At 41.8% G+C, this 121,081-nt stretch overlaps 4 protein-coding genes across 6 annotated transcripts; 3 read left to right on the forward strand and 1 right to left on the reverse strand.

The window, feature by feature from the left end:
- Positions 1–17,103: 17,103 nt before the first annotated feature.
- Positions 17,104–20,622, reverse strand: xkr9 (XK, Kell blood group complex subunit-related family, member 9). Its single transcript, XM_022195014.2, is given in 5 exon segments — positions 17,104–18,830; positions 18,908–19,122; positions 19,446–19,499; positions 19,501–19,892; positions 20,547–20,622. Coding segments are annotated over 4 exon segments (1,161 nt in total). The 5' UTR covers positions 19,764–19,892; positions 20,547–20,622; the 3' UTR covers positions 17,104–18,201.
- Positions 20,623–22,882: 2,260 nt separating this feature from the next.
- tram1 (translocation associated membrane protein 1) lies at positions 22,883–31,519 on the forward strand. The gene is made up of 11 exons (XM_022195017.2): positions 22,883–23,194; positions 25,399–25,462; positions 26,488–26,609; positions 26,699–26,815; positions 26,899–26,957; positions 27,050–27,134; positions 27,346–27,416; positions 27,575–27,679; positions 27,767–27,910; positions 28,589–28,740; positions 29,976–31,519. The coding sequence occupies exons 1-11, from the start codon at positions 23,072–23,074 to the stop codon at positions 30,044–30,046; spliced, it is 1,113 nt and encodes a 370-aa protein (XP_022050709.1). The 5' UTR covers positions 22,883–23,071; the 3' UTR covers positions 30,047–31,519.
- A 1,973-nt stretch (positions 31,520–33,492) lies between these two features.
- Positions 33,493–93,297, forward strand: ncoa2 (nuclear receptor coactivator 2). Of its 3 annotated transcripts, none has more exons than XM_051940331.1 (22): positions 33,493–33,670; positions 47,085–47,170; positions 59,058–59,165; positions 59,916–60,088; positions 65,369–65,472; positions 68,064–68,241; positions 69,661–69,849; positions 72,101–72,202; positions 73,412–73,552; positions 73,844–73,991; positions 74,548–75,904; positions 82,647–82,845; positions 83,005–83,211; positions 83,919–84,122; positions 84,570–84,699; positions 84,861–85,026; positions 85,122–85,418; positions 85,919–85,996; positions 86,203–86,680; positions 87,639–87,816; positions 88,581–88,794; positions 89,958–93,297. In XM_051940331.1, the coding sequence occupies exons 3-22, from the start codon at positions 59,077–59,079 to the stop codon at positions 89,967–89,969; spliced, it is 4,644 nt and encodes a 1,547-aa protein (XP_051796291.1). In that variant the 5' UTR covers positions 33,493–33,670; positions 47,085–47,170; positions 59,058–59,076; the 3' UTR covers positions 89,970–93,297. The 3 variants fall into 3 exon arrangements, with proteins under 3 accessions (XP_051796291.1, XP_051796293.1, XP_051796292.1); XM_051940333.1 differs by having other exon boundaries at positions 33,494–33,670; positions 86,203–86,437; XM_051940332.1 differs by lacking the exon at positions 33,493–33,670 and adding an exon at positions 34,125–34,250.
- Positions 93,298–95,040: 1,743 nt separating this feature from the next.
- On the forward strand, positions 95,041–99,703 carry prdm14 (PR domain containing 14). Its single transcript, XM_022217879.2, has 8 exons — positions 95,041–95,668; positions 95,874–95,927; positions 96,018–96,178; positions 96,258–96,528; positions 96,613–96,815; positions 97,820–97,921; positions 98,874–99,093; positions 99,534–99,703. The coding sequence occupies exons 1-8, from the start codon at positions 95,041–95,043 to the stop codon at positions 99,701–99,703; spliced, it is 1,809 nt and encodes a 602-aa protein (XP_022073571.2).
- The last annotated feature ends 21,378 nt before the right edge of the window (positions 99,704–121,081 follow it).

Genomic DNA, 121,081 nt, shown 5'->3' on the forward strand with positions numbered 1-121,081 from the left:
GATGTGTGCGTGTTTTGTGTGCAGTTGTGTTGAGGTGGTGGCTGGAGGGGTATACCGGCTACCACCTCTACATCCTTCCTTCCTGTTCTTGTTTTTTAGGACATACTTTGGTAATTAGCTTGTCTACAGGTCCATAAGCAATACTGGCAGACACACATGCGGGCACACAAAGAGGAAGCTTTCCATCAGGTAAAAAAAAAAAAAAAAAAAAAAAAAGGTAACCATGCCTTATGGGCCTGGACAATGACAGCACACAGATAGGAGAATACTGGTGTTATTGTGTACTGAGGGGAGGGCAGTTTTAATGGAGCCTAAAGCTGATGGAAAGATAATAGGGGAGAGTTGCCCTGTTTGAACTGCATGTATTATAATCAAGCATGCACACGCACAAATAAAAACACACAGTTGTGTGTGCACATGCACCTGTGTGCGTGTGTGAGAGTGTATTCTCTACAACCTTCTTACAGGTGCTTCTCTCTCTTCATCCTTCAGCTGTTTCTCCACAAAACAGATGTCTAGGGACAAAAGACAGGGATGCTCACCACCTGTCTTCACGCAGCAAAAAAAAAAAAAAAAAAAAAAAAACACACACGCAAGGCATTATTTTTACTCCGACACACTTAGATTACACTGTTTTGGGTAAAAACCCTTTTAGGAAAGCAGTAAGATCCAGTGTATCTCTCCTCTTGGATCAAAACAAGACCTGAGCTGAGGCCACTCTAATATGCTGCTATACCAAGAGACAGCACAACTGGTCTGACCGGCTAGTCTGGCTCTACATTTTTTTACCAGTGTCCATCTGCCCTTAAGTCCATCTGTCCGCCCATCTATCCATCTAACCCAGAGGGATACCAGCAGGCAGCAGTGCACCACACATAGGCTTTCTTCGTCACAATGGCTTCGAACTCGGAGTTCAATTTTCACAGACCTATCAAGATCTTCTGCAAGTGTGCTGAAAAGACACTGATGCAATGTAAAAAACACCCCTGGGATCTGCCCCACGCATGCAATATATCACATATGTGGCAGACTGTGTGCATGACATGATGAGTAGTGATTTGCAACCAAAGATTTTACATCAAGTTCTTGATTTTTTTTTAATGCATAACTGAACTGGTAAATAGAAGCCCAGCAACAAACAAACAGTTAAAATGAGCCTTTATTCAAATCTTTAAGCACTCTTACATCATTTTTGATGAAAACAGGAATTGTTTCAGTTAGACAAGTTTGGTTATTGTTCTGGTTGTATAAAAATCAAAACTTTAACTCTTGCAAGGTGAGAAAGTGTCATTAGGAGTTGTCTGTTGGATTCTCTTTAAACCTTGTTGTAACACCACACAAATTCTAGACAGCTGATTGAGGGTCTGAAAATATAGCCAATTGATCTGTATAACTAGCAGTTTGAGGAAATTTTAGAGGTCAAGACAAATTTGAATAAGCAAGAAAAAATTCAGAAAGACAGGCCAAGCAAACTTCCTTTAAGGAACGATGTTAGGGATTAGCTGACAGGAGTTACGGTGCATGGTTCCACTGTGCAACATTGACGCTCAAACAGGGTCTATATTGACGATGTCCTTTGACCTAACCACAAACTCAACATGTGAAATATGCAAAGCAACATCTGAATAAACCAGACTCATTCTGGAAGCAAGTGCTACGAACAGATGGAGTTAAAGTTTTGCTCTTTGGCTTCAGGCACCAAAAACGATTTTCTCCGTAACTCAGAGTAGCAGCACATGATGAAAACAACACCTCACCAACTGTACGAGGGTGGGAAAGTTCTGCTTTGCGGTTGTGTGGCAGCCAGTGACACAGGAAATGTTGCACAGTGGATTTCCTAAAATACCAGCAAATTATGGATGCAAATTTCATGCAGGCAGTCAAGGGCATGGAACTGAAAAGAGGCTGGCTTCTACAACAGAACAATGATCCAAAGCCTAAAGCAAAATCCGAATGAACTGCTCCAAGAAATGCAAGACGGAAACCCTCAAAATTAAGAACTAAAAGGCTCTGCCAAAGGAAAGTTACTAAATATTGACTCAGAAGGACGCCAAATTTTGTAAAATGACTGTTCAGATTCCTTTAAGTTAGTGACATAAAATGCATTTGAAGATACATTTCTGATGTGTTTTCCGGAAGGGGGTATTTACTTTTTTAATTCCAAAAATACCACTACTAATAATAACTTCAGCATTCAGTGAGAGACAAGAGATACACAACAATGCTGCTAATAACAATGACAATGATAATAATGTCATTATGCCCCCACCCTCCCTCCTTCCCTCCCTCCTCCTAATGGGAGAGCCGCTACAGGGCGTGTTCGACAAGCTAGCGAGGCAGGAGGATGATTCTGGAGTAAATCACTTGTGGAAAGGTGAAATGTGGCCAGCACGAGTCAGCCTAATCCATGCCAGACATGTGCAGAACACCAGAGGAGCAGGTGCAAACAATTGAAGCAGCTGTCAGTGAGCTGCCGTGATCTCTTTTGATATCTTAATTGTTAGTCAATCCAAGAGCAATTTTGGCAACATTGCTGTCAGCCCCAGGACTTGCCCCGCTCTACTCCCATCTGTCAGGGGCTTGAAGGGCTCTGGTGCTGCTCTCCCTCCCTGACTGAGGGCCCATGTCTCTTGGATGTGTGTGTCCAGTCCATCGAGCATCTCTGAGGGAAATCGGGCCTGATTGCTGCCATTTCCGCTCACTTTGGCGGTTTGGGTCGGGGGTGCAGGCTAATGCTGATAATTGCCATGTTTCAAAACTACTGGAATTCGTCGAGGCCTCCCACCCAACTCTGTCCGGCCCCGTCCCGACCCCCCCGCCTCTTGTCTGTTCAATATTCCTAAACATTGTGATTAGCATAAGAGCAGAGTGTGTGTCGGTACAGATTTGGGTCTGCGATCTGAGACTCTCCAGACGCCCCTGCTGTGGAGTCGTTAGGACAGGAGTGATCAGGAGTTATGTGGCTGGAGCTCCACAGATGTGAGACCAAGCAATCAGACAGTAAGCAGCACGGCAAAAGAGCATATGAGCTAATGCAGCTCTCAGCCAAAACTAGCTAAAACAATTGTTCTGTTTTGACTTGATAATCAAATTAAAGTTGAGGTGTTCCTGTAAAGAACAAAAGGAGAGAGAAAAGAAAACACATCCTCTCAGACAAACACAAAGCGAGGGCTCACACACATTCACAGACAACCAAGAGGCGTCATTATAAAGAGATAACTCACTCTGCAGTGACAGTGAGTGGCTTACCTCTACCCATTCAAAGTGAAGTGAGGCCTGACTCTAGGCCCAGCCTGACCCTCGCCGTGATTTATGTGGCCCCAGTAAGCCGGGTCTATTTGAGGGCCCATGCGAGGAATGAAAGTGTTAACAGTGGGTGTTGAGGAAGGTGGGTGCCGAGGGGAGAGTTATGAGTTTTCTCAGCTGAGCGCCCAGCTTTGGGTTTCTGACATTGTTTTCATCCGGGAGGAGAGGGAGGGAGGGAGGGAGGGAGCAGGAGTAGTAAAAGGTGGTGGTGGTGGTTGGGGGTGAGGAGGTGGAGAGGCAGGCAGAAGGATGGGAGAGGGGAGGGGAGGGGATCGGAGTCCGTGGAGCCCGCAGGCTTGAACTCCACAGCTGAACCACTGACCCCAACCATCCATCAGTGAAGGGGTGTGACAAGGCAGGGGCAGGGGTATGTGACAGGAGGAGGGGGGCAGTAGGAGCAGAGACCAGGGCTGGTGACGGGGGAAAAATGGGGACCGAGGGGCTATAATGGGGTTTGGGACATAGGAGGGACGAGTCACTGAGGAGAGGACGGGGGAGCAAAGCAAGGAAAGGCCAGTACTGTAAAAGGATGGAGCGGATTAATGGACTGAAGTGTCTGGTTAGGAAATAAAACAATAAAACAGAGGCTCAGCAAACATTAATTTGAAGTAGATAAACGGAAATAATACTCATCTTCTATGGGTTGGGGTTGCACAGTTACACTGTAAGTAAACACACTCATAAATACTCATAAACACAACAATAGTTAAAAACTAAATATTTCGATTTACTCGTTTTCAAATGTGTGGCATCACTAATAATTGTTGATATTTTTGACTCAGATTATTATTTGTTCACATTGGGGGCAACAGGCGAGGACATTTACATATGATTTATGATTAATTGTAAATTTTCAGCACTCCAAATGGCAACATTAGTCATATCTAATGTCACCTTCATGAATAAAAACAGCTCTCCAAAACAAAAACGCAACTATTTTCTAGATTTAATTAACTACGGTATATGTTTTGAATATCACATTTTAAAAATAGAAAGTTAAGAAAATAAAACCTTGAAGACTTTGCGAACTTCTTCCTAATGGAACCCTACTTCTTTTACATTTTTCCGCTACACTGCTTCCACTTTTGTGAGATTTAGACTGAGCTCAAAGCCAGACTGACCCCTTCCCCCATATAGGCTCATACTGCCAGCGTCTTTCAGCTGTTGCCCAGGACTCAATGTCACTTGGCTACAGACACACACACACACACACACACAATGCATAGCCAATGGATAGACCGGACCCCGGCATCCGTCCTCAGAGGGGCATTGGCCCTCAGCCAAACAAGCCTGAGCCGGGGCCCCTGTCACACTGAAAGAACAGAGGAACACTAATGGTTAACTCCGAGTCCAGCCTTTAGGAAGAGTCTGGGGCGAGAAGGGGAGGATCGCTTTAATATGATCCAGTTTGGAACTCCATAACACATATTCCGATTTCATTAGGGGCCAAAGATGGACCCTTATGTCGGCAGCATTAGCAGTTATAGGGGTGGCTGTGTTTGTCTGCTTGACACTGTGTAAAAGAGGGTTAGGGCCTGCAGGATGAAGACACCACAAGGGAGGGGGGGAGAGAGAGAGATAGAAAAAGAGAGAGTTCGTGGCCCTCCCAGTTAGGTTACGGCCCTGCAGCATGGACAAATCCATGAGCAAGCGAAACCACTGTTTTAAATAGCAGGTATCTGGTGTCAGCCTGCCCTGAGAGAGGCCCTCTCCATCAATATGTTCCTTTGCCCTTGTCTGCTCCTGATATCTTTATCTTGTCAGGACCTCTCCTGTATGTTCCACCTCAATGGCTTCCGTCTGTGCTCGCCCTGTCCTGTGCAGATGGACCCCTGCTGGTCAATCCGCTACAGAGGCCTCGAGGCTGGATGGTTGGTGGAGGGTTGCGGCAAGAGCAGGAGGGGTTAAGGTGCAGCGGGGGTGAGCTGAAGGCAGTCTTATGTCAACCTGTAGTCTACAGGGGCCTCATTACACAGACGCCAATGGAGAAGCTTTTAGAGGGTAATTAGACCATTACAGATAGCCAGGGGAATAAATGAGCACTCCCTATGTCCTCTGAATAAATGAGATGTTAAAATGTGCAACTACTCTTTTCAACTGCTAATGCGTTGTGGAAATGTTTCCTTTTTGCCTCAGATAAAGATTCCACAAACACACGGCTTTACATGCCGAGTGCAGAAACTAGCCAAAATATGTTCAATTCTTGATCATTCTAAGCACAAAAATTTGTACGCTGTGCTTTTCTGCGATTTGTTATGACCGTTTCTATCATAAATCCATCGTGTTGACATTGACTCGACGCAGATTGTGGAACAGTCTGGTGGCAGGAGGAAGCTTCCACTGTTCTTTCCTGTAATTTCGAGCTTACCCTGAGATGAAAATGAGACCGGGATTGTGGGAAATGACAGATGCGGCTAGGGAGGGCCATTGAAGAGGTCATATGTCATCACGGGGTCGCACATTCCCTTTGAGGAGGGGCCGATCGGAGGGGGGTGTCGGCCTTCCCACACTACCTGGGGAGACGGGGCCCTGGGAAGGCGGCTAACCTGGACTCCACTCACCTGTCAGTCTGCTCATAAGCACATCCTGGATCTGCCGTTAGCCCGTCTGGCTGCTCTACACCAGTTTTTCTGCTCATGCGAAGAAGAAAAAAAAAAGGCTCCGGCAATGTGATATATTTCTATAAAAAGAAGCATTTCACTCCCCTGACTTTCTGTATCAGCTACACTTTGGCCCTCGTGTCTCTAGCTGGAAGCCTTGTACCGTGGCTTTATCACATATTACACCTATAAATCATCGCCATCATCAGTGCCATGTTCTTTTGCCTGGTATATCCTGACAGTGTTAGAGTTTCTGACAGACAGGCGCCTGCACTATATTTCATGTCTGTCTGTCCCCTTCTCTTTTAGACTCTTGCAATGCGTGTGAGTGTGTGTGTGTGTGAGAGAGAAAGAGAGAGAGGAGCCCAGTGTGTGTGATTTTAATAGCCGCTGGTTACCTGCTCACACATGATACCCCGCAGCCTGCTTGGGCAGATGGCTATTACGTTCCAGTTGTGAAAATCAAGCTTATATAAACACAGGCAAGGTTGAGATGCACTGGACCAAGTGCAATGTCCCTCTGATAGATAGTACTGGTTAGTGTGTGTGTGTGTGTGTGTGTGTGTGTGTGTGTGTGTGTGTGTGTGTGTGTGTGTGTGTGTGTGTGTGTGTGTGTGTGTGTGTGTGTGTGTGTGTGTGTGTGTGTGTGTGTGTGTGTGTGTGTGTGATGAGGGCTGATTCTCTGGCGTCTGTCATGCGCAGCCTGTCCTGTGGAAATCATTAAGTAGGAGCATTAGGCCGTCACTTCCTGGCAACGCATGCAAGTGAGATGAAGAGCTTTATCACTTTCCAGGACAGGTGGGAAAATTACTGAAGGCAGCAGGAGTATTAGAGGCAGATCTGAATTCAAAGTGAAAAGCAATTTTTAAAATCTTGTTTGGACGTTTTGTGGATATTTTTGAGTTCCGTTTGTACGATTTGTTTCACATTTACTTATAAATAAAAAAAAAGTGTTCCCTATTTAAACCTACAGGCCTATCAGTGGGCTTATTTGCAGACCTCCAACTGTAATTTTCCGGCTTCATTAATTGTGGCCACTTCATGTTTGGTATGAAACCTGAACTTCTCGCTGTCTTGAAACTCAATATTCCTTTTAGTGTCCAGGTTGGCCCTGTCGTGTTGCCTCTCTCATGGAATCTGCCGTCATGTGACTTGCCCCCACTGTCCCGAAAAACTGCCGAGATAATCGATCACTTCGCTGTTGTGAGTGAGACGTGTGCTGTTGCCCATAGTTGCTGCGCACCGGAGAGCTGCGCACGGATCACCGCTGTTCTGTACAGCCAATCGATAGATAATATCGCGGTGTATTATTCGTCTGCTTCGACTTGCAGACAACGTAATAATAATAATAATAATAATCATTTCAAAAACAATCAAAAAATTCTAATAATAAATATTTGCAATGCATTCTGTAATTGAATAGCAGGCTTTTATTTGAATATTTACAACACGAGTAATGCAGTAGTATAAAGTATTTATTTTTCGCGAAAGAAATAAAATATATAAATAAATCAATAATTTAAATACAAATTCAAAAATGTTCAATGCTTTTAATATGAAAAACAAGAATAAAACGCATTTTTTTTATTTTACCATGTCGCTTATCGTTTATTATAATTGCAAAAACAATATATTTATATTTTTGTTTGTTTTTTAAATAAATGAAAATTATTAGACCGTTTATTTATCATATTTGCCTCGTTTATTTTGCGGTTTTAACAAGGATAAATAACAATTATGGCATTTCTGTTAAATATTACACACATTAATTCTGCTTTATTTTATGTTTTAACTGTTCGTGATGATTTATTGTTTTTATTGTTGCCTGTTTTTAATTGACACTATCATATTACGGTATTATATGCGCTGGTTTCTGTATATTTTTTTTTTTTGCCAATTTTAAGCAGAAACGTTCATGGAAGAAACTCGACTCGGCAGCTTTATTGTCTTAAAGCAGCGCTGGCATTGAAGGCTACTCATTAAAAACCTAATTAGGCAAAGGACAGTTTGCTTGAGACCAAGTGAAGCGTTGGTCGCTGGGCTAATTAGTGCGGAGTGGAGATGAGGATAATGAGGCCGATCAGGTGTCTCTGACTGCTGGCCTCTGCTCAGTTTGGGCCGGTCAGTGACTGGAAGCCCTGCAAGGCCGGAAAACCGCCACTGTGGATGACACTTTGGTGTACATATACCGCCATCTACTGGACGCACATCTGCCAGGAGCCTCTCTCACCGAATAAAATGACATTAAAAATCACTTGGTTGTAGATTTTGAAGTGTCTGTAGATAGTGACACTGATTCCAAATCACACATTTGAAATACAAATATTAAACTAGCCCAGATAGATTAGAATTTTAGCATCTAATGAGCAAAAATATCATATCTTCTGGTTTTTTTTTTTGCTTTATTGTACATGTTGCAGTAGCTCAGGCGCTCAGCACAAGTTCCACCCTGTAATCTGATAGCATCTACCGCTCTCTGTATGTGCAAAGCATCCCTAAAGGAGCTACAGAAATCCAAATTAGCATTATTATTATTGCTGCTACTTTTGTAGAACCTAACATGGATGGATTCTATGTCTAATGAATCTAAAATTGCCACTCACGGCTGTCTGGTGGATGATATTCTTTGAAAACTTCACATCTGTGCACTTCACCCCGTGGGCCAAGAAAGCAGCAAAAGGCCTTTAAAGCAAAAATACTGTACACAAGCCAAAAAAATCCTGAAAAGAGCTTTATAATAATGCTGAAAATGTGTGTGTGTGTGTGTTGGTGTGTGTTGTGTGGGGAAATCCCACATGTGCCTGCTTGAACTCAGAGCCCTCTCCGGGTATGTATTGAGCCCAGCCTGGACAGGACCCTTGGGTGGCATAAACTATGCTTTTGCTCCATAAAATGATCAATAATAATTATGTCAAAGTTAGAGCTCCTATCACAGAGTAAGTTGATTGGGACGCCGGGGAGTGTTTGTTTGAGTTCTCCGTTGCCCTATTAAGAACAAGGCACTTCATTCATTCTTGCTTGCTTGCATGTTCCTTGAACTTCGCGCAAACTCGCTTGAATTTTATCCAATGCCAGTAGACATTCGTTGTAAAACAGCTCTTGTATCATTTCCACTTCGCTGGTCAACTTTCACCCAGCATCACCTCTGACCACACTGCTCCGTCTGAAACCTCCATAAGCTTTCCACAGATTTCTCCAACAGCATAAACTCTCAAACATCTCTGGCACAAATTATAGTCTGTGATCCTTTTGGCATGGGGAGAATACAAAATAAACTGCCTCTAATTGTGATGCTTCGACCATCTTCCCTCTGACTGTTATTTAGCTTGGCTGCTGCCTGGGGCTTTGTGGTTTCAACTCAAATAGTTCAGTCAGTGTGAGAGAGCGAGCACATTATTATTCTCGCTGCCCGCTACACTGCACATGCTAATAAGGGAAGACCACTTGGATGTTTTTTGTTTTTTTAAAAGAGGGGGGAAGACGGTGATGTCATCAGTGTGTTTAATCTGAGTTGGGATCTCAGGGGGGTGTAGTTTCCTCTGGTAGAGACTCGGGGGGCCCTGCAGTGAACTCGTGGCTTTGCCAGGGAGCCTGTTTAAGGAGATTACTCAGTCACCACACCTTTGTTGCATTATGGGCTAGACTGAAAGGCCTTGCACTGTGGACATCCCAGTGAGATGCCATACTGATAGCTTGGATGTGAAAAGCATTCATCTGAGCATATTTCTGACTTTCTGTCTGTTGGAGGTCAGAGAAAGATTAAAAATTTTCCACCTACTTTAAATAAGTTTGACTCTTATAGACAAGATGATGGTAAAATGTGTTTATAGTTAACCGTCTGATTCCTGATTCTCAATTGATCATCAAATGTATGATTATTATGTGTATATATTTTGCATCAATTGCACAGTATTAACTGTGCATAGCAGCCTCATAAAATCAGGCAACACTACCTAATATGGCCTTAGTCTCATACACCACAGATCCAATGTACTGAACAAATAACAATTAGAAAAAGAGCAAGACACTCACACAAAAGTGGAATCCCCTCTTGGAATTTACTGCTGACCCACAATAAAATGAAGTCACTGGCTAACAGTCCTGTAAAGACATGGAAGTCCTCAGTTCACTCTGCAGCATTAATACTTATAAGAGACATAACGAAATGAGCACATCATCATTATTGTGTTCAGGTTACAAAAGGATGGATGAACCCTCCATGATGACACCTATAGATTCTCTGAAGAGCAATTCTGAAGCTGTCACCATCTTGGCAGTCGCTAACTTCCCGCTAATACAGAAATGAGTTAAAGAGGTGCCAGTTTAGTAGAGCTAAGGTTGGTCATACATATGTAATATCCTGTGATTCTACCCACTTGCCACTCAAAACAGTCACACACTTAATTATACATACCTTTAAGCCTTAATACAATTTAAGCAAGTAAGCTGTATAAAAAATTATCCAGTGTATAGTTGTTTTGAACCAAGACATTATCCATAAAGACCATAACTGTTTTTAGAACCAGGCTTTAAACATGTTTATTTCTGCTGTAAAGTTGGTCATTTTAAAATGGAAGTCTATGAGGATTGAGTTGCTTTTGGAACTACCTTCTAGTGGCCGTTCGAGGAACTGCGGTTATTGGCACTTGTGTGTTGGCTTCATTGTACAGCACTGGAGGGTGCTGCTTGAGTAAAATGCAGTACATATTCAGTCAACAGCTGTCTTACTATGGAAATAATATAACGCATTTAAAAAATTCTGATTTCCGCTCAAGTTTTTTGTGTTTTAGGTTTGTTTTTTTTAAATGAACTGTTGCCCCCACAGAAAAGACAACCAACAACGATGCTGCTAAGGCAAGAGGGTTATGTCAAGTTTAAAGTTGCGATTGAAATAGTCATTGCTATCCTTAGCTACAACTGAAATTAAAATTACTGACAGCTTTTTTTTCCTAGTTATCAGAAAACAGTCTGGCAAACGTTGGCTTTTACAATGCACTTACCAAAATTAGACAGTCACTATATCTAATTACAATGTAGGGATAAAATCTCTTAAAGCTAACTAAATTTTGCAAGATTTTGTGTAAATAAAGATAAATTCAAATATTAAAATTACATGAAACCTAAATTCATTATTGTTTGAATAACATATTGGAAATATGTATTGATAAAAAACAAATCCATGTAATTCATGTAAAATATGACATAAATAAATAAAATGTAGATAAATAAAGTAGTGAAATGGTACAATTTTAATCTGAAAGACTACACTCTGTTGGTAGATCCACCTGCATTTGCAAACTGAATACAGTCCAGCCAGTCTGAAAATTGCAAACCTTTTTCCTGATTTTTTTGAAGGTGCTGCTCTTTGCATTTGTAGGGCAAACTAGGGGTAAACTTTATCCTTATTGGCCATGGCAGAAGAGGAATGGGGTGCCAGGCTGAGGCTCGGCCTGATCCTAGTAGGCGGGGGAGTTCCACAGTCTAGTCCAGCCACACAGAACTTGATTTTATTGCCCTGATAAAACGTCCTCCGGGGTAATCGTGACAGGCAGTTGCCCCCTTTCATGCACACACTGCAATGGCACCGCGAGAAACCAGAGAAAAAATCACACATCCCATTTCACACAGCGGCCTGTCTCTCTTGCTGTGGCCCAAAATGCATTTTATGGTCATTCCCCCCACCCTCTGCTCGCTGCAGATGGGTTAAATATTACATCAAAGCTTCTTTAATGTTTCACCTCTCACATTTCTTCTCAGTATCGAGTTCAAAACTAGTGTAGGCTGCGTTTTTACAGTAGATTTAATGGATCAATGTCCATAATCACATTAGCACTGGCTTAGCGTATAACAAATTTCACCGTACCAGCATCAAAAGACCTGACCTCTTGTTATAATCAGGCATAGCATCTTTTCCTCCACTCAAGATCTATGGACTCTCTGATAGTGGGTGAAAAAGAAAATTGTCAAGGGGGTGATAAGCTGTAGTGTACGCAGCTCAGAGAGAAGCTGTATGAGAGAAAAGCATTTGTCCCTCATAGTCGTAAAATCACAGATGTTTTGTGCACCTCCTTACTGTTTTCATGGATTATCATGATAATCATTTCCTTAGCTGAGGACTCTTTTATTGTTTGTGCGTCTCAGTGGGATAAAGCTCTAATCAAGGCAAAATAAAACACATTTCAGAGCGCCAGACAAATGTGTAAAGGGAAGGGCCCGCATGATTGATGCAATTTTGACAGACAAAAAAACAAGAAAGAATGAAATATGATGTCTGACAAAAATATACAACAGCAGTCATCACTCAGCGCTTCCTGTACAAGGCCAGCAGGCCATCAATGAATAATCCAGATTAGCAAAAGATTCAAACAGACAAACTGCAGACAAACTAGAATTGATGGCTTCCACCGAGCCACTCAGGGAACCGGCCATGACGTAAAAGGAAAAACATGTCAGGTTCCCCCGGCCAGGTTAATCAAGACAAGTTTCCCCTGCAAAAAGACTTGTGTGTGTGTGTGTGTGCATTTGATTGCACCCCGGTGCTTTCTGTGTGTGCTTGTATGTGGGAACCCATTGCTCATTCATAATATGCAATCTTATTTTACGGCTGATTGTATTTGCTATACATAGGCTGTATGCATGAGGTCTCTGCCCATATTCCTCTACCCAGCGCAGCATAAATAAACAGGAACAGTCGATAATCCATCATCCTGTGTGCTGTGGGAGTGTGCCCAACACAAACATGGCTTCTGTTTTCTATCTGTGTCTGTGTGACTGTGTGTGAGGGCTAGGATGGGTAGCAGCATTATGTTCGTGCTGCTGATTGTCCGTGGCTGTGAAATATAAACCTCCTGCACTAAATGAGGATTATACAAATGAGCTTCCTCCGTGCTCTGTGTCTCTGTGTCCCACTGCCTGGACAAGACACAGAGGAGGAAGTACGCTTTGTTTCAGGCCTCCAAGAACTCTTTGAAGTGCTTTAAAGATGACTCATGCGTGTTTGTGAAGGGCTGAAAAAGGCCTAAGATGGCATGCTGGTAGGTAAGAATCTGGCTTGATAACTGGGATTTGTCTTAGCAGTTTTGTTCCATATGTTTAGCCAGGCATACCTGTGTGATGTGCTTTGGCCAGTTAAAAAGCACTCAGATAAATAAATGCTAACTGGAATCTAAAAACTTCTGCATAGTGATGCAATAGAAGGGGCTACAGCCAAGATTCTTTTAAGAAGAAACATCAAAAAATTGTTCCTTTAGGCATCATAAAAGGCACTGCAAAGGATTTTAGCAAAAATTTGTTCCTTTAGAAATCATTTCCAGGATAATTCTTTGGAGACAGACATGGTTCTATTTTGATAACAGGATTAGTTAAAAAAAAAATAGCAGAAAAAGATTTCTGGGTCCATTTCATCATAATACAATTAATATTTTGGGTTCTGGACTGTTGGTCAGAGAGAACAACATATCACAAGATGCCAGTTTGGGATTTGAGAAACTGCGATGAAAATTGTTTACTGTTTGCTGATGTTTTATAGGCCAAATGATTAATCAATAATAAAAATATTGTTGGTTTCAGCTCAGCATCCTTCACTGTTATCTACCGTCAAGCCAGATAACTCAAATGAAAATGAATAACCGGTCCTGCTTTGTGGAACCACATTAAGTTCACTAAGAAGCATCGTCTAAATAAAGAAGCTCTTCAATTGGTCATGAAGAACCAGAGAGTTTTCTGAAGATACATTTAAGAACCATTATTTTTCTGAGTGTATGTCATACAGTGGTGTGTTAGCATGAGTAGAAAATAGTGGTCACTTCCAAGTATAATACACGAACCGACTGGGAAAATCCGAACGCTTGAGGTGATTAAAGCTGCTCTTTTATTTACCCAACAGGTTTTTAGTCCAAAATAGCACTAAACATCAAACTCCGATGACAGCAGTAGAAGTCTGCGGATGTTTGAGGCTATTCCCAGGTGTAAAAAGAACCTTTTCACGTGGAGTAAAAGAGGTGGCCACATCAGAATCAAACACTGCTCCAGATTAACGTTGATACATATTTAAATAAATGAAAATGTCCTCAGATACTAAAGATATACCTGTAAAGTTAATTCTCCACATTATGTGACTAGTTAATGCATGTAAATTGGTGCCTTATGTCAGATTTATGGTAACAACTGACCTCACCTACAGTATTTTCTGCTAAAGCCCGGCTTGACTTCCCTGTTGCCGCTCTTGTCATATTACACCAACAGCTACTTCGGAGCAGAAATCCAAATAGCAACAATGGTGGGGCTATTGTGCATGGCATAATGCACTATACAATATCCTCATTCATTGCATGAGGACTTTATTTACGGAACCCTCTGGGTCATGCAATGCCACGCTCTGATCACACACCAGCCCACTGCATGTAATTATCCTCAGCCTGCTCTCCAATCTGTCACTGCCCAAACTAATTTGTACGTGTGCATGTACAGTGATTAAAGAAATTTTTGTGCCACTGCAACGAAAAAAAAATGGGGGTTTTATCACTCCCCTCCGACCCTCCTCCTCCTCCTCCACATTCGGGGAATTCTCCCAAGAACGAGGCGAAGCTGCCATGTCAGAGTGAGCCAGGCAGACATGTACAGATCGCCAACTTTGCTAATGCATCTGAGGCGCTGGTGCAGCAGTCAAGTCATAATAATTAAAGACATACAGCATCTCAGGGCTTCATTAATCATGGTTTATATGGACTTTGAAGCCCTAATGAAAAACAGCCTGCCTCCCCGGGTTTATTGTGTCTGTACAAATTGTGGGGATGGTATACGCCAGGAATGTCCCCCTCCTGACCGGCTGTTACAGGATGTGGTGATGGAAAACAAAAAGATAAGATTTGGTGAAAAGTCTCGAGGTGGTTATGGAGAGGTCAGTGGTCAAGGCTGTTTATGTAAGACGCTGAGTGCCGTTCAATCAGACAAAACTGAGCTGCTGACAGTGACGGCAGCGTGCAAGTCTTTGTGTTTGTACATTCTCCCTGCTGTGTGCGCTCCATAAGATCCACTCAGTGGTCAGCGTTCGGCACAAAATCCCAACCTGCGGCGCATTTGAGATTAAACTTGCACTTTCACATATCATCGTCTTTGATTTGCCTCTAGTTTCTCAGATTCTCACCGAGCTCTCCAGCCTTTTTGGAGGTGCATTTCAGTGAGATCAGAGTGAGAGATTACTGGGTATTAAGCTCTCAGTGCCAGAAGTGGAAATTGCAGAGAGGTTGTCAACGCCAGACTTCTCTCTGCTTGTTTTCTCCTAGAGAGAGGGAGGTAATGCTTTACTCAACATGTTTCATCCCAATGGCTTGTGACTGCTCCCTGGCAGTGTTATCGGGGGTGAGTCACAGCCAAAAGTATGTGCGCCTCCACAAAAGCAAAGGACAACAAAAGAGGGAGAGACTGCTTAGGACTCCAGTCCAGGACACATGCGTCTTCTCCCAATAAAAGTCCCTTTGGCAGGTTTACATCGCATTAGTCCATTGAACCAAAGGAAATATACAGTAGAGGGCAGAGAGGGGAGCATTAATCATCTTAAAAGCAAGGGACGATGCAATTTTGTTTTCTTTCTAATGACGAGTCCCTGCAGGTGCAAATATCTCCCCTTAGTCTCAGTGGTAAGCCAGAATTATCATCTTACTTATATATTTGTGTCAGTTTCAACAAACTGCATAGGACATTTTCATTCATGCATTGGAAAAAAAAACATTTAATAGACAAGACTAGAAGTTTCTGTCCACTGCAGCTCCACAGTAAAACTGAATTGTGTGTGGTAAATACCTGGCAGTGATTTATTTCCTCCCCAGCAAAAGTTCCTCACGTAAATTTGTCATTTTATGGAGTGCTTCTGACAGAGCGCAACTGATAGATGAAAGTTAAAGTGGCCTCTTGGAGTAAACAAGTCAGAAAGCTCGGAGTTTGGCTGAATTAAAGGAAGAGGGGGTGGGTAGGTGGGGGAGAGGCCGAGCTCACTTGAGTGCCAACAACCACCGTGTGCTCTCTGGACCCTGTGGTTTGTCAGCGTTCCTCCCAGGTGAGCTCACACTGGGCCAAAACCCCCTCCACCCCTGCTTCTGCCCCAGCGAGGAAGAAAAAGTGTCCCAAGCTCTCAGGATTGACTCGCACAATATTTTGCTGGTAGTCAAAACAAAATTAGCGCTGGTTTGTTATTTCTAGTTAGCTCATCTGTGACCCCCGTCTTCATGTTTTCTGAGGGGGGGGGGGATGTTTAGTCGCCACCTTTCAGTTTATACATATTAGGATGAGAGAGATCATAGTAGCAGCTGATATTTTTAGCTGAATTCAAGGCCAGCGAAGTGACTCAGGTGATAAGGTTTCCCCTTTGAACATCCGTCCAGCAGGACTGTCATCGAGCATGAGCTTGAATCTTCTCCAAGTCTTGTTAAACTATATCTGATCCTCTTCTTTAAGAGGGATCAGTTAAGCATTTTTGTTATCATTTTTCATTACAATTAAGCTAAAGGAGCACTCTAAGGGGAGGGTGTTTAAAAAAGCAATTAACACACATTCACACGAAGGACTGAATAATATAATCAAAGAATAACACGAATCAATAGAGTTTGAGGAGATTACTAATAAAAAAAGCACTGAAGTGTTTTGTAAGATTATATCTAACTGGGAGCTGAAAATGTTAGAGGAGAGGAAGTAAGGGTAATGAGAAAATTATTGACCTGGACCTGAAGTATTGTTGCATGTTTTCTGACTACAGGTTTGGTTATTGTGGCCCACACATGCAGTCTGTGGGCCACCTTTAAAAATCAACCTAGATAATGGCGCCATCCTGTGTTGAGCATGTGCACTACAGATGTACATAAAATATCTGTCCATACTAAGCAAGTAGTCAATATTATGTGTCTGCAGTAAAGGAGGATTGTTATGTAAGTAAATTTGTAGCTATTTCTAGGCACATTTCTATTATAATACATCTAATATTTTGTGTTCTGCTCAGTTGATCAGACATAACAAAGTGCCACCTTGGGATTTAAGAGTCTACGCTGTGTTTTCCTCACTGTTTTCTGATGTGTAGCTGACTGAATAATGAAAAGGTAGCAACATGTCATTAGCTAGAACTTTATTTTTAGTTAGTGCTGGCCGCCAAAGCAAATAACTTCTAAAAAATTGACAAACCCACAGTGGCACTGTTACCACAAACAGTCAACCTAAATAATGTCGCCATCCGGTGAAAATGAGGCTGCAGTCTCAGGACCACACTTCTAGGCCCTCTGTTTTTCACAATAACACCACCCACTGAATTGTGTGCACCCAGACGTGTCCTTCTGTCCAAGTACTTAAGTTTTCAAAGGTTCATTCCACCCAAACAGTAATTTCAACTAGCAAATTATGATTTTGAAGGTTTAGTTAAACCTAAGTACCACATTCTGCCCTGCAATTTAACTTGGTTGCATTTTGAGCATATTGTGCACTTTGTATAATTTGAAAGATTTGACAGAGGCAAGACACAACACCTCAATGAATTGTTTTCAGTGTTAGACAAATCTAATTTTATTCACATTTAGCATTCACTCTATATGTTCCTTCCATCTTGGCCAGAAATGTGGTTCTTGCGTCAATATGTACTACTCCCTTAGTTCTCCAATTCAATAGGTGTTGCTGCTGAAACAAAGCAAGAGTAAATACAGCCTTCCCTGCTGCAGACACACAAAGTACTACCTTATCAGGTGTCAATATTAAGATGCAATTGGAGTTTGGCTGAGCTGTCTAACTACAAGGCGTAAATTTCCAGATATGACACACTGACACAAGCTTGCAAGATGCAAAGAAAGGCCAAATTGCAGTTATAACATTATATTTTATCTACATGTCACTGAAGTCATATCACAACACAAAACAACACAAAAATAGCTTATTTCCAACCGTCACATTTGTTTTTATTTGACGATAAATGTCTGTGTTGGTTTAATGTAATATCGTTGAGCAATATCAAGATATTTTTGCCCTTTGTTATGATTAGCAGATTGTCAGATATGGTAGGAATAAATAAGTAAGGAATATATTTTGAGTTATTGTATACAGTAAAATATATTATGAATTGTTTAGCTATCTATTTACATAAATACTGACAATGCAAGCTTTACCTCCAAATACTAAAAGATAACTGACAGCAGCATTAGTGACATCTCTCTTTATCTTTTACTTGTCAAACTGTTATTTAGTATAAGATTTACAACCTGTGCATGTATTTCTGTGTCTTCTCACTGTAACAAGCCGTGGAAACCGTTTTAAAGAACCTTCATCAAGGTTGCAAGAATCTACTTATTCTGCTTGTCGTTTCCGTTTCTTCTCTCAGGCCGTCCACCTCATCCGCCTCACGCTGCTTCCCCCTGGGGTGCAGGAATAGATAGTACACCAAGAGACACAGCATCCCCAGAACTGAACATCCAGAGATCAAACCAATGCTTACCAGCAAAAATGTGCTTGTCTGCAGGTCCTGCTTAAAAAAATACAACAATATTGGGGCCGCAAAATTTACAACATAGTAGAAAGAGTAATAGATGATCATGGGGACTTTCGTGTTCTGTCCTTTCACGTTGAAAAAGGTGAACGTGAGGATGACTCCTACGACTGCCCGGTAGAGAATTTCGAGGCTTCTGGATTCGCAGAAGTTGGTGTGAAGCAAGTGTGTCCATACTGTTCCCAGCAGCCAAACGACAGTGAGGGCTATTGTGCTGTAGGTGCTTAACATGAGAAGGAGGCTGTAGCTGAGAATGTGGCTGGTGATGGTGCAGAGTTTGTAAAGGAGGTAGATGGCTGTGGGGAGGCCGGAAGGCATCTCTCTGATGTTGGGAAGAGACCTGCGCAAACAGCGGCGATAGTCCACCAACGCCCAGGCAGCATTGAAGAAGGAGAAGGCCACAGATAAATCTGAAAGGAAAGACAGGTGGTATAAATAATGATTCTGTAGGTTTGCGAACAGCAGGTCACCTTCTGAGTCTACTTACACTGCATGACTGAGCCCTCATCATGGCCTAAGATTATATAAATCTGTAAAAGGAGCTGGGGGACACTCTCCAGGAACGCCTCAAACAGTCTCAACATGCTCAGATCAGTCGCCAGACCAAACAGTATCTTATGCACATCCCTGATTTCTTCCTCTGTGTAGGAATTTGTTGATGTCCAAATCACGTCGATGCCTTTCTTCAGAAGGTGATAATACCTAGCAACAGGCCAAACACAACAACAGAAACAAAGTGAGACAGGTGGCCATTATGCAAAGCATTTCCCATGAATGACTTTGTTTTTCTGCTGCACAGACAGTACTGCATGGGCAAATATTGTTTCTATCGTCACACAATGCACTACAGCTTGAATGTGGTTATTCTAGTTCGCACATTCCAGAACACCATGCCAATGTGCATGATAAGTGTGTGGCACGTTTCGAGTCAGAGCATGCAGGCACTCCCAAGCAGCTCATATTAATTTGGAGATTGAGGGTTAGGCTGCAATGGTCATATCAGAGTCACCATTTATACGACATACCTGGTGAAGACGCCCATTCCAAATACATGCAGGGCAGCAAGTCCACATTTTGTCCGGCCTGATGTGCTTGATTTTCCCTGCGGGTTTATTGAAAACATTGCTCATATCATCCCAGTACCAGGCGATACTGAAGATCTGGGTGACCAGCAGCCCAGTCAGAACAAACATTACAGTCAGTCCACTCCACACATAGTGCCCGTCCTGGAAATGTTTCAGAGCCAGTCCGACGTCTGTCCATATGTCAAACACATACAAGAAGAGTCCACCAAGGGTTAATAACCATCGCAGTTTGGAGTACTGGTTGTCTGACTGAAGCATCGTGTCTTCAATTGAACAACTGAGCTACAAGTTTCCCTCCATAGTGAACGTGAGAAAGTTCTTCATGCTCGATTTTGCTTTGAAGTTTCCTGAGAAAAGCTGCTGTGGACGCTCTCCATTCTGGTCAATCTGCACAAATAATGCAAATAGAAAAAACATCAGTATCAATAAAAAGACATTGATTTGAACATTATACAAGTTCACCACAATGTAAACAAAACTCTGCTCCTGTCAGCTGAAGCATTGAAATGCAGCGACAACAGGCAGATACAGCATCGTATTTTCCTGCCCTTCGATCTCTGTCATAAATGCTTTAGTATATCAAAGTCCTGATAAGTAGCATACATAGATAGTAATGTAATGGACAAACTGTCAGTAATATTGTCCAAAAGGATGATAAAATGACATGAAAACTCTTATGTAAGACACACGATATTTTTGTCACGCTCATGACAGAACGGCACTATATACTGCACCTATTTGCTCACAAAATAGATAAACATGCAACAAAATAATACAACAAAAATGTATATAGTGAGATTCCATTTGTGAGAAATTTGAAGGCAAATGACTTCCCTTCCACAAAACAAGTCCATTGCTGTTTAACTTGCTGTACTTTCAGGAAATTGCTTTATAAACTATTCTGAGCTGATCTTTAAATCTCAATTTGATTACATCCTGTTTAAAGAATTCCACACAGTTATCAGCGCATGTCATCCTACTACGACCACAGCTGCTACAAAACACTCTCACACACAAATGGACGGAAAAATTTGAACTTACGAGTGTATTTTTCCCATGGTAGAGAGCTGTGTACAGTCAGAAGCTAACAGCTCGACATGTGGCTGTCCTCTTTCTCTGATACTTGTGGTAAGCTCCACCTTAACACTGAACTTGTATGGTCAAACCGGATACAAAGATAATTATGCAATAACCCGTGTCTGTATGTATTTGGGGGGGTGTGAGTGTCCGTGGCACACTTCACGCTTCCCTGTAACAGTTTTCAATTCTTTAGAATTCACAAAACATTTTGGGAATGGCAAGAAAAAAGTCAGCCAGGAAACGAACAGAGCCTGGAATTCACACAGATATATTTTCAGTATCAAGAAATGTAAAGCTCTTTGAATGTAGACATGGGTGTGTCATTTAACTGCACTGGACACACAGAGTGGTAGAAGGTGATGTAACACTTCAACGTTGGCTTTCCTGTAATCTAATTATTTACTGCAAATGTGTGACTCATTTCATCTGGTATCAATAACCTTACTGAACTTTATGATTTCCCAAAGGGAGACACTCCTAATGTAAAAACTTCAAAGTGAAAGTAAAACTGTGTAAATTATAAGGAGAAGAAGTGGTCTGACAGTCTAAAATGAGCTCATGTTAACAACCTTAGGTAAATATTGCAATATAATTAGCATTAATGAATGTGTTTACTTGACTACACTCACATGGTCTGACTGAAAACCTATGAACCCTGTTGTGCAATGCAGTGATAAAAGTGGATAAAACTTGTAGGAGGAGGTACATACAGAAGTGAGCTCTGGGTCCCTACTGAACTCTTCTTCTTTATGTATCCTGAAGAAATACAGAACCTATTATCAGAGCTGAGATACCACATGCTCCTGCTATGCAGTGTCTTTTAGTGAGCGTTCAACATTTTTGGGACTGTTAGATATTTTCCTTCTTGCTGAGAATTCAATGAGAAGACTGATGTTCGTATCTGACCCAGCAAATATGAAAACAGAAAATGGCTTAATATTTCTTTGCGCAGCTTGGTGACTCCCTGGAAAGTTGTTATCACATGACAATGCCAGATAAGAGCATCCAGTAGTCATCCAGTGGCCCTGCCAATCTACAACTTCCACCTCACTTTGTTTGTTCTGCTGACTGACTGAACAGAGATGAGATGTAATGTGTTAGAGAGCGGAGGAGCTGGTGGCTGATTCTGTTACATCTTAGGGCAGCCAGATCAGCAGTTTGTCTCTGTTTACAGCTTCTCTGATGAACCAAACTAATCAGCAAACTGGCTGTACTGATATTTAAAAGACAGATATGAGAGTGATATCCAGTTTTTGTTTGACTTTTGGTAAGATAAGCACTTGTTTAAAATTGTTGAACAAAATCTTTTTTTGTGTGAAATGTTTTTATTGATTTTTTCCATTTATGAGATGGGTGCAGAGATACACCAAGACATTACAGATGCACAACAGTGGTCACACCTCAAACTTATTAAACTTTGCTACAGTTTAAAATAATGTCTTCTTTGAAACCAAGGTGCATTAGAGACAAGCACCCTTTCCCTACCCCAACAACTCACTCAGTCGCACTCATTCATACCACAAGTAGCAAAATGGGCAAGACAATCAGATGATCCTTAAAGACTAATTTTCTTGTCTTTGGTCAAGAGCGTGGTGTTGCAATTTGCTAGCATTATTTTTTCTTTTTACATTTAGATTTTGTAGTCCTCTGACTCAAATCTGCTCTGCTTCTGCTTGAAACTGCCTGTACTTGGATATACTGCTGCTGCTCAAATGTCCTGTGTTTCAGTCTGAGTGCAACTCCTCCACCCAGACTGCTTCTCAGACATTTGTATAACAATTGCCAGCCACAAGTTGAATGCTGTGTATGACACTGACCAACAAAATCCTCATTGCGTCTTTGCATGTGCACTTTCTTTGCCCCTTACAGCGTCCCTTGACGGGCTGATTCACAAAGATGTGAGTCGAGAGAACAAATCGGAAAGGAGATGTTTTGCAAGCGAACAGAGTCAGTTCTATTGCTCGGAGATGCAGCCAGATCACAGCATGAGACATTTTTGTGCAGGAGCAGAGCAGAAGTTTCCACTGAGGAGAAGCTACTGGAAAGATGGAGAGGGTTTTGAAGGGAAACATGAAAAATGGGAACATAAATCTGCTTTTTTGCATTTGGAAAAGAGACTTTTGGAAGCTGTAGCTTGGTTCTGCAACTCCAGAATCTCAGCTGGGTGTAAGTTATGCTTGAAAACAGTTTCCATCTTCAGGCACTGAACTACTCCTTACACTCCAAACCTCTAGGCAGCGACAGAGAGCCCCAGCTGTTTCCTCTCCTGTGCGTAAAGAGCCTCGTTGGTCAGTCGCAGCGGGCTCTCTCCGTGGATCCTCCACTAGCAGAAGAGTGACACGCCATTCAATTGCTGCCTGGCCCTGTGCATGTAGGAAGCAGGAGGGGGGCTTTGAGCGAACAGAAGAATATCGTACCGTTTAATAGAGGGGAAAAGGCCACATTTGTGCTGCGTAAAAGCGAAAGTTGGACGGAATCGCGTCGACATGGGGATTCGAAAAAAGACCAACAAGAACCCGCCGGTGCTAAGCCATGAGTTTGTCATCCAGAACCATGCAGATATTGTTTCCTGTGTTGCTATGGTGTTCCTCCTCGGGCTGATGTTTGAGGTAAGTCCACATGTTGAATGGGTTTGATAGTGGGTCGCGCGTCGGAGGGGATGTTCGGAGTTCGCAGTGGACCGACTGCTGGTGGGCAGAAAGCCGAATACTCCCCATCTGTTCTCCTGGAAACTGACATGGCTGTCTGATCCATTCTTCACTCTACTTCCTCCCGTGATCGAAAGTTTTCTGTGCGTCGTGGCCTCCCTCGCTTAGGTTTTTTTATTCCGCGTTTGTACGAACTCAGCCCGGCAGCCGATCATCAATATATTCCGTGTATTAAATTAGTTTATTTCCGTCTGGCTGTTTCTCATCCTCTAATCGATATTCTAACGACTCCTCTATTCAGGCCCTGCGGTTTGTGAGCATGAGTGGGGGAAAAACACTTAAAAGTTATTTATGCGCAATTGTGTTTGCGTAAATGTTTCAATGCGTTGCAAGTTTGCGTCGCTGTAGCTGCAGCATCTCGGTGGCTGCTTTATTTTGCAATAGTGTGGACGCGGTTAGTTTGTGCGTAGATGTGTTACGTGGCAATCATACAACGATTGAGAGGGCTGTCATCGCCGAAACCCGCTTGCACCAAAACTGAAAGTTGTCCTTGGAGCTAAGGAGCGTTTTTTAAAAAAAGGAACTAGAGGCTGTAGGTTGACAACAGATATCCAACCACACAACACTGAGCGTCTCCGGCATGCATTTTGCTCTGCTTTAACTCAAATATGGTTCATTTTCAAGCGTGTTTCATCCTCAGTAAAAAGCAACGCCGCCACTGTCCATTGGCTAGTAATTCGAACTGCTTCCCGTGTGTGTTTTTCAAAATAAAATTTCTGTCAGCTGCTGCAGCGTTTGTGTTGTAGCACAATAACTGCAGAAATAATTTGGTAAAATATGATTTTATTCAGAATTACGCTCCAAAGGACAGATAGCGCTTCTTAGCTGTGTTTGATACTAATTTATCGCCGAGGTAGCTGTTTTGTTGTGAAGGAGGGACGTGCAGCTCCCCTATTTAACTTTGTTATATTGGGTAACTTGATACATCTGTTTATTGCTCCACTGCATTTACATGGATGGATCATTTTTGAAATTTCACTTTCATAGTACAGTTTTACATATGCATACATAAAGCTTATTTGTTATTTGTATTAAAGCTGCAGTAGTTAAGTGATTAGCCGTCAACTGTTCAATTAGTTAACTATTTTAATAATTAAACTACAACTAAATTAATTGGAGTAAATATTTTTTTAAAGAAATATTTCAATCGACCTTCTTGAATTTGATTGTTTTCTGGTTTATTTTCTTCTTTATATCGATAAACTGAATATGTTTGGGTTGTGGGTGACACAAGACATTTGAGCCTGTGATCTTTGGCTAATATGTACGTTTTTCACCATTTCTCACATTTTATAGACCAAGCAACTCATCAATTAGAGGGCCCATATTTTGCAAAATTATTATTTTTTAAAACTGTTTTTGAACATTAGTTTTCAAGATTAATCATCATTAGTAATTTCACTTCTTCCTAAAAAGGGAGTAGGGAGCAGCAGCAGCTCGACTGGATTTAAAGCTCCATACACAGAAACAGCTCATTTATTTAGCTAAAACCAGGAGTAGATGAAACCAGCTGTGTAATATTTTGAGCTGAAACTTAAAATACACATTTTAGAAAGAAGTTGGATGTACATTAGCACAATAAAAAGGGTTATAATATGGGACCTTTAATTTGTTTAATATTTGATAGATTAAACGACAATTAGCATATTCATGAGTTACAGCCCTAATTTTCTTGATGAAAAACTGTAAAAAGTGGTTTGATGTTGCTTCATCATCCTTATCTGTTGTTGCCATATTTGTGTTGTGTAATTCCAACATGGTTGCGTAGTTCTGGCAGGTATTTAAGTGTTACAAGCCTGAATATTATTAAATATATCCTTCAAATAAAACTTTAAAACTATTTGTCCATTTCCTTTTAATATTATTATGTATAATAAGCCCCAGTTAAATCTAACCTGCAAGGTATCCTTGATGTGTAAAATAAATGAAATATGTATGTATAAAATAAAGACTTAGTAACCCTTGTAACCTGTTTGAAACTACATTATACATGTGTTGTGCATTATTGCAAGAATTTGTCTGGTCCAGGTTTGCATGACTGCCATAAATAGTTCTGTGGGTATTTTCTCAATACTAATAACTGTAATATTTTTTTTTATCTACAGGTGACCTCAAAGTTTGCAGTGTTGTTCATCACTGTCCAATACAACGTCACCATATCGACAAACGGTAAGTTAAACATCGACACGTGGTGAGAACAAATGTTTTCTGAAGATGTGTGAATGTTTTGTCTTTCGCCCATAATGCAGTATTTTCTTTAGCGTTTTCTTGCTGGAAGCCTCTCATTTGGATTCCAGAGCGGTACTTACGTGGCCTTACACAAACCCATTTGAGAGCTCGTTTTCCCTTTAGAGCTAAATTTAGTCCGCCTGATTTATAAAGTTCTCTTGTGGCAAGGTTGCGCCGGGCGAATTTGGGCTAAGGTGTAATATAGGCCTCACAATTCAAGTCGTGCTCGCTTCAAGGTTAACAATTTCTTTGCCAACTTCAGATACAGTTAGAGGAATGCACCATCTGAGTACTTATTCACGCTGCGGTGCACAGGCTGAAGGTTTGCAGACTGCCGGCTGGTGTTCCAGTCCTTATCTGTGAGACCTTACCACTTACCTGCCTCTGTAACTTATTTACCGCTTCTATCTAATAAGACAAATAACATGCAGCACCCAAGTCTCTGTGCAGCGAATGCACTGGGACAAATTCAATAACGCTATTGCATTTATTTTCTTTGTTAGCGCTGACTTTTGCAAACAATTGGATTGATTTCTTCACGTGGTTCCATTAACGGTGGGCAAAGGGGTACCACTCAGGCTTTTTTTTTTTTTCCAAACTGTTTACCGGAAACTGTCTTCATATGCCTCCTATCTCTGTTTCACAGATACAGAGTTGCAGGCTGAAGAGAAATATGTAACTGTAGAAAGACAGAGGAGGATCTATGTGTGACAGTGTGCTAATACAGTCTATGACTCAGGCATTTTCTCAGTGGCGTAATACTGCACAGTCGAGACTCACTAATCCAAACACCTCACCTTAGGAATTAAGGTTATTAAACTTGTGAATCACTTGACTGAATTAAATTAAATAGCTTAGCAGGTAATATTAAGGATCAAAAGCCTTCATGCCCCGGGTGGATCTGACATTTTGGATAGAAGTGAACTGTCACTGTGATGGCTCTGCATGACTTGTGTGTTCTCCAGAAGCCCCAGAGGAGACGGCTGTGAACTACTTCCACCACGGCATCAAGGACTTGGCCACCATCTTCTTCTACATGCTGGTGGCCATCATCATGCACGCCATCATCCAGGAATACGTGCTGGACGTAAGTGACACAAAGAAAGACACTCGAGTGCGCAGTCTTTCATCTCCGCGAGCGGTTCCGCGTTTTTACATTGTGGTGTGTGTTTGCAGAAAATCAACAGGAAGAAGCACTTCTCCAAAACCAAACACAGCAAGTTTAATGAGTCAGGCCAGCTCAGCGCCTTCTACTTATTCTCCTTTGGTTGGGGCACCAGCATCCTGCTTTCTGTACGTATAGTTTTCAACTGGCATGTGCACATGTTTTAAGCCCAGAAACTTTTTTTTTTTTTTTAAAGCTTCTTTGTTTTTAGGAAAACTTCCTGTCCAATCCAGTCAACCTGTGGGAGGGATATCCACATGCACTCATGCCGTAAGTTGTAATTTTAGGCGTGGAAGTCACTGTTAAGAGCTTCATTTATGAATCTGACTTGTAACATATTTAAATTTCTTTTCTTCTGTCAGATTCCAGATGAAATTCTACTTCATTTGCCAGCTAGGCTACTGGTTACATGCTCTCCCAGAACTGTATTTCCAAAAGACAAAGAAGGTAAGTGTGCAGCGGCCCTGTCATTTTGGACATAGGATGCCGTACTGTTACTTCTGTTTGTGCCCTGAGGCCATTTCTTGTTTGGCTTCCTCTGCTGTGTAGCATTGTTCCAAAGACTCGTACTCCTCTTGCTTAAATCAACGTGCGGAGCCACACTGCTGTAAATATTTTGACCGTTCTTGGCCTCCTGTCCTCTGTATTTACTGTTTAGGAGGATATTCCACGCCAGCTTGTGTACGTCTTCCTGTACCTGGTCCACATCGCTGGCGCCTACATTCTGAAGTAAGAACTGCCACTTTAGAAAGCCTTAAATTAAGTGTGTGATTTTGTGGAGCTTGTGTTTGTATACAGCCCTTCAAGAGAGAATCAGTGGTGTCTCCGAGTGTTGTTGCTGCCACTTGTAATGAAGGAGCATTTAAAGATGTCTCCTTGTCTTTCAGTCTGAACCGTCTGGGCCTGGTCCTGCTTGTGCTGCACTACTTCGTCGAGCTTCTTTTCCACGTGTCCCGGCTGGTCTACTTCAGCAACGAGAACAGGCAAATGGGGTGAGCTTCCAGCATGCTTTCAGATTGAGCGTCGGCGCCAATGAGAAGTCTCGAATGTGTCATCACGGTCATGCTCTCGTCTCACAGCTTCACCATATGGGCGGTCTTGTTTGTCCTTGGACGGCTGCTCACCTTGTCCTTGTCCGTCCTCACTGTGGGCTTTGGCCTCTCCACCGCTGAGAATCAAGGCTTTGATTTGGCTGCAGGAAACTTTAACGTTCTGTTTGTTCGGTAAGCGAAATATGACCACCTGATCCAGAAACATCAGTTTGAAATTATTTACAGAATTGAAGTAGGTTGATTGTGCTTTTAAAATGTACCTGTAATTACCTTTTAAAATGTATAGTTCATCAAACCATGAAGCATAAACTCTCAGATATACCTTTAACAGTGTCCGAAGATGATACAAAAGTAAATCTAGTATGACACTGAGATATTCCCTGCACAGATGCAATGGCATAATATATACATTTATCCTGCTGTTTATTCTGTTCTGAATGAAGAAACAGAAGGTTCTTTGTAGACTTAAGAGTTTTTACACCATGTTGTATCAGTGGTTCAGCAAGAACTCCATTGAAGAGGATAAAGTCATTCGATTAATATGTATGAAATGTAACCACAATACATCTTGTACTGAGCAAATGAAAGGCTGAGTGAGAGAACTCTTCCTCTGTTTCTCTTACAAAGCTCTAAATCTGTATTTCTTTCACTACCTTGCACTCAATGTCATTAGTGATCGCTTTAAATATTACTGAGTACTCTAACCGTTGGCAGATTTTTCTTTTAATCTCATCTCATCCGAGCACAACTCTGAATTTGTATCCACAGTTTTCCAGTGTCACTTCGTAGCGCTCATACTGTACTCTTTACTTACCTTGAGAGACGCCGACTGTTTTTTCCGTCCACTAGGATAACTGTCCTGGCCGCCATCTGCCTCACGCAGGCCTTCATGATGTGGAAATTTATCAACTTCCAGTTGCGCCGGTGGAGAGAGCATGCCCAAGCTCAGACCTTGAAAAAGAAACCAGTTCCTGCCAAGAGCAAATCAAGGAAAGAAAAAGGTGAGGGAACAAGCACAAAGTGATTTGAATATTGTTAGAGATTCTTCAGCAAAGCATCAATTTAAAAAAAAAGCAAAAAATAAGACATTAATGAAACAAACACAAATGAAATATGGAGTAAATAAAAGAAATCTACAAGTGATAAAGACCTTCAGGTAAAAATCAAGTGTTTCCCACCGTGAAACTGCAGTGTACAGATTCAGACCACCGGCAATCATAAGAAAACAATCCTGCCAGTCTTGGAGAGTAGGGCTATCCCTCTCAGTATTCTTCAGAATCAGCTTCTGCTATGAAAATGCAGGGTTAAGTTGCAAATTGCCATTGGGCAGCCTAGATTGTTCGCAGTATTTGAGCATAGATGAGCTGGTGTGCTTGAGCTGCAGTGAGATTGGTGGAGAGAGAGGCAAAGACTTCATCAATCTGGACACTGTTGAGGAAACAATGGTGTACAGGTGTCAGGAGGGTATTATTTTATTGGAAAAAAAACTACGTTCTAAATATGTACCTTTGATACACGGAGGTGAATTTTGGACGTTAAACCAACAACTATAGAGGAACATTTCAAAATACATCCTAATAAACATAGGCTAAGTCTACACATATAAGACTACGTTTTAAAATTAGATTTTTCCCCTTCCTGTGTGCATCCATAATCAACAGGCAGAAATACAACACAAACTGATTTTAAAGCCATGTTGCCTTGAAAAAATCTGAAAAATACACTATTACTGGATCTGGTAGGCTACCAACAATTGTGCGTTTGCAAAGGGTAGAATCATATTTGTTGACTAATGTCAAAGCCTCTCTTCCTCAGTAGGGTGTAAGAGGAACTGCACATTTAACCGTAAACATGTAAAAAGTCCTGTTAACCCAGTTAGCAGCAGCGCTACTTTGGCTCCATCTGTTATTACACAAAATTGCCTCAGGTAAACAAAGCATACGACAGTCTGACATCATAATTCAGACACTCTGTTCTTCCTGTTTTCATGTCAACTCTGCAACCAGAGTTTTTGAATATCTTCACCCTGGAAGGAGTCTTCTAAAAACTGCATGTAGTCAAAAGGCCAAAGCAAATCATTTTAAAGAACACCAATAGACGTGTAAACAGGGCCTCGGTTTAGTTCTGAATACAATCCATACATTTAATTGTTTTTGTGAAATAACAATAAATGAATACAGTCCGTGCTTACCTGCGCTTTAAACGAGGCTAACCTGGACGTGTCCTTTGTTTTTAGCCAATGGAGTAAATGGAGTGAACTCTCACGGAGCTGATTCGCCACGAGCAAGAAAAGAGAAGTCCTCATAGAAACATTCCTCTCAGTCCTTCCTATCGGCCCCCATCTCAAAGAAACCATCTCACCCGGCGCCTTCGTGGCTGCGTCCCGCCAACAGATTCTCCAGCTCCTTGACCATGACATTCATTTTCAGCTCCCACACAGGACAGAGGACCTCCCAGCTGGACTTCAAGGGCCAAAATGCATTTCGCTTTGCTTGTCGCCAGGCATCCAGCACACCTTCATTTTCCCGATCTTAGCCCAGCTTTCCATTTTGAATGAAAACAAATTCAGAAATAAACTATGGAAAAAAAAGACCTTATTTAAGAAGTGCCTATTGATACAGATTGTTTTTGTACAGAGTGTAATTTTAAAATTTCAGGAATGATCACTTCAGTGTTTAATGTTTCTCCCAGTTAAGGTCATTTCATGCATTTTTCTAAATATTGTCTTTTATTTCTCTTTTTTTCCCTTGTATTTATAACTGCTTGCTCAGCTCCTCTCCCATCCCTGTCTCGAGGGACTTTAGAGTTTCTGAATTTCCTTGTAATGTCTCTTATTTTTCCATGAGTGAAGGTAGCAAAAAATCTTGTTCTCTCATCTTTAATATATGACTGGGTTCACGCCATGGACTCAAACTCGCACAGCACATTGTTTTCGCCATGTCAACAGACACCTGTAGATGGAAAGTAATGTATATGGAAGTAGTTTTTGATATTCACTCATGGATAGAATAAAGAAAAGTCTATAAAAGCAATTGAGGAGAACAGGAGGCAACACGCTGTAGAAGTAGATTCACAGTCAGTATTGTGCAAAACTGCCAGCAACAATGTAGTAACCCGATGTAGCATTTACTTACTGGAGTTCAGAACAGCTTTGTAATCACAAAAGAACATGTTTGTTGCCATGAATTTATACAAAAATGATTGCAGTTGTATGTATAGTGCTGTTCTAGATGGAAGGCACCTCCTCTTTTAATTTTGAATGTTAGTTTGTAAGAGATGGGAACGAATTAATCAGGTGAAAAACATCCCTTTTGTGAGTTTAACTGAATCCCTCTGTCTCGTATGGTTCTGCCTTATTTTGCTGTCTAAGTGGAATGGTTTCACTGTATTTGTTTGGCCTTGCAGTTGTCGCTTACCTTACAATGTGTCCACCAGAAAGATTTGTTATAAAAGCATGGACTGCTGATGAAACGACTATATTTTGTTCGTTTTTTTCCCCTCTTAACCCACTATCGACTGTGCCAAATGAGCCTGATTGACTGTTGTTATATGCCTTTTACTTACATGCCATAAACAATTTACCAAGCTATGGAGTGCAGTCAACTGTATTGCAAGAATCAATTGCCTTGGTAACGCCGGCTTATTCTAAAGAATGAACCCATTAACTAATTTTAGGTACACAGCAGTGAGTCATGGTTGCCTCCGGCAGCGTGTGGTTTTCTCAACTTGTCCTGAGAGTTCATCCTGCAACGGAATAAAATGTTCTATTGAAAACATGAACGTTCAGATTTGTTATTTGACTCTGGTAATAGTAGTGTACACATTTTATATTTTGCCTGAAGGAGCAGACAGTTTTATTCATTCAACAACAAGTCATAACATAAGTCACATCAGGGCAGTTTATAGAGAGAGAACTACAGGGATTCTCCTTGGCAACAGTTGTACCAAAAAATAAAAATAGATGCTGTTTTGGTGTTTAAATGCAGTGGCTTCTAGACTATAAGGGGAAGTTTCTAGTTATTTAATAAGGAGTGCATTCTCTCCTGCTGATTTCAGGAGTTTTTGATTTTTTAATTTTTTCATCAATCTCCAAAAGTATGTCCTATAAAATGCACTGAATATTTAGTTTTAAAATATCTTATTTATTCAGTTATATGTTGAATGATTTCCACCCCAACATGGAGGAGTAAGTGACCCTTCACAGCTTTCTCCACACTGCCGGGATCAAAATTCTGTATTGAAGAGTGAGATGTTCATTATCTCAACGGCCACTTCCAATTTAATATACAGTATTTGGTTAATAATATAAAACAACATTTTCTCTAAAACCTACAAATTCACAAATTTGAGATATATAACAAGGGCATGAAATCAGCCTTGTGGCACAAATTAATCAAAATTTAGTTCATATTGCGATGCCTTAAGCAAATTCTGTCAATAAAGTACTGAAGTATATTCCTTCATGTACTGTACTTAAGTATAATTTTGAGTTACTTGGGCTTTGCTTGAGTTTTTCCTTTTTCTGCTGCTTTATGCTTCCACTCCACTACGATTCATGAGCAAATATTGCAATTGTTACTCCACTGCACGAATCTGCCAGTTTAGTTTAATAATACAAAATATGATTAACAAATACATTTTGATGCAACATTACAATATAGATTTGGCAACTAAGAAGCAGTAGATATAAAACAGTCGAATCACTTTTAAAAGCTCCATCATTAAAGTGATGAACACATGAATGCAACAGTAATTATAATCCAGTAATACACACTCAGTTGAATCATGCCATTCTACATAATGAGTATGTTTACTTTTGGCATTTTTTGACTATTTTGATACTAAAAGTTGTCTTACTTAAGTGTGAATGTGAATGCAACACTTGTACTTGTATCAGAGTATTTAAATACTTTGGTATTGGTAATTTTACTTGAGCACACGTTTTCCTACTGTGAGAAAAACCTCAACAAATGGTGACGTGTGATTGAATGTGTCTTCATGGAGTTTGTCTTTCTACAGTCCTCATATTCCATCCATCTACCATTTGGTGGCGCTGTTACACAAGTTTTCGTAAAAAGAAAACGCCTGCTTGCTTACTTCATCCATGGGTAGTTGACCAGACAGTAAATCAAGGTGGCTAAATAAGTAGGACACTCTTATTTCTAACATTTCTAAAGCCTGCAGTGATAGTCTGCCTTTAGTGTTTTAATATTTTCCACCATTTCTTAAGAAAACAACCAGAATGACACAGTGTAGTACAATGAAAAATCTTGCATATACATATGTTGTCTGATTTGTGTTATTATATTAGTTGTATTGTTAAAATTTTATTAGGTTGTACTGAAATTGAAAGTTGTAGTGACGTAATTGAATAAAACTCTATATTCCCTTCAAAAGCAGTGGTAGAGCTCTTATCCAGGGACACATGAATCTTTATGACCTTTAATTTGCATTTTTTTTCTACATGTAGACTATTGTGTCAGCCATATATAAATACATATATATATATATTAGAGAAGCCACAATTGGAATAGGGGTTATAGTTTGCCCACCTTTTAAACCACAACACACATTTCAACAGTGCTGACTTTGGCATGGCAGCGTGGTGTGACTCAGTAATTGTTTAAATGTGGACAAATAGGTGCTCAGCAATCAAACTACAAGCACTGTGTCATCCTCGCAGGTAAATCGCCGTAGGATTGCTTACGAACCCCCCGGCGGAGAGTGAGTTGATACTGCTGGAGCCCCGTGATGTGGTGTGGGGGAGGATAGCAGCTACCAGCCAGATAAACACTCAGCATTGGTTTGCAGAGCAGGAGTAACATGGCGGCACAGTTAGCCAGCAGAAATGTTGTTTCACTACCGCGAAGGTCAGAGCTGCTTCGGATAAACGGAATTTAACAGCGAGGACACAGCCAAAAGTATTAAATCGTAAGTAGCCACACGCGTTTGTGCTCCTTGTGGAGACGCGACGCGGTGTTTTCGTTGTGAAATCCGTGATCCAGTGCGAGGGCTTCAATCTCGGTTGTGTGTCTGTCTGGCACAGGCTCTCGCTTCGGCGTTAGCTTATTAGCAAGCGTTAGCTTCTTGGCTAAGCTCGCCGCTTGTGTTAATAGTGTTTTCTGCAGCAAACTTAATTAGACGGCATGGACAGCGAGCTTGCAATGGAGTTGTTGCAGTGTTTGTGTGTCGTTTTTGTTCGGCGGCCGTGTGGGCACATGTACGTTTGGGGGAAAAGTGAAAATGTGGCGTGCACAATACTTTCATATGTCATTGTTTTTCGTGCTAAGTGAGCGAGTGACCGTGCCTACAACACCGGACGAAGTTCGCCAGTTGAAGCAGGAGCGTAGTTAGCATGCTAACAGTGTAGCTGCAGGCTAGTGTCGCTGGTTGAACGTCGTTGTCAGAATACGAGTGAGTCAGGACAGTTCTCATCAGCATGGGTTTGAGCGGGTTGTTAAACGTGTTTGTTTTGATATTAAACAAGCCTCTTTACTTCTCTCTACGTTGGGTAAGTTGAAGAAATTTCTGCGTTTGTTCAGGCTGCAGGAGCCAGTCTTCTTTTTTTTGCTGAACTAATGTTTCTGTTGTGTTTCTGCGGACTGTCGACGTGCTCCACTGAAGGGCTAGTTAGCAGCGACTTTGTAACTTTAACTAGCAGCTTGAAACATTTTGGAGGAGGAAAAAATAGAAAGTTGTCCCTGGCTACACACCAGAAACCTAGATTGTGGCTCTGCATTCAAGGTTGGAAGTGTGCAGAGTGCATCCAGTATGTTGTGGCGTTGCTTTCCGAGGATGTCAAAACATTTGAAATTGCTTGCAAATAAATTATGTGGCAACGCAGTTATTAGGGACTCCCTGAGGTGTCATCGTAGACTTGTAAATAGAGGTGGGACCTTCAGCTGAACTGAAAATGTGAGGCACTAATGCAGTGTGGGGGGATGCTGCTCGCAGTGCTCTCCCTCCTGCTTGACTGATTTTGGACTATACAGGCAGACAGCTTGTGCCATTTCAATGACTGTCAACGCTCCTCTCAGTAATGCTGGAGGAACGCATCCCGTGGAACCAGTTGAGCACTCTCTGTTACATCACTCTGCCCACCTGATGGTGCATGGCGCTTGTCACATCACCGATGTGGGATTTAACATGACATGCTGTCTAGCTGTGGTCTCGCTGCAACTTCATTGCCTCCATGAAAACGTGACGTGATGGATTTCAGTCAGATCTGCCAGCAGTCGTATGCAAAGTGAACTCTCAAGAAGTTTAAAAGAACAATGTAATGTTGTGGTTCATATTTTGGCTCTGGTCTCCACAATAAGGTCTAACAAAAGGAGATGTAGGTGTTTATTTGGTTCAATGTGTTGCGTAAGGGTGTCTTGTTTACATATATCCATCAGCTTGACCAGAGGAATGTGCACGTACATGCAAAAAGGACAGAGAAAGAAATCTGCGTAGCTTTTGTAATTTGTATTTACTCTTTTCACCTCTGTGCATGTGTTGCCTGTCAGCCATTTAAAATGTATTCCTCCTGCCAGCCTGAACAATATTTTATCTCCAAGGCATAATGCCGGAAGTTATTGACTTTATAGTTTGCAGTTAAACAAAACTCACTCTCTACAAATCTGTGCATACATAGAAGCAGATTGAACTGTTCTCCTCGACTGACCTGATTTTAATTTTGAGGGTGTATTAGTTGAGGACATGGAGCATACTTATGACGCCTGTGATAGCCCTCTGTTAGTTGCAAAGAATGTCGTCCTGTTCGGATGCAATCCTGCGTCCCCTACAGTATGCTGTATTGTTAAATGCCCACGCTTGTGTTGTTTGTTTTGCTTCAAAGTGGAGACATACTAGACTGCATGGAATCATATTAACAGAAATATGTAGAGAAAATGCTTTTATATGGTTCTGATCTAACAGCATGAAAGAATGACTGACTGCCGGGATGACGACAGAATTCCTGCAAGCATGTATGCAAGTATGTGGATGTTTATGCAAGGATAACTGGCTGGAACTTTTCTCACACTAACTCGGCACAGTTTGCGCAAAGGGTGTTACCTGTAGGTAGTTCACTGCCTGCATAGTTTGCAAAGTAAAGCAATAGCAACAGGTATGCTACATCGTAATGCCCATCTCTTCACATGATTTGAAAACAGTTTTCTTGTTGATGTTAGTTGTTGTTTCTCAACTTGTGCTCCACTCATTCCTGAAATTTGCTTCTTACAACAATGAGTAAACCCATCTTTCTACATTGCTGATTTTGCCTTCCTACCACCTGTACGGTGTGTTCAGGATTTCATAAAACAAAACCGTGTGTAGCAGTGAGTGCACGTAGAGAAACCTCTTCTTGTAAGCACTGACTTTTGCCCTGCGATAGATTGCTTTGTTGCGTCACCTGAGATACTGTAATCGCTCGACCCTTGTTCGGCTGCTAGTTCTTGGATTGTTGTCTGTCACTGTTTGGAGTAATGCGTTAGCCCAGTAATGAGTTTTTTGTACTGCAGCCCCAGGCACTGTTAAAATTGACTTCAGTTTTTATGCATTTTGATTCATGCAGGCCTTTTGTAAAAGACGAACTTCACAGCATTCACTGACATTTTGAGTATCTTTAAGGGTAAATAGCAGTTTTCTGTAGTTCCAGCTTGTCTGTTGTGAATAATTGCTCATTTCCTTGTTCTTCTATGATTGTTCACTGTATTACTTTGGATCATGCACTCTTTGTCAGACAAAGCAAGGCATTTGCCCGTTTGAATTTTGGAAAGGCTTTTTGAACATAATTTTCTGACATTTTATGGACTGAAAAATGAGAAAGTAAGTGGTAGATTAATCTATAATCATGTCACGGCCTCATAAATAATATTGCCAGACAAGCATGGAAAAAAGTGAAACTATCTCTGGGGTCATGTTGCTCCAGGGTTTGAAAGACTCTCAAAACATCTTAAGCCTTTTGAGAGAGTTAAAAAGGTCATCATATAGTAGTGTTTAACCTGAGCCCTATAATGGGGTCTTCCTGGAATGATTATTACTGCTGAGGTCATCTGAGTTGTTAAACAGACATCTCTTTTTTTCACCTTTCCCTGCTTTCTTTCGTTTAAATTATATTTTAAAATAATATTTAACTGTAGGGTCTAATTTGTTTAACACGTAACGTAGGGATGATTTCCTAAATCATGTGAGATCCCATTCCTAACAAGTTCACTTCTTTCAGACTGGTATCCAATTCTGATTATACCCTACTTTAGAATTACAACACACTTCTAGGATTTTTATCCAACTGTAGAATTGGAACAGCTGATCAGTTGGTTTGTCAGTGGAAAGTAATCAATTACTGGCTTATTTTACTTTAGGAGTTCTAGTTGCAGCTTACAGTTTTTAATATTTGTTTCTTCCCTCATCTTCTATGAGAAAACATCTTTTCGTTTCTGTATAGTCGAATAGATTTATTAATAATTAAACTGACTGATTGATCTATTTTTATATAATTCTTATTATTCACAATCTTAAAACTGCTTTGTTGGCGAATTCCAGCTGTCTACCTGTGTTTAAACTAACAGCAAGTAAAGAATACATTGGTCGCTTGGATGATTTAAATACGCAACTGTTGAAATGATGACATCAGTGCCCTTTCAAACATGTCACATTTCACCAGTGAACTACACTACTGCTCTTGTTACTACACACTTCTCTTTGCTAACAACATTAGGTTGACTCATTTGGACCAGGCAGGAAAATGACATCCCTGTCTCTGCTGCTTAGTACAGCCCGCCCCTGAACGGCACCATACGCCCCTACCTTACACAGCCTCTTTAATGTGTACTCCTGAGCACCCTTTTAAAAGCAGTATCAAATGACAACATCGAGCCCTCCGAAGCTGGCTGGAATCTGGGCTTGCACATTGTTGTTGCAGGGTATCACTGTCCATACTCACATCTGCACATGCAAAGTCTGCACTGGCCTCATTAGTTCAAGAGAGTTTGTGGAACAGTGCAGTTATTAACAATAGCATTAATTGTACTCCTCCCAAACTGGGAGAAAGACATATAGCTGGACCAGACAGGGGCAAACAAACACACCAGGAAGCATGTGGCGTCTTTTCTGCTTAGGTGTAACAGATCGGACGACATTGTGTTATCTGTCCATCACATGCTGTATAAGGTCTACAGTGTATTCTTGTCATGGTGCGCCCCTCCCCCTGGTATCTGTTTGCCTTGTCTCGCTGGGCATCTCACCCTGCTGTCTCTGCGTTTGTGTTGTCATGGAAACAGCAGTGTGACAGGTCCTGGGTGGGCGTGAGGGATGAGCTGTGGGGTAATGGCCAGGTTTTTACAGCAGAGGGAGAGAGGAGGGTGAAACGGCAGAGGAGAGGCAAGGCGGCGATGGTTGATGGAAAGCTGAGCGGGCTCTGACATGGAAGAGGAGAAGTGGGGAGTATTTACTCCCTCGCTGCTCCGAGGCTTGTTGTCATTGTGTTATTAGCTGACCTCAAATCAGCCATCCCATCTGTCTGCGCTGAGAGTAGGTCGTGTCTTGTTAACATCAGCCTGCACAGGATCTTTTGTTTAGTTTAACTGACTCCGTATGCTTTCCAGCAACAATTTGAGGTCTCTGTTTGTCATTAAATAGTTGAAGATCTAACAGTGAGGTAATCGCTGTCAGATAGAGGCTAACAGAGGGATTCCCATGATATTATTTGTTTAGCAAATAGTATATCAATTGAAATCATAAAAAACTTTTACCCTTAAACTCAGGTCACATATAAAACAATTAGCTCGTCACCCCTGGCTTTGTGGCTGTCAGTTGCTAGTAGACACTCTATTTGTCCATGTAACCCTGTTGTATGTATTCTGCCTCAAAGGAGTCAAACTGGTTAGCCTGCCCTTCAAAAGTGACAATTTAACTGCTTTTGTTTGCTTTCAGTTCGCACACACATGAACTGCAGTAGTGGCCAACTAGTAATAGTCCCAACAGCTGTGATAAAGTCCAGGGCTCAACTTGACAATTGCCACTGTGCCACAAGTGCTTTAACTGTTAAACTGTGAGTGTGTGACAACACACCTGTCTACATAAACGTTCATTGCATCGTACCCGGTCATCACAGCTACGTAGCCCACAAAACCAACTTTCTATATGCCTATAATTTCAGAAAAAGCAAACCCAGGTATCACGTCTTTTTTGGTTCCTTATATTTATAGTGAATGCAGGTGTGAGGTTGGAGACCGCATTGATGAGCTGTTCTTCAATTCTGATGTGACTGAAGTGGTAGAAACCAAAGCTTTGGATGTTGTTTCCTTGTGGACAGTGTAGTATGTGGATTGCTGGTCTCCTTCACTCCCACCGGTAGTTGTTGTTTTGTCTGTCATCGCCGTTTTGCCATAGCCATTCTCTTCCTGTGTGTACCCGTGAAAAGGATCAATCTATGACATGTATCCACTGTATAGAATGATGCTTAAATGTAATATTCAAGAACACTAAGCTTGGTGAACAAATGCTGTCAGATTTTTACAATTCCTTGATAGGGTGGCGTTTGATTTGTGAAATAATTACATGTTTAGTTATTTGACAGCTATTTGAGTCTGTAATCTTTTAAATAGTGAGATTAGTAACCTCACACCGAAGCTTGCCTCATGCCCTACTCCCATGTAGGCTCCACCAGGGCTCCAAGGATCCTGACGCTCAGAGGCAATCCAATGATTTCAACAGTCCACGCTCCTCCACTTATGTAGGTCAGCCACAGCAAAGTGCATATTGATCTCTCAAGCTAAATGATATTGTGGTGTCTCCTGCTCATTGCTAAGAAGGTGCCCTCAGCCCGTTTGGCTTGAACAAAGGAGACAGCAGAGGTCACATGACGGTGTGACAATGCTTCTGCTGCTGTTTTCCCTTGTGTTGCAAGCCTGGTATTGCTTAACTGTACAGGTGCAGTAGATCTAATAACTGATACTGTTTTGAACATGTAAGTAGCTAATTTTCATTTTCAGAGCTGGGCTTTTTTTGCTCTTTCCACAGTTATCACTGGTGTAATAAATAAATAGCACATGTTCAAACAAAGGAGATAGAAAGCTTTATGAGTAACAGAAGAAGAAATTATGAGTCTATGTGACAGATTGGGTATATAGATAAGGTTTGAGAGTGCGGTGTCTTAATTTGTGTGAGTGGGTGAGCTGCATTTCCCTCTGCCACAATGTGTTTGTGGCACTGGATGCTAGCGAGGGTGCTAGCATGTGGTTGGCACCTTTCCCACTGCCCAGGGTGGAATCCTTGGCACTGAAGGAGGGAGAGAAAACTTGGATTGAGCAAGCTGCCTGCTGGAGTTGGGTGGGTGGTCCAAAAATATGCAGTGTGAATCGGTCCTGAGAAAGCCTTGTACACAACCTTATTCTGGGGTGGAAGTGAACGGCACACTTTTCCCCACCACTGCAGGCCGGGCTAAGGCAGTATGGAATGACATGTGCAAAGCAGCAGCATTTCTCACTGGCTTGTCATAAAGCCAGAGGAATGCGGGGATTCAGTTTCAGGCTTTTCATTTCTGTACACATTGTGAGGGTCAAACTCTGACCAGCGTGATTTCTCCCAGCCCCCCCCCCTTCTCTCTCCATCTCTCTCTCTTTCTGCTGACTCAGCAGTGTTCCTTCAGTGACCTATAATATGGGTTTGCATGCTTTATCTTGACTGTTTTCAGCGGGGTAGGGAATCTCCTTAGCTGACCTGCGTTTCCCATCCATACTGTACAGTGTGGGTGTACAGTAGGCTAGCATTGTGACGAAACTGAGCATAAACCCATCTGCTGCTGTACTTGTTTTGCTTTTATTAATCACAGCGAACATAAACGCTTGCACAGGTTCATGAGCCTCGTATCTTGCCCCATTAACTCCCACAATAAACGGCGAGCGAAACGACCAGTATGAGTAGATGCGCATGGTATGCATGTAAATCAGCACCTCAGTCGCTGTATTGAACAGATTATTTTATTTTACAAGCAATTCCTAGTAGTTTGCTTTTTAGTACAGTAATTTCAAAGTTGACAAATATTTTTCAGTTTGATATGTAGGAACTTCCAAATAGTGCAAAAATACAAAATGTAGAATGACATAGAACACAGTTTACCAACTATATAATCAGCAACTTATCTACTTCTATATTTTTATTGCTTATTAATGAATATTTAAAATGCAAATGAAAAGATCTGAGTGTGGATTATTTTTCAGCAGTCAGTTCTAACGTAACCATAGACAATTTAAATAGCAATAGAAAACCTCAGAATGTTCTCACATCCTAAAGCTATCAAATGTAGATATGCATAAACGCTGAAAATCCAAAGACAGAAAAGTAAAGAAAAAGTCACAAAGGCAAAATACACGCACTGGTTATAGATAGACATCGTGACTTCAGATTTTTTCAAAATAAAGGTTTTATTTTATAAGCTTTTCGGTTTATAAGGCTCACGTCATGCAAGCATTGAGGTTCATTGTTTTATTTTGCAAGGATGACAAGCTGAGAGGAATAAACTGCACCTGCTGTGTAACTTCCCCACATGCAACAGTATGACTGTTTAATGTGCTTTTTCTTTTATTGTGAATAACGGTGAAGCTTTATAGTCTGAAATGGAGACAAACAATGTCAGGCCTTTTGCAAAACACACACCACTTGCTAGTAGGATAAATGCGTTGTTGCCTCTTGGTTTTAATAACATCTGTTCATGGTAATTAGATAAAATAAGGCAGGTCTTGTCCTTTCTATGTAGGGTAGAGGGCAAAGAAGGCAGGTGGAAACAATGGATTTTAAAAATGAAGATGCCATGAGTGGCCCAGCAATTCCCCCTAACCTAGTTTTTGCTTTGCTGCTGTTTTGTTTTTTGTTTTTTTAAAGAGAGGCTGCTTCAGTTCATTTATTTTTTTTATTTATGCTACTAATACCAACAATTCATATGTGCAAGCACCAAAATTGTCCATAATTTCACTGCAGGACTGCCAGATAACTGGTGTTTGTCTGTCAAGGAGTATGTTGGTGTGCATGTGTTTGTTTGCATGTTAAAGTGCTTCCATTCATGTCTCAACTGCGCAGATTTGTGGTTTTGGCACCTGAAGATGTGGGCTGTCAAAACAAAACTGCCTCCTATCTCATCTGGCTGTGGAGTAGCAAACAAAGGCACTCATTGGACAGGAGACTAGTAGGAGAGGCGGAGCAATGATGCTACACTGATGCTTCTGCTGTGGGTGCTGACTGACAATATTTTAATCTAAAATCTCTTTGCTGGGGTGGAGTTCTTTGACACTGATAGTAATGTTGACAGGAGATGAAGTAATTTAGGGATGACACCTTGCAATTTGTTGCCTCATCAGTATAAATGGAACATTTGTCATATATCATGTGATCTATCACAAGTGTTTAGGGTGTTGTTTGACACAAATTAGCATGATTTCAGTCACATTTTACCACAGCAGTGATCTTGTACGTTTTTGACCAGGCAGGGATCAGCAGTGGTCAGCAACATGGCTATAATTTTACAGGAAAACACAGCCTGAAACGTATTTTTAGCTCCTGTTAGTTACTCTCTGAGCGAGTCGCTGACTTGCTTTGCTAAATAGAGGTTAAATAGCTATAGTTGTTGGGTCTACCTGACCTGGCTGACACCAAGTGTTTTAGCAGGAGACTGTGTAAATGGAGAGAATGACAGAGCGAGAATGGTGCTTCTCTTTGCTCTGTCTTGTCCAATTACATGTTCCACTGTCAAAGCAGTAGCACTCTTAATCAGGTAATGCTTGGGTTTAAAGTCGTCCCCTTAAACGTGCTCCGCAGGTTCTTACAGTGCTAACACTTTAGTTCACTGGAGCAGAAAACAGTTTGTACCATTTTTCTCTGTCCTATCTATTTTCAGATAACAAATTTTGCTCCAAATTGAACGTCTTTTGTTTGGAGATTCGTCAGCGTCTGTGTGCGCTTGCTGTGAGCGTTAGCCTGTCACACTGTCTCAGTCTTTGGCTGATAAAGTGACATAGTTGTGTCAGATGATCTCCTCTTCCCCTCCCCTCCGTGCTAACATGGCACCTCCTTATCCTGAGTCTGCTTCCACTGTACAGCCCGAGGCCCTATGGAAGCTAATTCCTTGCAAACTACAACAGGCAATAAAAGATGGAGGACATACACAACACATAACCAAGCTTTTAAATTTATGTATAATATGTATTTATATATATTATATTTATATGTAATATATCTAATATTTATTTATATATTATATATAGTAACTGATATAAATAAATCAGTCACGAGATTAGTTTAAAATACAGTTTTTGAACAAACAATTAGCTGTGCACAGAACTCTGCATTTTCAGTTCTTACACACACACACACACACACACACACACACACACACACACACACACTTGCTTTCTCTTGTCATTATGACTCATCTTTTACAACACATCTTGTCAGTCTCATTATGGTATGTACACATTTGTGTTTACTGTCGCTTGAGGTTCCAGCTGAAGGAGCTAGCTGTTGCTCTTTGAGCAACAGATGTATGGGCACCTGGCACAGGATTGCATCTGCATCAGCCAACAGAATAAATACTAGTGTTTTATTTGAGCATCTCTGTATATACTGGTCACACAAAGACTAAAGGATTTTTACTCCTAAATAATTTGCCAAGCAGCCTCCATTTTTCTGCCTCTGCTATATTCCTGGTGAAAGACATTGAAATTGAAACTAATCATGCACATTTTGACTATCTGTATTCCCAACACAAAACAGAGGCTGTTTTAGGTGGTAAGAGAAAGTCCCACATGCCAGCCCATGGATGTAAACCCGCTGATTTGTCCTTCTTAACCTATAAGCTCCTACAAGCCTTCTTTGTGGTAACTGATTCAGATTATACGTACGACGAAATATGTCTTTGACAGAATCATCTGTGCAATTTACTACACCTCACAGTTTCTTCTTTACACCTCCCTCCACCACACCAGACAGACCAAAATCCATTGATTATGGGCAAAGAAAAGCATCTTGACCAAGCCTTGGCAGGACTAGAGCTAAAAGGTTGGATGTTTTCATTAGGGTAGACATCAGACTTGATTCTTATTGAATTGACAGCCATTAGTGGACCGTTCAAAAGCCACCCAGAAAGAGCTCCATTGGTGTTTAGCCTTTCTATGACCTGGCCATTTGGTCAATTTCTAGCACATGAACTATCTACCCTTTGTCCTATGTGAACCTGATTAGCCAGGTCATTAGCATTGTTAGCCCAGCCTCAGTGATGCAGCCTTTTACTCAGAAGGAGCCTGTTGCCAGCTTTGGAAGAATGATGGGATTACACGTACTCCCAAGGTTTGGCTTTAAGCAGCATTTCTGCTGACCCCCTGTGGTCACTGTGCCTGTGTCTTAAGAAATGCTAATTGTCTTGACAAATGCACCATATTCAAACTTGAAAGTGAGATCTGTTTTAGTGTTACGTTTAGTTAGGTCTGTGTGCACGTGCGTGTTTTGTTATTTATTTATTTTTTTTAGTTCATCAGGGGTTTGGTTTTGTCACTTTAAGGATAATAGGTACTTTTGCTTTGCATAATAAACCTGTCCATTACCAGTTGCGGTTTAATTGGCTGTAATCTGTTTAAGGGGAGCTTGAACTTTCAACCTGATGATCTTTGACCTCCTTTTAAATACCAACAGATGGCTGGACTGAGTGTATTGAGCAAATGAGTTAGAGATCCAGTGATAGGTTTTAGTGGTGATAGTGTGAACTTTACTGTTATATCTGAAGTGTGTGGCTTCATCCACCTCTGTGACTTCTGAAATTTAAATTTTTATTACATGCTTATTAACAGGTATTAGTTTTGAATTACAAGTGACTTTATTGATCGTATCATGCAGGTGTTCTGTGGTAACATGAAGTGCAATTAATGTTGCTGCGAAAGCTCAGTGACAGTGTTGGCAGGGCTGTGTGTTTTTGTTGAGGTTACACCACGTGTCATTCAACACTTCTGTGCCAAGAAGAGTATCCCTTCAAGGACAAAAGGCTCCTCCAGTCTACAGTATAACCGCTGTTTGTAAGGAGATCTTCTACTCCAGTGTTTAGATGATTTGTGCATTTATATTCCAGCACATCTACAGGTATTCTTGATGTGACTTGTCAGGTTTTGGATAACAACACTGATGTCACCAGGAGGCCCTCCACTGTTTGTATGATGAGACACATTGGATTAGCTACTCTAGTATGTGAGAGATGGTTTGGTACATGGTAGACGCTACATACCAATCATGTGAACGTACATGTGGCACTCTAAACTTGCACATCAAAGTATTATATCTGATTGCATAGTACTGGCCACAACAGCAGGTCCTGGATACAAGCAGTCAGCTTAAGTGATGCAATAAGATGTACACACAGTTCAGTGTTGCTTGTGAAGCAATATTTTTCTGTGATGTCAATGACAGCACTAACTTACTTCTTGTTGTACTGCGCATTCAGTTTCTGTAAGGAAATTACAATATTTGATTGGATCTTCTAAGCAGATGGCTTAAATTCATAAACACAGAAGAGGCTCGTCTTACTGTAAAACCCAATCAGTTTGACGTTTTCTGATCCAGCTGGCCACTTAAAAATGATCACTGTTTAACGAGCTCAATAGAGTGTTTTCACACTTTGCTTTCTTCTGTCACTCAGTGCACAGATCAAGGGCTGGACTGAGACTGAGCATGTGACAGCATTAAAGCTCAGAGGAAATTCCTCCAGAGGATGAAAACTAAGAGCCATGCAGGAAAGGGAAAGGAGGAAGGTGTTGAGAGAAATACAGTATGATATAATTTCATTAAAAATTAGATTGACTGTAGTGTTTTAGTTCTTTGTGAAGCTGAACTATTTTATGTTACTGCATTATCTAAAGAGTTGTTTTTTAAATGTAATTTAAGCTGCATATTTGATCCCCTTCCCCGACTCGCCACAGATTTCAGCTGTTTGAGTGTGTGGTGTGCAGCTATTCAGAACGCTGAATATCACCTTTCCACATGGCTTTTAGCTATGCACTTGTGCAGGGTTCAAACGTGGAATCAGTTTACTCTTATGTTATGTCAGCACATGACATCACATGAGTGCATTCCTCAGCTGGATCACTTGGCTTGTTTTGGGAGAAAATCACCTCCATGAGGCTACAGGAGCCTGTCACTGACAGTTTTTGAACATAACTAAATAGCCTGGCAGAGTCCTTTTCTGAGTTACAAGTTGCATTTTGTAAGTATCCAAATGGGAATATGATATAAAATTGAAACTTTTTTGGTCTAATTAATTGTATGCCATGATTAAAAAGGCACACGGTGTTCCACAATGTAATAGGCTTGAAGGTCCCCAAGGATATGAAAAGACTCTGTAGACGCTTAACTTGCAGTTCGGTGCTAACTTAATGTAAACAGTTACTGGGTAAAATGACTTGACAGTTAATTAATTAGCTGTTGCTCTACACCAGGGGTTTGACATTTGGTGCATGTAGTTGAGATGAGCGACGTATGCTGGTCAATCATTTTATAAGAAATCTAATTCAGAATTTTCTTTGTTGTTGTTCTTCAGTGTGAAAAATTGATGCTTTGTCCTGTCTTACATTGTAGTCAAGCTGATATTTTGGGTTATAGATTGTTAGTTGCTCAAATTTACAGCAGGATCTTACAGTAATTTAGTTTTTCTCCAGTAATAAGCGTACACAGCACCTGGTTTGATCTATGGTATGACGTCTGAGTAGCCTTGTAGGCTCGTTTTTTCTGATGACATTTCAATAGGGGTCGTCTTTGTGTTCTGTCACAAGTGTATGTGTGAGTAATAGCATTATTTTGGGGTGTTATTGTTTTAAAAATGTGGCTTTTTCATGGCTATGCTGTAAGAGTAAATGAGAAGCTCAATATACAAATCAGAAACATCAAAATTGTCATAATATAGTTGGAAATGAAACGGTAGATTGAAAGAAAATGACTCCACACCTGCAATGATGAAAATCATTTTATACAGAAAGTTCTGATCAGAACTCTCCTTAGTTTTGAGGATTTCCTTCCTTCCTTCTAGTCCACTGATTTCTTTGGTTTAAGAGGTCTCTTTGTAATCCCAGAAATTCTAAGAGGCATTTTCACAAGTTTTTCACATTCTATTAAACAAGCAATTAATGAGGAAGCAAACTAATTAGTAATGAAAATAAGTGTTTGTTGCAGCCCTAAACCTGTTGTTGTGCCTTTACTAGACGATGTGTACCCACTGCAGCCGTAATGTTAAAGCGTGTCCTCACAGTACACTGTTTTACCTTTTCTGATGAGAGCTGTGCTGATTCACACTGTGTACTATACATCCCAATTTTTCTGTTATTTCTTTCAGCAGGAAGAAGCGGATGATGCATAAAGGTTTCCTAGCATTATCGTCTTGCAGCAATGGCCTGAGGGACTCTCTGGACTGATACCAAGGTAAGATTCACGGCCAAAGCCAACTCTCCTTTTACGTAACTCTGCTATGCAATATGACAAATGGACACTCTTGTCCAAACAGAAAATGACCAGTTGTACAGATGATGACAAAATCAAAACAGAAGAAAGCGTATTGTTTTATCTTAAATCATTTTTTAAAACATTAGATTTAGCCTCGTGTGTGTGTGCGTGAAAACAGTCGCCTGCTGCATTTGTGTTATTGCCTTGGGGGGGTAAGTGCTGTCTGTGTTTGATTTCTCTTGTAAGCCGTTTCTTAGATGACTTCTGTAAAAAAGTATTGTTCAAACAGATCTCTGTCTTATTGGCACAGATGTTACTGAGATGAGCTGGATACCTCCCCTGATTTCCACACAGCTCTTGCTTGACTTTTTTCGTTGCGCCTGGTGGTGTCCAGATCCAGCTGTTTTGTAAAAGTGAGGGCTGCATCCAGTAGTCCCATTGGTCTGCAGCATTCATCAATCATGGTTGAGAAAAGCTGTACTTGACAATCACATTACGTCTCCAAGGTTCTGTTATTTTACCGGTTACAGCTGAGGTGATGCTGGCTAGATTTTAGGACTACTCTATTGCCAGTAGTTCTTACAACACCATTGTCAAAATTTGCACAAGCTGGCATTAATTTAATAGCTATTAGTTAAACTTCAATTTTATTGTTATTAACCCTCCTGTTGTCCTCATTTATGGGCGCCAAAAAGAATTGTTTCCTTGTCTGAAAAAAATCCAGCACAAAATATTCCTCAGATTTCTGAAAATTTGCAGTTTCCCTTAAATGTTTTGATTTTACAAAATCCCCCAAAATTGGCAAGAAAATTCTTTTTCAAAAAATGAGTAAAAACCGTCCCAAAAAATCCTAAAAATATCAAGTGATTTTTTTTTATATACTCTATATATATACAGTGCATCCGGAAAGTATTCACAGCGCGTTACCTTTTCCACATTTTGTTATGTTACAGTCTTATACCAAATCGGATTCAATTCATTTTTTCCCTTAAAATTCTACACACAACACCCCATAATGACAACATGAAAAAAGTTTTTTTGAGATTCTTGAAAATTTATTAAAAATAAAAAACTAAGAGACCACATGTACATAAGTATTCACAGCCTTTGCTTAATACTTTGTTGATACACCTTTGGCAGCAATTACAGCCTCAAGTCTTTTTGAATATGATGCCACAAGCTTGGCACACCTATCTTTGGGCAGTTTTGCCCATTCCTCTTTGCAACACCTCTCAAGCTCCATCAAGTTGGATGGGGAGCGCCGGTGCACAGCCATTTTCAGATCTCTCCAGAGATGCTCAATTGGATTCAAGTCCGGGCTCTGGCTGGGCCACTCAAGGACATTCACAGAGTTGTCCTGAAGCCACTTCTTTGCTATCTTGGCTGTGTGCTTAGGGTCGTTGTCCTGCTGAAAGATGAACCGCCGCCCCAGTTTGAGGTCAAGAGCGCTCTGGAGCAGGTTTTCATCCAGGATGTCTCTGTACATTGCTGCATTCATCTTCCCCTCTATCTTGACTAGTTTCCCAGTTCCTGCTGCTGAAAAACATCCCCACAGCATGATGCTACCGCCACCATGCTTCACTGTAGGGATGGTATTGGCCTGGTGATGAGCAGTGCCTGGTTTCCTCCAAACAAAACGCCTAGCATTCACACCAAAGAGTTCAATCTTTGTCTCATCAGACCAGAGAATTTTTTTGCTGATGGTCTGAGAGTCCTTCAGGTGCCTTTTGGCAAACACCAGGCGGGCTGCCATATGCCTTTTACTAAGAAGTGGCTTCCGTCTGGCCACTCTACCAAACAGGCCTGATTTGTGGATTGCTGCAGAGATGGTTGTCCTTCTGGAAGGTTCTCCTCTCTCCACAGAGGAACGCTGGAGCTCTGACAAAGTGACCATGGGGTTCTTAGTCACCTCTCTGACTAAGGCCCTTCTCCCCCGATTGCTCAGTTTAGATGGCCGGCCGGCTCTAGGAAGAGTCCTGGTGGTTCCAAATGTCTTCCATTTACGGATGATGGAGGCCACCGTGCTCATTGGGACCTTCAAAGCAGCAGAAATTTTTCTGTACCCTTCCCCAGACTTGTGCCTCGTCACAATCCTGTTTCGGAGGTCTACAGACAATTCCTTTGACTTCATGCTTGGTTTATGCTCTGACATGCACTGCCAACTGTGGAACCTTATATAGACAGGTGTGTGCCTTTCCAAATCATGTCCAATCAACTGAATTTGCCACAGGTGGACTCCAATTAAGCAGTAGAAGCGTCTCAAGGATGATCAGTGGAAACAGGATGCACATGAGCTCAATTTAGAGCTTCATGGCAAAGGCTGTGAATACTTATGTACATGTAATTTCTTTGTTTTTTATTTTTAATAAATTTGCAAGACTCTCAAAAAAACTTTTCATTTTGTCATTATGGGGTGTTATGTGTAGAATTTTAAGGGAAAAAAATAATTGAATCCAATTTGGAATAAGGCTGTAACATAACAAAATGTGGAAAAAGTGAAACGCTGTGAATACTTTCTGGATGCACTGTATATATATACATACATACATATATATATATATATATATATATACACACACACACACACACACATCAGGAAAACTTCGAATATTTTCTTTAAGAACATTCCCAAAAAAATCAACCAAAAGATTTTTTTAGGGAATGTTCTTAAAGAAACATTTTTTTTTTACATTTCTTTTTTCCCCCAAAAAATGTTCAGATTTCCCAAAAATATTGAAAATGTGGACATCAGAAGTTTCACTGTGAAAATGTGTTTTTTTTCACATTTTCAAGCTTTAAAACAGGTCAATTTTGACCCGCAAGACCACACGAGGGTTAATGTACTGTCATATAATATAGAGTATGTATTCAGACTAGGGCTGCACCAAACGACGCGTCGACGAGTCGTCTGAGCACGATACGTCATCAAAAGCGGAAGTGAGTGCGCAATGCAACAGAAATTCCCTTCCGACCGGAGCGCGGAACACGGATGAACGTCGGCGCGGCATCGTGCATGTATTATGTATGCACGCTGCAGCACGGACGTCCGCATTTAGATACAGCTGTATAGTAAACGCTGACATCCATGTTTACGATAGAACGCGGACATCCGCTTTTGATGACGTATCGTGCTCAGACGACGCGTCGACGCGTCGTTTGGTGCAGCCCTAATTCAGACACTCATTCCATTATTTATATTTTCCTACGTAGTATACACGACACAGTGCACATGTTCAACAATTTTGCAATACATGTGGTGAATGAATCACAGATGTTTACATGAATTTTTTTTATGCCAGTGACAGTAATTAAGAAGCATAGAGCAAATGCATTTATTTGTTTAAATCATCCAATATTAACTGAAACCACAGTGATACAATGAACATGAATTGGGAATAGTTTCTCATTTTATACAGAGTACAACAAAGTGTCCAAGATCATATATGGCATCGCATTATATTGTCATAAAACTGACCAACAGGAGTGATTCGTATCTCTACTGTTGTGACACTTTTTTTTTTTTTTTGACAGTTCAGTTACTCTTTGCCAGCTAGGCCTGGCCAGGCCAATTCTGTATCGTATTTCCCTACTTACAGGTCGGCCAGGTTGCTGTTGTGGTGATCCTTGATGTCAGTCATGAGCCTCTCTCCTGTGAACAGATCCAAACTGTCTTCAACTACAACTAACGACAGTGGTCCTTGTTCTGCTCTCTGTTGTGAGCTAGAGCGCCGCTGCAGACATTAGATGTCGTAGGTGGAGAAGTGGTTCATGTTCACACGAATGCTGCAGAGTAGAATAAGGGTAACATGAAGTCCACTGATGATGAGATGGCTGACGACAATCAGCTGAATGAGCCTGTGGACCACCATACCAGCAACCCAGCCTACATGTAGGGGAACACAAGGTGGGATGGGCTGAGAATAGCTGGTTAGCAGCAACTGGACTGTCAAAATTCAATATTTATATGTAGCATCAGTATGATTCCACTGTAAAGCACCTCATATGCCATTTTAATTGCCCACAATATAAGATTGTATATCTGCATTACAGAATCCAGTAGAATGAAGAATAATAAGTTGGTATATGGCAGTTCTAATCATTTAAGAAACTGACCCTGAGATTTCACCTCAGGACTTTCCTGCATTTCATCTCATACAATTTCCATGGTGATATCTGAAACTCCCCTCTGGCACTGCTCTCAACCACAGATGAATTGTTGACTAGATTGTTGTGAGGAGTTGTTTATTTATACCAGTTAATCAATTTTGCCAAGCCTTGGTAATTGACACACCAGTTCACCTATGCCACAAATCTTCTCTCGGTGCGTCTCTGACAGCCAGGGGCCAGCATTCTCTGCTTATTATACAGAAAGCTCTCCCCTTCCCATTCTGCGACATCCTGAAGTGACTGCCAGTGTTAAAGATTGATGAGCGCGATCAGCTTTCAGTAAATGGGGGGCCTGGCTCTTGGTTGCACTCTGGCACTTTAGAGCCATTACCTTGCAGTGATTCTACAGTGGACAAACTCTTGAGTGGGACTTTGGTAGCAGGCAATTGCATACCTCTCTGTTGACTCAATCAGCAGCAGTCTGTTTGTGTGATTGTCTGATTTTTTTCTGGGCACATGTCATTTGAATATAGTGGAGTTGCTTTTGTTTACCGTTTAACCCAGATAACTGGAAGTGTTTAAATGTCATTCAGTAGCCTGTGAAGAGAGAGTGAGCTTTAGGAGAGAACTGAGTTAAATTTATGCACTTATGCAATATAATTATCTAATTTAGTAGAGACTTAGGGGGAAATACAGTTGCAGATTTGAGCCACTGATCTGATCCAAGCGTCTAATGAACACTAGTAACTATACTTGGTAAAACTTCTCTTTAAAAAAAGACCCATGACTCATTTTTGTTGCCTTTGTTTTCCCTTTCTTCCTTTACTCTCTAGACTCTGAACTCTTCTCCCAAGATCACTCTTTACTATGGATTCCTCTCCTGTGAAATGCACATCATTCAGTTGCCGTTAAATTCACTCAAGATTTAGGGTTTCAGTGTCACACTGCTCTGAAACTCTTTAAATCAATCATCACATTCCTCCCTCTGCCTCTCCCTTGAACCAAACCTAATATCACAACATCTGGTTCAAGGTAACAGCGGCTGTCAGGAAGGCCAGAGTTCACTGCAGACCCCACTCATATTGCGATCTATTGAAATTGATATTGTTTTTAAATACACATTTGTCTTAAATACCATCCAACATGTTTCTGTGTGTTTTGGCACTCTCAGCACTTCTTCTCACTCTCGCAAATATTGAGATGTAAGATGAGAAGACACCAGTCCTCTGGGCCCCTCCCCTGTCATGATTTCCTCTTCAGTTTGCGGGAAATAAATGGCCCATGTTGCAGCCCTCCAGAAGCAGTCTTTATTGGCGCACTCTTGTTCTCCATTTCTCTCTTGAGGCCTGTTGTGCCAAGAAGCCATGTGAGGACAGATTACACACCAGCGAGACATTGTTCCGTACCCCACAGAGGTTTTGTGGAAGGGCCCTCATTATTATAGTGCAGGAGACTTCAAACGCTCCCCCAATAGCTTTTGATGCAGTTTAATGCATAGTCATACCCAGCACTCTCTGAGCTTCAGAAACACTGGGTGTGTCTCTATAATCAAAGCCCTGCTAACCCACATGATTACAGGAATGGCACACTGGCACATGCCCTCTCCCCTTGGCAATCAGACACTGATTTTTTTTTTTTCCCTCCCCCCCCGCATCCATTTTTCCCCCTCCATTATACTATGACTGGAATGAGTGATTCAGTGTTTTTGAACGCCCCCCTTTGGTGATGTGCATGCAGCCTGGCTTTCTTTGTGTGGTTTTGGCGGTTGGATTTTGTTAAAGAAATACGTTCTAGTGGTAGGAGCAAAAGGAGTGCAGCGTTACCGTGTCATACAGATAACTTTAAGATAAAGGAAACAGTTACGTTGTCCATAATTTGGCAGAAACTGCTTTGAGATTATTACCGTTAGCATACTGCTTTCAGTATACCACAATATATAAAACCTTACATGATTGTGTCCATAGTAATGAAACTTTGCTTTTGTGTGTCCCAGCCTCTTCGTACATGTAATACTAAAATTTCAGACAGTGAACTCAGAATCCCCCCAGAACCTTTAATTTGCGCTCATATGACTGCATGTAGAAATGAGCCAGTGAGATTTTTTTTGCTGCTGAGTCTGTTTGCCAGTACTGTTATATTAGAATCAGCTCCACTAATTGTGATCAAATTGGCTCCATTTCCTACCCTTAGCTCAGACATTCAGCTACCAAAGAAGTCTTTCCTTTTTCAGCATTTGTACCTAATTTCAAAAGCAATTAGATAACTTGGTGGCGTCATGTTTTCATGTATATTACACATGTCGTTCAACTGAAACAGGAGATGTGACTGAGCTGTGGAGCAAAAGGGATCCTGTCACAGTGGATGTCTGAAATTCTGAAATTTGGAGAATACCAGCATCCTGTCATCCTGACAGGTTTTGAGCACCATGTCAACTCAGCATCATGTCAAGTGTGTGCAGTGTGGCAGCACCGTTTGATCCAAGTCAGAGGAGTGAATCTGCATGGCACTGAGTATCCTCTGTTGGATGAAAAGTTTTAGATTATACCGCCACAGCCTCATAGATGCACTTGTATCTGTGTATTTGCTGTGTTTATTGCAGTCTGATATGGCTTGTTATGTACAGGATGTACCAGCTGACTTTGACATGGGGATCCATGGTCGCCTCCAGCACCCTGGGCAGTCGCAGCAGCAGCCCCTTGTTGTCTGCATTCCACCCTCGCCAGACTGGTTGGCTCCAGCTCAGTCCTGGAGAGTCTGCTCTTGTGACACCTAAGATATAAGCAATGACACACACCTATATTCACCTCCCTGGAGTGCACCTAGTACTTTCAAAGTCAATTGATTTCTCAAGCTTTTACTTGTGTTTGGTCAAATGACCTGTTTACTTAATTGCAATGTTCTTGCATACAGTTGGAAACAAATATTGCTTCATATTTTGCTCATCTCTTAGCATGTTATGAAGTCCCCAAAATAGCACTTGGTCTGACAAACAGGATCAGATGCTTGAAAATCATCAACATTGAGTTACCAAGGTAGTGCTGTGGCTGTTATTGTGGTTTAATAGGCTAACCCTTCATTTAGTCTTATGAATCAGTCATACAGATACAATGAAGATGAAAGCTTGTAATGAGGTGAGAATTGTTCACACTGGCAGAGCTGGCCTGTCAACACACATGCACATACAACTTCAGAGTAGTAGCACAACTGCATGAAGTAAATTTGCTCCAATAAACCTAATAACCCCAGCATCATTCTCTCAGATTTCCAGTTTGTACTTTTCCAGTGATTTTCAGCCTGGCACGGCTTTGCCATCTACAGCCAGCATTTTGCCAAACAGAAGGTACATCACAATCATAGGTCATAGGTGTAAAAGACATTACCTCTTTTTTTTAAACATTTTAACAAATGGATGACATTGAGACTCAAAAAATGATGTGGCTATTTTGCCAGAAGCATGGTTTTGTCTTTGTTTGTCCTTCGACATTTCCAAAAACAGCCGGTATGTGCTGCACTATTGGGACTGTATTCATTTTCTACAGGGACATTTAGTCATAATAAATATTTTCCTGCTTTTCATTGTCAGATGATGCTTTCTTTATCCACAAGAGTATCTGTGACCTAAATATTGTCATCCACACAAGTCCGTAAGGGTCCGTGCAAACCACAAAATTTGTAACTGTCCGCACAGAAAGCAAGCCAACTACACATTCGCCAGGAAAACAAATGGTGCTTCAAACGTGCTTGTTATGATGAGAAAGTGTACAAGGAGATTCCTTTTCCTCCACACTTTAATAATAGCATAATTAAAAGAGTTGTGATTTAAGCGGTCCTTCCGGACTTGGAGATGTTTGATTTGTAGATGTGTTGTAGATGATTCCCATTGATGCTACCCAGGCACAGTGGGAAGTTGTAATTTCTCCAGAAATCCTGTGCAAAGTCCACCCACTGTGCTCAGCATACCTCAAGAATAATCACATTGACACGGTGCTGCAGCCGAATCTGTAACCAACTGCTATATCGTACGAAAAGTGCAACGCCTCAATCTTTCAGAAACATCCACATCCTCCACACTATAGGGTTTTCTGTGTTCTGTATGAGGGGCAATGCAACTGTCTGTAGCGGAGTTGCACATACCTAATGTTGAATGAATAAACTGCGTCTGCTGTGTGCTTTCAAAGTCCACATCAGTCTGCAGACAGACACGGAAAGCATGAATTGGCCTTTGCTATTATAGAAAAATGTCATGCCCTACTGAGTTTCTACCATTTTGGGGGTTTGTGGAATGTTATTTAGAAGCCTCATTTAACGTTAAACTGATTGCACACTGTCTGTGACTAACATAAGGTAGCCCTAATGACTGACAGACCATATGTCTCAACTTACAGTCCTAATGAACTAAATGAGCTGACAGCTTGATGAACTGCAAATTTGATAGATGCCTTCCAGAATATGCCTATCACTCCTATACTTAATGAGGTTACTTACCCCACCCCCATTTACCCTGCAATGCTCTCAGTCTGATATCTGTACCCAGCGCCGATCTACCAATGCATGGATGTCTCTTATATGGTCATTATTCTGTGTTTAGCCTGGTAGTGTTGCCCCAAGTTTTAAAAAACATTGGTGGAACATGCTAGGTAGACCTGGGTGATAAAGCGATAGCCATATGTCCTGATGACAGACACTTTATCAATAGCATTAAAAAAAATGTTAAATTGTTTGTCTTGAGGTGGGCCTGGGATCTTTCTGCATGGAGTTTGCATGTTCTCCCTGAGCATGCGTGGGTTTTCTCCGGGCACTCCGGCTTCCTCCCACAGTCCAAAAATATGCTGAGGTTAATTGGTTACTCTAAATTGCCCGTAGGTGTGAATGTGAGTGTAATTGTTCGTCTTTGTATGTGGCCCTGCGACAGACTGGCGACCTGTCCAGGGTGTCCCCTGCCTTCGCCCGAGTCAGCTGGGATAGGCTCCAGCACCCCCCACAACCCTAATGAGGATAAAGCGGTGGGTGTATAGAGGATGGATGGATGGATGGATGTTTGTCTTGAGTGCTTTTAATGCAAACTGCCATGAAAACACATACCAAAAACACAATGCTTAGTTGCATGAATACATCTCAGGGGTGCTCCCACCGTGGCTCATACCAGTTCATCACATCACTTGATAATGGAGCCCCTTTGCCCTCCATTGTGCTGTGAGGTGTGTTAGCCTGTAGTCACCTGGACCTTTCATCGCTGCGCCTGTTTATTTTTTTATATCTGTCTCCTCAACCGGTTGAAGCAGATGGCTTCCTTCCCTGAACTTAGATCTGTTGGAGTTTTTTTCTTCTTCTTCTCCCAGTTAAAGTGTGGGTTTGTTTGTTCAAAATGTGCAAGGTCTTCATGCCACTATGGTAAATTCCATGAGATTACTTATGTTGTGATCTACAGACATGTAAGTAGATTGAAAAGTGTAGTAAAGTGAAGTAAATTCAAATGAAACTTTTTCTCCAGATGTTATTTTTTAAACTAAATATATAGATAATTTAAAACATCAGTGAAGAATATTAAACATTTTCTTGTGCTAATTTCTTCAGCTTTGTTGCCTAGCCCTAGATAATGCCACTTTTCACTTACTGAGGCCTATGGTATCCAAGAACATTTAAGCTTTGAGGAACTCTCCCCTAATGGCTGATGTTGACAGTTAACTCCATGACACAGATCTGTACACAAAGTGCTAACACCACTGCCCAGCTGTTTGTAGCTGTCCGGGGATCCAGGGCATTCTCTAGGATTAGAAGTCCCTTGCTTGTCTGTCCATGTGAAGATCAGATCCGCCCCCCCAACAGCAGAAATGGCCTACCAGCCTGCTTGCCAGGCTGTCAGACTGTCTGTGTTGGTGTCATTGAAACGTGCCTGGTACTTCCAGTCTCTTTTATTTGTCTCAATGTACAATGACCCATCATTACTGCCATGTCAAGGAGACGGAGGCAACCAATCATATCTGGCCCAGCGGGACAGGCATAACCAATCAGGTCTAGAATCCCCATGGTAACTTGTGCTTGAAAGCCCAGGCACTACCAATAGGAATGCCGGGTGCCACTTAGCTATTAGAGTTTAATGGCCTGTTTCTGTTGTCATTAATAAAAGCATATAACCTCTGATAGAAAGACTGTTATATTTTCAGCGGACTGCACAGTGCCACCTCACGAAGACCCCCTGATGGCGTTCAAAAGAGCATAATACAAGGACACATGGACACTGACATTTGTATGTCATTATCTGATCATTTACTGTACGGGCCAACAATGTAACTCAAGTCACTTGTCAACAGAATGTGTTTTATCCCTCAGAGTCTCCTCTGCCTCTCTGGCCAATCACCACTACTTTGACTTCATCCATTTGAGCGCAGACCCTACCATTAGCTTAAAGTAGGTCACTCCAGGCCAGAAGGGAGCCAGACTCAAGTTTGCATGGTCACTATCTCTCTTTTTAGTTTAGCCTGCTTCTGCCATGCTATGCTATTCCACTCTGCTCTACATTGTGTTCTTCTCTACTGTGTTCTTCCTTATGTAATGGCTGAGCAGTGAGCGGTGTGTGTCATAGCCGTTTCCATGGTTAGAGTGGTTGAGCGTGTATCACAACACAGCATGCCCAACCTTGGGCAGTGTACTGAGGAAAGACTTTCATTTTGTCTTTCAGGGTCTCACTGATTATCTTCCTGGTCTGCCCCTCGTCCAGAACCCTCCAGATAAGCAAAACTATGTAGATCTTGCATGAACCACCAAGAAGGCAGTTTTCATGCATACATTTTCCATTTGTGATGGAGGATGACAAGTGTTCACATCTTGTATGCAGACCATATTGAAATCCAAGTCCATTAGCCACCGTCAGATTTTCAGGACGATGGTGGCAATTAATAAGACATTACTTTGATCAATAATTGATTGTCTTTCATTTAGTGGCATGGAGTTCAGCATGTGGTGACTTTCAGGGTAAGAGAAGGAGCAGAATTGAAGACATTGGCATGCAGGATGAGGGACCAACTTACCAGAGTCTCCAAAGGCCCTTGACTTGTTTTTAATTAATGATACGGTGTCATAACCTAATGGCATTTCATCTCAAATGGCAGAAAAACCCAAGACAGCAGTGTGTGTGGGGTGGTAGTAACTGAAACAGCCCTCAGCCAGCTTGTCACTTCGCATACAACAAAACAGTCACAACATGATTCCTTACTTACTAAAATCTTACATTCTGTCACTTACTCCTAAAAAGAGCAGACAAGAAAGGATTCCTATCTTTAATTTTTCAGTGACTCTTCAGTGACAGACCGATACAGGTGAAGCATTCTCAGAGGCTCTAAGTAAATATGGACACATGTCATTGTGAACCCACACTGCACTTAATGTGAGCTGGCTTTGCTTGGTTTCGTGTAACAAATGGGTTTTTCTTGGTACATGGTTGAGCGCGCAGTCTGGTGCTGTGGGCAAAGCGCCGTGCTCTCATTTCAGGCTCTCTAGGGAGAGCTGCACCATCAGAGAGAAATGATTGAATCTCTTTCTCCGCTCCATTTTCGCTCATTTCTCCTGGAGTGGATCAACCTGTGCCCCCAGCACAGGATTGTGTGTGTGTTGTATGCAGATGCCCATGTTTGCATTTACACACACCTGTCATGGTTGTTTTTCGCACATTTTTGTTGTTTAAGTATGTAGTCGATCCTGGAGATGTTGTGAGCACTGGTTCATATGCAAAACTGTCTTTGCTTTTGTGTGTTTTTTCCAGACGCTGATATGCATTGAGGATGAGTGGAGTCGGTGAAAACTCATCTGACCCTGCCAGGGCAGAGTCACGAAAACGCAAAGAATGTTCTGCAGAACTTCTTGGACCTAGGTAAGTAATCATCTAAAGGATGATAGTTTGACATTTGTCCTAGATTTAAAGTAAAGAGAAAGAATAGAGGGAAAAGTAGTGATCATGCAGTAAAGGTCAGATCCCATCTCTCAACACAAACATGTTCTTAAAATTTGCCCCCTGCTTTGCCAAAATGTGAGATCAATAACCTCCTGTTTACGATACTTTTTACCTACTGTAAGATTTTGAAATCAAGCTGCAGGCACTCTGGATGAAATATTGTATGTAAAGTAGTTACCGAGAAAATTATGCTGTTTTGACAATTAACCCTGGAGCGCTGTTAAAGAATGTATTGTAAATCTGCATAATTAATCTGTAAACAAGCTCTAAAAAATATAGGTCTATTATGTTAGCATAGTGGAAAGGCCTAGAGAGATCTTTAAAGCCATACAAAGCATAATTTGCTCTAGCCTTGTCCCTCCTCTGACTCTCCTCCATGCCAAGGTTTGCAGTAGATGTTGTGCACTGTCATTTGGCAGCTATGAAAATGAGAGGGCTCTTCAGTCATATACAGAGATGTGTGTGGACGTAACCTTGGTGTACTTTTGCAGATGGATTTTCTTTTCTGCCCTGGAATTGTTCTTGTGTGACTGCCTATTCATCCTCTTTATTTTGCTAGAGCCGCACAAACATTTCCACGCATTTGAACTTTTTGCTCGAAACCTTTATCATCTTTGCTGTTGCCGATGCTTTCATTTTCTCACCCCTGTGTTGTTTTTCCCTCTGCAGTCCCAAGCGGAGCAACGAGAAGCGCAACCGCGAGCACGAGAACAAATACATCGAAGAGCTCGCCGAGCTGATCTTTGCCAACTTCAACGACATCGACAACTTCAATGTTAAACCTGACAAATGTGCAATCCTGAAGGAAACTGTGAAGCAAATCAGACAAATAAAGGAGCAAGGTACAAGTGGCAACCTGTCATGTTTTTGACACTTTATCCTTGTTTGTGGAAGAAACTGTCAAGTTGATAGATCCCAAAGTACAACAGTGAAAGGATTACAGCGTTACCTGAACCGGCTGTTTTTCTTCTGAAGTTCAGAAATTTTTCCCTTCAGATTTCTATGACATACTGTAAGGCCTGTAAATGGAATTTGTAGCTATATGCTCTGGAAAAAGGGTTACAATATAATGAATATGGTTAGTGTCTTGTTTCAGTTTTATGGTTCCTGTGTAACTGAATGCTACAGATGGTACTGTGTCTACAGAAACTATAGTATTATAGTTTTGGATTTGTTCAATGTATAAAAGCAGCACACCTGATTTAAGGTTCCCTTCATCACACCATCATATACTACGCATGAACCAGAGCAGTTTTTTGACTAGCAGTCTTTGTCATTCTGAGCCAGAACATCAGGCAAATGGATCAATGTGACAATGTGGTTGTTCTTGCCAGCTTCTCCTTTTTTGAAATCTTTAGTAACTGGTTGAGGTTTGCCTTTTTTACTTTTAGATTTACCACATCAATGGAAATGTGTTTTTTACCCTTATAAAGGTCCAATCAGTTTTAAAAAGCATTAATTTCCTTAAGTTAATTTGAAGGCAATTAATGAACTTAAGCTCGGACCACGTATACAGGACAGCAGCTGAGTGACTGATAGAGAGTGGCCCACTCTATCAGACCAGTTGATGATGTCATCTTGTTTAATGTGACTCACCGAGCCAAGTGTTATGTAATGGTGAGGAGTGTGATGCAAAATCACGCTCAAACTCTAGCTACTGTCTGTCCATCCCCCCCTCCCCCGTTCTGCTGTCCTATTCTGTACCCCCTCCCTTCCTACCTCAGACCCTGTATTGTTTTTTTTCTCTCTCTAGGCTAGACTGACATCCCCTGACTGCCTCAGAAGGCAAATTTGTGTTTGTATAGAAAAAAACCCAAAACACTGAGGGGAGGTGGCTAAATCATCATTTCCGGCGTTGCTCTCCGTACGTCAGAGGCCACATAGAGAAACCTTTTTATAGTTAACATAGAGAGCCACTGCACGTCATCTTACACAGTTCAAAGGAGCAGCGTTTTCAGTAGCCATTCATTTTTTTTGTTGTACTTGCTTGTGAACTAGTGATACTGAGAGCTCATTTAGATGTCTTTAAGCTTGAAGAAGATGTCCATGATCATTTTAGCACCACCATTTGTTCTTTTCATTGCCCCTCATCTGTCTTTTACATATGGTGTAGCTGGAATGTGTAGGGTAGTTTGCGGTCCGTCTTTGTTTCTATAGGCCTTTAGCTCATCACGGTTGTGAAACTCTTTCTGTGGTGACAGTACTGAGTGTATTTAATTACAGTTGCATGACTTGATAACTCTCACCGATTGATGTCGCAGCCTTCCTGTAGAGAAGTGCAGTGCAGCCACGATGGCCTTTGAAAAAGCTGCCTCCTACTGAAAGCTGTTAATTCATCCCTGTTGGTTCCTCTCATTCTCTCTGTGTGCATTTTACTAATTGGTATCAGGGTGGAATTGCTTAGCATAGGCTTGGCTTTTTTCTTTTTTAGCTTGTTGCACCTTAAAGGTTCTATATTGTGCCCCTTTTCAGTAAATTAATGCAAATCTCACAATTCGCTGCAGTGTGTCTTTAAATTTTAGGTCAAAATACCGTAAGATGTGTAATTTTACCATGACTTTATAACCCCTGGTTTTAGGGCTGTTCTAAATGGGCTGTTTAGCTCTAAAAACTAATGAGCTGCTGCTGTCCATGCCCCCTTCAGGAAGAAAACTCTCTTTGTGTCAAACAAAACCCATCGCTTCTCACTTTGTCTCAGAGCGATCATTTGGCTTTGAAGTATCTTCAAATTCACATTACAGCCATCGGTTTTAACTAGGGCTGGGCGATATGGCCAAAAAATAAAATCTCGATTTATTTATATATATATATATTTTTTTTTTAGTCATCTTGGACGATTACGATTTTAATCGATTTTTGTTGTTTCTTTGCGGTCTGTTTGCTATGGCTAGTGCTAGCCATGCCGCACTCCTGTAGCTGTGAGCACTCTTCCCATTCTTTAGGGTGCCTCTGCCAGAGGTGCTGAATGAGGTTAGTTGTGCTGCTACTCTTTGTTTTCACAGTACTTTTGTAAACCTTGCACATGACTGTAGTTTGCTCTCTGTCAGTCTTGTCAAAGCCGAACCACTTCCATATAATCGATGTAACATGAGGCCCTTTTCTCGCGACCAACTCTTCGTCTGCTGTTCCGTCCACCATGACGGCGGTCTGAGTGTTTTGGCGGAAGGAGATGAGAGGCGGAAGCAAATGCCAGTGCACAAGTCGTGAAAGGCAGAAGAAGAATCTGTATTGTTATATATTTAAGCTCGCCTCGATTTTATGATTTGGCAAATTTTCAAATCGTCATGTTTTAAAAAGGCGAATTAATCAAATTAATTCGATTTATCGCCCAGCCCTAGTTTTAACTTGTGTGCTGAGTTTATCAGACAGCATTTGTGTTTAGAATCAGTCCTTTAGCAATGTGAAATGGCTCTCAAGTGACTGCAGGTTAGCATTTAGGCTTATTGAGCTGCTCCTCAGTCAGTACTTACACTTTCCAACGACTGACAACAGAAACAGAAAAATGTGTGAATGAGAACAGTTGTGTTGAGATTTCCCCTGTATTAAAGTGCAGTTTATGTGAGCACAGAGAGCAGATGTAAACGCCAGCTGAGTTTCGGTTGCACTGAAGCGCGATAGGAAAATGGCAATCTACCCAGAATGTGTTTATTGGTTTTAAATTAGTTTTAAAGTGTTCACCATCTCTGAATGTTCCTCAGCTTTACAATTTCCGCATAATTCTGTGCCTCTTTGGGCATACAATCTAAGCTAATTGTAACATTAGACACACAGTGCGCTAACACTAAGGATTTGCCTATTGTTGTCGTGACATAATCATCAAAAATTTAAGTAATCCACTGAGTCTTCAGTTGCTCACATGTTTGTGTTCACTTTTGCAGCCAACAGCTCAACATTCGGTGTGTTTTGCTCATGTCTGACATATTTTAGTTATCAGAAGCAGCTGTAGAAAGTCAGGAAATCTGATGAGCTTTCAGTCAGCTGCTTATTCTGAAGGGCTCACCTGGAAAGCAGTGGGAAGTGAGGAGCAGAATTACCTAAACTTTGAGCTAGATGACTGTTAGCAAAATGTGAGGTAGCACCAGGGTCAAATTCTTTCTGGCTTGTAAAAGTGGGAGTCAATCTAGTTGTGGGTGGACTCGAGGAATGGCAGGAGTAAACGTCTTCATATTTTAACAGCTTTTACTTTACACCTCAAGGTTTATAACAGCCATGAAACACAATAACAATGCTCACTATATGGGACCTTGAATTGACAATATGTGGACTAATATCTTCATAGAACCTTTTAAATAATGGTATAGTTTTGTAGCTTTGCAGGTTTTTTTTTTTTACACTTTGTTGGCAAGAGTGAGCAGTTCAGACCATCTCTCATCAGCTGGTGAAGGAGAAATACAGTAGCTGTTAACGTGCTGCTTGTGCATTGTTCAGTACAGTTTTATTCATTATGCATATGTGGAAAAAATATAAAAAATACAACACATAAATTGTTAAATATAAGAGGGAAGGAAAGAGCATGTGGTGAATGTGTTACTGGTTGCGTATTAGATGGTAGTTATTGCCTGATAGAACCTTTTTTAACTAATCAGTTCCTCCCTCTGTTTGTGGCACAGTTCCACAGTTCTGCAGATGGACAGAAAGCCAGTGAGGGCCACACTGACATTGAGTGATGGGTCTGTACCTAGGGCAGCTGTGTTGGTCTACTGGGCCCTGCTGGGCCTGGAGAGGTCCTGCTGATGCGCACATCATTAATGCTGAAAGAGATGAATATGGGTCTGTGGGGTGTTGCACGAGCCCACAGAGCGCAGGAAAACCTGCATTTGTGTTAGCCTTCACACATCTATACCCCCCAAAAAAGAAAGGACATGATTTTGTTTGCTTTTCAACACAATATTTTTACACCATATGGTCAGCCCTCTTCTTGGCGTGGTGCGACAGTGAAATGTGTCCCCCCAACAGCCCACTCATATTCCGCCTCTCATCATCATCTCTAAAAGTAGGGCAGCCTACGCTCTGAACATAAGGCTTCTCTGCATGGTTATTAACCCACTCACATGGACAAATGCATAGCCTTGTAGTGCAGGTACAGGAGCTTACGGGAGACTCTAAATTTTCACTTTGAACTAAACTGGTCACAGAATTTTTTGGGCAGTTTATTAGACAATAGAAAATGTTCTATATTTTGTTTTCATTGTCATCGACATTTTTAGACGGCATGTAGCTGGCCAAATGATTTAGTTTTACACAGGTTCAGATAGATTTTAGAACACAAGCATGTTTATGTGCCACAAATTATAATCTATTCATACTAGGAACTCCAATAGGAGTGTTAATGCTGAGGTCATGGTTTAGGATCCTAAACTTATATCTCCTATAGCTCCTGCTGCTGTAAAGAAACGGCAGACCTGCTTGAAGATTTAACCTTGTTCTTTTATGAAGTGATTTTTGTCTAGCTTTATTAATGACAAGAAATCTTTGTGTTCAGTCACCTAAAGTCACAAACCTATTTGAATTGTTCAGATTATATTGTGTTTCAAATGTGTTTACTTATCTTATGTTTACCTAGTAATAATGATTAACAACTTGTTCAATTAAAATTAGGGTTTATGGGCAACTTCTGAGATAAGTTCCTGCTTGATTCCATGGTAACAACTTTCTATCCTATTTGGAACAGGAATTGTTTGCACACTGTCCATGTTTCTATTATAGCTCATTTTTTTATTTTTTTACGCTTGACAATGTAATCCATCCAGTGGCTGTCACCAGCGTGGCAGTGTGCTCGCTTACAACAACCTTTCACTCTGTTTCCTGCTCTCTCCTTGGGTTTGAGCAATGGCCACATGTTTTCACAAAGGGATCAAATGTGTTTGCTTTGTAACTGGATGAATTGTTAAGCACTTGTCAACAAGTGATCTCTTTAATGTAGGTGGGCCAGCTTCAGGGGGGACACAGAATTGTTTGACCCTCATGTTTCAGTGTCCTGTGATGCCGTTTCAGTCGCCATAACAACCTTAATTACGTACTTGTTATAGACACAACAAGGGGGAGAAAGTTAAGAAATTAAGATCTGTATTTTCTCTTTAATTTTTCTCCTAAATGTTTGTCATTAACTCTCCCGTCAACAGAAAAAGCTGCAGCAGCAAACGAGGAGGAGGTGCAGAAGGCTGATGTCTCATCAACAGGCCAAAGTGTGATTGACAAAGATGCCTTGGGACCAATGATGCTGGAGGTGGGTAGAGGGCCTTTTCTTACTTACTCAGTGTCCTATCTGTGAGGAAAATGTTATGAAATACCACACTCAAACCGAATAACCCCGCACTGAACACTCATCCTTACACTCACATAGGACATACTCCTCTTTAGATCATGATTGGTAGATAATGAAGAGTGGCATCCATGGCGAGCAATCGCAGATGGGCCAGCAGTGGTTGCATGTGAGCGTAGCTGTGTGGAGTAAAAAGCTGCCAGCATCTTGCATGTGCCTCTGATTGGCTGTAAATCACCGAGTAGAGCAATGGCCTCGTTGTCCTGCGAAGGGCCACTGAAGAGCTTACGTATAATGGGAAAGAAAGCAACAGCCTGGCGAATGAATCAGTCCATTGAGCCTGTCCTCTCACTCATTTCCTCCCTCCCTTTCCCTCTCTCTCTTACTTGTTCAGTCCTCTTTTCTCTCTCCCTCCCCATCTTCTCTTCATTCGCCGCTAGATCTGTCCTGTCATGGAATATTTATAGCTCTCCTGGTCCAGCGTCACTGAATCGACATACTAACTCGCGGCTAAATATAGCCCAGTGCAGCCTGCAAGCTTTCCCATCTGTCAGCAGCCCCAAAACACAGCGATCGGCCATTCACACCCGCTCCGCTCGAGCCATGTCCCGTCCGCCGGGCCAGGCTCATTACAGGATGCTCCGAGGAGAACGGCTGTCGGCAGGAAATGCACCCACGCGCCCCATGACCCTCCTCCAAGGCTCTCCGCGAACCGCTCTCATGCAGACACAGAGAGACGGAGGAGGCTGTGAAGAAGCATTAGCGTGCCGTTGTTTTAACCTTCAGGGAGCTGTGTCGTTCTGTCACATGGCTATTGTGGCGTACCGTTTGCATTCTTGGTAGACCGCTCCATATGGTTGCTGTTGTGTGGTACGACAAGTGATGACACCACCAGGAATTTGTCTAGTAGTAGTGCTGGTGTGTGATTTATTTGTTTTTAATTCAACATTATTCGAACGCAGCCAGCCAGTCGTCAAAAATCGGTAACTATCTGATTGAAGAATAGGTAAATAAGGCTGCGAATCCAACCAACATCCCTACTCCCTACCCTGCAACGATTCACTAGCTGCTGTACATGTTAGTGGGAGGGTAAGCAATATAGAGTCATATATCATGACAATAGGTTCGGCACAAAGTGGAACAGCGTCAGAGCATGTGATTCCTCACTATGTCTTTCTTTAGAGTATATTAAAAGACTTTGGTCATCTCTACAGGGTATATTTAGTGACCATTGTAATTTAAGGTATTGGTTAACAGCATTATGCAAGAGTGTCTGGAGGAAGGCAAGAGTTGGCACTCGAGAGTGTTTGCTCTGTTTCTGTTTGTCCTACTTGTCCAGTTCATGGCCTTTCTTCACACATGGTGGACTTACACAACCATGTTGCATTTTGGAACAGCTTTGGTACATGCAGTGATAGATGAGATCTCCTTAAGTCTATTTTCAGATCTTGCTGCTTTAAGGCGGGCAAGGGAAATGTTCTGTCCCCTTTGTGATCATGCATAACATGGTGTATATGAATTTGCTGAAAAAATGTGTTTTCCATCCGACTACGTTTGTTAGGCATTTCAGAGGTGTGCGGTTGATTGTAGTTGCACCCGTGGTGTTGTCAGGAAAAGGATGGAACAACCAATCCTTTAGGCATTGAAGCCATTGATACCCATAGAGCAGTTTGTTTTTTGTTCACATTGACAGCTGTGTGGGTGTGGTGTTTAGGTAAAGATTATTTAAGCAGAGGTGAAGACCAGACACCTTGAGAACAGCCTCCCGTGTCTGATCTTAACACCAGCTTTTACGGCTTCGCCAGCTCCAGAAATCCCTTTTAAGGGCTCCGGGTGATTTGATGGCCTAATTGACACCATCTTGTGTGTAATAGTTGACCTGGGGCTGTATTCTTTCAATTAAGTGCTGCTCCTCCTTCACATCTTCCAATCTCTGCAGGCACATGCTTTTATCCTGCTTTCTATCAGCCGCATCAACTTTGAGCTTCTGCGTGAGCGATGCTTGTACTCTGCACACAGCGTACTAATCACCTCTCTTTAGACACAACGTAGATGTGTTGCATATTACACGGTTTGCTAAGAATTGTTCCGACATTTCAGTCATGTATGTTCATCCCAGCAGATACAAGTATCACTAAAGGTAATGAGCCGATAACAAGGAAATGGTCAAACAATAGAAGTCTGCAGAACTTGGAGTACTCTCTGCATCTAACTGGAATATTTTTTTATGTACAAAGCCTTGTAGTTATGAACCAAAACAAAAGTTAGGTTGTTTTATTGGATGCGATAGTTTCAAACCAGAAGCAATAAAATGATTCCAATAATCTGAGTAGATAAAAGCATATGAAGTCAGGACGAGGCTTTTAATAAACTGCTCATCTGAGGTGTTGTTTGTATCAGCAGCAATTATTGGTGAGAAGTACAGTTGGTGGAACATATTTTTACGCTCCTGCTTTTGTTATGATTTGTTCTGCATGTGTGAAAAAAAAAATCAGTAAAGTAACTTGTCTGTTCTGAACTGTTTTCTCCTTCTTCTTTTTTCTTTCCCCCTCCAGGCCCTGGATGGTTTCTTCTTTGTGGTGAACATGGAGGGGAACATCGTGTTTGTGTCTGAGAATGTGACCCAGTACCTTCGCTACAACCAGGAGGAGCTGATGAACACCAGTGTCTACAGCGTGCTGCATGTCGGGGATCATGCTGAGTTCATCAAGAACCTGCTGCCTAAATCCCTTGGTTAGCGCTGAGCTTATTTTCCCTGCCAGCATTTACTTTGCTCAGTTTCTTTCTCTACCTGACAGTTTTGTCTCACTCTGTCACTTTAGTTCGCTGTCCCTCTCTTTTCCTGACTCTGCATGTATGTCCTCCATGTTGCATCAGTTTAACATGCTCTTAACACCTTCTTCTCACAGTTTAAGCAGGGATGTGTGGTTTGATGGTGATGTCGGTTTAATTAGAGTGTTTGTGGTTCAACCACTGCAGAGAGAAAGTGTTGGCACCGTGCATAAAACCTATAGGTACTTCATTTTCTCTTTTGCTGATGCTCAGCCCAGACGTTTGCTCTCACTCTCCTCCTCTTCCTCCCTCCCTTTTCAGCTAATTAACTTCCTTTTTCGGCTTCTCTCCCCTGTCAGCAGCATCGAGCTCTTCCTATATTCTCATTTCATGCCCTTCGTTCCCCTTCTCTTCACTTTTTTGTGTTATTTTCTCTCTCTCTCTGCCACACACCCTCACCAAGTTCCCTTTTTCATGTTCTCACTTTCCCATTTCCTTGCCCACCCATGAAAATCATTGTCTTTATCCTAGCATTACTCATCTCATGAAAACAGGCCATTTATTTTGTAAGATAGAATTCATCTTTTTCATTCCTTCGTTTTTGCCCTTTCTCCATCTTCTTTCTCTTCTCTCATACCTGCACCCATTTAGCATCCTACCTCTTGCACCTCTTCCGCACGAGAGGTGATAGCGATCTGTGTCACTGCAGCCCGTCAGGAGCTCTAAGTCCTTCTCTCCTGGTGCTTCGGATTGAGGTCTGAGTACCCAGCCATCTGGGTGGGAGAGCAGCACAGAGCGGAGTACCCTGGAAACGATCAGTGGGCTGTGTCCCAGATACTGGGAGATTATCAATGCACTGAATGAGATCACAAACCAGATGGAGTGTGATGGGAGTTTGTTAGAGTGAAATGAGTTGTGTGTGACTATACATGTCTCTTTTTCTTTTTTTTACGTGCGTGTATATGTGTGCGGTTTCTTCCACATGTGTGTGGATGTGTGTTTGCTTGCGCCTGTGTAAGTGTTGGAGAGCAGAAGAAAGACTGGCAGTGATGTTTTAGAGGACATGCATATGGAGGCCTGGCTGTGATGCATGGCTGTGGATAGATGGCACAGGGCTCGGGGTTCCAACTGCTCATTATGACTGATCTCTACCCAGCAACAGCTCTCTCCTTTTTACACTTTTTCTGCCTTCATTCTCTCTGTCTTGCTCTCATTATGTCTTTCACTTGCAGTGTGGTAGCCTCTCTTGGCTCGCCCATTGCAGCTTCCCAAACTCCCCGTTCTGTTGTTCAGTTTTTGGCTGCAGTAAAAATTTGTCAAATACAATCCCCAGGAGGTCAAACTGTAAATCTCCTTTTCTCCCTCCTTGCTTGCTTACAGTCAATGGCGTCCCGTGGTCAAGCGAGGGTCCAAGGAGGAACAGTCACACGTTCAACTGCCGAATGCTGGTCAATCCGCACAGCGAGAACCAGGACGAGCCACACGAGCATGAGCCGCAGCAGCAGAAATACGAGACCATGCAGTGTTTTGCCGTTTCGGAGCCCAAGTCCATCAAAGAGGAAGGAGACGGTATGGAGAGAGAGGGCGAGATAGTATGGGGGGGAAAGACGAGTTGGAGATTCATTTCACAAGTTCAGTTTTTAAATCCGTTAAAGCTGCCTGCATGCGACAGCTATCTTATACTATAGTGCTTTGATTCAGTCTAAATCTGCTGTAAATGCCTTTGCAATTAGGTAATTAGAGAATGGAATTTAGAATTGACAGGGACTCCAGAGTCTGAGCAGCATTTTAGAGCAAATGAACATGTTCTGAGATACAAAAGTCTGAGTAATTGGTGGAACAATTTCTAAGAAACTGTGGGAGGCAAAAGTCAGTTCAGGCAATGAAAAGTTGTTGTTTTTTTTTTTTCAGAGGAATGATCTTAAAAGTAATTCTTAGTACATTCTAGTTATAAAACAGAAAAGCATGTAGAAATGGGACAAAAGCCTTATTTGGTCTGGCAAACCAAGGCAGCAAAATCAGAAAACGCGCTCATTAGCATCTCTGGGTAGCATCAGACTGACTGCTGCCATCTTAATGAAGCTGATTGTCATCTTGTCACTTCTAAGACCTTGATTAGGAAAAAGAGAGTTTTGAGGCTTGCCTAGGTGTAAGAAACATTAGAAATTGATTGTGAAAATTGATTTAAATATTAATTAAAATTGCATCCATTTTCGTTTTGATCTAATATGAGTCGATGATCAAACCTATTCTGTGTTAAAATTGGCATTGTATGGGAGAAAGGAACATATGAAGCTACTGACGAAGGGAAGTGCTGGTGCCACTCAACTTACATCCATGAAAAGTTAAGTGACACAAGGGAGACTAGAGGCTGGGCAGCTGTCATTAAAGCTCATCTATAATTCATGTGCATCCCTGGCAAACCTGGGCTTATGACTCCAAGGGAAGGATGTGTTTTAATCGTGTATTGCAATAGCGAACCCATCTTTTGATAACCTTCAAAACAGATTTCCACAACACCTTGAACACATTTTAGAGCATATGAGCGTAGAGAAAGAAAGAAGCTGCACTTGTGCTCCTTGCCTGAGAAACGATTTCAATTGTCTGTTGTCTCTGCTTTTCTCTCCATGTTTCAGTCACTGGGCTTTTCCAGTGGTTTGTCATGGCTTTAGGCAGGAACATGAGATTCTGAACTCCATCAAACATGTCCTTTATACAGAAATTTTCAGGACTTTGCAAAGCATTGATTTCTTATGTTGGATTGTTCTACATCCTAAGTACCTTAGTCCTTTTTCCTCAGTGGATTTATAGAGCAACCATAATTTTTCCACTGCTTAAGTGCAACTCAGTGGTAAATTAAAACACGTGAAAATGCGGAACTTACACTCCAAGTCTAGTTTTAGCCCGTCTTTTCCCTTTGTTGGCTTCCTTTGTGCACCACCTGCTTGCCAGCCATACTCTGGCACATAGACTAATAACTACGACCCTGGCCAAAGAGTGTCTGTGTGTATGTGAGTGGTGAGGTGGGATCGGTGGTTACAGTTGCAGGAATTTGTCCAGCTATAGACAGAAATGGAGAAAGAAAGGAGAGAGAGAAGGAAAGGTAAAAAAAAAAAATTAGCGGAGATTGACAAATTAAAGATCCGGACCACCCAAGAGGCTGTGTTTACCAGTCAAAATAAGGAATGTGTGTGTGTTAGCCCTGGCATGCATTTCTTTGCCAGAAACATGTGTGGGATCGTGGGTATTACTGGCACAGGAAAGTTAGATGGCAGACTTTTTGGGGTCACCCCAGTCCTGGACTTGGCGGTGTCATCTTTGCGTGTGTTAGAGGCAACTGTCATGATTGAGCGATGGCGATCTTTAATGTTGGGCCAGGGGAGGTGTCATCAGTGTGAGATGGCACTGTAGGTGAGACCAGCCGGGGACCCGAACGCGAGCGCATATACACGGCGACACTAGCACACATGCGCACGCACACACCTTCAAAGGTCACACTTCATCATTTCCCCTGCCAGCAATAGCTGCTCATCCTCATGAAAGGAGCGGAGCCCTGATCCCCATGCTCATTAATAACTGTATTAATTATGCTGCCTGGGAATAACATGCATTTCATTTTCTTTCCCTCCCTCTGTCTCTATCATTTACACCCCCATCCTCCCCTCTCTCCTCTCCTCCCTCCCATCCCATCCCCCTTCATCTCTTCTCTCTCTGCCCTGTCCTCTTTGTTACATCCCTCTTCACATCTATTCTTCCCTCCACACGTTCCGTCTGTTCGGTCCCCTCTTTTTCTCCTCTCTCTTTCTCAATCGTTTTTCAGACTTTCAGTCATGCCTGATCTGTGTGGCTCGCAGGGTGCCCACAAAGGAAAGACCCATGCTTCCCACGCATGAGAGCTTCACTACACGCCAGGACCTACAAGGTACACGAACCAGTCACACAGCCAGAAACGACAAACTGATACAGCAAAGATAATTCACAATAAACTTGGCTTGTGATGTTGGTTTGCACCTCCTCTGGTAATAGTGTGGTTAAGAATTTTTACATATAGCTGTTTGAGTTCAACTGTGCCCTGCGTAGGAAGAATAATATAGTGGCTGTACTGAGGCACAGCAACAATACCACTTTATCCAATGCCACTAGCCTATAAATCACTTCACAGTACAGTTAAGTATTTAAAGATTATTATATCCTGGGTAGAGGCCCTTAGGATTGAATAAGTTGGTGAAACTAGCTTCCCTCCTCTGTCTGCACTATAGGAGGTAAAGTACCTGTCTGAACACTGGCATATACATGCAGACAGCTGTCTGTGTTTCACCTGGTCTTTGATGTACTCAAACCATTTGAGTGGCATGTACACACAAACACACACTCATAGTTAGTCGCTGACATATAGCAATTTACTGTTTCCCACCCAGACTTCTGTAGGTGTGCATATATGCCTCTGTTTATATGTCTGTTTGCCCCGCACAGTTGTAGATAATTACTATGTTGTATTCAAGGTTGATAGTATGATTTTTCACTCATAATAGTATTTTAATAAAATATTACCTTGCACTCCTTTTTCTTTTCTTGTTTTTTTTTTATTTGCAAGAGAGAACTGACTGAATATGATGTAGTGCTCCTGTTATGAGAGTGACAAGTCCTTAGTCTGTCCCTATAGCTGTCATTCAAGCAGCAGTATGCTTGTCACCCCTTCAAATGCATCACCGCCTCCATTTAAACTGCATTCCAGTGAGGGACAACTGTTACACCGCCATGAGTGAGTGTGTGTTTACACACGTAGCTTGGGTGTACTTGTTATGCTCTAAAGATAGTTGAGCCTGAGCTTCCCTGGTGACTTTTAAAGGGAATCCTTCTACCTGCTGTATTAAGTGACTGAAGTTGTAGGCAACAGCGAGTGACAAGCTGTACCTAAAATGTAAATAGAGGTACTTTACTATTTCATTAACTAATGTTAAATTACAGAGCAGCTGCAGCAGTATTGTCAAATGGAGAACAATGTCTGCTCTACATGGTGATGTTTGATAGAGACATCAAATCCCCATCAACTCAGTTAATGTGAATGTGTGCATTTATATCGATATTTCTACTTCCATGTCTGACTAAGACCTCCCTAATCTGTGTGTAGGTAAGATAACGTCCCTAGATACCAGTCTGCTACGAGCATCCATGAAGCCAGGCTGGGAAGATCTGGTGAGGCGCTGCATCCAGAGGTTTCACCTACAGAATGACGGAGAGATGTCTTTTGCCAAGAGACACCAGCAGGAAGGTAATGCTGTTAACTGCAAGGACAATCCTGGTCAATTTTTGACCCATGATATTAGTTTCCTTTGATCTTTGATCTCTTCTGATGCTTGTGTTCAACAATTTCATGTGCATAAAGTGGTGATTTGAACTTGTGTCAAACCGCAGGCCCCTTTTAACTAAAGCTACTGGTAAATCACTGGTTTCTGTTTAGGGACTGTCTGCCCCAGCAATAACTCAGAGCAAACACTAAAAACAGTTTATAGCAGTTCATAATAGTGTGCAACTATTAATATAAGGGCATATCTGTCCACAGTGCTACGCCACGGTCAAGCTTTCAGCCCCATCTACCGGTTCTCCCTCTCTGATGGAACCATCGTCTCGGCTCACACCAAGAGCAAACTGGTGCGCTCGCCTGCCACCAATGAACCCCAGCTCTACATGTCCCTGCACATTCTGCAGAGGTATGTTTCACTATCTACACTTGTCAGTAGGAGAAAGACAAATCTGCAGCATGAACTTGCTTGCATGTTTTATCCTGTTAGTGCCCTGCAGCACCTCTTAATGGCTTCATCTATTTTGTGGGAATAGGACAGTGTCTAACTTAATGCCTGTCAGTGGTCTGTGTCAAAATCAGACATAAATACAAGTTCACCCAATAAAACATTTTCCCACAATCCCGCTGTATAAATGCAGGTAGTTTAGGCTGTATTTGCCTTGTCGATACTGAGAATTTCAGCCGGAAGTACAGCATAGAAGAACTAAGTTTAATTTGGGATACCAAAGTATTTATGGGAATAATGTAAAGTTGTGTTTTGACTATCATTACTAGTGTCAATATGACTGATACCAAACACATTTGATGTATCGTGTTTGATCACATCCCTGTCATTAATCGCTTTGAATTGAAGCCAGATTCTCTCAAAGAACAGGAAAATTATCCAAAAGCCATTAAAAATCTGTGTTGTTGAAAAGGATTCAAGAACTAATCAGCTGCATTATCTGTGTTTTTTGCTCCAGAGAGCAGACAGTATGTGGAATGGGCCAGGACATGGGTCCTGGCAATCAGGCCACAGGGATGGCTCCCAAACCAATGAACTCCTCCACTCCCTCCATGACTCCTCCAACCCCAGGCAGTCTGCCAGGTTCGGGGCCTCAGGGCCAAGACACTACCATCAGCAGCAACAGCACGCCTTTCTCCCCTCCAGGCCCTGCTGGTCCCAGAGAACCAGCTGCCATGGGGGGCCATATGCAGGGCTACCGCTTTGGTTGCCCCCCACCACACAACCACACTGGGGGCATGCAGCCACCACAGCAGGGCCCCAACTGGAGGATGAACAGCCCATCTCGCGCCAGCCCCAGCCCGGTCGGAGGGCCCCATCCACCTCAACAGAACTCTATGCTGTCACCCAGGCACCGAGGGAGTCCTGGGGGGGCAGGAAGCCCTCGCGTAGCAGGAGGCCTTCACTCGCCGTCCCCAGTGGGGATGTGTGGTGGAGGGCCTGGAGGTGCAGGTAGTAGCACGGCTAGCACCCACGCTAACAGCTACACTAGCAGTTCTCTGTCAGCTCTGCAGGCCCTTAGTGAGTGTCACGGTGTAGGACACGGACATGGACCCCCTCATGCACATACACTGGGGTCTCCAGACCGCAAGATGGGCTCCCCAGCTGGAGTCACACCAGGGTCAGGGGTAAACACTCATATGATGTCAAAACTTGGATCAGGCAACAGTGCTACTGGTGGAACAGGAGACTCATTTGGACCTCACTCAGATGTGAGTCAGGGACACCCACAGGCCCAAACGGAGGGCAGCCTGGTTGAGCCCAAGGAGGAGAGGGACGGCCCCCTCGAGGGCCACGATGCTCACAATCGTTTGCATGACAACAAGGGCCACACCAAGTTGCTTCAACTGCTCACCACCAAGCCAGAACCTCTAGAGACGCCTCTGTCCCCTGGTGCAGGAGGTGAGGGCAAGGACCAGGCTGGGACAGGGGTCCGGGGTGGCCACGCAGGAGGGAACACTCATGCCACGTCCCTTAAAGAAAAACACAAAATCCTCCACCAACTGCTTCAGAACAGTACGTCTCCTGTAGATCTTGCCAAACTTACTGCAGAGGCTACAGGCAAAGAGCTGGGCCAAGACCAAATCCAGGGTGCTGGTAGCACAGCTTCTGGGGCAGAAATTGCACCTAAGCAGGAGCCCCTGAGCCCCAAGAAGAAGGACAATGCCCTACTGCGCTACCTACTGGATAAAGATGACACTGTATTAAAAGACAAGGTCCCTAAGCTGGAGCCTGGGGAGGTGAAGGTTGAAGGGGGCAAACATCCCCAGGTCAAGGCGGAGAAACAGGATGCAGGATACGACCGGGCTGAGCAGGTCAGTTTTTGCAGAAAGCTTTGTCCTGGAAGTGTTTAATTGTGGAAACATTTTGTTATGCTGTTTGACAAGTAGCAGGTTTACTGGATTTTCTGTCTTTGAAGTGTTGAAAGAAGTTGAGGTGCCCCCAAACTGACTTTGTAACCTCTTTAGACTACTGCGAAAGTTTTTGCCTTGAATTGCTCCACTTGACTGTTCTCTCTGTTTCAGTGTTAATCTGGGTTAGGTAGCAGATGTTGGCTCCTCTAAGTCCCATGTCCACAAAGGATGTTACAACTAAACACACAAACAGTCGGGCAGTATAGAGTGGAGGACAGACAGTATTTGAAGCATACATGCATTCGGGTTTATAGTCTTGTCACATGCGCTTATTTCATAATGCATTTTTTTATTAACATATATAAACACATCTGGTCCTTTCACTGCCTGTGTGTTGGCAGCACAAGCTAAGGGAATTTATCCGCCAGCTTCAAACAACTGTGACATTTGGAAGGAGCCCCTGTGGTTCTTCAGCCATTTGATCCTGGTTGCATTTGGCCAGAATCCTTAGGTTTGGCACCAAGCTCAGGTCAGTCCTGGCACTGAAAGAGAGAAAAGAGTAAAAGGGAGTGAGCAGGGCGAGTGTTGCTGGTGAAACTCTAAGTTTCTGTGCCGCAGACATTTCAGCAAAGCAGAGTTTTTAGAACAACCTGCTGATGTCCTAATGCAGAAATGGAAAGCAGATTCTCATAAGCTTTCACACAGGAAACCTGTGGATGACGTGCTCTACTAAACACACGTTCAAGACAGAAGCCTGCAAATGTCATTTTTGTCACAGACATCACCTAAACCACAGAATTACATAGAATTACGCAAATTACATGAATGTCCTTCCACTCTTTGCTGTCTCTGTTTCACTCATTACCTTCCTTAGACCAATCACATAGCCTAGGTTACATGGCTTCTGTTTAAATGTCAGTAACATTGATCAAAGGCCACTTTTTTTTGTAGAAATGCATGGTCATCTTTTTATAAAACAGCATAGCAGAGTCCAAACTGCACCTAAATCTGGTCTGGAGTAAGATCACGAAAGCAGTTCAGACAACATGTTTTAACTGAACAGCTTGAAATGTCTGCCAGCACGAGTTTATTCTGTGTCAGAGGGTCAGTTTTGAAGAAAACCAGAAAGAACCGTCTTTTTCAATGTCTCAACGTCTCCTGCTGTGGCACATTGTGTTGAGGCGGTGTTGTTTTTCCATTCAGACGGAGGGGCAGCGGCACAGAATGTCACCTAGCTATGCGTGCTAGTTCCATATGTACAGTATGTGCTTGGCTGCTTGTATGGAGAAAAGGAAAAGGTGATTGGTTGGATATTAAGAGCCGTTGTTGAACTGAACAAAGAAGGGGAGATGAGAGAGGTGTAGATACCCCCAGGAGAGCCCAGCCTCGGCAGGCAGAGTGAAAATGATGAGCCATATGCTCCTGCATGTCCTCTCTGCTACCATGGAGATAGAGGGGAGAGGGAGTGGTGTGTTTGTACAATATACAAGAAACAATAAAGGGAAGTGGAAATCAAGGGAAATGCAGGTTTAATATGTATGTCTTCATACTGAAGGTTTTATTTTGTGAAAGGGGCTCATGTACAATGTGACAACATGAAGCTGAACAATAATTTGGTTTATTTCTGCCGTGCGTAGACAGTACAAATTAAATCTGGATTTCACATTCAGCTGGTGATTAAAGCACTCCCAGCTTCCAACAGTGATGATGATGGCTCATTCCAGTTTAACAGATTTCACCAACTAGAACAAGGCCATTTGTTCGACATGCGCTAAGCCACGACTTCATTAGAGCCATTACATGTGTGCGAGTGGGTTTCTGCTCCTTGCTGGTGTATTGCTGCTCGCCATGTGTGAAAGCTGACTGTACTAGTTAAAAAGTCCACTCATCCTCCTCTCTGCTAACCTCACCCACCGTTTTCTCGGTGACTCTCCCTCCCTGCTTCTGACTCGCTCCTCCTCATGATTGTTTGAGAGCTGAATTATTGATGGCTGGAGCAGAGCTAAATGAGAAATCAGAGCAGAGCTCCGATGGGGCTGAAGGAGCTGTGGGTTCGGTTGACCATAGGGATGGTTTTCAGCTCGTGCTTTGACGATCAGATGGACTGTCGGCGATTGATGAGACAATCACAGGTTGTTTTCACTGACGATATTGAGGAGCGGTGATTATGATCACTGCTAATCACCATAAGTGACTCTACTCTTTCGTTTGCTATCCCTTTTTGCATCTGCCAGTCCTGACAAATGTGCTGGCCAGTCTGCCAAAAGCCTGTATCTTCATTGTCCATATGCTTGCTCACCAAAGCAGCATCCGGCTGCGTCACATTCCAACTCTGTCACACCTGCCAGAGAAAATCTGCTGCCACTCTAGCCAGAGTGTGTGTGACCCTCGACTGTATGAGTTACGTGTGACTTCGGCTCTTTTTCATGCTTCACTGTCTCTACATACTAGATCTATTCTTCCAAAGACCAGCTCTTATCTCTAAAGTTTGCTTGTGAATGTATTTAAATGCCTTTCATTTTTGACAGTTAATTAATGTAACTTTGAGAGACGGCTAACTAGTTGTCTGCAGCCAAATCACAACAGCGTTCTGATATATTTTTGTTTCTCCACTGTGAATTGTAGGAAGTAGTGTGTAATTTAATCACAGCTCATAAATACTTTCTTAACCAGCAGTCATTACCAAGCTGTTGCTCCGCAGATAAAATCTTTATTTTATGGTCTCTAATTGCCTGACAGACTGAAACAAAATACAGGTTAATGAAAGCTACTGTGATGGGGGTTTAGATTTACCGACATCGTAAAAGAGTGATCACAGAGAAAAGACACTCTGTATCTGTGAAACGAAGCGAATAATTATTATCATTGTTGTAGACAGGCCAAAAGTGAACCATGATAGCATTAATGTTTTATTACTTTAGCCAGTGACGTCACTGCAGCTCAGCTCAGTATTGCTTCTTTTAAGAATTGTGATGGATATCGGTTGCAGTAGTTGTACCTGTAAGCCCACAAAGAAAATAGATCATTTTGACATTACATTTAAAGAAACTAATATGCTTTTTGCATGTCAAAAAGTGTTTGTTTTCCCTGGCTTACTACTGTGTAAACAACATGGGAGGAGTATTTCCATAATTAAAAAATGTTTTTATCTTTAGATGTTTTTGCTATTCTGTTTTGAGTAAACACAAAGAAAGGTAAAACAAAAGCAGGCTTTATATACATACATATATATATATATATATATATATACCGGGCTTTGCAAAAGTTCTGTTACACGGTTTCATGATTTTTAGAGACGTTTACATGTCAGAGGGAAAAATTCCATTAAATAAACTGAAAGTTCTACCTTATAGGCAGGTGTCCTTAATACAAATTTTTTCTCCGGTGAAGTTGTATCAAGATGGAAGTCAAAAGAGTTGAGATATCTGCTCTCCTTCATGCTGGCCACAACAAGTCTGACAGAGCCAAGCAGCTGAACATCAGCCGGATGACCGTCCACAGAGTCGCGGAGAGGCTCAAGAATGGTGAAGATCTTTCAGATGATCTTTCAAGAATGGTGAAGACCTGAAAGATCTTCACCATTCTTTAGCCTCTCCACGACTCTGTGGACGGTCATCCGGCTGATGTTCAGCTGCTTGGCTCTGTCAGACTTGTTGTGGCCAGCATGAAGGAGAGCAGATATCTCAACTCTTTTGACTTCCATCTTGATACAACTTCACCAGAGAAAAAATTTGTATTAAGGACACCTGCCTATAAGGTAGAACTTTCAGTTTATTTAATGGAATTTTTCAGTTCGACATGTAAACGTCTCTAAAGATCATGAAACCGAGTGTAACAGAACTTTTGCAAAGCCCTACACACACACACACACACACACACACACACACACACACACACACACACACACACACACACACACACATATATATACACACACACAGGTATTTTCATACAGTTTTTATTTAAGAAAAATAGCCAAACGAGTTTGATCAAATTGATTCAAAGATATTAATGAAAAAGCAAAGACAAAACAAAAACTGTTTACTAGTAACACTTCCAGCATGGTAGTTAATCTTCAAATACTGAAGTGCATAAGGATTGCAATTAATTTTGTTGCCCTTCTTGTGGCGTGAAGAATTGCAATTTCAGCTCCTTCAGATAGTGAATAAAATTTTGCCGAGCTGTTTTTGTTCTTTTTTTTTTTTTGCTGCTTTTGGCTGACAAAAGGCCAGCAGGACTCTAGAGTGAAGTGACTTTTCCTTTTTCCTTACTTGACAGTGGCACTTCTGCTTTACATGCCCCGTTTCTCGGTTCCTCTTCCTAGAGAACGGCATGTGTTAGGTCAGAAAGGCACAGCAGCCGTCCTACCCTACAGTCAACACGGACATCTGGGCACATCTGTACATGAAATGGACAGATTTGAGATTAACGACTGGATGGTGGAATGTGGGATTAGGATGTGTATCAGTGTGTAACTGTGATCATACCCAGCTCATTCACAGATGCGATTGCTGAAAGTTCAGTACCAGATGGATGCAAGTTAAATTGTAAAAATACACATTTGGTGGGGCTCCATCACTGTCTATCCTACAGCGAGACAGCCAGCTTGTTGTTGCTAGGCATACAAATGTCTCTTAGCGAGGGCATTCTGCGTCAATGAAATATAGGACACACCATCGGTTGACAGTTAATGTCTGCGGCCTAACATGCATTTATATCATATAGAAGTAACACGATAAATGAGGACCAGTTAAGACTCAGTTTCCCTCCCTCATCTGTGTTTGCTACATTCGCTTAATTTTGTTTAAATGTATGTGCAGCCTTAACCATTTTGCATCTTGTGTTACATGTGTCCTTAACTGCCTTTTTAGTGCAAATACAGTTCTGAAAAGATGTTAAATTGCGATCTGAAAATGGGACATTGTTTGAGACCAAAAATGTTACAATAGAATGATTATTTGGCCTTAAAAATACTTGCAGTTTTAAATCAGTGTAGTAATGGGTGTGATCTGCAGAAAAGGACGACACTGGTTTCGTTGCATGCGCTGACATGCACTGAAAGAAGAGAGTAACAAGGATTGATAGAAATAGGACCCATTAAGGGTAAAAGCAACTAGAGAAGTCGAGAGAATAGAAAGTGGGAGGAGAGAGAATTGGAGAGGAGGAGGAGGAGGAACAGAGCAAACTGAGAGTGTACAGAAGCATTACATCATTCCTGACCTCATTAGGGCTTTTCTCTCTCCCACCACCGCCACCCCCCACTCTGTTACTCTCTCTAGCTTTCCTACATATCCTGTCTGCCTCCTAGTATGATCAGCATCGTGTGGCTAACCTTTTTGTGCTGTGTGTTGGAGACATTATTCAAAGACGGTCTTCTTAGACGGGGGAGCAAGAAATCCTAACCATAGAAAGCATATGAAGGCTTGACCAAGGTTGTAGTACTTGAGCTGTGTAGATAACTGTTCTATCAGACATTGTTGGCAGCCTTGTTATTTTCAGCTGCAGTTACATGACTAACAAGTACATGTCATTGTCCAGAACATTGAAGTACAACACTGGAACAGTGCTGGTGTGCTGTTTTCCTGCTGTACAGTATGTCACGATCAGGAGATGTCAGTGATTCTGGGTGTGCTGCACTCTGGTGGACACTTACAGCCAGTGCAACTTATTTACCTTAAGTCCCTCGGGTCTCCATAGGAAGCAGTATGATCACCTATGTCAGTATTTTTGTTAGATTCTGACTGTAACCTACATTTCCTGTCCAGTTGCCAATACCTCTCCCTTTTGTAAAGCCTATGTTTGTAAAACTGTGTTAGACTGGTGTTGATCAACTTTATCATACTTTTGTGAGGCTGTAGGTTGTTTTATTTTCTGTATTATTTCAGTGTTCCTCTTATTTTGCCCATCCAATCTGTCACAGTGAGAAAGGAAAATATAGAGGAGACCAGCCAAGTGTTCTAAAACAAAAAACTTTTCAATAAGGTTCGTGTTTTGTAGTCACAGCAGTTCTTCAGTTCAGCGAGTGAAACCATGTCCCTTCATGGCCTTCTTTGTTTAGGATAGTGTGTGAAAAACTAAACAAAAATTGTCCAAGATAGTCCAAAGCCCAATTGTATATGATTGCAGCCTTGGGCTGGCTCAGTTCTTGTGTTTACAGTAGGGGGGCAGAGAGCAGTTCAGACTTTGGCACCAGCCAAACTCCTGCTTGTTGCTGCTCTTTTCTGTTTTACTTTGGCAGAAAGCAGCTTTGGTAGCCACATGTTTTCTATTTTTCTCTTTCCTCAGTTAATTGGGGGTAACATATTGTTTATAATAATATGGCATTCTTAGTTATGTGCTAAAAAATATTGTACTATAAAAAGGGGAGCAGTTGTAGTGCTGTACATGTGAAAGAACAAGGCGGTAAGCAATGAGTAGTATGTGAGTTTGATAAGCTAAGTCAAAGTGAAGTGTGACCTAGATTTATTGGAAAGTGGTCCATTTCTTTCTTGGGGTTACTGCTGTATTATAAACAAGGCCAAGCCTGCTGCTCTTGTCTCCCACTTAAAAGTCTCCTCATGCAAGTTTGCGCTCAGTTAATGTCTATGATTGTCACTATTTGTGTTTGTGTATCTTGGTAGAGATGAAGCAGTAATAGGTTTCTAAATGGAAACTTAAATGGCTAATCTACTTGTGTGCTCACACTTTTCTCTCTCTCTTCTAGTCGTCGGAGCTAGATGACATCCTGAATGACCTGCAGAATGCTCAGCCACAGCTCTTCTGTGAGCCACGGCCTGTTTCGTTGCCCAGTCCCATGGACAAACAGAACATCATCAATGACATCCTGCAAATGTCCGAAACCAGTCCTGCCATGCCGCCACAGCAGCCACACAGGGGCATTGGACCTGGCATGGGCCCGACTAGTGAGTCCCTCTCTTAGTTGAAAGAAGTGCACAGACCACATCATGCTAAACATTTACAGTGTTGCTTTTTGTAATACTTTCATCATGAGGTTATGAGGATTTTTGAACTGTTTCAGTTGACGAAGCATGTGACCTAATCCCCCTTATTCCTGTCTTCAGACTTTGGGGGTGTCCGACCAGGCCAGCCAGGCAGGGGTCTGCCTGTGAGGAGTGTGTCTCTGGACATGAATGTGTCCCCCCAGCAGCCCTCATTACAGTACCCCATAAGAGCCACAAGTCCATACACTCTTATGCAGCAGCAACAGCAGCAAGGCATGGTGGGAAGTCACAGCATGATGGCTAACCAGGCCGGTATGGTCAATGCAGGTAGGTGTGACAATTCTGCTTTTGCAGCTACAGTGTGTTACTGTCTGAATCAGTATCACACAATATTGTTCCTGTGTGTTACTGCCGTTTCTCTGCAATGTTCCTTGAGAAGGAATTGAATCAATGTTCAGATGCTTGGTCAAACAGTGAAGCATGAAAATGACCAGCCTACACAGCAATGCACTGCTGAATTTTTGAACACCAAGGTTGGACATCATCAATTACAGTGAGTTAGAACAGGTTACAGCATATTAAAAAGCATCAAGAGAAAAACAAATTCTTGTAGGGAGTAGCAAAATTCAGTGCTAAACCCTTTGTCAGGTTGGATTTCTTCTTGACGATCTCACAGCAGCAAACCCAGGAGATGAATCAAAACTACGATCTCCTGTGTAATTGTGTTACCATTTGTGGCAGCTTCCAAATTCTGAGGAAAGACCTCCTTGCCGCTATCGGTGTCTTTCTCACTGTGCAACGTATTTCATGGTACAGTGACTCACGTCCTGTGACAGGAAATAGTCACCCACAACAGCACAAAGTTTCTCTCACAGTCACTCCCACTTATCAGTAGTCCTCAAACATACCCCACTGCGCTGAGGGCTTTCCCCCCTATGTTGTACCATTGCATCATGGGCACAAAAGGCATCCACTGATCTGTTCTGAGATACACTTACAGCTTCTTGTTTCTCTGTGTGTGTTTGATCCTGTAGGGCTGATGGCTCCAGGTGGTCCACGGCCAGGTGTGCAGCAGCAAGAAGGCTGGGTGGGTTCAGCTTCTGCCCCCCCTCTGGGAGCGGCTGGTCCTGGACAACAAGGAGCCATGCAGGGCAGGATGGGACCCGGCAATGCTCCCATGAGGCCCAACAGCCAGCCAGGGCCCCGACCGATGCTCCAGTCCCCGATGATGGCCAATGGTGAGAGCACAGTGTACCGTAGAAGTAATGTTTTATTATGAAACTAGATAGAGCCCAACACAATAGAGCCCTTTTCCAGTCTGTCAGACCATAACAAATTCTGAAGCATGCTGATGTAGAAACCTTGAAAGAACTTAGACTTTGTGGATATCAGATCCAGTTTGCCACATGTGGTCCATCTAAAACCTAGAATACTTGGCTCCAGGTGAAGCAGGACCTCAGCTCACCCACATACTGTCTTCCTGCTTCTCATGGTTGTAAAGACTGCCACCTTGTGGCTAGTCAGAATATATCACTTTACACAGGAATGTATTGTCTGACCCAGAACTTTCTGTTCCTGCATTGAAGAGACCATTGACCAATTTCCAGTGTGCTTGTTTTCCCTGGTGTCATGTAATTCCTGTGTAATATTTTACATTCATCTTTACTTTTTTTATCCCTATACAGCCCAGCCTGACATGGACATTGGTATGGTCAGCCACCATTTCTCCCAACAACAGGCTCCACCCAACCAAACAGCCCCCTGGCCTGACAGCATGATGCCAATCGACCAGACAGCTTTTGTAAACCAGGGCCGGTAAGGCACTTCCACTACACAGAACTAAGATTTATGTACATACCAAACTTCTATGTTGTGTATTTTTGTTGTCATTGAATTTCGCTGTGGTTTATAATGGACAAAATTTTCAAAGTGAAAAAATAGTTATGTATTTTTTTTTTTGTGTCATTTTTGCCCAGACCGGCACCCCAGGATGATTTGTTGTGCAATACGGGACTCAGTTCAGGTGACGGCAATTCAGTGGATGAAGGGGCCTTGATGTCACAGCTGTACACCGCACTAAAAGATTTTGATGGCCTGGAGGAGCTGGATCGTGCTCTGGGTATTCCTGCTCTGGTAGAACAGGTGAGATCTCTAATTTTTTTATCCCTGGTTTCAGTGGTTTCCTTTTATACTTTGCTGTGGTTCTACATTTTTTTATCTGTGGCTGCTTGTTTCAGAGCCAATCACTGGACCCAGACCAGTTCCCCCAGGACCCCTCCATGATGATCGATCAAAAGCCCCCCATGTACACCCAACAATTTGGTCCCCCACCATCCCACATGGCACAAAGGGGCTACCCCGGTGCCCCCATGCAAGAGCCAGGCTTCCACCCCATGTCTGGCCAGATGGGCACACGGCCGGGTTACCCAATGATGAGAATGCAGGCCCGACCCGGACTCAGGCCCACCGGCGTCGTGCCCAACCAGCCCAACACACTACGACTGCAGCTGCAGCACCGGCTCCAGTCCCAGCAGGTACACGTGCGTCTAGACTGCCCTGACACCGCTGGAAGTGATACAGCTCATTGATTCTTTACTCTGATGTAACGTTGGTGTTTGATCAGTAGATTGAAAGCACAAATGAGACTTGTGCAACTATCCTTGAGGCTGACATTTTGGCAGGTCCTTCTGCACACAAGTAGTCTGGATGTTTAGGTCTCCCTGCCACCTGCTGGACTTTGAATGAATTTGCTGGAACATTATGTTAAACTAAGACTGCACAAATGAAAATACCATTTAAATCCATGAATGCAGTCATTTAATTTTACCTGTTATATCATTCTAATCCATGTGTCTTCCATAGGATACTGGTTGTTATAATGTTTTTTTGTGTTCCTTAACTATTTACTAAATAGAACTAACCAGTATGTCTTAAACTGAATGGAAATCAGAGCGTTTAACCATTATAAAGAAACTTGATTCTTCTGTGGGCAGTGTTTGTATTAACCCAGTACTTCTGTCTTTTGTTCCAACAGAACCGTCAACCAATGATGACTCAGATGAGTAGTGTGTCAAATGTGAACCTACCTCTTAGAGCCAACGCTCCAAACCAGGTACAGCACCTCTACCATTACATAATCTGTCTGCACAGACATGTTGTCACAGCGTCACTCTGTAGGTGGTGTTTAGTTTGTGGATGGCTTGCAATAAACTGAAGCCTTTAATTTCAGTGTTAGGTCAAGATACACAGTTACACTTGAATCCTTTTTGGGGCTTTTTTGCCAGTTTTTCTGACCTGTCATTCTCCTCTCACCTCCAGGGAAACATCAATGCTCAGATGTTGGCGCAACGTCAGCGGGAGATGCTGAGTAATCACCTGAGACAGAGGCAGCAGCAGCAGCAGGTGCAACAGGCCCAGCAGGTCCAGCAGCAAAGGAGCATGGCCATGAGGGCCCAGGGCCTGAACCTGCCTCCCAACATGGCCCCCGGAGGCATGAGTAACCCCCGGAATCCTCAGGCCAACCCGCAGCAGTTCCCCTACCCACCCAGCTACGGTACCAGTACAGGCCTGGCCTCGTCACCTCCCCCTACCAGCCCTTTCTCCTCCCCTCTCTCCCCCAGCCTGCCCTCTCTCCCCACCAACCCCCAGCTCCACCTGCATGGCACCTCCTCCTCTTCCTCCACCTCCTCCTCCTCCTCACAGATGATGATGGGAAACACAAACATGATGGGCGGACAGTACGGGGCCGTACTCAGCCCCCAAATGCAGCACAGTGCCTTTCAGTTTCCCAACTCAGGTACTGCTCCCACATCCCAGCCCGAGCACACACTTCACCCTGCAGCCTGTGTGTGTGTGTGTGTGTGTGTGTGTGTGTGTGTGTGTGTGTGTGTGTGTGTGTGTGTGTGTGTGTGTGTGTGTGTGTGTGTGTGTGTGTGTGTGTGTGTGTGTGTGTGTGTGTGTGTGTGTGTGTGTGTGTGTGTGTGTGTGTGTCATTGTGTCTGTGTTGATGTGACTCTAGCTGCACAGCATCACATGCTTTTAAGTCGCAGCATTCATCCAGTTTATGTTCTGTACTGATGACTGCGTTAATCAGCTGCCATCGAATGATCCACATCACTGCATACTTTTTGATTCTCGGTTTTATAACATATGAGAAGTCGTCAGTGAGTGTGAGCATATATTGCTACTATTGCATCAAGTGCCCAAAATGGTGTCTTGGTTGTGCACTCTTACTCCACCAGGGGGCACCAAAAGCACAATAATTCAAGCTTCATTCAGGATACACACTGACACCAGTGAGACCAGGAAGAGCAACAATCACAACTATTCTCGTCAGTGTAATCATCTGATTTGTCTAGTGACATGTTTGATTTCTCCTCCACTTCCAGATCTTATTCTGACCTACGCTTTGAGTAGAACAATAGTTTCCTTCGACATTATTTTTCTCTTTCCCTTTTTTCCCCTAAGCCGTCTCTTATCTCTTTCCTTCCAAGTTCACCTTTCTGTTCATTTTTTTTACATGCATGTTGGAAATATTAACTGCCTGTACATAATCCTGAATGCAGCCTGGAATGGATTGTCTTCAGTTACACTAATCATCACGCTTGCTCATTCTCTGCAACTGTTTGTGTTTTCACGACATGTCTGTGTAATTTACATCTCAGGTTAACATTAACTTCACTCAGTGCGCTGGTCTGTAGCTGAGTCTCTGCAGGTTGGAGTCTGGCTGACCTGTTTTGATGCGTCCACCACAGGTATGAGCCAACAGGCAGACGGAAGTTTTGGAGGTCCCGGCACACCACAGAGCCCTCTGCTTTCTCCCCGCATGGCCCACACACAGTCCCCAATGATGCAGCAGGGCCAAGGAAATGCTGCTTTCCAGGGTTCCCCCGACATGAATGGCTGGCCGCAGGGCAACATGGGAGGCAACAGGTAAAGATGGCGAGAACTACGTAGTGCCTGTTTGGATGCTGAGATTCAGAGTGGCGTACGCGGTCTTGGGACATCATGTCTTTAGTTTTTGGCCAGTATCAAAGCAGTCCATGGGTTGGCTGTGTACATTCATGACTACAGTCAAACTGGAACTCCTGATGATCGTTTAGCACACTTTTAAATGGTTAAGATTTTCCAAAAATATTCACAAAAATGGGCAAAACAAGCAGGCCTGACTTTGTAGTCCACTTTGCCCTCCATTTCCCCTCCTCCTACATGACTACTGATGTGCTGTGGAACCATTAGAATAGTGTTGTGAGGATCAGTCAGAGCCGGTTTGTTTGATGCCAGGCCTATTTATGCACATGGAATTTTTCCCCTGTACACACAGAACAGGCAACTAGTGGCTCACAAAAGGATATTCACTGATATAGCATAAAAATGTTATAGATTTGTATTCCTGGCTCAAGCAATCACAGCAGAAGTGATTCAAACAATTGACACTGCTGATTTTTTTGCTCCTTTTATCCTTCAAAATGAGTGTGAATTATACCCATGCTAGGTCAAATATCAGGAACTTCTCATGTTCCTGCAAAGCACTTTGTGTTGCAATTTCTTGCATGGAAAGTGCTAGATGAATAAAGTTTGATTCGATGTTCTAATAGAATTCCTCCTGACTTGTCTTTTCCTTTCTGCATCAGTACCAACATGTTTTAGTTTACCTGACTTACACAGCGTCTTTGCGTCTCCTCCCGTCTCTGCAGTATGTTCTCACAGCAGCAGGCATCACCTCAGTTCACCCAGCAGAATAACAGCAACATGTACAACGGCAATGGCATGAGCCTCAACAATGTCTCTATGGCCACCAACATGGCAACCAGCAGCATGAGCAGCATGGGCCAGATGGCGGGACAGATGAGCGTCACATCCATGGCCTCAGGGCCCTCACCCGGCTTACCCTCCATGGGACAAGAACAGGTAAAAACTACTTGACCAGTGCGGACAGAAATTGTCTTAATGGTTTCAAAGTTTCTGAAAAGGTTGGAGCAGAAATGATAGAACTTCACAGAAGCGTTTTGCCGTTGCTGCGTTAAGCATGGCCCCAGCAAATGAAAGATTTTCAGGTGCTGCCGTAACATCCTCGAGGTATCCCTTCCCTTTACCTTAGAGGTTAACAAAATGGGCCCCTTAAAGTGTTACACAGTGATCTGGGGACCAAGAAATACTAAAAGGTTTGTGTTTCTTTCTCTCCACTTCCGACTCCTCATGTCTGTGTTTGCCTTATGGTAAGACCCTAAGTGTTTGGGTACACTTACTGAACGGCAGTGCTGGTGAATAATTTACTCAGTAGTTTACGTAAGTCCTCTTGTCAGAGTTCTGCTACTTAACTTGAACTTAGAGGACAGTGATGTAATTAGCAGTGGGCACTTCAGAGCCAGACTATTAGAGATATATGGACGTTACTGTGATGGTCAAAGGCTGCTCTGTGTGAACCGCGGACTCATGAGCTGCTTCGTTTAACATGGAAGACCTGACTCCTTCATGCTCTGATCTGTCAAACACTCACTGTACCCGGTTTGACTGGTCATGCTTGGATGTGCATGTAGACAACTTTCATTCAGCCAAACTTGGATAAAGGTAAAAAGGTTTTCTCTTTGCCACCACTCAGTTTCTGGTGGTTATCGTTCATTTACTGTCACCTGGGTTAATCCTTCTTCCTTTGTCTCGCTGGTGTTGTTAGCTTGGTATGTGGAATGCACTGTTGTTGTCCGTGATGCTTTTAAGCCAATAAAGAGCCATTAATATTTAACCAAGGTGCTGCAGTTTGATTGTCTGCACTTCAGACTGTTGTAACATCCCAGTATATGTCACCTGATTTACTTCCCCTGTAGGATTATAGAAAAATATTGGCACTTAGATTATTTCAATTATTTACTGTTTGCCCATTAGTGAAGGCATTTGCGATTTACTGACTTGTTTTAGACCTGACACTACGGTCCAAGATGGTTTCTAATTGTTTATAGTCTTTTACAAAGCTTCAGTTCACTCTAGTCAAGTTAACCAAAACATCTGTGCTGTTGAATTATAGATTCATTAGATGCCTTGCGAGTTTTGACGTAATGTGTGTCGTTTCTCTGCAGAAATACTGTTGACCCTCATGGAGCTCTTCACATGAACCTCAGTGATCAGCTGGTGCAAGGAGCGCGTCGGCCCTTTAAGAATCGAAAATACAAACGCGTAACCAACCGACTGCCCCTTGGACCGGCGAGGTCGTGCCCTGACCCCCACCCCCCCGCCTCTCCCCAGCCCAGATTTGCCGTCTGTCCAGCCGGGGGCGTCTTCGGCAGCCAAACGGACACAGGAGCGTGAAGAGGGCTGGGGACGGATGGCGGATCTCCTGCCCAACATGCCTAACCCTCCTGGAGGAGAGCCTCGTGATGAGCCAGTCTATCTGCCTGTCCAGCTGCATTCACCGTTGTGTGACTTACTGTAGGCCTCCTGGTGGGGTACACTGACTAAAGGGGGCAGCAGTGGGTGGGATCCTTTTGTTCTGATGAATGTATTCCTCTCAGTGGACAGCGGCCATTTACAATCTCATCTCAAAAAAATAACGTACACTGATTTATTTGTTTCTTTTGTTTGATCTCGCTCATTGGTGACATTTCCACATAGTTCCAAAATGGCAGCAAGGACTCCAAGTTATGTTCTGAATTATGGATGGAGCTCAGACACTTAGCCGGGTTTGCCTTTTTTTCTTTTCTTTTTTTTTGCTGTTCTTTATTTTATTATTATTGTTGTTGTTGTTTTAGTTTTTTTCTGTTGTGAAAATTAAGATGTAGAGCGAAGATATGGTGGAGAAAAAAATGATTTTGAAAAACACTGCAGAAGAATGGTTTGAGTGGAATGGTGAATTCTATGATTAGACTAATTTAGTCAAGAGGTTTATATAGTGTATTAAATTAAGTTTTATTTTTCTGTATAGATTCATTTTAATTATTGTAGATGATTCTTTATCCTGGTAGCAAGAAGAGAAATATTTCTAAAAGTGTGAAAAAGGCACTTTTTTTTATCATTTTAACAGTAATGGTTGTATTCTTTCTGAGAAGATTCTTCTATTAACCTGAATTATGGATTATACTTTGGTCCTGTAGTTTCAGAAGATGTCAAAATCAAATATGGTTTAAAATGAATTACAGAGATTGTACATACCAATAAGTAAAACGTTTTCTTTCCTATTTATTTTATTCCTTAGGGTTTTGGTTCTCCCAGCCTGGGCACAACTGCCTCTTGAAGCGGAGCAGTTCTTGTGTTTTTTTTCTTTCTTTTTTGTTTTGTTTTGGGGACATGGAGTTTGAACCTTCACATTCTGACGTTCTGGTACGATGCAGACGGGGGTGGGAGGTCGAGGGACGGGTTGTAAAGGGGTGTGCTGTGTATACAGTGTACAGATTATCGCTTGCTTCTCTGCCTTTAGCATAGAACACAACAACAAAAAAGGAAAAAAAAAAACAATTCAACACAGCCATACAGTAACTCAAAAAAAAGTATAAAAAGTGTGCTTTCTATGTTGTCTGGAGTGAAAAATGCTTCATACAAGCTGCTAGGTGCAAACTGTTCCGGTGTGATGTAAACAAGCAATAACAATTACTTGAGAATCTCTTGGGGTTTTTTGTGTTTTTGTTTTTGTAATTTTTGTACAGTTTCCTGAATAAAAAGGACACATTTTGCTCCGCATTTGGATGCAGTATTAAACACAGTTTTTTATTGCAGTTTGTACCAAGAAAGTCCACATCCACACACAGCGTTCCTATTCGATTATGCAGCATTGGCTGAGACCTGGAGAGGGAGGTAGTTTGTGATCTCCCCCGTTGGCCCTCGCCCTCTCTGCCTCCAGCCGTTCTTCTATAGCAGAGGTCAGAGTTAAGACTGCACGGTTCACGAGACCTGCTCTGACAAACACTTAGCCATATTTTATGACCTCAGGCAGTTAGTTCAACTAGAAAGTGTTCAGTAATGACATGCTGGTCTTGTGCCCCAGTAGGGGTTTGGTTTGACCTTCACAAGATCTAAAGCAAGTCATCTTCTCTAACCTCAAAAGTAGATTTTCCTCAAAATGGGAAAAAAAAAACTTTTTATATTAACTATTTTAACCCAGGACAGACTTTGAGCAAGCCAAATAATCCTCACATTTCAATTGGATTTCTGAATTCTACTCACTTTTCGTTTCGTGGTGAGAGACCACTTGTTGGTCGGCGTGCTTTGAGGCCCACAGAAAACAGGAAATTTACAATGATGTCACTTAACAGGGTCTGATGTAGATGTTGCATCATTAAACAGGAAGAGAATCATTCTGAATGTATTGTCATTAAAGGCCTAAGGATGTGACTGATGGTGTTTCTTGTCAACATGTTGACACCGTGGTGTTGCACAGTTACGCCACGCTCTTCTCAGCATTTCCAAAGTTGCCCATTGTTGCTTCTTTTCTTTCTTTTCTTTTTTTTCTTTTTTGTTTTAGTTCTGTATGAAATTTGAAGTTGTAGCAATCAACTTTGGGACAAGGTCTGCATTTTGGTTGTCCTGCAGGTGTTTTGTGGCTGGGCCTACAGGAGATCACACATTTTTGATAAAAATGCTGTTTTGATTGTAAAATACAGTCGTGCAGAAGAAGCCTTTTGAGCCATTTTAAAGAAGGATTCACAGCCCTTTGCAAATTTCCAAAGATTGTCAAGATTTTGAAATGACTTAAAGCCATGTGGTAGCAGTGCATTTTTTAGCATTTATAATGAGGACAGGTGCAAATAAATGATTTTGCCCATTACAAATATCCAGGCTTTGGACCCACTAAACGAAAATATTATTTTTTTTCTCTTTAACTTATGGTTTTGAAGAACTATAAATGCCCTTTTGTATTGTCTGCCAATTTCTTAGAGCTAAGATGCAACCTTGAAATGCTAAAAACCCTAGCATAATGCCTTAGATTTCGTCCGTTCTCGTTCTTGTACATTACACCGCTGTCTGTATAAATTTGTATAATGACTTGTGTACAATATTGAATGGGTGCATCATTGTTCAACTCTTCTCAGCTGCTGGAGACTCGGTCACGGTTCAAGTTTCCCTCATCTTTGCTCTCTGTTCTGTGTTGGGTTGAAGCCTCTGTTCTTTCATTTCTCCCCCTCCTCACTGTTTCCATGGAAAAGCTGATACATAGGGATATTGAAGCAATATGTAATATACTATATGGACTTTCTGAAGAAAGCTTACTGTTGTGTTTTCCCCCCCGCGGTATTTTTTCTGCATTGTTCACAGGAGTCACACTGTATACCCGCATCGATCTTTGTACCCCTAGTGTGTGTGAGCGTTTTATGCAAAATTAGATATACAAGAGAAGTTAAAACCACAGTTATGCAAGTTGTGAACTAATATGGCTTCGCTGATGCTATTTGCCTTGTAAATAAAGAATTCTGTTATTGCATTATTTAATCGAGTGCCTCTTATTTCGTACGATTGTGAGTGAAGACAGGAGGAAGTTTGCTGTAACTTTTTGTTTATTCCAACAGATAAAAATACACAAAGAAGCGGGGGGTAAGTTTTGTTTTGTTTGTTTGGGTGGTTGGTTGGTGGGTTGTTTCTCTTTATTATTCTAATAAATTGCGTAATGGCAAATTTAAAGTAAAATCGAAATTTGCCGAAAATTATATCACATTATATGCGAATACTCTAAATATTGACACTGGGTAGGCCCACTTTCTTGCTTTTCTTGTTCTTTTATATTTGATATTTGTCGTTTACCACGTTAAAACACACCAGAATTGAGCCTGGAAGAGCCTTTATGCAAATAGCGTATGCAAAACTAGAACTATAATCCATAGAGTTGAACGTAAAACACGTTTTAAAAAGCACAAACCACAATTGATATCAGGCCTGCACGAAAATGATCGAAAAACTAACGACAAGCAAGACAACAAGTCAGTTTTTGAGTGGCAGAAAAACGCAGTTTTCTCTCCAAATCGTGACCCATTTGTACTCCCTCAGATAAAATCTAATCAAGGGAATGTGGTGGAGGAGGGGGAGGGTGTGTTCTTATGGAAATGTTTGGCAACCTCTGAATTGGCCTCATTGTGGCTGCTGTGTGGAGAAGTTAACGGGGTGGAGCATTGACAAGTATGAGGTGGAGATTGGCCAATAGGAGCTGAGAAGAAGCATCTCCAGCAGACCTGGCTGTGTTCAGGATGGATGCCCTCAGATGACCGCTGACAGAGAAGCTGCAGCAGCAGACATCCACCCTGAAGTTCAGACTTTGCCTGCAGAATTTGGAGATTTGTCTGCAGGAATCTCTGAGGGCATGACGGAGACAACTTCACTGTGAAACCGCTCTAATTTATTTCAGAAGGTAAGTTTCTTTTCTAGTTGCATATTTTTACCTTCTCTCTGGTACTATTCGGTCGCATTTGATCTGTAGTTAAAAAAAATTGCAAATCCTCGAAACAGAAATACAAAAGGAAAGCAAAATTGGGTACAAGGTATTAAAATTGTGCACTCTTGTCCCCCCAGCCTTCTTTCTTTTGGTCATCATTGCTTGGTAATAGTAAAAGTCTATAAAATGCCTCATTGATGTTGACCTCTGCTCCGACCGCCTGTTCCTTTATTAGTGTCATGACCCTGATTTGTCTCTCTATTTACTGGCTGATTGGTGAACGGTTCCTAAAAAACACACACCATGTTCCAGCGGGTTATTTAAAGCCGCTGATGAACATTTGATGTGTGACCTCTCAGCTGGAAATATTGCAAAATCAGCTGACCTTTCACTGCATATTGCTGTCCCACGTCCCCAAATTGCTTTGTTCAATATGAACCCAATATTTCAGTCTGTTGTACCCAGTTTAATGGCTGAGGTTATTTGCAGTGTTTTTACACAGGAAAAATAACCTCACAGCTTGAATTTACAGCCTGGTATTGTTTTTCTGTTGTTATATATCACTTTGGGTCTGTTTTTACTGGAGATAATAGTTCGCGAAGTTACGTAAAAGCTTTTTCTGGTCTTAAAATAATAAATTCAGGTGTGGTCAACCTCTTTTGGTGTTTCCCTTTTTAGATTTCTTCCATTAAACTTTTATAACTCCCCCCTGCTTCCTCTCCCATCCCCCTCCTCCTTGCATCTCCCTCACCCCCTGAAGGACACATCAGCTTCTCCATTTGAACCTTCAGCTTCACCTCCGTGCTGTCATGTCCGTGTCCCTGCCCAGCATCCCTGTAATGCTGAAGGACAAGAGCTACCCAGTCGGCATGCTGAAGGGCAGTCCCGCCCGGGGCTTCTACCCTGCCCCTTTCCCCGGACCCCACTCCCACTACGTGGACTTCTTCCCTCGGACGCAGAGCCTCCTCCACCCTCTCAAGTCTCTGGGTCGCCTGGTGTCGGACACCCAGGCTTCCCTGCCGCTCAGCCTGCCCGGCGGGGTCCCTCCTTTCCTCGGCCAGAGCGGCCACAACGCCTCGGTCCTCCACGAACACGTGTTGAGCGCCTCCGGGATCCCGTATCTGAGCCACATGTTGCCCGGACACCCGCTGTACTCCAAACCCGAGGAGCTGGCTGCTGTGGTGACCGAGCACGCCGCCGGTCCGCTGTCCTCAGACTTCAGCAGCCCGTCCAGCGAGAGATCTTCATCTGCGTCTTCCTCCGTCAACACGCCGCCCAAAGAGAGCTTATTCCGCGCAGAACTGTCCCCGGAAAAACGGGCTGCGCGTTTTAATTTCAGCGAGGACGACCTGTTCATGGTGCTGTACGGTTACTCAGGCAGCCAGGAGCGCAGCGTGGGTCATGCTATTTCAGGAGTTTCCTTTCCAGAAAACTCAGGTGAGACTTCAGTTAGGGTTGTATTGAGATATTCTAATTTTGTTTGGGGCGTAACGATATAATGGCTTCACTAAATCTCCAGAAATGTCTAAAAATGCATCTTTCTAGTGACCATCAATGCAGCATTTCCAATAAAGTCCACACAGCAATAACATTAAAGAATCTATGACTTAAATGTATTAATTTGTGTTTGTTTTGTACTCAGTTTCTGATTCCCACATTCTGTCACTGGACAAAGATACTCTTGAACTTCCAGAGGGTAAGCAAATACCACTTTTTTTCTTTTTAATCACATTTAACTGCATGCTGGACTTCTAAAATCTGACTCTATTCTGTTTTCTTGCTGCAGGGTTAACCATCCTCCAGGCAGCGTGGGGAAACGCTTCACACTGTGGGGTTTTCACAGATAAAGGCAGCATCCCTAAAGGCACGCGTTTTGGACCTTTCCAGGGAAAACTAGTGAACACCAGCGAGATCAAAACATACGATGACAACACTTTGATGTGGGAGGTAAAGCGCTGAATTAGTGTCCTGGTCCTGTTTCTGCAGCGTTACCTGCGTCATTGAAACACTCTCCTCATTCTCTCAGGTGTTTGAAAACGGCCGGTTGAGTCATTTTGTGGACGGCAGAGGAGGATCTGGAAACTGGATGTCTTTAGTGAAGTGTGCTCGCTTTCCCGAGGAGCAGAACCTGATTGCAATGCAGGTCCAGAGTCAGATTTTCTACGAGGCCTGCAAAGAGATCACACCAGGCCAGGAGCTTTTGGTTTGGTACGGAGACTGCTACATGCAGTTCCTCGGAATCCCTCTGACACTGAAGGACCCCAGAGAGGACACCACCGTGGTTCCTCCCACTGAAGGTCAGAATGCAACATTTTCTTGCGTAAAAGCTTAATTTATTTTACCAGCATATTAAACATTGTTTTTCTGTTTTTACCCCCCAGATTCTGGTGAAGGCTTTAAGTGTGACAGATGTGGGAAGGTGTTTGCCTACAAATATTACAGAGACAAACATCTGAAATACACGCGTTGTGTGGATCAAGGAGACAGGAAGTTTCCCTGTCACCTCTGCAACAGATCTTTCGAGAAGAGAGACAGATTACGGATCCACATCCTACATGTGCACGAGAAACACAGGCCTCACAAGGTAGTAAAACGCTGCATATACACGTCTATGTTTATTGCATTTGCCTAAAATGTCCCAGAGAAATGTGATGTAAAAGAGTGCGTGGTGCTGAATGAACAGCTCCCTGTGCTGCCAATTAGAAAGCGTCAATCTGGCCAAAAAAGAAATGATTGTCTGCTAAAAACTGTTGTTAAAGCTTCATTTCCCAGTTTTATCCGTCTACAGCTGCTTTAATCTGAATCAAACAGTTGTAACTTGCAAATATACCAAATTTTATAACTGTATTACAAGTGAAAGTGCATCTTTGGGACTGTTTATTGTTTCTTGTAACGAAATAATTGTGACCAGAAAATGTATGTTGTTTATTACATTATTAGGCCTAAAATTTAGGATTATTACAGGTACCACTATAGGACTGTTTTGATGTTCAGTCAAATGAGTTTGGAATACAAATAAGGAAATTATCCCTGATGCAATTGATGATACTATAAGGTATAATCTTTAAAATGTAACCCTAATGGATGAAATCAAATCTGTTGTATGAATTATTAGCATTTCTGTCCAAATGTAAGGAGTACAGTCATTATCTAATCTATTAATTAAGCTCATTAAAATAACTGGATTGGTTATAATCCGGGGTACAGAACAGGTTAATGACTATTTAATCCAGAAGAAAAGCAACTATAGATGTATGTGAACTGAGTAACTGCAGTATTTGGCAGATGATACCTGATACCCTAGATTTTTATTAGGCCTCACAAAAAGTAGACCTGTAGTTGGTGATAACTTAAGCTTACAGAATCAATTATCACAGCTAAACGATATCGAAACGTTGCCATTAAAACACAGAATTAAAATGTTATTTCCACCATCGAGAACCACCAATATTTAATTGTGATATTTTTTCCACATTAAAGAAATCAGCCTTTAATGCATTTCACATCTTCCATTATTTTTATCGTCCAAAATAACAATGCCAAATTTAAATAACTAAAGTAACCTTGTTATATTTGCCTTGTTTGCAGTGTTCAGTGTGTGGAAAAAGTTTCTCCCAGTCGTCCAGTCTCAACAAACACATGCGGGTTCACTCTGGAGAAAGGCCGTACAAGTGTGTTTACTGCAATAAGGTAAGAAGCTTTTTTTAACCCAATGCAATGCTGCTTTTAAAGCGTTTGGCTATTCAGTGCAGTGTTACTTAAAATTTAGTATCTCTCAAATAAGTTTTAGGAATAAATATGCAGATAAACGACTTAAATGTCAGATTTGTTTGCTAAAAATTTAGTATAGTAAGATACAATATAACTTCAAATTGTAGGAGTAGTACCAAAAACCTTAAAGAAAGTTTCATTCAGGAAACGAAAATAATAATTTTATCAGCAATAACAAGTAATACTCTAATGGAAGTCTTTCCAGGCTTTTATTACTCACTCTGGTTCAGTAAACCTGCAGTTTTTCCTCTTTTGTCTCTTTCAAACTGCTTCATCTTCCTCGTTTCACGGTGCGTTTGGCACGAGCTCCTTATTATTGTGTCTCTTGGCGGGCACGCGCTGCGGAGACACTTAGATGCTAATTACGTCCAGATGTACAGCCTCCCTTTGTCCGCTCACATTATACGGTGAATTTATGGCTCTGGAATGAGCAGAAGTGTTTTTGTTCTTTCTTCTCGATATCCTCCCCTTTTTTTTATGCAGCTCCCACGACGTTTTGTTTAAGATAATCCGCCTTTCTCCTTATCGGGGCTGCTGAAACCGGAGCCTCCGCCTGGGACCAGCGGTTTACAGTGTTTTGGAGTGTGGCTTTACGCAGAAAAAACACACTAAAATTCCTAAAATATGCTCAATTTCTAATGCTATAAATGATAAAATCTTAATTTTAAACTGCTTAAAGTTTTTTTCAGAGACCCATTAAACATCAGTAGAAATGGAGGTGTATTTTGAATTAGCTTATTTTAAAAAGTAGTTAAGCCGCTTTATTAGCTTGCTAGGCTTTGAAAAGCAGCTTTGCGTGTGTTAAATTGTGACTTAAATCATAAAAAGGAGAAATTATCTTTACTAATTCTCTTAAATTCGTCTTCTTCAGGCCTTCACCGCCTCCAGTATTCTGCGCACACACATCCGCCAGCACTCCGGAGAGCGGCCCTTCAAGTGCAAACACTGCGGCAAGGCCTTCGCCTCCCACGCCGCCCACGACAGCCACGTCCGCCGGACCCACGCCAGAGACAAGACGCACCCCTGCGGCCTGTGTGGAGCCGCTTTTCAGGAGGAGCAGGAGCTCAAATACCACATGAAAAGCCACAAAAGTAAGAACTTATTTCAATACAAATACGAAGAGACCTAGCTTTAAATAGCCACGACTATAATCAGCTGCTTTTAGTGCTGTTTTGTGGTGTTCTAAGGTGATAAAAGCATTTAAGATAATTTCGAAGACTAAACGTGGTTAGTTAATATGATTCCATATTAAGAGAAATCGGTTACAAGTTAATTATTGGCATAAAAGAGGAAACCGTGCCCCTTTAATCACTTTTTTGGGTTTGTTTTTGTTATAATTTGCCTTGTTTTTTCATGAAAACATTTGGTTACAGGGTACAGAATAAGAGTTTATTTACATATAATGCACAAGCAGGTTTTTGCTTTTCGGCTGTCTTTACAAAAATGCAAATATTGCACGAAGCAAAACGAAAATATTCCATTAATCCCGCATTGAAAGCTGCTTATTTATTGCCATATTTCCTCACAGCAGAAAGACAGACTCTGGACAGCACCGGGGCTCCGTCCTCTCCTGGGAGTGGACTGCAGGAAGAGTCCGCATTCCCAGTGAAAGACCATCCAAAAATACAGAAGAACAGCGGACAAAGCTTCCCTTACTCCGGGTTGACAGTTTTAAACTCAGAATATAGGCCCTGGAACTGAACTGCATTATCCTTAATAATCTATTCTAATTATGTGATGGAGATTTTTAGACCCTACAGATATACCAAAAAAATTAAATGAAGTTTATGGTGAGAGCATGAAAGGTAAATCTAAACCTGCAAGAACCATCTTTTGGGTTTTCTTAATATCACTACTGCATCTAAAAACGAATATCGGTTGTCTAGGCCTTTTCAGCATATAATAATTTCAATCATTAGGAAAATGTGTTTACATCTATTTATTTATTGTGGTGTGTGTTCTGTGGCTTAAAGCTTTCACTCTGCAATAATTTCGTTGGCCCAGTTTTATTACCTAATAACACAATTATGATTATTATGATTATTATTATTGTTATTATTATTATTGCCTTGGATTTTCTTGCATCGACTAAGCTTAAAAAGCAAAGCTATTTCCATCATTGTAGATTCGAGCCTCTTTGTGTATAACGTAAATGTTCTATCCTCTCTTAATTTATAAGGTATGATAATATTTTTACTGTGATGTAAGGCTGCCAGAAGCAATCAAAAACTGTCGTGGTTTGTTCTCTTTGAGCATCTGCCTTTTCACCATTAACGGACAATAAAAATCAGCGCATGGAAACGAGGTTGTTGCTTTTGGTTTGTTTCATTCAAATCACAACGGGATATATTCAAAACGAAATAATAGAGAACCAAATTAACCACTGGGGTTGTGATAAAACTTGAGAGATTTTTGTCAGAAACGTGTAACTTAATTTTAAATGCAAAATTAAACTAAAATGATATGCATCTTGTTTCAGCAGTTATGACATTTACTGTTTCTTGCAGTTGTGTTAAGAGTGACGCTAAAAGGAGAGTTTAAAATGTTAAATAATTTAGATGATGCTCCGTGAAAGGTGCCTGGGTTGTGTCCACTTCCACTCATCAGTCCAGTCACGATATGTGTCCCTCTCATGTCTGCTGTCTCTTTCTTAGCCTTGTGATGAATCGGAGGCTGCATGCTCACAGTAAAAATGAACAATCCCTACTGGACCGAATGAATGACAATGGAGTTAAGCAGAAAGGTGGTCTATTGCTCCTCACACAAAGGAGCTCATAGTGACTGACATCTGCCCTCACACCGTCACCAACTGTCCCACATGTGTCTCTACAAGATCAGATAGATAGATAGATAGACAGTGTTGATGTGTGTGTCAGTGGGTTGCTTTGAGGAAAGCACCAATTGGTACTGTGGTGGTGGCAGCAGCATGGGGTCTGACAGATGACACAGTGTCCGGTCTTTGTCTCTGTGCTCTGTTATGTCGCCTTTAACCTCAGGGTCACCACATTTCACACTGAGGGCATGTCACTACAACACCATAACTGAATGCTAAAGCACCGATTCAAGCATAGAAGAGAAAAAATCAAAAGAAAATTAACCCTCGTGTCGTCCTGCTGGTCAAAATTGACCTGTTTTAAAGTTTGAAAATGTGGAAAAAAATATATAGATCTTCACAGTGCAACTTCTGATGTCCACATGTTCAACATTTTGGGAAATCTTTGAGCATTTTTAGGTGGTAATAAAATAAATGGGGAAAAAAATGTTTCCTTAAGAACATTAAAAAAAATCAACCAAAATCCTTCAAATTTCGCTGGATTTTGGTTGATTTTTTGTGAATGTTCTCAAATAAAATATCACAAATTTTACTGATATTTGCAGTCACTTTAGATATTTTTAGGATAAAGGTTTCTACTCATTTAAAAAAAAATTATCGAATTTGTTTTTTTTTTTAAAAACAAACAAACAATACTTTCAAGGGAAAAGTTTAAGGAATTATTGGAATTTTCTTCCTGAAAGTTTTGCAAATTTTCAGAAATTTGGGGAATTTTTTTTGCTGATTTTCTTGGATTTTTTTCAGACAAAGAAGCAATATTTTTGGTGCTCATAAATGGGGACAACAGGAGGGTTAAAAATGATTCTTCAGCTTGCATGATGCAAATCAGTCCCTGTCTGCAGGGAGAAGAGCAGTAAAGACAGCAGCACTCAGTCCTCCCTCTCTGTTTACTTTCTGTAACGGATGGACAGCAGCCATCAGGGTCAGGGGTCGCCTCCTCACTGAATGTTTAACAGTCTCCCTCTCCCTTCAAATAGACAAAATATGGACGCTTGAACAAGTGTAGATCAACCTTCATTACTCCTGCCCCTCCCATGTATACAACCCCCTAGCCACCATGGAGGGGCCTGCTGTGAAAGGACAGGATACTCCCCTTTGTGGTGTTCCAGGAGCAAAGGGGTGGAGGAGAAGGATGGGACAAGAAACAAAGACAGAAGGAGAAAAAGGGACAATGAGCTGCCAGAGCTGAAATACTGAGATTGTTAGCGTGTTGTGCTAAGAGACTGGTTTTACTAGCACCTCTCCGATTGGCTGATTTAGTACATGATGCTCTAGAATGGAAGAATTTTTACCTAGGTCGTTTATAGGAATTGATTTCACACTTAACCTCCTGGCGAGTTAACAGGGCCTCTAAAGGGCTATCCATCAGATTCATCTCTATATTAATGTGATATTAATGATAGGAGAGGTGGAATTTAATGGCTTCAGTTGGCAGAGGTTAATTCCCTCTGAGTTTGAAGCAAAGGATCATAACTCTACGAAACAATGATAAAGCTCTGATACTTCTTCAAATGCATTCCATTAATGTGGTGGCAATAAAGTTTAATGCTGTGATTAATTAATAATGTTATTGATATAAAGAGGAGAGTGAAATCATCCTACAACTGGGGCTACTTCATGCATTTTAATGCATTCTCTTCTCTTCTCTTCTCTTCTCTTCTCTTCTCTTCTCTTCTCTTCTCTTCTCTTCTCTTCTCTTCTCTTCTCAGTCTGAGCTGAGTAGTCGGATGCTCTGATGTATTAGCTTCTATTGATTGCCTAATAGCTGTCAGTGTGTGCTGTAGTCTGATGTTGATGCTAGCCCTTGTTCCAGACAGACCTCAGACATTCAGCTGAGTGGACTCATAAACTATAACCACACCAGCTCTCTGTCCATCTGTGCCTCAGTCTGCCTCAAACCACATGAAGGATGAAGATAAAGGAGACTTTTTAAAACCTGCAGAGAATTTTGATACTTTTTTTTATTAGTCAGTAACATTCTCTGCATTAGGTTTGAATGTCTTTTGTCTCTTTGTCACTATATTCTTAAAAAATACACAAAAACAAGCACATTTTGTGGATGTAGTTGGTCCTTACTTTTATCAGTCTTATTGAATATGCTGCTGAGCAGTACCTCCGCAGAGTTAAAGGGAGAACCAAACCTTCCTTATTGTGTTGTTCATTTCAAATCTGTTATTTTATTGTGATATTGTACTAATATCACACTTTGCCTTTCAATTTTCTCTGTGAGTAAAAGAGGGTAGATTTAACGTACATTGTTAGTGAACACTGACAGTGGATTTTCTCTCTAGTTTTACCTACTTTGTTGCACTTTATCCCAGCTTTGTGACTTCTGCCTTTAGAGAAACATTGGAGTTAAGTCATTTCAGTTTGAATGGATCCGCTGAACTGCGCTCCCCCTCTTATTTCCCCTTAAGTCTTGACACGGAGCTGATCAGCTTGTGTCCTGCCATTCTCGCCTCAGGTTGGAGCTGCTGTTGATTTCCACTGGGACTGTGGACAGTACAGCGGGACACATGCAGGGAGGCTCAGCGGCCTGCATGCTGCTGGCTGGCTGAAAGGCAGATCAAACACTGTCTGCAAAGCCTCTCCATATTGCTCCTGAGTGTGTGTCTCTTCTAGGTGGGCAGATGGTCTTATCCTGCTCTGTGGGGGCTGGTGTGAGGTTCCACTGTGGTCCCACGGGACAACATATTTGCTGATGCGCTCTCACACACATGCACACACACTTTTAAACTCATCCATCCATCCATCCATCTATCCATCCATCCTTCCTTCCTTCCTTACTTCCTTGCTTACTTCCTCCCTTCCTTCCTCCTTTTTGAACTGTGTAACCCCTGATGGACTGCAGGGTTTCTCCTTTAGGTCGATTCATATGCGGCTGTGCTCGGAGGAGTAAATCTGCTTGTAGGTTGACATGCAGCATTGTCATTCGGGATGTTAGAAAGTGTTATAGGGTCCTTCTCCCCGTGCATCACGCTTTACAATAGTTCCCTGTGTGCTTCTTCTGTGTCTTTATGCACAAGGCTTTTGTATGCACCCGACTGTTATTCCTGTGGGTGACGAAGCAGGCAGTAGGACAGTGAGGAGAGGAGCTCCTGTTACAGCACTCGCTCGCTCTCTCATTGTTCTGTTACTGCATCAACCCGTCTTTCTTGTGCCCTCTCTGACGTGCTCGTGTCTGCTTGTTGCTTCACAAACTGCCAGGTGAAAGCGCATGCAAAAATGCTGCTCATGTTCTATGTTTATCAACTATGTAATTCCCACATGACGGTTCCCACAGAGACGGTGCTGGTCACCCCTGTAGTGCCAGGTCCATTCTCAGGCGAATGCTTCTCTCTGTGGGGTGGTGCTGCTGAAAAGTCCCTGTGATGTCCTAAACTGATACTTTTTGGACAGCAGGACCACATGCTGCTATGACTATTGACTGAAGGAAAGAGGTGTACTGGTGCATCTATCCAACGATGAGAAAGTGTTGCTGAGAAATCTGGAACTTTAGACATCATAAATCTGTCCTTCACAAATACTCTCTGCCATCAGTTGTAGGTTTAACTGATGTTTTGGAAAATTACTCAGGATTTTTAGTGATCAGAAAGAGACAGAGTGGTTTAAAAGCTTACAAATGTGAAATTTCTATTGAGAACAACTGCAGGCATTATTCCTGAGGGAAGGACTTACAACATATGGACACTGTACTCCTGCCACATGCGCATCCATGCACAAACAAGGTGACCTCCCTGCCTCTAAAGATGTTTGCTGTTGTTGCAGCTAATCCTAACTAAGCTGTCCATTTAGATGAACACTCAGAGGGCAACACTCATGCATGGCAGACTCAGAGTCCGTGCTGTCCCGTCAAATAGGGATCTGTTTGCTTTCTCACTGTTACTGTCTGACTGGGGGTGGGAGAGGGGCGTGGCTTGTGTCCTATGTGCTTTTTGTTTGTCGCCGTGTTGTGGGCCGCAAACACAGAAAGAGAAAATGAAAGAAGTGGGAGATCTCCCCCCTCTTGGAGTGGATTAGCTAATAAGCACTCTTGTCTTTTCCTCACCTCCCTTCATTTCATCTTCCTGGAGAATGGATGGTCTCCAGCCACAAAGGACAGCCGATGATTGATTCTCCCACTAATAATCATGGGAGAGAAGGAATGAGACGCTGCACTGCACCCTCCAAATCAGTGAATGATTACATACGTGTGCATGCAGTGAGATATGGGACTAAAAATCTGCACATACATGGCCATGGATGCTGATCCTAAAGGTAATGGACAGAGAGGGGCTAGTCAGTCAATAGCTGTCAGTCACATTAAACAGAACTAACAGCACAGAGACAAGGGAGGACAACTGCTTTATCAGCTAGTTAGTTCCCTCCTCCTCTCATCACCTCCTCTGCCCCACCTCACCATCTCTAATCACTGGAATACTGCCAGTCTATTCATCTACAGTCTGATTTGGGGGGCCAGTAACGTAGTTTAAACAAACTGTTATTTGAGGCAGCAAAGGATCGAGTCAGAATTTGTGGAAATCACGTGAAATCATTCACACCGCAATCGTATCTGCTACTTTCTTCTGTATGATATTGAACCTGTGAGTCTTACAGATGATCTTGAACGCATCCCGCCACCATTTGTGTCTGATTTGTGTCACCTGCTGCAAGTAAATTCCCTGAAATCCTTCTCAAGTTTCTTCTTCCGGTCATTTCCTAACACCTCAGACAGCAGCTATGTTTTGACAGTTATGCTTTGTTTGTGACTCTTATCATTCAGGAGTGCAAATGTACATTTCTTTAGCTTTATTGAAAGCAGGTGGGGCTGGCTGTAAATGGGACAGTTTTCATTATCTCTTTCCTGGGTTAAATAGTGTCCAGGCTCAAAAAATAATCCTGTGTCAACTTTGTCAACTGCCAGAAACAGGCCCTCAACTCACATAGAAGCGAGTACAGACTCTACTGGTGATGAAAATATTTATCAAGGTAAATATTCTCCTCATTTGGGCTCTATTCCATCCTTTCCCTGCCTGAAAAAGATTATGGAGTCAATGTTTCTATCACAGCTACACTTGTATTGTTCATGGGACAATTGACCGTGACCCCAGGCTTCTCCCAAAGGTCTATGAGGTCAAAGGGGAGCAGAGGCGGAAAGGCCTCGGGGTGTGGATGTTTAGCAGCCACCTCGAGACTGGAATGACTGTTTAAGCACCTGATGCTCTGCGACGGTGCCAAGCATTAGCGAGTGCAAAGCTGGAAGGTCTTAAACCCGCTCGTCCGGGAGAGGAGAGTCAATGATTCAACAGAAAGCACGCTGACAGTGATGGAGAGGAAGGATGCGCTGAGTGCACTACCACAGCTAAGAGTATACGTGCTTCTGTGAGGCGTGCCATGCTGTGTGTGCATGTTCCTAGGTGCATTGCCTGTGCCATGTCTGTGATCGTGCTCTTCCACAAGGAAATGGAGTGTCTTGGCCCTGGAGCCGCAGCCTTTCACCCCACCCCCGACACTGAGTCATGATGGCTTTTTGACGGTGGAGCTGGAAGACAAATGCCCCCCGTCCTGCTGAAACATTCATGAAGCCTTATGACCCTCTCCTCCACCTAATGTACCCTAACAGGCCTTTATGGCTTCTCTTTAGCCTAGCGTCACCTTAGTGCTGCTTCCCGGCATCTAAGTTCTTAACACCCCGCCACTGGTGGTCTTTTACGCCCTCTCAGCAGTTTGGTGGAGAAGCCGCACCTATGCTAATTTTTCTTTTGCAGATAGATGCAGAACAATTACCCCAAATCAAGCAGCATGTATCTGTTGTATGCATATGTTTCTGCTGCATGTCTTGTTGGAAAGTTCAGGCTGGTTTTGTCATAGGCTTCCAGGTTCAGGTTGTTTCCCTTCTTGTCGCTCCAATCCTTAGCATGTGGCCGCTGACAGTGTTTGTAATCTGAGTCCGAAGGGGTTTATTGATCTGTTAAGATTGTCACTTTAAAAAAAGCCCCATTAGGGTTTAAGGATTGACAGTTGATATCAACATCCTTCAGTGTTGTGACAGGTTTGAATGCACCGTGACCCGGAGCTGCAGGCCGGGAAAAAAGGACTGCGAATGGGAAACTTTAATATTGCGTGAGCAGCTGCATAATTTGCTTTTTTAACAAGCCTGATGCAAGACAAAAGTCATACAATGGAGACTAAATTTAAGAAGAAAGCCAAATAAAACTGCAGTAAAGCTTTTTGTATTGAGCAAACTGACCTCAGCCTGTCATTGGACCGTGTCCTCTGTGTGTGTCCACCCTGTGTGGGTCCACAGGGAGATCTGGCCTGAGCAATGTGTTTTACTATTCTCCTGGCCTCCCCACTGTGTTTACCTCTCCGTGGTAAAAATGCCATATGCTAAATGGGCTTGTGTTACGGCTCTGGTTTCCTGGCGGACCATTGGCCCCACACGCTCCAGCATCCGTCAGAATGGACATCTAGGCTATATCTAAGCCTATAAAGTGGAGCTGCATTGATCTGTTTATGCTTTTTTAACAATCTCCAACACATGAGATTCATCTTGGCCACAGACAATCTTCTGATGGTCATTGATTCATCTGGTAACACCAGGCCAATTAATTAGCGGCAGCAATCATTGCTGCTTTTTGTAGTCAGACCTTACCGAAGCGTTATCCATTACCTCATGACATTTGCCATTTCAGTAATGTAACTCCATAATTACTGTTTGGTGAAATAGACCGCTTTGTTTTATTTGAACTGAATATTCAGTAAGACACAAATCCACTTACAAACTATACATCCCAGACTGCTTTATTGACAATGCTCTTATTGACTGAGGTAATAGAAGTCACAGAAAATGACTCAGGATACGGTAAGAGAGAGTCTATATCTCTGATGATGTGCATTCATCAGAAGAAAACTGCAGAGCTGGGCAAAAAATGTTTCATTATTTTCTAATGGGCATATAGTGCCTGCTGAGTGTCAACGTTTCAGATATAAAATCCCTACTTAGCTACTTTATTGGCATTTTAAAAACATATCAGTCATCCTGAAAACCACAAATCCTCTAATTAAAAAAAAGTGCTGTTTATTTTTTGTCAAAGAACCTAAGAGTCTAACAGAACCACTGCAGCAAAACATCTTTATCTAACCACATATATGCACCAAAACTTCTTCCACTTGTTGTTTACCCCTGATGTCACAAATCATTGATCAACATTAATAACAATTACACATCTATGAATCAACGCAATATTGTCAAAATGATATATTTATAAGAATTTACAAAGAACACCTTGAATTTTTTACAGTTGGCCAGAACAACATTGCTCTTCCTCGAGTGTGTATGTTCCCCTGAGCTTCCCAAACTAAACTTACTTTAACCCTAGTGTCGTCCTGCGGGTCAAACTGACTTGTTTCAAAGTTTGAAAATATGGAAGAAAAAAAAATTCACAGTGAAACTTCTGATGTCTACATTTTCAACATTTTTTGGAAATTTTTGAAAATTTCTTGGTGGAAAAAAAGAATTTTTAAAAAACAAGTTTCTTAAGAGCATTCAGAAAAAAATCTACCAAAATCCACCGAAATTCGCTGGATTTTGGTAGATTTTTTTTCTGAATGTTCTTAAAGAAAGCATTAGAAGTTTACTGACATATATGTAATCACTTTAGATATTTTTAGGATTATTATGGAAGATTTTTATTCATTTTTTGAAAATATCTGCAAGAATTTTCTTGTCAAATTTGTTTTAAAAAAAAAAAAAAAAAAAAAAAATATATATATATATATATATATATATATATATATATATATATATACACACGTGGACACGTGGACAAAATTGTTGGTACCCCTCAGTTAAAGAAGGAAAAACCCACAATTCTCACTGAAATCACTTGAAACTCACAAAAGTAACAATAAATAAAAATTTATTGAAAATTAAATAATCAAAAACAGCCATCACTTTTGAATTGTTGATTAACATAATTATTTAAAAAAAACAAACTAATGAAATAGGGCTGGACAAAAATGATGGTACCTCTATAAAAGATTGAAAACTATTTGACCAGAGTGACATGATTAACTCAGGTGTGTCATTTAATTGACATCACAGGTGTTTCCAAACTCATAATCAGTCAGTCTGCCTATTTAAAGGGAGACAAGTAGTCACCCTGCTGTTTGGTGAAAAGGTGTGTACCACACTGAACATGGACAACAGAAAGCGAAGGAGAGAATTGTCCCAGGACATCCGAAAAAAAATTATAGACAAACATCTTAAAGGTAAAGGCTATAAGACCATCTCTAAACAGCTTGAAGTTCCTGTGACAACAGTGGCTCATATTATTCAGAAGTTCAAGACCCACGGGACAGTAGCCAATCTCCCTGGACGTGGCCGCAAGAGGAAAATTGATGACAAATTGAAGAGATGGATGGTTCGAATCGTATCCAAAGAGCCCAGAGCAACCTCCAAAGAAATTAAAGGTGAACTCCAAGGCCAAGGTACATCAGTGTCAGATCGCACCATTCGTCGTTGTTTGAGCCAAAGTGGACTTCATGGGAGACGACCAAGGAGGACACCACTGCTGAAAAAAACTCATAAAAAAGCGAGACTGGAATTTGCAAAAATGCATGTTGACAAGCCACAAAGCTTCTGGGAGAATGTCCTTTGGACAGATGAGACCAAACTGGAGCTTTTTGGTAAGGCACATCAACTCTATGTTCATAGACTCAAAAACCAAGCATACGAAGAAAAGAACACTGTCCCTACGGTGAAACATGGAGGAGGCTCAGTAATGTTTTGGGGCTGCTTTGCTGCATCTGGCACAGGGTGTCTTGAAAGTGTGCAAGGTACGATGAAATCTGAAGACTATCAAGGCATTCTGGAGAGAAATGTGCTGCCTAGTGTCAGAAAGCTTGGTCTCAGTCGCAGGTCATGGGTCTTCCAACAGGACAACGATCGAAAACACACAGCCAAAAACACCCAAGAATGGCTGAGAGAAAAGCGTTGGACTATTCTAAAGTGGCCTTCTATGAGCCCAGATCTGAATCCCATTGAACATATGTGGAAGGAGCTGAAACATGCCATTTGGAGAAGACACCCATCAAACCTGAGACAACTGGAGCTGTTTGCTCATGAGGAGTGGGCCAAAATACCTGTTGACAGCTGCAGAACGCTCATTGACAAATACAGAAATCGTTTAATTGCAGTGATTACCTCAAAAGGTTGTGCAACGAAATATTAAGTTATGGGTACCATCATTTTTGTCCAGCCCTATTTCATTAGTTTGTTTTTTTAAATAATTATGTTAATCAACAATTCAAAAGTGATGGCTGATTTTGATTATTTAATTTTCAATAAATTTGTATTTATTGTTACTTTTGTGAGTTTCAAGTGATTTCAGTGAGAATTGTGGGTTTTTCCTTCTTTAACTGAGGGGTACCAACAATTTTGTCCACGTGTGTATATATAACTTTTGGGGGAAACTTTTAAAGAATTATTGAAATTTTCCGGCTGAAAGTTTTGCAAATTTTCAGAAATTTGGGGAATTTTTTCCTGATTTTTTTCTTTTTTAAAAAATATTTTTCAGACAAGGATACAATACTTTTTGGTGCCCATAAATGAAGACAACAGGAGGGTTAAAACATCACAAAGCAACCATATAAATGCCCATACATTTCTCCAAAATGATTTTTTTGAAAATAGGATATGAGGAAAAGCTTTTTTTTTTTCAAATTGGAATACTTCCACCAAATCTGAATAGGTTAATACTGTTTATGATGTCAGCAAATTCTAAAGCTAGTTTGCTCTTTCTAGAAGAAAAAGAAAACATGCAAAGACATGCATTCAGATTTAATTGGCATGGCATATCCTGAATTGCAGCTTCTTGGATAAGTGACCACAGGTAGCCATTTGACATTTGTACACCTCATCACATCATTTTAGATCCACCTCTCGTCCTTCTCTCATGCTCTTCTGCCACACAGCTCTGTAAGCTCTTGCAGCCAATCAATGTTCCTGAAATGGAGCTGACCTGCAGTCACATTAATGGCGCTCACATCATCTTAAAGGGCTCTTCCCAGAAGACCTTCCTGCTCACACTCTCACACATGCTCTGAACACAGCAGCCAGCAGAGGGGAGACAGAGGTCAATACAGGCTATCCTGCACCAAGTCTTGTTTGGCTTATCCAGGCCGGCTAACATATAAAGGCTTACATTACAGAGTCCTGTTCATTAAGGACCCCGACAAAACCAGAGCTAGTCCTCAGACATGGCGGCGTATGTGGGGATATCATATGATCTGCATCTTCTCTCCAACAGGAAGCATCTGTTTTCTTGACATGAAAAATGAATCAAACACCTTCCAGCCCTGTTGTCTGTGTGTGTGTGGGCTTTCTTTCTTTTCTGTATCACAGACCGAAAAAGTCAATAATAGCAACTCTTACCAATGTAAAAAGAGGAAAGCTTTTTTTTTGTCTATGGCACCAGGATGCAGACAGACATGCCACCATTCTCAGTCATAATCACCAGTTCTTCAGATTACCAGCTGAGAGATCACCTTCAGACTATGTCTCTTCACCACTGTCTAGGCAACACACACGCTGACTGCCTCTATTGGAGGCCAAATTAGCTTCGATGATGAGCCGCTCATTTCTAAAGGCCCTGGTGGAGCTGAAAGGCCTCCTCAAGGGAATAAGGTTTAGATGTGACCCTTTTTCATCCTCTGTCTCATGGACTTTGTGGGTAGGCCTCCCAGGTGTAAAAGGGTGGAGGGAGATTGTCTCTTGTATGAGGGGACTCTTATGCAGGTGATATCTATGGAACTGGTTTTAGCATAACTGAGTGACTGCTTTTTCCAAGTTGCTAGTGTGTGAAGCTGTTCAACCATAAGTAATTGTTTTAAATGTGTTTTTTTTTTGTACTTGGACTTAATGAAAGAACTTGGGGATATATAGGTATGGTATTATTTTTGCAGAAGAAAAACTGTGTGCAGTCCACTAATATACCTGTTACAATACAATATGTTACATTACCATACCATATCATACCATAGGATGTGGTACGGTACAGTACAATAGGATGCAATACCTTATGTTATATTATGATAAGAGGTAGCACAATATCATGTAAAATGATAGGATGTGATACGATACGATACGATACGATACGATACGATACGATACGATACGATATCCCATGGTGCGATACCATGCAAAAAGATATGATATGTTACAATCTAATGTGATATATTGCGATGTGGTTTGGACTCATGGTGCATATATATATATAGCTTCCCCTGTAGAATAAAACAATAAAATGAGACAGAAAAGCAGCAACTGTTTTCAACTGTAGTTTTACTGCAATAATCTTTATGACATAACTTTGAACCTTACCTCTCTGCTGCTTCATATTTTGGCATCTGGCTTTAATCTGGAAACTTTAATATCTTTTGTTTCTGCAATTAAAAGCAAAAAAAAAAAAAATCTCTGTTATTTTCTGAAATATTGTTAGAAGGGAAGTCAAGGATAAAAGGCTCAACAACCCACTGACACAAAGTTCTTTATTTATTTTGCAGTTTTGCCAATTCAGTCCTCATTTTCACTTTACATTTCAAATTCCCTGCAGGTTGAGCAGTTTATGTCCACTTAAGTTCAGGTTTATGAGGAGTTTTTACCCAAAGTAATAAATAAGTTTGCGAAAACAGCGCAGAAAAGAAAGTCATGGGGAAGAATGCTCAAGAGCCTCTGCAACAGAGAGTAGTCTGGAAAATCAATGCACCTGTACTCTTCTCTCCACAGAGCACCAGGATTGGTTACACACGCTAATCATGTGTGTTGATTTCATCCCGGTTGTCTGCACGGAGGACAGCAGCACAGCAGTTTCCCTTCTGTCCTTGCAGTGTTTGGGCCCAGCGCCTTATTGATCAGGATGAGTAAGTTAATAAGCTTTAGACTCATTCATCAGCAGGGTAGAGACTGGAACTGCACACGGCAGGCTTAATCAAGTCATCAGTGCCCGTCAAGCATGAACACAGTAATTAAAGGAAGAGGGAACATGGAGGCGAGGAGAGAGGAGAAGTGCAGGCGTCTATAGGGTTCGCCTGAAAAGGAGATAGAGAACTTCAGTGCTCCATTTATAAAGCACCGATTTATAAAGACAGTGGCAGAGGAACGGCACAGTTACAGTCATCACTCTTTCCTTTGCCATACATAGCCTCACATTAATCTAGCCTTACTTAATGAACAGCTGAAATGCAATCAGCCAGACGATCCAAACAGTAACCTGAGGACAGACAATTCATCCCACCTTCCAACAGGGCCCTTCTACGAGTACAAACACACGCATAAACACGACAAAGAGCAACACACCCCTCCTCCTAATGACACACACGGCTGAGGAAATCACCGATAATCACCGTTATCAACATCATCATCCTCAATATTTCGCAACTGCTACAGAAGTGCCGCACGTGAGACCCAGAGGATGATCTCATTTGGTTTTCTTGGTGCGTTGCTGAGGCCAGTCAGATTTACGGCAGCAGCTGTGAGTGATGGTGCTTCTTTACAAACAAAAGCCATCAGTCCTGTCTGGAGCAGAGGAGGAGGAAGGCTGTGGGGAAGCTCTAATGGGCTCCACAGCCTGATTTAGAGGCAGAGATGTGGATCCACGCTGTTGCCACATGTACGTAGCTGTGTGTGAGTCTGGCAAACTTTAGCTGCTTTTTAAGGTCAGGCCAGTCAAATAGGCATAAAGCTTTGCGGGAGGTTTTTAAAGGTCAGGTTCCTATTGTTTCAAGTCCGTATCATGACAATATTAACACACTAGTTTGTACATTTAAACAGCTTTTGTCATCTGTGATTGTTTCTTTTCTCCATGCCAACCATCAGGAGATTCCTTCTTTATTTATCTCAAAATAATCGCAATAAATCTGTTGGCTTTGTGCACAAATGCTGCTGTTCAGTTCAAACAGGCTGCTCCGGTCTTAATAGAGACAAAGTTTTTGCACAACTATTCTTATCTGGTCTTAACAGGATTGTAATTTTAAAAGAGTTAGTGTTTGATTTTGCTATTCTGTACTGCTGAATCTTCATATTAGCTTTGGCTGAAAGTGGGAATTATTTTTTTCACAGAGCAAGGTTTATGGATTTGTGCCTAAACTCTTATTTCAGGGATCAGTTCACAGAATGAATGATTACACTGACCAAAAAGTACTTTAATGCACATATAGGCATGCTCATAATGTTATAAGACAAACCTGAAGAAATATCTGCTTTAATATTTGTCTCAATCTATCCCTCCCCCTCTCTGCTCCCTCTAATCACACCACACAGTGGACAGAGTGAATACTGATGCCCCTCTGGGACGCAAACCAACAACCGCAATCATCACCAGCTTTACAACTCATAATTAACACAGAGGGAGCATCTCCAATTTGGAAACACACACAAAAGCAACACAGTGTGTTTAAAGTATGCTGATAATCCTATACTGAGGCATACTTTGGGCATATACAATGTGGCTGTGAACACATTCACTCCAACGGGACTCAGACACACACTCCCACAGAACAACTCAATTACAGCACGAGTCCTTCATAGATCTGTTAGCTTATCTGATAGCCAGATCACCTGATCGATAGGGAACAACCACTGAGGGTTTATTTAAGCCCGCCGATCATTAATGTGGGTCCTGCAGTGCAGAGACGGAGCAGTGGTGGAAACCTGTTGAAGAGCTTAGCAGTACAAACAAGGGCAGCACAAGATGTGTGTGTCTGTTGTAAGATTGTGGAAGAAGCTCTGCAAGAAGGATGGGGAGTTTGCAAACTCAATTTCTAACTCTGCTAGATGCACTGGCAGAACTGTATGTGCTCTCAAGACAGTTGGCAGTGAAAATTACTGGGTGCTCATGTCACTATTGATCCCCATATAATCATTGACAGAGCAGTCTCTGAGTGACTAGCACGGGATTCAAGCAAAGTCTCGACCCACTGATGATTTTCTTTTTCATCCATCTTGTATAACACCATCCCCATGCCTCAAAAGCACCACTGCACCCCCCCAATTAATGGCTAACTAATAAATGAAATGAAGGACCACTTGTTTCTCAGCCACAAAGGCCTGTGATTGGAGTGTCTGGGCAGCACACTCCAGTGTTTACATAAAAGAGTCGTATAAAAGTTTGCCCCATTATGCGGCATGCTTCCTGGCCCACGCTGGGGCTTACTGTCACGGGGCTAATTGTGGATCTCTTCTTGTCCCTTTGTGGCACAGCACACTTCTCTTGTGTGTGGGGCAAAAGAGTGGCAGCCTTTCGGGGGGATCTAGGGGTGGTTTGGGGGGCAAGGAGGAGGGTGAGCTTTGGGAGTAATGAAGGAGCAGGCACGTATGACCAACAATGAGATCCCCCGGATTTTAGTCCAGACAAAGACAGTGTTGCAGTAATTACAGTGCAAACACCAGTGCATTGTGTGTGTGTTTGTGTGTGTGCACAGAAGTGTGGATCGGGGGCGCAGAGGGCATTGCTCTATTAGCAGCTGTGTTTCAAGAACCTGATTACTGTAAGAGGAGGATGTGTGTGGCCATTAGAATGATGGAGAAAAGGGGTGAAGACAAGGAAAAAGAGAATGTTGCTTTTGTGATTCCTCAGTTTTTTAAAAAAAAGGAATTATAAGTCCTGTTTCCTAGAACAATTGTTCCTGCTGAAGATGCAAATCTTGGTTGTTTTAAGTGTACAGTCATTAAAAAAACAAAAAACAAAAAAACAAAGCGGCAATGCAGTGAAGTAGTATCAAATGTTACTCATGGAGGTTTTGGCTTGGGACTTTTTTCATCAGAGCTATGATGAAAGCAAGATAAATAGGGAATATTATCAAACGTATAATTTAGACAGTGTTTACTTCACCTATCTTAAAACACAGTATTTGGAATCCAAATATCTCATTAAAACTTTAAAGTTTCGCTAAAAGAGTCATGGAATCTCTTTCATGCTGCCTCAAAAATCATTGGAAACATGCTTATCATGTCACTTTAAATGCAAACACAGAGATACCTTCATGTTACAAGCTCCCAAATTCTACAGTCAGTTTCTTTTTTACATTATTAATGTAGTAGTAGTAGTAGTAGTAGTTTATTTGGTCAGCAAGGAAAAAAATAAACATTGTAACAATTGTGTATTTATGATGGCATCATCATCATCATCATCATCATCATCATCGTTGTCCACATAAATTATCATTGTCAACATGATCATTATCATCAATGCAAGATTCTCTGAAGTTTAATCTATATTTCTTAGAAACTTTTAGAAACATTCTTAGTCACTGCTAAAGAGGCACCTGTTTCTATTCCATCCAAGTAGAGCATGACGTCCTGATTTGATCCTTTCCTGTGTCGTATCTTTTTATCAGTGTGTGTTACTGTATCTTATCGGTTGCTATTTATAGTTGTGCTGCACTTGGGTTCAAATCCTGTTGTTTTAAATTTGTTTTATAAATAAATTTGACTTGATTAACATTTATAGTACTTGAGATGTGGAATGATATTAAGGCAGGGAAGTCCCAAGTAAGTACACATCCAACCAAAATTATTTACAGTAAAAGACAGAAAAATGTAACTACAGGTCAGAAAAGGGCCTGCACACTTTTAGGCTGCACATAAGTAATTTATTTCTCTTTTAAAGCATTCCCTTCAAGTTCCACATCCGCTTTAAAATAGAATCAAATAACTTATGTGGTGCTGAAACCTTCGTCTAACCTGTGATTGATTTTAATCCACCATATGCAGCATGAAAAATGTCACTTTACAAGTCGTCAAACTAAAGCTTTTGGTCCCAACTAATCAGTTTCATTGAAATGCTGCCATTCCTTTCATCCCTGATCCATCCATGTCTCCCTCTGTCTGTTCCTCCATCCTGCCTTCCTCCCAGCTTAGGCTGATTATCAGGAGTGGCCCATTTACAGTATGGCTAGAAGATAATTAGTGGGATGAGCTGGGCAGAAGGATCCTCTTCTTGGGTTAAGAAGGCACACGCTCAAGTACCTCCAGCCTCTGAAGACCAGGGGAGCTGCTGATGTCTGTGTCAGGGAGGTTTGGCAACAATAAGAAAGGGATTTCCTTTTAGATTCACCTAAGCGGAACCTAACCAGCTCAGAGGAAAAGAAGAAAAGTCTCCTCAGCTTAATGGATTTTGTTATGGGCAGCTGTCCCATAGATATTTAATTTTTCAGTCACCTTTTTCTAAATAATGTAAAATGCATTAGTTTTTGCAGATATGTTTGAAGATCTTGAATGTAGTTATCTGCTGCCTTGTTAATGATCATTCACTGACATAAATCACATTTTTTGATACTTTATTCTTCGCCAATCGTGCTTCTTTGGCACACAGACACAGATGCATTCTGTACATTGTACTGGGACCTACCTCCTGTGTATAATGTCCTTATATGTGGAGGCCAACACAGGAGGTAAACCTTCCTCCCCTCTAACTGATTACAGGGCAGAACCTCTGTTTAGGTGGTGATCAGTTCAGCCCTAGGGCCTGAAAAACACACCTACTTCAGTTAGTAGCTTAAGCCTCTAAAGAGCAATTATTCCATTCATATGTGAGGTAATTGTCGGCCATGAATATGAAATGTTTGGCAGTCCCTCCTTTCACATTGTGAGGGCTATGTGAATGTTCTTGGAAGAAGAAAAAGCCCTAAAGGTATGGCCCATTTCCATATATTTTAGGAGAATTGAGGAGGTCTTGAAACAACCCAGTGTTTACAGTAAACTCATAGCATCTGAAAGGACTGAAAGGACATCAGGAGAATGAAGCTAAACTGCTTAAGTTTACCTTTACCCATTAGGTGCTCTATTACAGACCATGAGAGATGATTTCCTTGCATAAATTGTACAGATTTTCTTCCAATTTTGAAATGTGAACACTTAGTAAAACTTATTTTCGGATTCATTACTTGAGATTCAATTCATCTTAATTCTAAGATCCTATTAGATTTTGTTTCTAAAATGCAGACACTGAAGATCAAAACTTACATCTTATTCAGTCATTATTTACATTTCATTTAACTATGGGTATTAAAGTGAAAAAGGATATTCTATCTAACATATTCTAGATGTCCTACAAGACATTGGAGCCATTTTGACGCATGTACTTTCAATTATACTACATGGTATAACTTTCAGTTGGGACCTTTTAAAGCACTCTTTATGTAATAGGTATATTTTACTATTACATTTTAAAAATAAGAATAAGTCAAGTGGTCCAAAACCCAGCATTTATTTAGCACTGACAAAGATAAAAAAAAAAAGGGGGGAGGGGTTTGGCAATTCTTCTGCAGCTTAATGGCAACACCTTTGACCAATCGCACTTGAAGCACTTTTTGCACTTACTACAGGTTTTTCCTTATGTCTGAATTCTTGCTTGTGTTGTACGTCGCTTTGGACAAAAGCGTCTGCTAAATGAAATTGTAGAATTGTAGAATTGTAGAAAAATCTCTTCAGCAGAAGCTAATTCTCAGCCATCACCGAGTGATTGTCTTTGCTAAATGAAGCTGGATGTTATCAGCGTCAAAGTTCCCTGCAGGGAAGGAAGCTGTTGTGCTCTTTTTCTCAACAAGGCACATATTTGTTAATGTCCTCATGATTTTTTAGGAAAGGATCATTCAGTGAGTCTTTGTCATGGAAGGACCTGTGTTAAAGTCCACTCACTGGGTGACCTGCAGTCTTTTTTTTGGAGGATGGTACCCAGAAGAGAAGGGGGGCAAGGACTTTAGCATAAGCATGGGACCAATCTGCTCAGACTGCTCTGCACAGTAAGGGGGCCTCCACAGGCTTATACTTAGGGTCTTTATTTCGGGGCCCTTGCACTTTTTAACACAATTACTACACCACCCTTCTGTCCTGATCTGCTCGCTTTATTCATATGCATCAGATGCTCTCTGGGTTGCAAAGTGTCCGCTTGCAAGCCCCTCTGAATGGGTAAACTAATTTGGGGTGTAGTCCCAGCTACAGACCAGGGAGTCTCTGTCCACGACACAAGAATGTTGACTTTAAAAAGCAGCACAAAGAGGACGGCTAATTTAAAAGGATGCCTTTCTTGTAAGCGGAATGTGGTAAAACAGTGCCACAGAGGGTTATAGTTCAAGCATAGAGTCCTCCTATATCTCTGAGTGCTGCTGTAAAGCCATTAGCTGATGAAGCTAAGTGACAGCCGGAGACAATTGGATGTGTTTCCTTTGCATCTTTTTAAAAAGTGATGCAAAATGGGCTTTAAGATGAGAAGCATAGTGAAGAGTTAGGATTCAAAAGCATTACTTTAGTAAACGTTTCCAGAGGTCCAGGAATTCCTTCAATCAGCTCCGACTTCCAGTTACAGATGCACACACCTCAGTATCTGACAATATTACATCTTCCCGTATGTTACATGCTGGATGTGATCGTCAAGGCTACGTACAGGAAAAGGCTGCAATGGGTGGATGTCAACAGTGGGGGATGGGAATGCACAGTATATTTATGAGCGCACATGTCTTCGGGAGTTTGTGCGTTATTCCCTTTAATAGCTCTACAGGCAGACGGGGTGAGGTAAGAAACAGACAGTGCTTCATTAGTGATTCCTGTAATGTCGATAAAGTTGGGATGGTTAACAGGAAGAGTGTGGGATGGGGCAGGAGGGAAACCGACCCAAGGCCATGGGAAGTGTTGGACCGGGCTGCAGATCATGAAGACGACGATTGGATCATCCGTCCTCAGCTGACAGGAGGGGTCTCACTGGTACAGTATATTTGTAACAAGCACTTTGACCAGGCATCGTAAAGACTGGATCTAACGTGTAGCAGGTAGAAGATAATGGAAAAATTACATCAGCCAATGAAAGGTTTACTGACTGTCCCTGGCTGTTTAACCGTATATAGTAGGGCTGAACAATTCATGAGTTTAATTAAAAATGTAGGAAATGCAATTAGCAAATTGCAAAGGCTGCAGTTTAGGATGCAGTGATTTCAAGAAATTCACTTTGTTGTCTTTGAGTGACAGTCACATTTTTGATGTTTTTTAAAATGAGATAATGCTTCATCACATGTTCAACATCTATGGTAAAGTGAATAGTGAACTCTTAATAAAATACATAACAAATCAAATCACAAAATCTGTCCGAAACATCACAGTGTGATATCTTCACCAAATAGTTCAGCCCTAACATATAGTGCTAAAGTAACAAAATGTTTTTAGCTCCATGTTTCATAATTAGTGCAACTTCTATGACTTTTTTAGACATTTTTATTAAATATGAGAAAACAATGACCCAAAGCAGTCGGCAAGTTTTTTGCTAATAAAAATTTGATTAATTTAAAGAGGTACCTTTTTGTTATTGCACTTGTATGTTTGACTGACTTGAGAATGGTAGATTAAATAAAGGACCTGCAAAACTGGTGTAGCAGAGGTCAAGATACCTTGATTTTCAGTCCTTACTAAGACAGAAACAAAGTAACTGCAGTTATTTTCATGCAACTTCATCACGTCTTTCCTTTGACCTCATCTGTCTGGTAAGTTCAAACGTCACTTAAACTAATATTCCAGAGTTTGGAAAGCAGCTTTCCCCTATAAACACTAACATCCCATGCTGAAGATTAGCTCACTATGGTTAGTTTCTCTGATCAGACAGCGTCCTCCATAGCAATAGAAGACACTGCAGAATAGTTTTCACAGGCTGTGGGGTACTCCTCTTAACAGTTAAATGCATCTTTATGTTTTAAATCAGAAAAATATAATATATTTTGTCTCCTCTTGGAATTATATAAGTAAGTGTAGCTACAATCTTGTTGTAACCAGTAAAACAGTGTTTGTATGTCACTGATGTTACCGATGATGCATCCAGAACAAGCAGCTCAGGTCTCCCTTTAATGATGATAATATTGAGGGCAAAGCACCATCTACTGGTCATCTGTAAAAATGGAAACACTCTACAGATCCTGGTTTCATTGTATGAGATTGTACACTAGAGGGAGGTGTTGTATCTCTCTCCATGAATGACCTATCCATGCAGTCTTTTCTGAACTTTACTTGCTGACATGGAAGTGAAACAGTCAGTGCTTCTGTCTCTCTCTTGAGAAATTGCTATGGCTTCATTTGTTCACCAAATGTCACTGGCTAAAGCCTTAAAGCTTATTTTTTGACACAACTGTATGGAAAGCCTCAGAGCTTCATGAGGCTTCACCTACCCATTATTAAAGACACACACAGACCTCCATTTATGCTCCCTTGACAAGATAAGCAATAT

This window comes from Acanthochromis polyacanthus, chromosome 20 (genome assembly GCF_021347895.1).
Source record: "Acanthochromis polyacanthus isolate Apoly-LR-REF ecotype Palm Island chromosome 20, KAUST_Apoly_ChrSc, whole genome shotgun sequence".
NCBI lineage: Eukaryota > Metazoa > Chordata > Actinopteri > Pomacentridae > Acanthochromis > Acanthochromis polyacanthus.

Bases quoted from the DNA above. Each gene is read 5' to 3' on its own strand.
- tram1 (XM_022195017.2), top strand. From the start codon at position 23,072: ATGGGGATTCGAAAAAAGACCAACAAGAACCCGCCGGTGCTAAGCCAT. The intron at 26,816-26,898 runs GTACGTATAGTT...CTTTGTTTTTAG, and splicing joins GCACCAGCATCCTGCTTTCT to GAAAACTTCCTGTCCAATCC. The intron at 27,417-27,574 runs GTAAGAACTGCC...CTTGTCTTTCAG, and splicing joins GCTGGCGCCTACATTCTGAA to TCTGAACCGTCTGGGCCTGG.
- ncoa2 (XM_051940331.1), top strand. From the start codon at position 59,077: ATGAGTGGAGTCGGTGAAAACTCATCTGACCCTGCCAGGGCAGAGTCA. The intron at 68,242-69,660 runs GTTAGCGCTGAG...GCTTGCTTACAG, and splicing joins CCTGCTGCCTAAATCCCTTG to TCAATGGCGTCCCGTGGTCA. The intron at 72,203-73,411 runs GTACACGAACCA...ATCTGTGTGTAG, and splicing joins TACACGCCAGGACCTACAAG to GTAAGATAACGTCCCTAGAT.
- prdm14 (XM_022217879.2), top strand. From the start codon at position 95,041: ATGTCCGTGTCCCTGCCCAGCATCCCTGTAATGCTGAAGGACAAGAGC. The intron at 96,816-97,819 runs GTAGTAAAACGC...CCTTGTTTGCAG, and splicing joins AGAAACACAGGCCTCACAAG to TGTTCAGTGTGTGGAAAAAG. The intron at 97,922-98,873 runs GTAAGAAGCTTT...CGTCTTCTTCAG, and splicing joins AGTGTGTTTACTGCAATAAG to GCCTTCACCGCCTCCAGTAT.